The following is a 144,179-nucleotide window of genomic DNA, read 5'->3' as shown; positions in this document are numbered from 1 at the left end:
TCACTGACAAGTGTAACACTAAACTCCCCTGAATCCTCACCCTTCATGAGGTTCTTTGTGTTGTGTTTTTCTTCCACTCTACATTTCCATCATTTCACCCACATCACAAAGTAATCATTGCCCGACAGCGCTCCACTGTTTTTCCCCAGCATACGAATATCTTGTCCATGTCTCTGAACCAGGTCACTGGGTTGATTTGATATTTCTAGCTGTCTCTTTTTCATCTTGAAAGTCGTGTAGGGTTGTTCAGCTGAAATGTATTTAAAAGTTAATATGGATTTTAGAGTTCACACAGGCCATAAAGCCTTAACCCGAGCAGGCTGAAAATGTACTTCCCAGGATAGGCGTGTCAATCAAGTGCAGCCCTCCTCGGAGGGTTTTGATGCAGGGCTTTGATCTGCCAAAAGATAGCTTGTAGTGGAAATGTTACGTCAACCCAATCTTTAGGATTTCTATTTTTCCATCTGCCTTCTTTATTCTCTCCTCCCTCCCTTCCTCCTCTGATGGTCGGCACAGATTATAGTAAAGGTAAAGTGAAGCAGATTCAGTTTTGAATGCCTGAATGATCTTGATCTGAGCTTCACTGGTTATGTCAGAGATTTCAGATATTTACCAATGACAAATCACATTTTGAACAGAGTAAATATTATAATATATGATATACTGTGTTTATATATATACACACACACACACACACACACACACACACACACACACACACACACACACACATTTATCTTGGATATATTGGCTAGATTTATGCTTTACTGTTTGAATTTTCCTTTTTCACTTTTAAGTTTATTTCACTTCATACAATAGTGTCTTATTACACTTACTACTACTGCTGCTATAAATTGAGCAGTCAACAAGTTGGAAAGGTACAGTTAGAGTAATTTGCAACTAAAGTCGACCAGTATATCACAGACTACTGAGTACATCAATGTCCCTGCTCGGTGTGATAACGTACAATCTCCCCGACAGCCTCTGTAATCTCATTTAGCCATGTGTTTGCAACCACCACTTTTAAGACACGTTAATGCTTGATAATTCAAATGTGACGTATATACTGAATGAAAATAACATTATTTCGGCTAATTTAACTTTCCGTCCTTCTTCAAGAGATGACGTGTCTCTGAAAAGAGTGCTGGATTCTCCTAACTGATCTTTTTTTTTGTACAACATCCGAGTCATTAATATACATTTTCAAGATGCAGCCACAGCTTATCTTTATAACTCTGGTCATAGTTGGTGTGGACGTCCAAAGTTTGATAGGCCTACCTGCCTCATGCTTTGCTTGATTAGAGTGAATCTATAAGTGATTCAACAATCCCTTTCAGTGGTGCTGCTCGAGTCAGATCCACTGTGTGCGTGATTGGATGAATTTGAAGATGGGGTCGACTTAAAAAAAAAAATCCTCCAGTATCTCCCCAGCTGCTTCCTTTGAGCCTTTTGCCCTTTCATCTAGTCCATTCAGGCAGTCCACCTCCTCTCACTTTCACCTCTCCATCCATTCCCGCCGGCCTCTCTCTTTTTAAATGTCTCAACTTCTGCTTGCTTTCTGTCTCATTGAACTCTCATTGGCAATTTCTTCTCCCTCCTCTTCCTCCTCTGTGGTCCTGCTCTTGTCACACACATTTCTCACTGTCACACATTTCTCACATCGACTCAGGAGAAGAGACACTGACCAGAATATTATCCTGGACTGGAGCTCTGGAAACATACATGGAAACAAAACATTACAGCAGTTACATAAAGGCACAATTATAGACATTAGCGAGGAAGAAATCTAAAGATTATACTAAAGGTATTTACTGTATAGCAAGATGGTGATAACTGAACTTGTAACTGAACGGCATTTCACTGAGTCTGCTCCCTTTGTCGATGCAAATTAACAAACAATTACGCTGTAATCATCTCAGCTGGCGTTGGTGCCTGTTGATTAGGAGTTCAGTTTGTGAAATATCAAAGACAAACAGCCAGTCGGAAGCTAGTTGCTTTTTTTGTTTTTTACTTCTGTTTACCTCACCTGCACTCGCTTTTTCTAACTCTTTTCTCCCTCTTTCAATCACTTTTCCTCATTCAGCTGATGCTGATAATGAGTTTCATTACTGAAAGTGGCCTTCCAGTGCTATCTCAGAAGATTGCAGTGCTAGTGAAATGCAGCAGATCATCGCAGTGATTCTGCTTTCTTCCCGCACGTTTTACCCATCATGCAGCATGGCGGCAAATGTGTGCCGCTGCAGACATCGCAGTATGCAAAAAAGGGCTTAAAGGTAATTATATTCATACATATTTAACCCATCTTCTAACTGACAGGTGTCCCAACAGCTGTAATTATGTTAAGTATGAAGGTGTTTCACTGCAGGCTAGGCGTTGCATATCTGTTGTCTAAGCATGTGATTAAAAGAGCAGCTTCCTGTTCAGACTGTTATTGGTTGGGACGTGCTGTCACAAGAAGTCTATAAATAGACCCCAGGGAATGCTGGTGATGGTGTGTGTTTGTGATCGTGTGTGTGCGCAATTACTTGTGCTACCAAGATGATACCAGTCGTGTGTTGATGCTTTGAGAGGATGGGAAGTTCAGCCAAAAAAAACCCCCAAAGCATTCTTTTACTGAAATGATGACAGAAAAGCTTCCTCACTGGTCATTACAGTGGAGATTCCCAGCTGTGGTCCAATGTGTCTGAGGAGCAGATGAGTATGGCAGGATGGCGAGAGGAAGGAGAAAATAAAAACACATTCATTATGCAGTGCCATATGTTATTCCAAGTGGCCTGAAACCGAAGCAGGTCTCACCGTTAGTCATGCCCAGTACATGACTCCTGAGCTGGTGTTTGATGCTGCTCCTTAACTGCCCCTGAATCCATCTAATGATGAATAGTTTGTTCATGTGATACAACAAATCGATACTGGATTGCGGTGTAAGGCTTGTTAGCTTTGGGGTAAGCGCTTGAATGCTTTTAATGGGTACCCGATGTATTGTTATTCAGTCTGGACCACTAGATGCACGTCACAATAAAGGTGTTCAGTTCTTACATATAGCACAATAAACAACAAGCAATAAACAATCATTTTTTATGAATTTAAGCTATTGCGAGAAGGAAATGCTCACACCATCCTTACAGAAAACCAGTCCTGCTTTTGAAGCAGTAAGAGTATCTCCAGATCAGACAGACCAGCTTGGGGTTTGGTCCAAACAGATCGCCGTTCAAAGCCAATCAAAGACTATCTTGCTTACCTCCAGCTTGGTCCCACCGTCATTAGTTGTATATGAGACCACTTAAACGAGAGTAGAACATTGTTACTGGATGAAAAAGATATGATGAAGCTCCTGATGATCAATCAACTATTTGACAATGTTAATAGTCGATGACTACAAGAAATGCAGTATTTGTGAATGCCCTAGATGATACTGAACATTTCTGAAGGACTTCTGGGATAACGGTCTGTAACGAAAGCTCAAAGTTCAAATACTAGATGTTTCAAAATAAGCAGTATATGTTCACATATAAAGGCAAGGCCTCTACCTGTTTTGAACAGCTGCAGGATATCAAAATTGTACAAATAAGGACAATGTCACACCTTCCAGAGGACAGTCTCCTCTGCGATGGAAGACAGGGGACAAAAGTAGATGTGTGAAGAATGATGACACAGAGCTTGAGAGGGAAGTCCACTTTCTCACCTCCATACACCTTCCATACTGCTGTGTGAAGCTGGTGGTGAAGCAACAAGCGTTTGCGGTACACTGACACCTTCAGCAACCCCAGTTAAAGTTTTGATGAAGAGTTTTTTGTGATGCTAAAAGTGCATATTTCATCCACAATGATAATGAGACGTCATGATATAAATTTAGATTCTGGTGTCAAAGCTCCTCAGCACTCGTATTTAATATGAAGGGAACAAAGGAGGATGCAAGGTAATGTAATTAGAGATTGACAAAGTCTGTGCAGGAAGTTTTGCACTAAAGCACAGAAGACCTCCCTTGTTGTTTTTCTAAAGCATAATCAACATTGTTGCCCTTACCTTAACTGCATGTGTCTATTCTTGTTGCCATAACAACAAATACCATTATCCTTAAGGAAGTAGTCATTTTGAACAAAATTTGTCTCAAGTACTTGATTACAGATCCAAGTGAACAAGGCTGAACAGGACAATACAACACAGCCTCCAAGAAGACCAAGGCCAATGTGGTTTGAACTACTTTGAAAAGAAGAGATAGCGTAACATATCCACTCAACAAACAACCTTAACCTGCAACCAGTAAATGGTAAGGTGTCTAATCAAGAGCTGAAATCTGAAGTAGTCATTAGTCCAATCAAACACTGCGACACATAATTACACAAGAGCCTGAAGTACATCATTAGCATGAAAAGCTAATTGCACCGATATTTTTTGATTTACTTTTATCCACAAAATTTAAGGTTAACTTGAATCCCTAAAGCATTTAAAAGCTTTGTGTTCTCAGCGACATAAATCCCATTTTATTAGATAGGTAACAGTGTAAAAAAGGTTTAGATTTAAATCCAGCTAAATGGTACTATGCCATCTGCTGTCGCAATTTGTCACTGCACTTTAGTTACATAGCAAAGGATTGTGGCTGGTCCTCAGACCTGGGAAAGATCGACTGTAGAGGTAATGGTGTTTGAATCTCTGAATTAACTGTATTATTAGCAGAGTAGGAGTTGGGCTGGTTAATTTTATCCCATGTTTTTACCGAGTTCGTGCTGTCCCGTCAACAGAAAGAACCTTTGCTGATCCATTTTCCTATCACCCAGGTGCCCAGTAAAGCTGCTGTCAAGCTTGAACTGCTTCGAGTGATTCCTTAAGGCAGAAGACGTCACACAGTGGTCACAGATATACAAAGAAAAACCCAGGCGTAAAATACATACTGTGTGCTTTCACAGCTCAAATATGCACTCACAATAAAAGAAATACTGGGAATGATTATTTAACAATTTGTATCAGAGTACTTTCTTTCTTTGCAGTACATGACTCATATCGAAGCCCCAGAATCAGTGCTGAATGACATTTCAATAATGACCTTGAGTTATTGACCGGGGGTGCTCTCCACTGGAGTCAAGTGTGTTCCAATCAAGTGGAGGGGAACCAGAGTGTGATTAAATCGCCTGTCAGACAAAGTCAAGGTTTCATCAAAAGGTTTGCAGAAACACTCGACACGCCCCGTCACCACAAGCACTCACTCAAAGACACACACGGAGCAGGATACGAACACAACCTCTTCATGTCTCTGTAGGGAGAACTCCATCATCTGTTGAAAATGACCTACAGGGTAAAACGATTTGCCCTGATGGTGTGTCCTCCATGAGAGTGTGAACAATGAACCATCAATCCTCCTCCAGGTTTCTTAGCGTGTACAGTATATGCCTGTCTGAGGGAAAGTGTTGACTCGGATCTTCTCACTCTTATCAAGTTTTCTCTCTTTCTCCATGACATGAAGAGACACACTTGAATAGTTTTGTGTGACGATTTGCTCTTTTATCCCGAGGAAGACACATTTTTGTCTAAAAGACAATACAAACGAAACACATATCTTCTAGTGACACTCAGCCAGGCTGTGTTGGTCTCTGCTGCAGCCCAGTTAGCCAATCCTAAGTTCCGCCCCTCTTAGTTACTGTTCCTAGATCAGACAAGCTCCTTTAGTCAGCTGCAGCAGTGTGTAATGAAGTCTCCAGTCTCCAAAGTGTATCAGCTTTTGAAGCCAACTTTCATAGTGGCCAAACTGTGTAATTACATTGTCACATGACACACTGGGGCCAATTAAGACTTTCCCATAGGCTAACATTGGATAATGGATAATCTTTCTTGAGCATCACACCCCTTTGAAATGACTTGTTTCACTGTCATGCCCCACTGAGAAGCTTTGATGCTGCTTTAAACGTTGATACGTTTAAAGCAGCATTACTGGGACACAGTCAGTATAGCTTCTAGATGCTCACAGACTATAGTATGTGAAGGAAAGATAAATTCACAATGTTCAGTTTTATGAACACGGCAAAATGACGTGCATTGAGGACAAGTCCTTCCAGTCCAAAGGAAAACAAAAGAGGCCACTTATACCTGCACTGCTGCGTATATTCGCCTTTACCCCCCTTTTTGCTTCATAAAGTACTCTTTGTATTTATTCCTGATTACAGACCATGGGGCTGACCATTACTGCCAGGCAGTTAGCATTTCGCTTCACCAAAGATGTGACTTTACAGAATGTGAAGTGTCCATGAAGGTCTTGGCATTGATTTAATGTGGGTGTTCATCACTGAACAAGACGAGGGGTCTTTAGTGATGGGGCCATTCTAATTGAGGTTGATGCGCTGCAGTTTTTGATTAGGCTTATACATCGAAAGACATTGAGTATTTTGAGCACTTGTAGTTATGTTATACACTTTATTGACTGACTACATGTATTGGTACAGAAGTCAGCAATAGTTGGCAGTATACTGAGACTTAGCACCCATGTCCACATAGCGTCTTTTTTCAATTGTTCCCAGTGAGCAGCGAGCATCCGCGGCAGCAGGCAGCCGCCCACAGAAAAAGTGCAACGCCCACTCCTTCTTCGGAGTGACCCCTCTTTTTTTTTTTTTTTTTTTTTTCTGTGGTGCGGCTGCTCAAAGCGCTTCAAGCTGAAAAACCCTGACGTCACCTCGGCTCTCTTTCTTTTCCCTGGCCTAGGCGATAGGCACTTCCAGTGTTTTTCTGCCCAGAAAAAAAACTCCATGTGGACACAAGTCCTTCGTGTTCCAGCTCGCCTGCCTGGCCCGCTCTTGTATTTGATTCAGTGCTACGGTCACTTGCTTATACAAACCGAGGAGGTAAGTGTCAGCAAGACATCCTGGTGGGTCTTTAAGGTCTTCAGCATCATCAGATTCTCATTATAACACACAAAACGTGTATTAGTGTTAAGATGATTGAAAATAACATCTCTCCTTATGCCCATTTGGCCTCTCTGGGCTGAATTTCAGTCCCAGTATGTCCCTAACCAACAGACCCACTCATGAACAGGTTTCATTGAGACCATATCCTCAATAGAAAGAAATGAAATTTCATTCACCTTTGTTCTACAGGGGTGGTCACAGTAACCTCAGAGGTCAATAACTCAAAATTACCTTCCCTCTCGATACAGCGGGGTGTATGTGAGAAATTACTTTTTATAAATAAACACACACATTCCCAAAGCTGTGTTTCTGTCTGACTCATACATACATAGTGCAGCATGTCTTGCACACGCACACACACACACGCACACACACACACACACACACGCACGCACACATGCTGAGAAACGAATGGACATGGACTCAGTCTCAACTTGGACAGTGTGACACGGAGCCTCCCTGTGAGCTTAGTTTCACACAGTAATTGAACGCATTCAGTGTTGGGTAGAGGTGTAGGGAGCTTATGAAAGAGGGAAAAAGAGAAAAGGAGAGATAGCAGAGTCAACCTTTATATGACTGACCTCCAGAAACAGAACCATTAAGTAACAAGTGAGTCGATGTTTGTTGGAAAGAGTGACATTGACACAAAAAGATTCAGGTAGATGAACATGATAGCATTTACATTTTGTCCTCACAGTCCTAGTGGCCTTAAAACAGCAGGTGACATCTCTGCTCTCTTATTTTCTGCCAGTGCTGAGGCTAATATTGTCTTGTGATTGCATAGACTATCAAACAGTTTTGTTAGGTGTCCTGCTGATTACATCTCTTCTCATTAAAGCAGAATAATTACTGCGTGCAAATCAGAACTCGTCCTCGCTCAGGAGCAAAGAGGAGCGATGACTCAAAACCTGTCAGCCACTGTCAGACCTTCAGCGGGAAAGACTCGTTTTTCTCCCTCTGAATCATCTCTGTCATGTTTGCACTCTCCCCTGCATGTCTTCCCTTGCTTCTTTATGCACAGATTTCAAGATTTGATTTTCAGATATTGGATTCTCTCTGTGCTGCTTTACAAACTGTGAGCTCGACTGAAGTTCTCCGTCAACATGTTTTGCCGTCTCTCTCTTTTGATCCCTTTCACCATTCAGCGCTGTATAAAGAGGTGACAGTCGAAGGGTGACAGTGAATGAGAGATGAGTCAAAGCCCGTGAAAACAGAAGGACCTTTGTCGCCTCGACTGTTATTGGTAATCCTTGTTCTCACTGAGCAGCAGAGAAAGAAAACGTTCTTATTTTTCCTGTCTGACTTGTGGTACGCAGGCAAAAACAACAAAATGATATTCAACATTGTCGGTGTGCATGTAATGAACTGTGTCAGATGAATACAGAGAATTGCTTTTTAGAAAATTGAGAAATTTTGCTGCAGCAGGTCACCGTCCACCCAGCTCGTTTCCTCCACTCTGTCCTGCTCTACCGCTTATCTCTAACACCTACTATTCTATACTGCTGCAGTGACACTGTGTGCCCATGGGAACAATTAAGATCTCCACTGAAAACCCTGGTAAAGCAGTGAAAAGGGGTGGTGACAGCATCTTCGATTCAAAACACAGATTCTTGTTCTGGTTGTAAGCCTGGAGAGCTGATTCTCTGTGGTTCTGTTTGATAGGCCACCAGAGAGGTGCATTATGAGCAGTGGGCAGGACCAGCTGGTTCCCCTGTTAATGGATAAAGTCCATGTATCACTGAGAGAATGAGACTGAATGGAAGCATGTCTTTAAAAGGAAGATTTAAAGGGGCCCTACATAGTTTTGGAGAAGAAATTCAAAAAAGTTGAATATTTATGACATCAATGAGGTAATAATATAAACTCAGATATGTTACATTTTCCCTAAGTGAATAAATGAGCTGTTCTCAGAGGAAGGAAATTGTGTTGTCCAAGCATATTGCGTGCATAATTGCCACATTTCTGCTATTTATAGCCTCAGCTATAATGTAATGTACAAGGTACAAAGTAGATGGGCCATGAAAATACACAAAAACAGCAAAAAACAAAAACAGTGATAGAATTTAAGGGACACTGTGTAGTTTCGGCGGAGGAGTTCAAACTAAGAATTTTAGAAATTCACAATATTAATGCAGTTATAACACAAAGAAAATATCACTGGTTGAAGCTAGTAAGGTGGCAGGGTCCGCCAACTGTGAGCAAAACGGAAATTGTGATGAAATTTGATTACAATTTCTTCCCCAGAACTACAAAGTGCACCTTTAAATTCATGAAACTGAAATTTATGGAGTCATATTACTGGCACACATGCACACAGCCACAGCGAGTGACCGCTAGTGACGCCTTACACTACCAAACAGGTCAAGCAATGAAGAAACACTTGAAGAAATGAAAGAGGCAGAGAGAGCGAGTATGTTGCATAGAGAGGAGAGAGCGGAAGCTAACTGCAAAATGAATAGAACGTTAACTTAAGCAACAACAAGGCTTACAGCAGCTTTATCTGTGCAGCCATAGCAGGAACTGTGTTCTTTCAGCCATATAACCCCATACATCTACTCATGGACAAGATGTGAGCTAACAAGCCTTGCTAACGCTTCAGCTCTTCACAGTTCACAGTTTTACAGTCTCGTCCACGAGTAGATTCCCTTCAGTAGAAAAAAAAAAAAATCTAGATGGATGCTCTTCATCTCCATGTAGGGGTGGTTGGATTGCATCCACTTCTGTGCTTTCAGTGGGTGGATTTCACATTCCATCCAGCAGCTGACTGATTGATTGATTCGTCCTTGTTGGCACTGCAGACGGACGTACACTTATGCTTTTCTTGCACTCGCCAACCACCTGCACGGAGGGAATTCATGAGTATCAGTGGGAAAAATCAAGAATCAACAAGAGTTCAGCGGAATTCTCTTTGTGGGAACAGTAGTCGATCTGCTGGCTCAGAGGCTTCAGGGTGCATGAGTTGGTCACGACAGTGGAACTGATTAAAGCCCACATCAACTTTGTAGGCCCACCCACGAAGCATGAATATTTACAGGACTACTGGGAGGCCAAGGAGACTAATTAGCAGATCTGGCATAAATCTGCAGCGTTTCTCCTAACCCTCACCATTTTGGTCCGGAGTGTCCCCTAAAGCCCTGCTGGATATGACTGAGCCACAGTAATCGGTTTGTCTAGGATCATCTCCAAAATGAGCGGGCTAATATCCTTCCTCCCTCACCACATCCTCACTCAGCTCAGTTTCAGGTCTTCATGCGGAGCTGTCCGTAGTGCTGAAGGACTTGCCTGTGCTTCACGTTACATGAAACACACAGCATTATCCGCACTCACACGAAGTTTCCTACATCCTGTCGAGTGTATTGCTTTCCCCCACTGCTTTGCAAATCCCCTCGATCCTCATAAGACACATGGATTAGTGCATCGATCCTTGCAATCGATAGTAGAGTGCTATTTATCAAACCTGCATTGCAGCAACTGCCCCAAGCTGCACAGTCATGAGTGTGTGTGTGTGTGTGTGTGTGTGTGTGTGTGGCTCTGTGAAAGGATGTGATTATCTGCCTGTCCGGGATGCAAATCCAGTGGCAGAGAAGAGGGGAATAAATAGTCATCAGAGGCAGATAAAGTAATGCAGAGGGAGAGAGACTTTTCAAGGCTTGATGTTGCACAAGCCGATCCAGCAGAAAACCTGGTTAAGCGTGGAAAGAACAGGCAAGACAAAAGGACGATTCGAAGGCTTTTTATAGCAGCCTGTAACATGTGATTCTGCAGGGCATTAAAACGACTTGCTGAGAGATGGAGAGCGGCAGAAAAGAGAACTTTTTTTTATTTTTTATTTTGGGAAGTCATCATGTGTAACCTCAAAAACCATGACCAATTTTTTTCAAATGTTCTGCCCCATCATACTATTTATATCAGTTGTCTCAATTTTTATGGACAAGGAGCAATTAGATGGAACATTTGACTATAGACAGAACAGGAAATGTTTTTTTTTTTTTGTTTTTTTTAAATTTCAGTCAACGCATTAGATATGAATTCACTAATGATCAAACATAAATAACCAAAGTCATTTAATATGCTTTTGAGTCTTTGAGCTCAACTGTTTCTCTGGAAAACAATCTACTGCTGATTTGAATTTAAAGTATTTCAAGGAACACTGATGCCTCTTTTTGATCATGAATAGCACACAAAAGGAGAGCAAGAGGATCGGCTATTTCTGTATCAAAGTTATTCTTAATGTCTCACCAGGTCGGATTCCAGCTCATTTGTGTTGGATAGGCCAGAACATTCTAACTATTCTTCTTCATGGTGGAGCGCTGCAAATGAATTGAGGAGTCTCACAGCCTGAGGGAAGAAGCCGCTCTGTAGTCTGGTGGTACGATATCTAAATAACGTTTACGTTGTTTTACCATTGTCGTCATCTAAGGAGCCGCCAGAATCAACAAAAAAAGTAAGGTTCCCTGTAGCTGCTTTAAGATCCAGGAAGCTGAGTCAGTCAGGAATACTCTCGTTCTAGGCTTAACCATTTATTACAACAAATTGAAACGCAGTGATGCTTGGCGCTGATGACTCTGCTCATGACCAAGCAGCATACAGAGCCAAAACAGGGAGGACAATGCTGAAAACCCAGCAGGCTAAACGCGAGTGAGCCCTGATAGGACTCTAAGCCAGACAGCGGAGGCAAGCCTGCCAGCCGCAGCAGTGCGTGGCTGTATTGCCTTGTGTTGAGATTGGCTGTGGCTGGTGCGTGACTGGGAACAATGATCCAACCAGCAGGCTGTCTGTTGATTACGACCTTAGTGTCCTGCATGAACTAACTCAAAGCTTCATTTATTAGAGCTAAACACAAAGTACGGCTCAGGAAATTGAGATTTTCATTACTTGTTCACGTATTTGGTCATAAAGTATGGGAGAAATGAAAAAAAAAAATGCAAAAGAGACGCAAACTGCGTGGAATAACAAAGTATCTATGATTCGGCTGTGTCGATTTTAATCATTTGTTTTGAAGCTGTCCATCATGAGTCCAGCAGTGTTACAGGGGTGTTAGATTGCTGGATGGCTTTTCAAGTCCCGCTGATTAACGTCTTGCTAATTAAACACAGCCAGGCTTTTACAGTTATAGCAATTTATGTCCCTCTCGCAGCAACAGCAACCCGGCTGCCCTTTCGAGCCGCTGTATGACTGCCTGGTACAGCAGATCTTACCGACAGCTTTTGGGCATGTGGGTGTTCACCATGCCTTCAGTTTGGTTTCAGGTTGTTTGTTGCTGGCTGAATGACTGTGAGCACCTCAGAAGCAGCCCACGCCTTGTCAGCCGGCAGGTATAGATGCATTCGACCATATGGGGACGACGCAGCACCTATACACACTGTAGCCCTTGATGTAACTCTGCTGAGTGTGTAGGGAAAACAAAACACTTTGGATATATTAAGGTCATTTCTCTCCATTCTGCTGATACTTTCAGTGGTGACTCACGCGCTGAGATTAGTGGTGGGTATGTCTGAGTGGTGAATACTGTTGTGGAAGACTGTAATAGTTATATATTGCGTTCCAGATAAGATAATGTGAAGCTGTTTGCTCACAATGTGGATAATTTTTCATTTTAGCTTGGCTTGTAATTTTTCATAAAGGGAATTTAGAATATACAAGATGGATCAGTTCTACACTGAATAGTGGAATAATCTGTATAATAACAATTATCTTCACGGCAGCTTTTTACAAATGATAGATATTCTTCGATATCTATCATTTGTAGAGAATGCAATTTTAAAAGAACAAGGGCAGATGTAGTTTCTAATAGTGTTTTATTTGGTTGCCTGCTGTTATAAATTCCAGAGGAGAGTGAGGAGGGGAGTTGGCAAACAAGACTAAATGAAATGTGACTATAACTTCAAACCATTATCTCCGCTACAGCCAGAATACAAATACAACCAGACGACTATATAGTGCACTGGCCGTGAATGAGACACACGCAGGGTAACTGTGTGTTTGAATTCAGGTCAGGCTCTCGATGAACTCAGTACTCACCAGAGACTCTGGTTCTCTCTCCTCTGTTCCCCCTCTCCTCTTTGTAATATTACGCTCATGAAGCAAGGTACATTTCCCTTCCAGTTCCAGTCAGCAGTCAACATAACAGAGCAAAAACACCCGATCCTATACCCCTGTGCCCTGTGCAGGGCAGTAAACCTTAAATTAAATACACCTCGAAACGTCAGCCATCTTAAAAGGAGGACAAACTGTCTTGGTACTACGGGCGGCTGAAAAAACATTTTTTTTCATGTTAGCTAACATTTTATGACAAAACTGGCATGGGTATACTGGCGCCCTGAGCTGCTCATGGGTTGTGATCACATGCGGTGTTGCTGTTTGATTTCAACCTGAAATATTAAATGTATTTTTGGCCTTCTGTCAGAGTGCGATCCCAGAGAGCGCCCGCTGTCATTACCACCTCATTTCCTTGCCAATATCTTCGCATTTATACTTTTTGGCTGGAAATGGGGCGAGATGGGGGATGTAACTGTATCCTTCCATTTGATGGAATGTGTGAATTGAAGGGAGAGGGGGTTTTGTATGCATAGGTGAAACTGTGCATATTCCCGTTGACATCCGCCCGTGTGCAAATTGGAATGCGGAATCTGTGGATTTATTTGAAGGCTTGTGCCTTAATGTGTGTGTGAGAGCTCTTGCTTCTGGCTCATATGCCTGTCTAAGCGTGTGTGTGTATGTGAGTATGTGTGTGTGCGTGTGTGTGTGTGTGTGTCTGTCTTACTGGGTACAGAGTGAAGTGCTGGTGTCTGGGAGGGCGAAACAGGAGGAGGAAGAGGATTGATTCTGAGCTTTAAATAACACCCTCTCCTCTCCTCCAGCTGAGTCCACCAGACACATATCTGCCCCGCACGTCACTCAGCTCACCCTCGCTCGCGCACATGACCACGGACCGAGTGGATGATCGCAGGTCGGTCTGTGCGCGCTGCTTCTGCACTCAGCTGGTCCAACAGGAACAAGAGAAACGTCGGCCAAAGTAAATCACTGCCTGCTCATTCCCCTTCCCCAAAGTTTGTAGCTGGCAAGGGCAACAGAATGAATAATTTGTGCTGATAAATGGCAGCAGTCCCTCGTCAAAGTGGCTCATTTGTTCATTCATAGACTGGAGCGGCAGCGAGAAATGCTGCATGAGGATTTTCCCTCTTATACGGGAGAACGGTTTCACTCTCGGTCGCTTTCTGCTTGACAAGCTTTGTGAGAAGCTGTGTGTGAGTGTGCACATGTGACAGGCCTCTGTGTGAGAACACACACTTCAGTCTGAGGCGGAGGCAGGAGGGAGGGCAGGTCGTCCGCTCATCACAGTGTTGGCAGTGTGATCGCCAGCTCCTCCTGTCTTCATGACACAGTGCCCTTGGGCAAGACTATGATGGTCCTGATGGTCAGGCCACCACCTCGCATGGTATCTCACTGAGTGTTTTGGAAAATGATGGGTAAAACTGGCCGATAGTGCCTTTACCATTCACCACACACATGCATTCACACTCACTCTCATTTGATAAAAGCTATGTGATAGGGGCAGGTTTTATGGATTTTATAAAGGCCCATGAAGATGCAATATCATCCTCAGTTACAAACTCTCCAAATTAAACAGATCTATATATTGGTGCAAATTCTGCCATGGTGAATTATTAGCACTGACAAATCCTCGCTCCAAGAGCAGCCCAGCCGCCAGAAAAAACGGTTGGCAGTTAACATTTATTGCAAACAACGTTTATTACATTAAGTGTCTCATATCATGTCGGCTGTTCCAACATTTGTGTGCATTCCACCAGTTTTTAACGTGATGCCAGGACATTTTATGTTTGTGGAGACAAAACAAAATATTTTTGACAAGGCAACGGGACATTTCCAGCCATGTTTATGGCAACAATCTTGTATTTTTAATGAGGCATCGACACGTTTCCAGCTGTGTTTGTGGTTAGGTGTCTGCACAGTTACACATTCCGAGCTAAGATTTAACTGCGACAGTTTGTTTTTCCTTATGGTGAGGTAAGAAGTGTGGCCAGTATGGTGTTTACAAGTCTAGGGCCCTTAGGAGCCATTAATCAGCTCTGTGTGTGCGCCAAAGGTAAGCCGGAGAACGAGAACCCCTAGGGAGCGCTAAAACTGAATTTATCTCTCTGCTAGAGATTCAGAGCTGACTTAATGTATACATTTCCATACAAGCATGGAGAGACTATCTGGTCCACTTTAGGCTGAAAGCACTAAATCTTTCATCAGCAGAGTTAGGTAATGTCCAGAAGATGAGCTATTCCAGATGGAGGCGATAGATCACTCTTCTATCTCTTACTGGATAGATGGACCCTCAATCCATCAACGTGACCAATGAAAATAAGCAGGTGGGTGCGGGAGAATAGACTTTAAGATCAAAGGTTTGAGAGAATTTCTGAAAGAGTTATTGTTTTCTTCAAGACTTTGGACATTTCTGAACATATTTGCAGTTTTTTAGCACAGATAGCTATGTCATTTTTAGACTAGTCTAGTCTAGGATCATTGTTTTTTATGCCATGATAACCATGAACATTTTAAATTCTTATTTTGAAATATGGTCTACATGGTGTGATATAATTTCAATTATTAATTTGCAAAAGGCCTTATTGTAAAATTTAGATAATCTATCAACAATATAAATGTAACAATTACTTATCTCACAAGTCAATGGGAAACTAACTGTAAACAAAAGACGCAGGTAGCTGCCATCTACTGACTCTTTGTTGTAAATGCAGTGCGCACTCTTTACGGCAGATGTCATTTAAGTTCACAACAAATATATATATGTAAATTATGTAAGTCTATACTAGTATATACTATATAGTATATACTATATATGTATATATAAGTATAATTCTTAGTTAAGCCTACTTCATTATGCTATTCATTCATCATTCATTATGCTTGCGGAGATGTCCTGCCATATTTGTTTTGCCTGTGTTATGCTATATGGCAAGTAGATGGTGGTGCAGCGAAACAGCGCAGGCTGGTGTGGCGGTGTGGAAGTGTCACTCCATGATCTGTGTGTGACATGTTCGGGACCCGCGCTGATCAGTTTACCAAAAGACGCAGCTGCTATGTTGTTCTGCGACTAGCATGCTGGACCTACTAGTGGTGGTTCGTCCTCATCGACGGATTAAAAATAACAGTTAAGTCATTGCTGTCATTACTGTGTGTGGGGCACAAGACTGAACAGAAGTGAAAGTTCAAAAGTGTAGTGACGCTACATAGAGAAATGTCTGTTGTGTTCCCTATGTACTTATCCATGCTAAATAACATGCCCTGCTACTGACCCCTTACTCTGTTTATGATCTCTGGTCATGCCTCTGCCACAGTAGGTTGAACATGCTTGTCCTACAGCGATTGTCAGCATCAGCTGATGTGTTTTCAAATTGATGCACAATGCCAAACTGAGTGAATACACATGACGCATTACTTTCTTAAGTGATTGGCCATCGCAATGTGACGTTTGGTTATGTTTCTCCAAAAGTTGACTAAACATGCTGTGTGAGCTTCTTTACCTGCCAGCTATGACACTGGGGGGCGTGTCTAAATCCTGGATTCCATCTTTGTGACCTCATTTCAGTCAATATCCAACTTTCAATCAAGATTGTGATATCCCTAATATACATGTATAACTGTGCAATTAAAGTTTTTGATAAGAACCCACCACTGCCATATTTCATGCATTAAGAGTATAGTATTCCATTGTGTTTAATATTTATTCCTTTCAATTAAATTGTACATAGGCACAGTGTGCCTTTTTGGGACAGCAGTAAAGAGATGACAGAAACGTATGAAGATGGGGAATGACATTCAACAAAGGTCCTGCCTGAATGCAAACATTGCTGCATTAAAGTGGAAATGCTCTGATTTTGACCAAACTCTGTCTTCAGATGCTAGGGAATACTGCTTTATAAAGTAGTATAAAAGCCTTTGCGGTTCCAGCGGGAGCTATGTGAAGTCTGATAAATACCCTAAAGTGATGTCATTTTTCATCAGCGTCTGATGGGCCTGAAAACATAAAACAAATTTCAGATGAAAACAATCTATTACTGTGGAGTTGGAAAGAAATGAGGTCATCAGATCTCTGTAGCAGTCCTTTTGACAAGGATGGAGAATTTGTGGAATAAAATAGACAACTGATCGATCCCTGATTTTGAAACTGCTCATTGCAACTGAAAGTGTAATACGTTTTGTTCTTTTGAAGGCCATCTGAGCATCCCATGATTCAATATTTGAACTGATGTCTAAATAACCATTTTTCTTAGGTGTTCAGTGACACAATGGTGCGTTTGTAGCTTGGTAACACAGTTAAAGAGCTTTAAAGTGTCCTTTTGCAGAATCCTTCTTTGAAAGGCATCTGTTTTGGTTTGGTGGATCGATATGTGAAACTCCTTACCCACAGAAATAAAAAGTGATCATAAATTAGTTTATTTAAATTCAAGTTGAAACAGCTTTCAAAGACGAATCAGTCACGTAGTATGAATGCTTGTCCTTGAGTTTAGTGGTCATTAAAGGAGCACTATGTATTTTTATGGAAACAATCAGAAGAGAGAGATTTCATTGACTGATTTTTACCTACATTTTACCTACAGACAGCACCTGGAAGAAAAGGAAAACTGCAAAAGTTGCACTCATACATGCCTGTTAGAAAGCTCAAATGCTCACTCCTCTCTTCCCATATGTCCACACCATATTTGCATGTTAAGTGGCCATACCATTTTCCACGGGTAAATAGCTAATGTGATGCCACCAGCAAATTTATACGTGAGCTGCTGGTGACGCTCCCTTCCCCTCCTCTTACTCAGAGATTACCATTTAGCTGTTCTGCACCTCTGCCATTTCTCCCCTACAGCCTGAGCTGCAGCAGCTCCGCAAATCATTTGTGTGATCACAAAAAATATGCCTCTCGCCCCCCAACCCTTTCTCATGTGTACAAATAATATGGCTTCACACTTTCAAATTGCCTGCAGTGCATGCGCCAAAGTCAAATTTCGCACGCTGGGGATACGGCAGTCGTTCCCATTAACTTCTGCGGAGAGCAGGTTCATGGGGGATCCTCTCTGTCATGGATAATCAGGTGATAAGGGCTGTTGGAAAGAATTTTGGGAGTCCAATCTTACTTGAAAAATAAAGACTTTGATCCTAATTAAATGCTGAATGTTTTTAGAAATGTGCAGGCCAATGTAAGTAATCTCCATTAATCTCATTATGGCCCTTAGCGCTTTATTCTGACTGTTGAGGAGTGCTGGGGTGAAGCAAAAAAAAAAAAAAAACTAACTAAAAAAAACACGGGATTTGATTAACATTAGCTAGGTAAGACGACATGTAGGGTGGTAGAAGGACAACAATCACCAACAGTCTTCAGTGTCTGGCCGATCTGCTCGCACAAACCGGCTTTTCAGTCCCCGCTGTGGTATTCTCTGGCCTTTTTCTGTATCATTACCTCACGTTCAGTGTGCCAACTCCCTTCTCTTCACCACAGGGTTTACCAGTGTCTAAAATGTATTATTACTTGGCAAGAGAGCTACCAGTTTGAAGTTATTGCTAATGCTAATGCTAATGCGTGAATACACTCCAATGTATGTAATCTCATCGTACATGTGTACAGTGACAATGAAGGCATTCTATTCTATAATGTAACAACCTCATGCTAATAGTGGCATAGGCAATGCTTAAGCCTGCATATGCAGTATGTAGATGCATAGTTAATACAATTATAATAGGCTAAAGTTGAGCATTAAATTAAAAATCATTTTAAAGGTACAGTGGCTTGTAATATGGTGATTGGCTGTCTCAGCCACTCCGCCCCACTCCGAGGGCAGGATCACCGTGTTACATTACACGTTCTTTTCAACAGACAAATTCTCAACACATCCGTTAACATACAGATGTAAGTTAAAACACTTCAACATCGACTTTTGGTTTAACACGGGACATGCACACGGATCTCCTGGATGGAAGTCCTGTGCTTGCTTGACAGAGCCACACGCTCGAGGCTCCACCCAACTTGGTCTTGCTACATCACCTGACATTTTGTGTCATATTTGGACCACATAATTTAAACTGGCAGTAGAATTGAGTTTATTTTTTATTTTAAAGTATCAGTATGTAAGTAGATGATGATTTCACGATGTAATGGCTATAAAACATGGACACCATCATTGTTCAGATTGGTTTCTTATAAAATCTGGCAACATAGTCGGACTGGCACCATTTCAGTCAACTTTCATGTCTCCATTACAGACTAAATGATGCATTAGCTCATGTTTTTTCATGTGTTGTTGGTAGTTGCTACTCGGAGGGAAAAAAAAAAACAAAAAACAAACAAACAAAAAAAACATTTCAACGGTGGCACTGAGAATAATACCACTTTGAAATGCTAGGAGCACAAAAATGATCTGTTTTCATTGTAATGGGATGCTCTGGCATATCACCTGCACATGATTTGACTTTGTTGTATGCACCATATGCAATTTGAAAATCTAAAGTTGTGTTATCTGTGCACAGACTGATGTCTCATCAGCTGCTCCACTCACCTCAAATCTTTGAGCAGGAAATCACATTTACTATTTATTTTTCTGGTTTCTGAACATAAAAAGGTAAATGAGCTACTGGCCCGCTGCATTTGCATGTGCCTCCGTCGTCATAACAACCAACATGGGGAACATCTTTGAAAATGTGTTGATTCATTCATGCTTTTTTATCCCCTCATCCTTCTATGTCATTCCTGCTGGCGTTTTCAACCTAAGAGATGTTTTCGTTAAATTCTCTTGGATAAAGATGCATAGTACATTCTAACAGTTCAGAAATGGCTAGAAACACGAGGAGTATAAAGTATCGGCAATATGTATGCATGAAAGTTCAGAGGGCAAATCTACTTCTCAAAGACTTAGGCCATTGTTAAGTTGTTAAAAATGAATACCACTTTACATTCAGCTTTCTCTCTAGCCCCTGCTGTGCTCAGTGTTGGCAAAGTCTTAATTGGCATTGTGTTTTCCCAGTGCTGGGAGGCTTGGCTGCAGTAGAAATAGACTTACAAAAAATACATTTCTGTTAGGTGAGATAACTGCTCTCTGGTGACCACTCAGGGCTGCACCTGTAAGGCAGTGTGAAACTAAGTTTACTGTGTTGTTGAAGGGCAATTCATCTGTTCACCAATCCATCTATCCACCGATTGATACCTTGGTATATCATCAAGCATTAACACAGATACACCTTGGCAAACCAGCACTGTCCTCCACCACTTCCTGTAAGTTCTTCTTGGATTTGTCCATGGTATTGTTCGTTCTGGTAACTCTTCCACGGGAAAGGATGCTCCTCTCAGCGTGAAGTTGACTCTGAGGTCTCATGGCATTAATAACTTTTTCACCTGGTCGGAGACAGTGACAAGGCCACCATGAGGAGCTTGGGCTCACCCGTTTGTATTTGCTTTACGGTCACTTTGCAGAGCTCATGATCGCATGTGGGGTCGGAGAAAGGATCAGTGAGTAAATCCTGCCCCATGGTATGGCTCTGTAACAATCTGAAACAAGTCAGCACCACAGCTGATGCATGTCACCGGTGGCTACTTTTTGATATATTCCTCTCAGTTTCGTGTTTCCATGGATCCTCTCTGCTTTGGTGTTTCTATCCTGCTCTAGTTTTAGCCAGTCGAGTGGCATGTCTCTGTGCAATGTCAGCTGGTCTGTGCACCACTTTGGTCAAGACTGGAATGCATCCACAACTCTTTACAATTACAATTGATTGCATTTGAGACTTTGTCAGTTCAACTCTTTTGACACTTTTTACACACACTCTACAAATTTTCCACCAACAGTCATAGTCCTGAGAAGATGACACCTACTTTAACTAACCATCGGACTTTTCCTAAAGCTCTACCATGAGGGTGACATTGTTGTTTTTTTATGAAATGTCCTAAATATGCAGTATGTAAGAATCAGCCACCTGCCAAATTCATCCTACAAACAGATGGGGAGCGACATATCACCACAGAAACCACTTACTGCTGTTAATTGTAGCTGCCTTTAGCTAGTAAACGTATTAACTATGCAGCTAGTGGGTATATAAGCCTACTCTGTCTGGACTTGGAGCTCAGTGCAACAAGGGAGTGTTGGTGTTGTTGTTGACATTGACATAGACATTGTCTACAAAGATTATTTGACATTTTGTTGTTAATTTTAGTACATTTTTGAATGTTTTAAACAAAGATTTTTACATATTGAACCATAAACAACTATTGGATGGATTGCCGTGACATTTGACACAGATATCCATGTTCTACAGAAGATGAATCCTAAAGACTTGAGTGATCTTTCATCAAGCACTACCACGTTCATGGTTCCTGGAGTATTGCCTTGTATCCGCATTGCTCTGTGTACCTATATGAGTCAACTGAAAGTCAATTCTTTCCTAGTGGAACCTCTGTGATCCCAGATGTATTTGCAAAACTCCTTGTTTTTTTTGTTGTTTTTTTTCAGTCTGGAAGATGCCTCTAGTACGTTGGAAAGTAATAACGTTTGAAGTGAATTTGTGCACCACAGGTAGCATAAAAATCAGATGGCTAACTTATTGACAAATGTACAGTTCTATTGAGACATACTTTTGAAAGTTTGATAGCATATTTACCTAACATTGCAATGCACACAGCATGGTGGCTGGGTAAGAAGAATGCATGCATAGTGGTTCATTTGTCTTTTAAACAAAATATTTAACAAAGCTGGCACAAATGATCGTGTCCTCTATATATAAGGTGGTGTCTTATCCTTATGTAATCAAATGCATTTCCTTTTTTTGAACACCTTCAGTGTATTTACAGTCCCACAATACTGACTCACAAGAAATGGATTCAAACCACATAGGAAGGATAGCTGTGACATTTTGTACATTTCTGCATTCCACAGGATGAACTGTATTCACTTCTACACACATCATGAGGTCAAAATTGTCATTGGTCCAATATTTCACACCCAAATGACCTTGTCATTTGCCAATAGTGAGTGGAAAAAAAACACAATTTAAGGCCTGGTGACAGCACCACAGAGAAAAAAAAGGTACCACAATCTTACAAAATACTTCTTCCTGGGTATAGCTCATCATTTTCAGTGTTATGTATTTATTTAGCTCATTGCTTCTATGTGTACTGAAATTGTTTCATTTGTGTGAATCGGTTGTGTTCTTGTTAGGGCTCTCTGCAGCGGAGATGTGAAGGAGTAGAGAAAGGGGATGTGTCACTACTTATCACTTTTCCAAATATAGAGATGTAATCTGCTGTTTGGTAGTGGGATTCAGTCCACAGAAAGAGGAAGAGATAGGGGGAAGGTGGAGAGTGAGGCAGCCCCTGAGGCAGACCTTGTTGTGCTGTCAAACACACATCTCTCTGGAGTGCATTCAATTTCTTTCTTCTTCTTTCTCCTCTTCCCCTTTTGATTTCTGCTTTCTTTCCCTCTGTCTAGCAGTGACCTTCTCCATTTTCATGTCATCGGTTGTGTCAGAAAACAAAGGCAGGTAAATAGGCACATCAAGGATTGCCTACTTTAAATTTTCAGGGAGCCACAAAGATGACAAAGCTTGAAATTCTGACAAAATACATCCTTTCATGTAATCTGTGTCGAAGGATGGTCCGACATTTTGGGAAACGCACTTCTTTGTGCTTTCTCGATGACAGTTTGTGAGGAGGTCAATACTACTGCCAGGTCTATACACTAATAACAGGCTGTACCTCGCTTGGCTTAGCATAGACTAGGAACAGAGGAAGACATTTGAGACACATTGTGTTTTCTACAAAATCTGTTTCTTTGCTTATCAACACCCCAGTTACCGTTTCAATATTGTTGATTACTGATGCTCATGTATCTGAATAGAAGCAAATCCCTGCAGCCAGGTGAACATCCTGACACCAGACAAGATGAGCTGGGTTTGGAATGAAATGTTTGGGTGTCAATAAAACCTTTGGCTGTGGTGCATTGTTTTTCTTTGACAGTGAAAAACTTTCTGTTCCGGCAGGCATCTGGATCAAACCCAGCCGGACATCTAGGATGAGGGAGAAGAGGGCCGACTTCGTGGCAGGCTGCCTGGGAGGAAGAGTAATTGCAGCTGGTGGTCTAGGTGAGCACATCCATTTTTCCCCATCTTTTTCAGGTGTTCGTTTCTGTTAGCTGATTGCTTTGGAAAGGAGAGAGAGAAGAGAATGGCCACACCTTGCAGTGGTCTTACCTCGGTCAATCATCTGCCTGCACATGTGCCTGGCTCCACCCCAATTTGCAACTCTGCATTTAAAATTTGTCCACAAATCCAGGCAGAGGTAATTTTCTGGCTTTAGAATCTTCCACAGTCAAAGCTGACAGGCTGAGACTTTCTGAGACCCAAAGCAAAGGCTGCACTTATTGCCTGGTTAAAAAAAAAAACGGTGGTTTTAAAGTCAAGCTGAAATGGAGGCAGAGTGACATTTGCCTCCACGTATTTACGCTGAATGTGAGTTACTCCCCTGCAATGCAGCGACATGTCACAATAGCTGGCTCTGTGACTCAGTTACCAGGAGATTAATTGATCAGAGGGCTGGCCAATCACTGCTCGTAAAATGACCTAATGCAGCATCCAAGATAGACGGCTGCCAGTCCAACAACAGGGAATACAGTACAAAGGTGGTTTTCTTGGCTGGTTTAGCTCCTGGCAACCTGGGGCCTCGTCAGCTAACGTTACCTGCACAGCTAAAGCGAGCCAGCTGTAACTGTCTGATGGCAGCCAAACTCTATGAACCGCCTCCGCACTGGATTCCCCTATCATGAAGCTGGCTGCAGTTGGTTTCAGAGTTTGTGTTCGCTCCTGACACAGGCCGTAAACATTGGAGCCTGGCGCAGTTAGCTGCTGTTAGCGGTTACTTTAGCAACAAGGCCTCTCTCATCATCAAATAAAGTTAAAGATTTGTGTTTTAGTACAGTAAAAAGTGAAACAATAAGACATGAAACGTGAGCTCAGTGCCTCTTGCTCACCACTTAAGATTGATTTTGAGTGGATGACTTTAAGAATTATTGGTTGAATTAACAGGTTAGTGCGAGCTTACATAAGCACTTATGACTTTATAGGATAATATAATTACCAAATTTGATATATAATTATACAAAGAAATTGCTTTTTGTGATTATTTGGCAGATCTTGTGAAGTAGGCGCACAAGAACGTGGTGGAGGAGTGATATTTGTTTGTAGGCCAACCTTGAAGTAAGCATCACGCAGGTCCCCTGGACCTTATTTCAGACATTTTACTGAAAAACAATAAAAATAACAAAAACATTGACTTTGCTAAATGATGTCCAGGTTTTACCACACCACACTATGTGACTGTGGAGGGGAATAAAATAGTTAAAAGGTATTTTTCATCTCAGCAGACTTTAACGTCAGGCAGCCCTCATCAGACAAACAACCAAATAGGTTGATTGTGCAATCAGCTTATCATAGCCCATATTGATGTTCCTTGTAAGGCAGCAAACTTAGTGGCCATCATAAATATTAAAGTAGCAAAGAAGGAATCCAAAAGCAGATAAGTCACTGATGACTTCTTTTTTACTTCCATCCATAATAAAGTTATGCCATGTTTCAAACATAACTGAGGTTATGTGTGTAATGTAGGTACATTTGTAACTGAATTAACAGGAGTAATATTGCTAAGTCACTTTAACTCGAACCATGATGTTTTCCTAAACCTAACCGATTTGTCTAAACCTAAGAAAACTGTGACTGTAACACAAAGGTCCATCTGTCACTGCTAGGATACAACTGTCATGTTGTTTTTGGAGTAACTGTCACTCGACCTATTCAGTCATTTAGGTATGGGGATGTGTTAACATAATTATTTCCATGATGCCAAACATTACTACTACAAGGTAACTTCAAGTATTTTCTACACTGATTGTAATTATTTGCTAATTGAACAAATGACTCAGGGTTGGCTTTAATCAGCCCCACCACAGATAGTAAAGTTGTTAGTGCTAATGTCACTGGTAGCAGCAAATGAAACAACACGACTACTGATTCATCACAAACTCCACACACACACGCAACCAAATTAATTTTCCATTTACTTTCCATTTTCTCCTTGACTGAGCTGCATTTGTCAGAGTACATATAGTGTGAAGGCAGACTGAACAGTGCTACAAACCAAACTGAGGTCAGCTTTTATCCTCGATGACATGCTCGTTAAGCAGATATTGACACACTTTCTGTGCACCTACGTGGATCAGTAAGCCTGCATACATACACACACACATGCACACACACACCCAGGCGCACGCACGCACACACACACACACACACACACACACACACACACACACACACACACACACACACACACACACACACACACACACACACACACACACACACGCGCACACACACACACACACATCAAGGGGACCTCTGTTTCTGGTAATTTTGAAAAAAACAACAATAAAGTAGACAAACTCTGCATTATGCATGAGAGAGAGGCTAACAAAGATCTCAACCCTGGTCTTGTTTTTCAAAGAAATGTTTAAAAATGCCATGCCTTTAAATAGTAATTTATTGATTGAGCTCTTAATCATCAGGTTGTTTTTCACACATTTCCATGTGGGCCAGATACACTTCAGAAGAGTTTTTCTTCGTCTACAGCACAGAGTGATAGTCAATAATGTAGCCTGACGTGTGTGTGTGTGTGTGTGTGTGTGTGTGTGTGTGTGTGTGTGCATGAATGTGTGAGAAACACATGAACACACCGATCTTGTCATGCTGAGAGACAAATTCAACAGGCGACAGAGAGAAAGCAAAGAGGCTTCAAAGAGAACCGAGAAGGAAATGGAAGTGTTTGTATGCTTTTGGTAATGTGAAAATGACAGAGTGAGTGAGCACAAGAGGAAAGGAGGTCGATGTTACATTTTTCTTTGTATGAGTGTCAGCTGTGAGGCTGGCTCGCCATTTAATCCATGGGGGAATTGTGGGCTTGTAAGTCATGGCACATTTCCAATCCTCTGCCTTTTGACTTGGGAAATAAAAGAGGCAAATAGATCCATGAAGAAGACTGTCAGTAATGCAGTTGTACTAGTTGTATACAGTTATATATATCATTCTTTATAGACCTGTCCAAGGCTTTTGACACTTTTGATCACATCACAGCCTTTTTTTTTAACAAGTTTTGATTAGAGCTCTGCTCTGGATCTTATAATCACTCCTGGATGGTTGACGATTGTTATTATGCCCTCTCTTTAATTTCTCTATACATAAATATTTAGTTTCCAACGAAGCATTTGAATTAGTTGTCTTGTGTTTATTGCAAATGCAGAACAGTTATTTGTTCTCAGGTCTCTCCTGCGACAGATCCTAATTTAGTATAATAATAATTCAGTGAGATTTCCTGAATAGATGAAGGTTTAACTTTAAAGCAAAGTAGCAAGCAGACTGGCCCTCAGCAGAGCACATGCTGTACCTCTGCTAAGGTCTGAAATGACAAAAAAATGCTTTTGGATGTCCGTGTATGTGTATGCAAAATAATCACTGACATATCTCTTTATCTGGATCCACACCAAAAGTCAATGTGGTCTGTTCTGTGACCAATCCTCCAGCCAAGTTTAATGGAAATCAGCTGTAAAGAAAGACTAACCCAAAGAGCTTGTCTCACATACAGGCTTTTATTTTGTTTGCTCATACTGTACATGGCATTATGAATTCAAAAGGTACCCTGGGGGAGTTCACAGATGTCACAACACATTAGTTTGCCTTTAAAAGCTGCATTGTTTTTCTTCATTGCTCCTCTGTGCTTCAGTATGTTAGTGTATAATGTGAAAATGCACACACATTAAGAAGCCACGCTGTGATTGTCAATATGTGTGTGACTGTGAATTTCTCTGTGGACATTTCTGGATTGACTCTCCTTAACTCTTCACCTTTTCTTCACCTCCTTGATCAACAACTATCTAACCATTCTGACTGGGATTGTTTCATTATCAGAGTATTTGTCACAAATGTTCTCACACAGATGCATACTTATACAGACAAGGACAGAATACAGCGCTTGCATATAAATTCTTATATTATCAACAAGAATCAGTATGTATATAGCACCTTTGAAAACAAAGTTTTTAAAGCAGGATAGTCAGGAAGACAGTATTACAGAATAAACACTCAGTAGTCAAGCCAAACACAAAGAAGCCGAGTCTAAGGCGAGTTAAAACAAAAGGCACAACAGGAACTGTAAAAACACAAAAAGTCAATATGAGAAATTACAGTTTAAAGGAATGAAAGCAATGAAACAGGCAGAATCACAGGCAAAAGTAAAATCAAGGACGTTAAGAAGATGACATCACATCAGAGAAATTAGAACAAATAAAATGATAAAGAGCAGTAGAGCAAGATAGAAAATAGATTAAAAAAAATAAATAAGCAAGTAAAAGCAGTAAAGGACGGTAAGTAAAAGACATCAGATGGAGGAATTAAAAACAAATACATGCAAGCTATAAAAAGAATAACAAGACAGAAAGACAAAAAAAGCAGTTCACAAAGGTTGAGTTCACATAAAAGCAAGTCTGTAAAAAATGGTTTTATAGAAGGGATTTAAAAGAAATGACTGATTTTAGACAACACTTTTGATATGTGCGACCTAGCTGCTCAACAGCAGAAAAAGTCATCCAATTACTGATTACTCTTTTAAAGAGTAACGTAGTTACCTTTCATTTTACTTGTTTTTAAAAGTAACAAAGTGAGATTACAAGTTACTATATTAGTTACATTCAGCAGGTGCCAAACCCCTTCCCTTCCCCTACCTTCTCCAGGTAGGAAGAAAAAAATTATCTGTGAGGCAGCACAGCATTGATAGTAGTGGGATCTGGTTTATTATGGCACGTAATGAGGGTGAGTCAACCGTGACTAAGGGCAGCATTTGCTCTACAACATGCCTCCCAACCAACTTCTTCTAACCCTTTGTCATCAGCACAGAGTGTACAGCGAACGTTAAGAACTAGAACTCAAACATGGTTACTGGCATCACTGCTGCTCACGTACTAGTCGGGGAGCCAAAGTCTCAAAAGCTCAATGAAATGGGTTGAACCTGACATGGTCTGCCATACTTTTTAGATACACAGAACCCATGTGCTGACAACATCCAATGAAATTTTAAAATTTAATTCATTTTAAAACATATTTCTACATGATTTTGCATCAATGTAATGCAAAACATGAGGTGTTTTCTCACTTTTTTCCCCCAGATATTTTCAATTATTCCTCCAAGTTATGACATCAGTCAATATGCCATTCTTGTCACCAAACTGTATACTCATTCCACAGAAAAAAAATAAATAAAAATCCAACCAAAATCAATGGATCTGTGGAGATTTCACTACTAGTTGGTGATCAACAGGTTCAGAACCTCAACAGAATTTTAGACATATTAGTCTATTTGCCAGCCTCTGTGTATTGGGAATGCATTTATTGACAGCCTAACCAATCCACTGAGGAGTTGAGGGAAAAAATAATTTTTCACATTTTTCTGATAAAAAAAATATAGGGTGCATACACTAAAATATTTTCGCGATATTTCCGGCAGAGCAGACCCTCCAATTATTGGTTCTTAGGGTCAAAGTTAACAGAAAAAAACACAAATAAAAAGTATGGCAGACCATGTCAGGTTCAACCTACTTTTGAGACTTTGGCTCCCCAACTATAAACACACTGTACATCAACATTCTTTTCAAACTTCAGGCATACATACCTCAGCTCTGCCTCTCAACCTTTTGACGCTAGTTTTAACATTATCATCTCTGACATAACTCATTCCCTTATGAAACATTTTAAGCCTGTTATATTGGATGATATTATGAAAGGAAGCCTGCAAGCCAGAAACAACACAATGTATCAACTTACTTGTTGTGGCTTAAACCACAACACCAACAGGCAAATCCCTGTGTATTAATATCAGCATTTAGAGCTGGTGTTGTGGGTAATTCTGCCGTTGTGTTTTTATGCAAAGTGACATCACTACACACACCCATGCCCAGGCTTGTAAATAACAGCGATGCAGAAGTTTCCACAGACCTCATCACAGAATTACGGGCTAAAATTGATATTTAAGTGTGTTTTAATTTTAAGTTAAGTTTAAAACATTGTGTTTCAGGGGCTGTATTCACAAAACGTCCACAGAGTAAGAGGAGCCACTGTGGTGAGTCATGTTGAATGATACTTTGACCGTTGAAAACAAATATCTGTCTTATACGCCACAAACACGAGTAACAAATAACTGGCGGAAGAAGGCAACAAGGTCGAGGACGAGTGTCGTCTACTGCCTGCTAAAATATGATAAGTGCTGAAAAGGGGACACGTAATAACCCTGTTTACAGCTCAGATCACACATTAGCCTGACTCCACTGCAGATTTGTCCTGGCTTCTGTTTGACCCGACGTGCTGTGCTATTGTCTCGTTCTATGAAAACAGAAGCAACGGGAGGTCAGAGAGTGGTGAACAGAAAAGACAGAAAATGAGCACTTGATGGCTTCAGACACTGGAAAATACTGCGGCAAATGTCAAAGTCAAACTTCATGAATTGCACAAATGTTGTCTGGGACCTGCATTTTTAGGATGCGTGCTACACCAGATTTCTCGTACATAATTGGCACCCTGGGAATCTCAGTGGTCAATGCAGGCTGACAGACACCACTAAAAACAACAATAATAAAGTGCATTTTGATTTCCTCTACAATCTGTGGTTCTAAATATTTCTGTATTAAGATGTTCTATCCCAACATTATTCAAGTAACTTTATAATCAAGTAATTGTTTTACACATTTATAATAAGCTCTGAATCGTTGGTAATCAAATCAGTGATGTCAAGTGAAGTCTGCCGCCCAGGGTGACTCTCTGGAAGTCTGCTGAAAGTCCGCTTGAGGACCTTTGTGGACTGGATTAAATATAAATTTGGACAGCTCTCAGCAGCCTGCACAGTCCGAGAGTCTGCAAGTACGGTGAAGTCTGGACATTTGGATGCGGCCTTAAGCTTTCTGTGCCCTTTTGCTGCATGACTGCTGCCACATCACTCAACTGAAAGTCACAGCACAAACAGCCTCATGGCTCTTTGGCCTATCCAATTTCTAATTTTACCCCTACACCTCAATCAGAGTAACAAGTGGGAGTGGTTGAAATCTCCCTCTATGAAACGGGGCAACCCTTCCAGACCCTCGTACGTCATCAGTCACAGCCGGATATTCCCAATGTGCTGCTGGAACCTGGCGTTTTCACATTGACGATTGCAATGTATTTGATGTAGATAGAAGAGCATGGAAATGGCATCAAAAAATAATGTTAAAGGGGCTTTATTAGCTACAATTAGCAACCCGTCCTGCTAATCTGCCAGGTTGCATTAATGCGGTAGTGGAGCGGTTCCAACTGCAGCGACTTCACTGCTGAACATCAGTTAAATTTTGGGTTTGTTATGTAATCGAAGGGGGGGACGTACCTTGATATTTGCAGGACTGTCTTGCACAAATCCACGATAACAATGTAACCTTAGCTCGTTAGCTACTGAGACGTCACCAAACTGTTCACTATTGTGTCATGCTTGTTATAAAAGAGAGGTACTACATTAAAACAATGCGTTCTCATAACCCTCGGTTTGAAGGGTACACCTGAAAGTTTTCTGTTTTGAGGGCCATGCTGCCCCAACACATCACCCCAACCCTCTGTCCCAATGACAATAGGGAAACCCTGTCAATAGAAGTGAACGGGCAAAACAGCGGTGTACGGCTAAGTGGTAGGAGCAAGGAGTGTATTGGGATTGGTCCTTAGTATGCATCTTTCTCTCCCTTTTGTGCTGAGGTTTTCCTTTGCTGATCCCCTGACTTTACCTCACTTGCACAGCATCACAAGGGCGGTCACTTTTCCCTCAAATCAAGTGTGGCCGAAATTTTAAATGCTGCATAATTTGTATGTATTAATCAAAATGCGTGCACACCGTGCAGCTTTATGTGCAACAGCTGCATTAACCCGTCATCATAATAATTCTAATATAAAGGTGTACCTGACTGTACACAACCTGTACAGATGTGTGGCTAGCCATGTCCGTCTGTCTGTAGTAACAGTATCTCATCCTTTTGTATAGTCTTTATGTTAAGGCGTCCAACACCCCTGTCCTGAGACTACACCAATGGGCAGCATGACCTGGCTTTTAAATCTTGCTAACTTATCGATGGCATTCTAACAATTTTTTGGCAACGGGCCAGCTGAGGCTGAGCTGGGTGAGACTGATCACTTGATGTTGCTTGTGTTGCTGATGTTGTGTGTCAAATAACAGCCTGAGCTAATATGAGATACCTTGTCAAGAATCGCGATGACATTTTTTGCAGACCAAAGTTCTCCTTCAGGATGAAAGGGATTAAGTTTGGTGATCCGCTGTCATTTTGGCGGCGATTAAAAAAAAGTGAGCAAAGGATAAATGGTGGGGAGAGGGAATTAATTTTTAATCCAGATCATCAGATCTCAGTGGAAAGCCACAGTTCACTTGAAGTTCATCTCACTCAGGGAGGTTCACTCACCTCCATCTCTTTCTACACCATTTGGTCTATTTGACCTTTGCCTCTCCATCCTGCAGGACTTCTGAATTCAGCCTCTGTTCTTAGACTTTAACACAAACTATCTATAAAAAAATGTGACAAATTTGAATGTCAGTTTGTGTTTTCATGTGAGAAAGACACGGAAATTCATGTTTGTTTGTGTTTTCCAGGGCTTAACAAACCTTGCACCTCTAATCATAGTCTGGTATGATGGTGGAAATCGCTTGTGTGGGATGTCTTCTAGTCTTCTAGGTTTCAATAATATGGCGGTCTGCTCGCAGCTTTACCTTTTCACTGATTAAAAACAGGTCTCTGATAGATCTTTGACGGGGGTTAAAATAAGGACACCGAGCTTCAAAAATAGTCAATACTGACGAAGCATGAAAGTAATAATTCTCCTCAAGATGAAGAGTCTTAAAAAAATCAACATGAAGGTTAATCTTGATGTCACTGCCTTGGAATGTAACCGGGCTAATTTCTAAGCTTTTTATTTTGTGTTCAAAAACCCTCAAAGAATTAATTCATCAAAAAAGAGATGCATGTTTTTGTAGCGTAGCGTTTTGTACTGACGGAAGTACTTTTGTGTTACAAAAAAAACAAAAACCCCCTTGTGATTCCTTGACCAGAGGATCTGCGTCTCCCTAGAGTATAAAACAGGGGTCAGCAAACTGTTGTTCTTTTGTCCCTCTGCAGTGGCTCAGTGGGGGTCTGATAAAAAAAAAACAACAACATTAAATTAAGACATTGAGTCATTTAGTCAAAATGCATTCATGTTCACAAACATGGGGAGGACTGGTAGACCTGCATGTAGTTCTGCATTTCTTCTCTATTTAAAGTGGGCCACCTCATGTTAGTGGGTATGTTCTCCACATCATCCAGCGATCAGTTTTGTGTTTTGTTGGTTGTATAATCCTCCAATAAAAATAACCAAGATGAAAACTGTTTTATTTATTGCAGACTAAGTCGATGATTTCATAATGCACACAAACATTGTGTTATTGTCGTGGACATACAAAGATCACGTGATGTATAAGCACAAATAGCCCAGTGCAGAGTTGCCACATGCAAAAATATTAAATACATGCTTATTTAGGACTATTATAATCTTGATAAGCCTATGTTACCGTCATCGTAAGGCTCAGATGTGTTTTGGAGCTCCAGGCAGATGTTTTGGGGAGGGAAGATGTTTTGATGGAAAAGGCTACTGACAGTTGCTTTATATAGACAAACTACACTGACATTGATATTCTACAGCTCATAATCTGTTCTTCTGCAGGGCAATAACAGGAATGAAAGAGACACATCCCCTTCACAGGTCATTATTAATCTCTCACGCTTGATTACAAAACATAAACTCAAGTGGGCACAGAGACACATCTGGGCGAACAAGTTCATACAACTGCAATGAAAAAGGCTGAAGTGCATGAAATAAACAGAAACCGACCTGATGGGTAGGTGTGCAACCTTTTTGCTTCTAACGAATGGACAGTGAACTTAACTGAGACACACAGATTCAGCAGCTTCCTCTGTGGAGACAGGGGAGGCAAAGGGCTTGTGTAGTGTACAGTACATCATGTTTCAGCAGGCTGCTAATGCAGCAGAGGCTGCCCGCTTTGCTCTGGCCATCCAGGTAGCTGAGTTACACCTGCACACTCACACACCCGAAAGTAGCTGCGTACTGCCTGCTAAGAATTAGTTAACGAACAGAAACAGTGCAAATGCATCTGGGATTTATTCTGGCACCATAATGAAATTAAGTTTGAAATTCTTCCAGTAACAGATTATGGTTGTGGTTTTGGTTTGTCATTTCCTGTTTTATTTTGCAGTCATGTCCTCTTGTGTCGTGGTGTCACTCTAGACTTCTTGCTCACCTGTGTTACCTGTGTTCTTTTCCAACTCTGTGTGTTCCCCTGCTCCTCCCCACTCTGATCTTCCGCCCACACCTGTATCACTTCAGCCTGGTTAGCGCTGCCCCGATCCCACTGTCTCTCCACCTGCACCTCCCCCTGTCCTTACTTTACTTTGTATTTAAACCAGTGTTGTTCCCTCACTCTTTGTCGGATTGTCTGTTAAAATTGTCCAATGAAAATGTGATGTGAGGACAAACTTTGTAACGTGTTACCCCCATGCTTTTTTGTCTGTGCTTAACCATTGCATGGTGAAGAGGACATGGTGATGGTCAACCTTGATGACATCATCAGAGTGGAGATGTTTCGCCATTATTCAACATATGTTTGTAATTGTTTCCAGCTGTCAGCAGCTTCCCTGTTCCTGGGGAATATGCTATGCGACAAGTTTTTGGAAAGTATAAAAAAAACTGTAACTCATGATGAAAAAGTTTAAGGTTATTGACAACATGCAAACATTGCATTTATGTCACAACACCACTGTTGTCTGACTCATCTGCTCCATCAAGTGGTTGCCAGTTTGTTGCACTAGCAAAGACTGCTTACACTAGGGTTAAAAATGCTAATGCTAGTTAGCTAACGTTAAGCCACTATAAATACTGTACATTTCAGCCATTTTTTTTTTTTTTTTCCCAGAAAATGGCTACTACCAAGTCTCTTTATGTTGATAGAAAACAGATACCACCTGATACCAATTTAACTATATTCACAAACCTTTTCAAATGCTGGAACCAAATGTCAGAAATCTTACAGAGACATATACAATACAAACATTTTGGACACTGCAAGAGTTTTAAAATTCTTAGTTTACAACCATAATATTTTTAAGGAAAAGTTATACTTTAATACTGCACCTGTCTGCCACAGATGCAAAATGGTGATGACCCAAATGGAAAGGATAACGAAAACTGCAGTCCAAAAACACAAAATACAAAAGCTAACCGAGTTTCCAAATTGGAATTCCGACACAGTGATTTCTCTCCAACTTCCGACAACAATGAAACACACCATTATACACAGGGAGTGATTAACTAATGAGACACAGGTCCCTGGAGGGAGGATGAGGGAATGTCTTCAGTTACACAGCAAATCAGAGCAATTTGTCATTAAAGTTGCTTTTGGAACACATGAAATCATCACAGACTGATGTGATGCAACCGTGTTAAAGCTCTGTTAGCATGAAGCCCCGGAGAACCATGCACTGAATTGCTGTGCCCTACATTGTGAGTATTCTGTGTGACTGGCAAACAGTAAGAAGGCGAGAACAGAAGATGAATAGAGCAGGAGAGATGCAGAGCAATGCAACAGCGTTGGAGGGGCCACAGAAGCAGAAAAGAAGACAATTTGAGACGAGAGGCATCAAAAAGGAACAACGTGCAGCTGAAATGAGAGCAGGAGAGCCGAGGTGGGGAGGACAGGAGGAAGAATAGTTGAGGTGAACAAAGGAGATGGAGGATAGATGGAGGAGTAGGTTTTCTAAGAAGTTTTTACAAATAGATAAGAATGAGGACGATAGAGATTACAGTAAGGATGAAGAATGAGCTTAGGGGAGAAGGGCAAGAGGAGTCAGAGGAGAAAACGGCAGAGAAGGATGGGAGTAAAGAGGGGACGAATTGAGGTCAAAAGGAGACATGGCGTCTGTTGGACGTGAATCAAAGCAGCAACAGGAAGCCTTTGAGCACCAACAGCAGCACGGGCTATGTCTTTATGCCCCATTTATGTGTGTGTGTGTGTGTGTGTGTATGTGTGTGTGTGTGTGTGTGTGCAGTCAGGGATGTTGGTACGAATTTGTGTCTCCTCATAAAAAATGATAAAGAAGCCGAGGCCCGAGTAGCTTTGAAAAGGCCGACTCGGCACTGTCACTTTGTTCTTCCAACAAAGTAATGATAATAGTCCTCCTTAGACACACACACACACACACACACACACACACACACACACACACACACACACACACACCATGCACTCACCAGTCCATATCATTTGGGGACTTGCTGTGATGTGGGTCGCCATGGAAACGGCAACAACTTAGCGCTGGCTGATGTATAATGACAGTGAGCATTGCACCTGAGGTGAGAGAGGGAGAGTGGGGGAGGGAAAGAGAAACGAGGGAGAAGAGATCACAGTAGACCGTAGAAAGAACAGAAATCCTTGGTGAGACTTATCTGAAGGCTTCAACAAGCCCCCTGGTTTTGTGATTAGTATTTTGTTACCAAACCTCTTGGTGTCAGAACAGAACACATGCTTAATCCACCAATGTGCAAGTTAAGCCATATGCTGTAAATACAAATTCAAAATGCAGATACTTTTATCTAATACTTCTAATACCAAATGACAACGCAGGACCAGCAATCCATGCAGAAAGCCATGCAGATCTCAGGATATCCGAGCACCAAGCATACACCCCTCCCGCTCTGATGAAAGTATGAATCGATCACACAAGTCTACAAAAACATTAATGACCCATGCGAGATAGCGAAATTGTACCAGACACCTGTATCCAGCCCATGTACCACGTGGAATGATGGCACCTGAGTGATCTGCTCCTGTTTGCCAGATTTGAGCCACAAGCAGGCCATAGCATGGCCTCATGAGTGAATTTACGCATTATTCGGCTTTTGGCAGACCATCCAGTTGCCATCCTATTGTGCTTTATGTGGGCTGGATGAACGTGTCTGGTGTGGGCCAGATCAGGGCTGCAACAATTTTGCTATCTGGGATTCCACCCCAGTATGACACGCAGCACCCACGAGGTGATCACCACAGAACGCCAAGACTGAACCCATACCAGAGACACCAGTTTCCTGTACTGAGCAACAACTCTCTTTATAAGCTTCACTAAACAAATTCTCTAGTTTACTACATGCTGTGCTCTAACAATCTTCATTATGGCTACAGACAATATCTCTAATTATTGTATTGAAATTCAGACACTATTTTAGTGTGTCAATAACAGCAGGGGGTCAGTAGTCACGGGCATTCTTCATCACATTGCTGTAGGAGGTGTTAGCCTGGATTTGGTATTTATGCGTGTGTGTGTGTGAATATTAGATCTCAGTGCACATGTGACTGACTTGATAAGTTCATTCCAGCCCTAAAGGTCCAGATTCATGTGTATCACACATGCCCTGGAGGGGATATGTGTGTTACTTCATGGTGAAATGTGAGAGGGGATGGCTGATGAGAGGTGTGATGAGTACACATTCATAGTCTCGAAGTGTCAGACTTTAATGACATGTGCGTGTGTGTCAAAGAAAGGAAAGGCAACAAAGTCAAATCTGAGTAAAAATGTGTGATTTTACTCTTCATTTTAGTTGTGGTACTAAAATGATGCCACATTAAGAGCCAACACTGCTGTTCATGTCTGAGGCGCGATCGCAGCCAAAGGTCACGCCGCTGCGAGCCGGGGGGGTAGAGAGTGCGATGCGCTGGTCCAAGGAGATATGCTGCCACTCAGCGTGGTAAAAGGCGAGGCAAGCTGGTTCAGTACCTTAAAGCCAGAGTATGTCATGCAATTTGGAGTCCTGTGACGGTACTGCACTTTGAGAGGGAGGATGGATGAGCTGAAAACACAAGCTGCTGTAGCTCTGACAGTGGCACGGCGATGAAATGAAGTGCAGAATCAAGTTCAGCTCAACACATCCTCATACCTTAAGGACTGAGTATGTCGATTGTCAGCATCTCCCAAAACAACGATATCATTGTTACCAAAACAACATGACCATTGCAGCATAACAGTGACACACATTCTGAACCTTCGTCACACTAAATAAACACTCAGGGTTAGGATGAGGAACACACCATGGTTTGGGTTAGAAAAACTTTGTCACCTCTGAAGCTTCCTTTACAGACATACCATACAAATGCCCATTCACCATGTCAGTTATTTTAAAAAAAACTCACTGTTGACTTCTGGTTATACACCGGACCTGAATGACAGCCCCCTCCGTCCACCCAGAACTCCAACACAGACCTTTCATTCTTTATCCTAATTATCCTCACCTCCTCCTTTGACGCCACTATAGCCACTAGAGGTCATCGCCTCACTCTGCCACATGTGGAGAAGCTAACGCGGTGCGCTTTAATTAACATTAAGTAATTAACATTCAGTGTCAACATGAAGTATTCAGTAGTGGTTCAATGTAAAGATTTCGGGTAGTGCTGAATGGGAAGAGTAATTGCTGTTAACCTAACAGACATTTCTTTGTACAGGCAATGAACCGGCGCCGTTGGGCACGGTGGAGAGCTACAACCCGGTGAAGCGGCGCTGGGAGTATCTGGACCCCATGCCCACTGCACGCTGCTCCTCCGCCCTCCTGCAGACAACCAGCATGCTCTTTGTCATCGGTGGAGTCGCCCAGGGACCCAGTAATGCTGTGGAGGCTCTGTGCTTACCGGAAACAGTGTGACACAGACATGTGCCCACACCAACACACACACACACACACACACACACACACACACACACACACACACACACACAACGGGAATAAATGCAATCCGCATTGACATTTTATTCATGTATGTGCATAAACAGACAAAAGAAAACATGACTTGGATCCACAGATAACACTTAGATACCTTTCTACCTTTATGTTTAACTGATGGACTCCTCTTCTCCAGGGGATGTACAAAACTATTTTTCACAATCAACAAGCATTTTCAAACAGGGGCTGCGGTGACAGCCTGTGACAGAGCTGGACGAAAAAAGATTAAGGACATTCAATCCCACTGCTAACAGCTTTTCTACACTGGGGAAATCAGATGGAAAAAAGAGCAAAAAACGGACGCACACAGTGTCTGAAGAAACAACACGCCTTTGAACTGTTGAGCATTTTTCAGAATAAAAGCAGGGTACTTTTCTGGATATTAAAGGAACATAGGGCCATATCTGTATCTCTTACAGCAGCGTTGCTCTCCCCTGCTGCTGCAGCAGCAAGCTTGGACACTTTTCTATGACCTTAGAAACAACAGCTTAGTTGAGTTTTAGACAGTAACGTTCTGGGAATGTGAGTCTGTTTCGGTTCTCCCCTTTTTGTTGCAGTATTGTATACGTGTGAAAGTTAGCGCTGCTAGCCACCACTATCACATTGTCAACAGCAGTGGCCCTTAACGTGCATTCACACTGCAAGCAGCTCAAGCAACTGCTAGTCAGAAGCCCATCCATGTTCAACGCCCAGAGAAATGTTGGCTGAGGTTGACCACAGTCACTGTGTTTCCTTTTTTTCTAGAAGAGTTGACTGTGGTCGAACTTGTCGACACCTTGCTTTGCTACACATTCACCCATTTTCTGCTACAACATTAGCACCGCAGCAATCGATCCCCAATCTCAAATGGTCCCTCACACCGGAGCACGGGATGTAGTTGCTCGTGGAGTGAATGCAAGTATTGCTGCACGGAATTATCCAGACAGACAAAATAATATCTGACCATCAGCCTCCTGACATTATATCCCCCTTGAGTTTTATGATTGATAGCAGAGCATTGTATTCTTTACCTCGAATTGAAGTCAGCCAGATGATGGATTAATGGTAAGAGCATCTCAAGGTAATGATACCCAGGCAACATTTTGGAGCAATTTACTCATGAGGTTTTAGCAAAGAGGACTCAACATATGAGTTTTAGCGTCATAATCATTTTAATATTAATTCATGATCTTATTTATTCATTATTTTCTCACACATTTGTGTGTGTGTGTATATGTATATATACATATATATGTTATATATATATATATATATATATATATATATATATATATATATATATATATATATATATATATTCATATTCTGTTGATTTTTCAGCAAACAGTAAACAGTACATAGAATGGCTCTCAGTTGACAGTCCCGTTTAATTCTACCAAACCTGATCCAATATCAAACTTGGCAGTTCTCTACCACTCTAAATTTAAGATAATTTAAGCTTACCACGTGGATCCAACCCTAAATTGTACTCACTCACTGATTTTTTTCATTGAGAATCCATGCCTGAAAAATTAGTGACTATATTGATAAATGTCCATTTTCAAAATGATAAAAAAAAAAAACAGTGAGAGAGAGAGAGAGAGAGAGAGAGAGAGAGAAAAAAAAACACTTTTTTTAACCACAAACCTTTTTGCAGATCTGCACCAAAAGTTAATGAAGTCTTTTCCAGACCCATCCTTGATCCAGTTTTTGATTTTATCTGTTGGGTATTTTTTGTGTTATCCTGCGGACAGACCAACAAACAGACAAAGGAGAAACATAACCTTACTGGTGGAGGTCATAAACTGCTAGTTTTGTACTTGGAACTTGGTAGTGTACTTAAACGCTACTCACTCAAAATACAGAACATGATATGTTAGCTAGCTTAGCCTCACAACTGGGATAGGTAACTTGTAGTCCCTTAAACTAATTGTTACTGAAAAAAATGAACACATTACTGTAACACATTGCTTAGTTACCCCCCCCAGCATTGTTAGTAGTAACTGACTGACAGATGCATAGCAAGGACTTGTGCTGTGAGAGTCCTTTGAGAAGTTTTTATGGATGTGCAGATATGACTGATGTAAGTCCATGTTGAGCTACATCTGCTACAAACTTTTCAGAACCGCCTTCTCAATCCTACAGTGGATGAGCTGTTAATACTCAGACGATAGAGGTGGAGATTGGTAGAGATTTAGTTTGTTTGGGCTGAGGCGATGCTTTGCCCAAAATAAATGATTGGGGGGAGCTACGGTGCTGAAAGTTTTCTGACAGATTCAGTGACTTGTGGATAGCAGACGAGGTCGGGAAAGAAACAACAGAATTATCCAGAGCAGCTAGCAAAATATGGCATGCAGCTGTTGTTGTCCTCAGTCATCAGTCACTCCATTTAGATTTAAAGGGGCATTGTGTAGTTTTGGAGAGGACATTCAAACTCAGAGCTGTGATATACATAATATTAATGGGGTGATAATACAAACTCAGTAATATTTAAGTGAATAAACAAGTTGTTCTCAGAGGAAAATAAAGTCCCAGAACCCTGTTTGAAGTTAGAAAGGTGGCAGGGTCCGCCACATATAAACAAAGTAAAACAGTGTGAAATTGTGTCGTCCTTTAAGCTCAGTTTGTTTGTTCTGTTTATTTAGTCATGAAAAGAAAGAGCTGGTTTAGCGAGAGACCAAATTAAGGTCTTTCTCAAATTTTTGCTCCAAAACTACACAGTGCACCTTTAGAAAAACTGAAATGTTACAGTTGCTTGAGACATATCGTGTATACAGGGAGGGCAGAGAAAGACTATAGATAAGTTAGAGACACAGACAAGTACCATAAAAGAGAGAGCTACCTTTAGTCCCCAAAATAAGCATTGTTTCTTACACACTGACACACACACAAACATCCCTCTTGCTGTTTCCCCCCACTTTATATACTTTTCTGGTGTGCACCCTGGCAGACCTTGTTAACAGAGTCAGGCATCTATGGATGTGAGAGAGCACTGAAGCTGCGGGAGCTCAGATGAGATGCCAGTTGACAGTTGGTTATTTCTGGTGCTGCAGTGTGCACCTAATTGAGTGTGTTGGGGACAAGCTACACACTCGTCACATACTGTATGTACATATGATCACCGAAACACACACTGCTGTTTTTTTTTTTTTTTTAATAATATGCAGAGCCAAGCGTGTGCAAGCCTGAGCGCATGCCTGTAAGAAAGCGGTCAAGCTCACTCATTCACTTGAATTTGGCAACAGTCACAAAAACTTTGACGGAGAGGGTTTTATCAGTGAACAGCTCTGCTGGGTGGAGACTGTGGCCCACACCACCCAAGACTGATCAGCCTCCAAGAATCAACTGGAGTTTGTCAGTGTCTGTGTGTGTATGAGAGGAAGTGTGCAGTTTGGCAAAGTGGACAATTTATTTGCAGGTAACTTTAGTCTTACATTAGCAGAAACTTCTAAAAGAGGTTAAACGTTATAGTCCAGAAAGTAACAATATGCCTTGTGTGCTGTGTCCCTTTTTATGGGGCCACATGTGGATTTTTGTGTCACAAAACCTCAACTGGCCAAATATTTTAACCTTAGGTTGATCTGGCAAACTTCTCAGCAAATACTTGATCATTTACACATTAAGGAAATCCAGGACCAACTTCAGCGTTCATTTGGAGTCATTTATCTGTCCACGTTTACCATTCTAACATTCACTCACTTTTAGCTCTGTTGTCTCCACCAGCTTTCATATAAATATCTGGTTCTTTAGCTATAAGATCTTCCACTATGATCACCAGTTAACTCTGTCCGTCTGTGATTTGATGCTGGTCAGGTAATGCCATAGTGGGTTTCGTCAGAGGTTTCTTGCTGAAAACTGCTGCCAGCTGTGGTTACCACAGGCTTGAGATATTTACATATAAGAGATATAAACATTGTTAAATGTCACATGATTTAATTGTAAGGAGCATGGGTGTGTTAAAAATGGTGGTTGCTATCCAGTGGCTAAAGATGGAGGGCTTAGAGACAGAGCCAAAATAGTGATCTTGTCAGCCGTAAAACCAAAACAAGAAAGATGCTGAAATGCTTTGGGGAGCTTGGGGAAGGGGAAAGTAAGGTGATAATTCCCTTTAGGATTTCTCTTTAAGAGCGAACCATTTTACCATAGCCATTGATAGCCATTGCAACAACTGGTCATTAGTGATCCTCGCCCTAACTGCTAAGACGGCGTTAGTTAGTCTTAGCGATGAAGGTCCACATGAGTGCTATGTGACGGTAGCTATTGCCCTGCAGCTGTGTGTGTTACTAGGATACATTCATTATAACAGGGGCGAAGTGCCTCAAAGGAATGGGACAGAGCGTAATGCATGTGTGGTGGAGTGAGAGTGACTGAAAACGACAGAATACAAGCGGAGCAGAAAAGAAAGGTTGGCGGCGCGTTTAACAGTAAATGTACCAAGTAGATAACAGCTAGTCAGTGAATAAAGGCTGCAGCAAAAAAAAAAAAAAAAAGGTTATTTTTTTCACTTTTGGCCACAATTTTGCTTTTACACCCGCTCCTGAGTAGGTATAAGATTTATGACTGGTCTCAGCGAGATAAAGGCTTAAGCACTGATGGTGTAACTAGCACCTGACATATTGTTACCATAGAAATAGTAAGCTCGGCTTTAAAGTTGCAATAAATATGCAATATGTAGGAATGGAATTTGAAAATGTCCCCATCCGGTTCCAAAGCTCCTGTACAGGTGTCCTAAACACCAATATAACTGGCGCTCTGAGGTCCCAGTCTGGACCACTTGCTGCATGTGTAACTCAGCTAACTATCTAAACTGAACTAAACAGCAGCTAGCTGTCAGTCTGGTGATACACTGCACCCTATTTGTTTTGAGGATGAATTTGTTAGAAATGTAGAGTGCAGGCCATAAAACCAAAACAATAGGCGAAAACAGGCTAAAAAACCCAGAGTCAGGTTTGAATTTTTCTACAGGTTCGGTTTAGGTTAAAACGAAGCACTCTAAAGAGTGCTATGCGGGAGGGTTAGGGTTAGGGTTCTCACATGATGAAGAGTCATGTAATCCATCGTCTATATACAGAGTTTCATTAGTACAGAATTAACACGTGATGTCTTGTGAGATGTATGTGCATTTGTATGATTGTGACGGCATATGTGTGTGTTCTTGACACCAAGACACACTGAGCATCTATGATTGTGTGAGCTGTGTGAGTCTGGAGGGTGCATAACGTCTCCTTTGCAGTCTTTCAGTTTTTCTGGCTCTGCTAGCTCACCAGCGCTAGCTCTCTGTTTTGGTTGTCTGGTTTATTTAGTTTATTATTATTAGTTTTAGGGTTTTTTTGTCACTTTTCTCTCTCACTCCATCTCTTATCCTGTCAGTGGCAGGTTTTGGCAGGAGATGCTCCATAAATCTAGAATTTCTCTTTAAACAGAAAAGATAGATGCCTCATGAATCTGTTTTTCTGGCTCCTGATGTGACGTACGTTCCAGGCTGTTTACTCATTGGAGTGAAATCCCTGTGCTGCCTCTGACAGCAGGTTGAGGAACATAGAACAAAAGAGCAGGATGCTTCAGTTCAGGTAGCATTTAATTAGGTGCTGTATGTTTTTTTTTTAGCGGGCCGTGAGGAGACGATATGTAAATGTCTATGTAAATGTGTTCTTACAGGACTAGCTGAAAGCCAAAATGTATTTGTGGACCTGCTTCCTATGACAAGAACATTCATATGGTTTTAATTAGCATGAGTCTCTGGGTGACATTTTGCGAAATGAGTCTGAAAAATCTCCAGAACCTGAGGCGCAGGGCAATTTTACATGCAATAAGTGCCCTAAAATGAATACGCAAGTTTTTAATACCCTTATTGAGCAATGTCGACTGGCAACACATGCGCAAGTACAACGTTCCTTTTCAGGCAAGTTTTAGGCAACCTACATTGCCCCAAGAAGTTGCCTTGTGTATCATTACCCTTTTAACCTTTGCAGATACAGTATGTATTCTCTTGTCCAACACACATTCAGGGCCCTGTTTTAGTGTAGGCACACTGTGCATTGCAGGTTCTGTGCCTTGATTCATAAATAGAAGGCCCACAGACTCAGGTTCTGACAAAACAGCAGGGGTGCACTCAGCACAGTACAAAGATGGGGGAGGAAGTTGCTGAATTAAGTGTTTTGAAGTTTTATGAATCCAGTGCATTACTGTGTCTTACTTTCGATGATGAAAAGCCTCTCCTTTTTTCTTCTTCTTTAGTTTTTCTTTTGCGGGCAAACACCCGCAGGTAGCATAAATGTGTTCCTCTTACATCAGCATAACTCTGTGTTGTTGTTGTTGTTGTTGTTGTTGTTGGTTATTTTTGTTTCCTATGTGGGCCTGTGGTCAAAAATATATATTAAACATCCCCTTAATTATCATTGATTAGCTATCAGGATTTAATAGATATACATACAGTATATATACATTTTTTTTTTTTTTTGTTCATGTTTGTTCGTTACTTTGCCCTCCAGTTATCTGTGTTGTGATCTGAGATTGTGAAGTGACAGATGTGTCGTGGTGTTGTCCAGCTCTAAGCTGGGTTCCCAAAAGTGTTTGTCACTAGTGTGTTTTTGCAAAGCTTTGCTTCAGCTGATGTTGCAGCAAATATTTTTTTAATGGAGGCATATACATAAATCTGTTTATTTTCACTACGTTGGTCAGATGGGATGTATATGGACACAGGTTGTATAATACTGGCAATGAGGTTTTATTTCATAATACTATCTCAAGCAGAACGGTCCACAAAAGGTTATTTTTAGTACTAACAAGAAAGTTAACAGGGATGTATTTGGAACAACAAACTGACATATTTTAGGTGTATTTCAATTGTTGAGTGCTTTCTAATCTTCTGGTTACTCTTTCTTGGATCCAAAAGGCAAAACAAATCAATACAAATTATTTTCAACATGAAATAATTATGTTTTGAGTTTGTGATTGAACCAACATTTTTCAATAATCACTGTCTCATAACCCACACAGCTTGAGCACCGCCTGCCATCAGTGCGGTCTATCATTCTAACTGCTGAGTGTTAAGTGAAGCTCGTTTGTACAGTCATTTTGGGAAACACAAACCCAGAATCCCCCTGCTGTTCTGATCTCTCTCGCTGTACTGTGCTGTTTACCCTACAGTGATTGACATGGTAGAAACCTGGTAAGCTGCTTTGTGGTCTCAGTGGATCAGTATTGCCATGTGCTCTGTATGTAAAAATGTGATTTGGGAGGTTTACTGAAGTAAATGAAAAGTTCTAAAGGTGATTAAAAAAAAAAAAAAAAAAAAAAAACGATGGAGGAATTGACCCACACAGTTGGCATGTGTGGGGAGGTGTAAGGCCGTGTGTGTGAAACACTACAAAGTTAATTATAACCTTATTTATGTTATAATGCTTTTACAATTTGCATTTAATCCCTATGATGACTGCGTAAACATTTGGTTGTAGAAACCCTTTTCAGTGAAATAGACTCAGCCACACATACAGGGACTTCTGCAACTATGCACTTGTAACAGTAAGCACTAACTTCACCCTCAAGTGACACTAGCATTGAGAAGGTAAACTTTATTCATACATATATACACACACACACAGTATATTCAATTTGAAGGGGCATTATGTAAGAATTTAAGTTGAAAACACTCAGAAGTTGAGAAAGTCACAATAGAATGTGAAGAAAAAACAGGTTTGACATCATAACATAACTGGTCCAAAGCTCATGTGATAGGAGTGTTAACACTTGCATTCCTCTGAACCTGAGCTCCCAGTCCGGTCTGCTAGCTGCATGACTAATGGGTTATTGCAGCTGCTGTTAGCAGCAGTTAGTGGTAACTTGTGATGTCCAATTTGTTTTGGGTATGGCATTTTACAGGTGGACAATTCTTACATAATTATGGCACCTTCAACTTTAAATTACAGGAACAAATAAGAACAATATACTTTTATTTTTAGTGCTACACAATGATATATTGATCATTACAATGACATCATGTCACTGAGACAGATAGACTGTCTCGGTCAACTCTAGATGATTGACATTTTGAGTTGCTTTATAGCAATATTGTTAGAACACAGATTTATAAACACTTATAAGGACATCCCACCAAAGAGTGGCTTCTCATGAGGAGTACTGCTGTATGAAGCTGGTGACAACAGTTGTATAGAGTCCTGTGTGGTCTACAACAGCGCTGTCTACAGTCTGAAAAAACAACACAGACCTTGTCATCATGGCATGGGATTGGTTTTCGTTATAAATCCTGTGTTACAAAGTGGGGGTGGGGTCTACTGAAAGACACCACAGAGGTGGCAGTTGGGGAATCACACTGTCATAGAAATGTTATCAGTGGTCAAATCTGAACACAGGTTCAAACTTGAAACCATGTGCTGATTGATCCGCTTCTTGGTTGCAGTCACATGTATTACATTTAAACGACATAACTGTTTTTAACAATTACAAATGTGTATGATAAAATAATAACACACTATAGATATACAATTACAAATTCACAAACACTACCTCTAAAACATGGTGTTGGAGAGAGACCATTTCTAACTTTGAAGTCCATCTTAAAGGAATGTATGTGTCTTGACAAACAAGATCTGCTTATCCTTTAATTTAATAAATTAACATTAATGGACAGCAATGAGAGTAGTTATGATCTTCCAATCTGTGTTAGAAAGCAAATAAGCAGCCCAGTCTGACAGAAACAGCTTGTAATAAACATGTCGATCCCCTAGAGGGCAGTGTGTGAGTCTACTATGGAGGCTGAATCTTCAGCCAGACAGCTGGGGTTTGAGAACTAGGTAGCCAATGGAATGGCAAAGTCACACCCCTTCTGGTGGACCTCATGGAGCTCCATTCCAAAAACAGTTTGTACAGTAGTCACTGAGAAGTGACACATTTTTTTAATTGTGCCATGAGTTTCATGTTTGTCAAATTAAGAGATCATTTTGCAAGTCAAGATTGTCACTAAAGATACTTAAATGCCCTTTAGTTTCGTATAAAACTGCTCGGTGAACTACATCTTCTCGTTCAATATATGTCACCATCACTGACATGGCAATGACAAATCACAATAAATCTGACCTTTTGAGAACTGCGGTTGTGTGAAAGGTGTAAGTCGGTTCTGTGAGCGAGCTAATAAGCAGGACCAGCCCTCAGGCTTTCAGTTATGGGTTTTGGTGTGTTCAATTAGGTGTGACTGTTGGCTGTGTAGTCATTCTAATTGCATATTTTCACAGCTGTATACTGTGACTTTCTTGAGTTGAAAAATTATCTTTTAAATTGACAAAACATCATATGTGTGATTCATGGCACAGTTTAAATAGGGATCAAAAGTCTATCCGTCGCTCTCCATTCACTACCATCAATATTTTTCTAAAATAAGGTCCCTCGGTGGTCCACTGGAAGGGGTGTGACCTTGCCTCTCTATGGTGACTGATATTTTAATCCAAACCATGATCTTTTCATAAACTTAAACAAGCAGTTTAGTGGCACGGTGGACTGGCAGGTCTATTACATGGTTTGGTGTGACACTGGGTTGAAAAAAGAAAATTTGCCAAAATGTCAAACTATTCCTTTAACCAACACACACACATTTGTGAATTTGATTATTTTGACTAGCATCATGCCGCAGGTTGGCCTGGAAGATATATTATGACATACAGGCAGAAACTTCGGCAACCTAGAAACTATGGAAACTTCTCTTGTCAAATGTGACCCCAGCTTGTCGCTTAAGGGTTGAACCTCACTCAGCAGTAAACAGAAGAAGTAACACGTTGTGTTGTTGAGCTTGCTAATGTGAGGTGCTTATTCTCGCCACAGATGTAGTCATCATAACATAATTTTTGCGACTTGATAATCCCTCTAAGAAAAAACAAGTTTAAGCTACTGCCTGTTTACAGGAGGTGTTTACTTTTCATTACCCGCTCATGCAGACAGAGAGAGTGAAACAAGAGGGGATATGCCTGCATTATGTGTGTTATTATAATTCTTATTATAATAATAACAATAATCATGATGCTGTTTGTTGTGGTTGTTGTTGTAATCGACTAATGTGACACTGCAGTGTGGTCTTAAACTGTTGGTTGGATTGACACAAGAGAACAAACAGTGTATTAGGATGTGTTAAAGAGTCCAGGGCAAGGCAAGACTGACTTAGGGTAAGTCCACCAGTTTTACTCATGAAAGTGTGTTAACAGGTCTTGGGGAGTACTAGTGCTTATGTGAAAAATTACATTACCTCCAGTGATGTAAAAGATGCATTGTGGGTAATAAAGGAACCAGGTTTTATAAAAATGAAGAATAATATGTGGAGTGAAAAAAAGTTTGATCTTTTTAAACTGTCCAGAGAACAGTGGACTGCCTTTCAAAACCTGGTGCCTACATTACCCATAATGCAACTTAGCTAGTGAGTGATATCACTGGGGGCAATTTTATCAGATTACATCCAGCTTTCCCTGGAGCCACAAAATGCTTTCTACTATCTTGTTCTATATATGCAGTAATGTGCCCCAAATCCTGTAAACACACTTTAAAAAGTGCCATATGTAAGAATTAGTCACCCTGAATTCTTATTACAAACACATATGAGGCAGCATATCATTAGACTAATTGCTAACTGCTGTTAACTGTATTCTTAAAGAAATAGGTTTTCAGGCCTTGAGTTGGCTTGTCAGCATACTAACTTCGGTATCTCTTTATCACACAACATAACATTGAAACTCTTATTTTTTTTTCAAATCCTGTACATTTTTTAAAAATCTGAACAAACTCTCATACATATTGCACTTTCAACATGTAAAACTGGCGGAGTTACCCTGTAAGAGCAGTAGGATGATGTAATGTACACCTTGAAAGGCTGCCTCCCCTCACCACAGCCTGCTAGCCACATTTTTACCATGACCATTGGTAATCAAAGGCTTTTCAAAGTGGTAAACAGGATGAATGTTGATTAAAAGTGTCATCAGAGCAGGATTCAGTCTGTCCCATTAACTACAACTTTGGATAATAAACTGATAATGAGAGCCTTCCATCTTATTACTAAGAGTAATAGTGCCCTGTTTGCCACCTTGAAGATGAACATATCTGTTCAGTTAACATGCTTTGGTGCAAGTCGACCTACATCAGATCACTTAATTTAGCATTAAATTCATATTTTGGAGCGTTGAGGGATTTTAAGTATTGTACATGAAGCTGTAACAAGCATCAGCGTGGCTGGCAGGCTTTGGTTTTCAGACCGAGTCGTGGCTGTGACTCCAGTGCAGTAGTTCAGTGCCTATACTAAATGTGAGGTAGTGCCTCGACTATGAATCCTGTTCTATAATAAACTATTTTGACTTGCTGTCTGATTCCATGTGTTCTGTGTACTCACCCCCCCCCACCCCCACCCCCCAACTCTTGCACCTTCCCCTGGGCAAAAAGTGGACAACAGGAGAGCAGAGATCATGACAGGAAATATCATAATGGCTTCTCTCTCCATGTGCCCATTTCCATGCTCGTCTCGTAAGAAGTGTATCTGGGACTGTCATCAGGAAATGTCACCTGATCCATAATAGATGAAGCTGACATCAAAACCCACTTCAAACGCAGCGCGTGAGCAGAGTGCTCCTATAGAGAGAAAAATAAATGAGAATGAACATTTAAATACAAAATGCAGTCCTCAGAGAACAGACTTGGTGTCTGATGATGTTATCAGTAAGATGATGCTTAAATCTTCAGATGATCACAAAGCATTCCAGCATGTTTTACACCATGGATCCTTGATCTGCTGGCAGAGGCGAGACAGAGGCAGTGTTCTCATTTGGCTGGGTGAGATGACAACTCTAGTTGCCAGCTAATCAGCTGCAGCTAACTGAGCTAACATGAGATCCAGCTGACTTTTCAATGTTTCCAGCTGTCTTTTTTTAAAATGAGAATTTTGTGTCTTGGATATGCACTCAAGCTGCATACATGATATTGAGTTGACAGACTGAGGCCTAAAAGCGGGATGTTCCCATAAAAATGTCAGAATCCTCACCACATCTGACTCCCGCACTTTGGGCTGAAATATGGTAGGTATTTAAAAAAAACTTTTTTTCGACATTTTACAGACCAAACAGTGAATCCATACCCAAATTCTGTGCCGAGCACGGTCAGGGCTGCTTACATTAGCATAAACTCTGATCTGAGGAAAGACTTCACAGCTAGTGGTTTTTTTTTTATTAAAAAAAAAAGTAAACATATTTTTTAATTAGCTAGTTAATTAAGTTAATAAGGACTTTGTTTCTGTCAGTACTGTAAGTTAGCCAGGCATACAGATGGAGGGTTCAGTTAACAGTCAATCGAGGACACTGCAGCAGGAGAGATACGTCGAAACAAAACATTTGCAGACTGAAATCCATTTTGTCTCAGCAAACTTGACTGCCCAGTCTATTAGGTGACAGAGGCAGCAGAGAGGAAAAAGCAAAAATAGAAAGAAACACCCCCGCAGAAAGTGCTGAACCATTGTCAGAACAAATGGACTTTAAGGGCAAACCAATTAAAGTGATGAACAGTACTCTCAGTTACTTTCAGCTTGCATGTGTGATGCACTGGAAATTAGAGTAAACACTCTCCAGGTAGGTGATTGTGGGCTCTGCTTTATCTCAAGTCAGGTGCAACATCCGGCTGTACAGTGAGCGGAACATAAATGATTAATGATAATTAATCAAAGACTAAAGATCACCTCTTTCATCACCTCTTTCACCGTGGCAGTTCCTGGTGTCTGCTCTGACACAGATTCTTAAGCATTATTCCAATTATGTCATGTAATGGTGATGATAAACATGTTGTTAAAGATTCTTATTTAGATCTCAACAGGAGAGGCAGAAGATGAATGGGGCAGAAAAATAGGGGGCAACACATGCCGGATACGAGTTTGGGAGATAATAGTGTCTCATTGAACACCACTTTAATATCTGTTGTGCGGATGCCAGGTTTTAAAGGAGGAATAATTGGGGTTCTTTCTCATGGGGCACACTGACTATGGCTTGGTTGGACACCCGCACTCGCAACCTTATTATTTCTGCCCAAGCAGAGAACACCCCCCCCCCCCCCCCCCCCCCCCCCCAAAAAAAAAACCAACAAAAAACATTATTTAGCCTGGTCTACTCTCACAAGCAGGAAACCAGCACATACTCATCACCTACAAGACTGATGATACAAGACACTCTGAAATATGCAGGTACGCACATTCATGTCTGGATGCATTAACAAACCTAATGTATGATGATCAACTTGGTATCCAAATGTTATATGCAACCAATTAGAATATATGGTCATCAGATCTGAACTATCTGCATTTTTTAAAGATGCTACTCATTAACACCTCAGATGAAATGTGCACTATGTAGTTTTTGGGGAAAAAGAATGTATGAGAAGAAAAAGATCTTCATTGTCTGATTTTCTTTTCTGCCAATACAAGCTTAATAAACAAACTCTGTTTTCATGACTGAATAAACTGAAGAAACAAACTGAACTTAAAGGACCTACAGTTTTTATTTTTATTTTTATTTTTTTTTACCTTCTCAGCTTCAAACAGTGTTCTGGGGACCTGATTTTCCTCTGAGAACAGCTTGTTTAGTCACTTATGAAAAAAATAAATATTTCTAAGTTTGTATTATTGCTGCATTAAAAGAGCAAATATCACAATTCTGAGTATAAATTTCTCCACCATAACTACAAAGTGCACCTTTAAGACCTTTAAACCATTTGGTAGAGTGCATTTGAGTAATGATACCTCAAAAATGACTTGTGCTTAAGTAAACCCATGAAGCATTGTGTTGTGCCACCAGAGCCTCGTCCCGCTCATTCGTTCTCATTTTCCGTGACCTGTCTTCTGCGTTTGACATCGTCAACCATCAGATGCTCCTCTCCACTCTGGGCTGAACTTGGCATCACTGACTCTGCTCTAACCTGGTTCACATCACACGTGACAAAACACAGGTCATATGGAATGTCTCCTTGTCCAAACCCTACTTTCTGGAAACTGGTATCCCTCAAGGTTCAGTACTAGGACCACTTCTGTTTTCACCATACACTAGATCATTAGGCTCTGCAATCACATGGATTCTATTACCATTGTTATGCAGAAAGTGCCCAACGGTTCCTCTTTTTTCCCTCATCTACGCATCTACCTCCAAACACTGGTCAGACCACACACCCCAGTGCGAGCACTTCACTCCTCTCCATCAGCTGGCCAGCTGGTACCGCCATTGCTGAGAGAAAACAAAGGTCGCTCAGCAAAGTCGCAACATTTCTCTGTTCTGTTGTCTCAGTGGTGGCACAACCTCAGGACCAATGTCAGGACAGGAGAGTTCACCAGGTTCGCCAGGAAAAAAAAAAAAAAAAAAGTATATGCACTTGTATGTTCTTACCCATAGCACTTTAAATCATGGCACTTATGTACTTAAGGTATCCTTGATAAATAGCAGCTGCTATGCTCAGAGTGGGGGCTTGAAAATTGTTTCTTACTTTTTCAATGGTGTTATGTTGTTACTTGTGACAAGTGTAGTTATTGTAATTTGCTTTGGACAAAAGCGTCTGCTAAATGCCCTTAATGGAAATGTAAGTTATCACAACAGGCAACCAAAGGACATGCACTTTATCCTTGAATAAAAGTTTGGATCTCTCTGGTTTAAACATTGTTGGAAACATTTGTGAACGAATATGCACACAACAAAATATATAGCAAAGGTCTGGACATTTTAAAACATTTAAGTGAGAAAGTATTATCTACTATATCTTTAGAACAATACTCACATGCCTTTATGTACGGTACAGTTTTCACGTTGCTGTAATAATGGCTATAGTCATATTGACAAATTTGCATGAAAATTATTATTTTTCAGCACGTTATGGAGAGTATCTATGCCTAACATGTATATAGAAAACTTCCTTAATTCATAGGCTTCCATTTGAGTGCAAGATAGCCTTTCTGTCTCAAAAGCCCCACTTGCTGTGGCCAACGGTCTTCTCTATATCCCAAATCAAGAATTGTACCGAAACCGAATTTCCATTCAGCGTTCTACCAGATGAGGTTAAGTGCTGTTTCTTCATTTCTTCTTCTATCATTTGTACAAATCAATGCCTCAGTGTTTATGAAAAATATCCTATATTGATAATTAAAGAAACAAAATTCCCAGCAGCAAAACATTTATTTTCATTTAAATTTTCATAGATTGAACATAGAATAACCATCATCTTGGCCAGAACGAGAAAAAAGGATTGTGATTGTGATTTAAAAAAAAACATGACATAGCTCTCGTAATTGGAAAATTTCACAAATATTTTAACGGCTATATTAACGTTAACGTCATTGCAACATTATTACATTAGTAGTCATGGGTTGAACCACAACCATCTTCAAACTTGTCTTTCAGTTTGATCTCAACTACACATCTGTAAAGTTTCATCACTGCATCAAGATGAATGAGGGCCAGGGGCACAAGGTGAAGGGGAGCACCCAACTTGCTGGACCACATTGATTATAGGTAAAAACATGTTTTTCTTCCAAGTATCCTCTTATCAATGTAATTAAATCTTTTTTTTTCCTCTTAATGCATCTTACACCAACAATACACCACGTAAGACACTGTTCAGTGGAAAACACTGTTAGTGATGTTCTGTGATGTTGACATGGACCATACAAATTCATGTCTTTTAGGTCCATGTACATCTGCATCCCCTTACAGCAACCTGATGAAAGCTTCTCATGTTCCCCTCGAAAAAAAAATATATCAGATAACATCCATCCATCCATTGTCTGTAACTGCTTTATCCCTTTTATGGGGTTGTGGGGGTTAGCTGGAGCCAATCCCAGCTGTCTGTGGGTAAGGGCAGGATACACCCTGGGCAAGTCGCCAGCTCATTGCAGGGGATTACAAAATCAATATAATTAATATCACAATTACTTACTTTACCTTACTGTTTGCATTGTGATGGATCAGTCTAGATCAGTTTATGTAAGTATTTGTTGCTTTATGTCAGTGACTATTTTACATCTTTGCACTATTCTTTTGGAAAAGAAATTCAAACTCAGTATTTGAATATTTACAATATTAATGAGGCGATAATACAAATTCAGAACTATGTATTTTTTCCATAACTGATAAACAACTGTTCTCAGAGGAAAATAAGGTCCCAGAAGAGTGTTTAAAGCTAGTATGAAACCGTATTGTCCTTTCACATCAGTTTGTTTATTCAGTTTGTTTAGGCAGGCAAAAAGCAGTCAGTGAAGATCTTTCTCGTCTCATTATAATTCTTCCCAGAATTACAAAGTGCACCTTTAAGGCATACATAAAAATATATATATTTTTTAATAACCATTTTTAATTTCCCAAGTTTAACTGCTGGACATTTAATTCCAAGGGTATGAAAATGAATTTATGTCAGGACCTACGATAATGTGTAAACAATGTTCCATTTCTTTTTACCTTGTGGGAACATTAAGTGCATGACTCATAAGTGCTTTCACAAGTACAGCAAAAATAATGGACATCTATGTAGTTGATAATACAGGATGTATCAGTAACCCTTACAGAACACCATCTCTCCCTGCTGCTCTTAGGTGTGGAAATGGGTGTCATCTTTTAAAAAAAAAAAGAATAAAAAAAACATGGATGTGACTAACACAGTTGCCCTGCAGAAACACAGCTGTTCATTTATAGAATCAGCCAGCACAGGCTGCCCTTCACTCCTCTGCCTGCTCCACTTGGTCTCCATTAGGGATGGAAGTCGATCATGACGTCGCTTTGAATTTCACCATTCCCCATTATCTTTGGTTTCAATTATTTCTCTCTTTATATTTTACAACGTTTACATCAGGCCATGACAACCAGGAAATTTAAAAAAGAAATGTGTTAGCAGCAGCAGGTAAAAGAAAATAAAGTGGCAGTTTTCTTTTTTTAAGTTAGCTAACTGTGAAAACCAATCAAATTCTCAAAAAAAATTAAATAAGGGTTTTTGCAAAGCATAAATGACTGCTTTGCATGAATTCATGTTTAATTTTCACATAACAACCCTCATAAAAAGGACTTTAATCTAAACATCCCCTGTTGATCTGATGCAATTCCAAGCAGCTGTCTGTTTCTGCCACCTAGTGGTTCAAACATGCTTTTGCAAAGCCCCGCTCACCATCAACATCCTCAGAAACAGTATGGAAGTGTTACCAGTCTAAATGTACTTAGTACTTAGTATAACAATGTTATGATGCATATTCTCCTTTCCGAGTGATACATCATTACATATGATGTTATTATGTTATTATTCTTATTATCATTAATGCATTAATTTTTTGCCATTATTTAAATGATATGATTGGTGGAAACCATGCATATTTTATAAACTTATCACAAGTTTTCACAAGTTTTCCTTGTAATATTTTCCTCAGCAAAGTAATTATGTACTACAGTTTACAGACATAAAATACACTGCCTGGCCAAAAAATGTCACAAGATTTATTTCTGTCCAGTGTTGCATTATTTTTTTCACCAAGATCTTGTATTGATGATGGGAGTGTTGAACAACTGCACAAAGTCTTCTCCAGCACATCCCAAAGATTCTCAATGGGGTTAAGGTCTGGACTCTGTGGTGGCCAATCCATGTGTGAAAACGATGTCTCATGCTCCCTGAACCACTCTTTCACAATTTGAGCCTGATGAATCGTGGCATTGTCATCTTGGAATATGCCAGTGGAAGAAAAAAATCCATTGATGGACTAACCTTGTCATTCAGTATATTCAGGTAGTCAGCTGACCTCATTCATTGGGCACATAATGTTGCGGAACCTAGACCTGACCATTTTATTTGGCTAGGCAGTGTATATCCCATTGAAATTATGTTAGAAAAAAATCATAGTTAGCGCCATAAGTGAAAATGTTAAAATAAATCTATAATCACAAAATGTTCTTTTTTTCTGGCAATATATACCGTATACCGTACATCATGAATATAATTTTAAAATCTGAAAACATTCAGCATAATGTTGCTTTTGTGTTTTTAGTAGATAATTTGATAAAGTTAATATACATATATATATATATATATATATATATATATATATATATATATATATATATATATACACACATATATACATATATATATATATATATATATATATATATATATATATATATATATATATATATATATATATATATATATATATATATACACACATATATACATATATATATATATATATATATACACACACACACACACACATATATATATATATATATATATATATATATATATATATATATATATATATATATATATATATATATATATATATATATATATATAGAGTGAGAGAGAGAGAGAGAGAGAGAGAGAGATATAGATATATAGATATATAGATATATATACATATGGTAAAAGCTGTTCAAATTTCTACATTTTTGACCAAAATTCTCATATTTGCTGCTACTGCTGTATGAACCCATTCAGTCTACATTACTCCTTCTCATTTTCATATGAATTAAAAAGCACATTGAAAGATAAAAATGCTGAACATACAGAATGGCTGTCTTCCATCTGTGAGCTTGGACCAGGACAAGAAGTTTAGAAATACTGAAGTCAATACTGAGTTAGGACTCAACGGGGGTTCTTCAACCACCCCCCTACAACAGAGAATATTTTTAAGACTATAAATGAAAAGCGGACTATTCAACAAGATATTCTTTTTCAACAGGAACCTCGTGCAAAGCCTGCCACAGGAGACATTAAGAGTCAACAATAATAAAGAGTGTGACTACAGGTCGACTGATTATTTACTCAAAATAAGGCAATGCATTATAAATTAACAACAATGTATCAGACATCCTGCCCTGATGATTTTTTGTAGCTAAAAGCAGAAACTTCTGGTTTATCTTTTGTCTTTCTTATGAAGAAGTGCTACAATATCTAGCATCGCCTACAAAGATGCTGCATAAATAATACACACTGCTTTTTCAGGAAAGGGGACCATAATAGACTTACTAAAAATAAGAGCACAAATAAATAAAAAAGGTATGAAAGTTATTACCTATTTCTTACCAATTACTATCAATTGTACAATTGTAATTTCTTTGTGCAAATTACTTTGTGTACTAAAAAATGCTTCTTAAAAACCCCAAAATGCAGCAGGTCCACCAAACCCATGATCATTGGCTGAATAACAAAAATATGAACACCACACAAGGGTTTGAATGATGAAATAGTAAATACCCATTATTACCACTTACTACTAATCATATTACTAACGCATGGAAGAATTTACTGGAAAGCTATTAGAGTCATTTTCAGTAAGATTACTAACCTGATGAATTCTTTTATTCTTTTCTTTTGTCAAAGTGCCCATAGACTTACACGATCTCCGTTTAGTGTTGGTTCACTGGAGAATTTTTATTTCCATTATTCCTCCTGAGGATTTCAAAAACCTAAAACAATGTCCTTCTTTTCTTTACTTGTTGGATATTGAAGGATAATTGTCAACAGACCTCATGAAAAGACCAACAACCAACAACGTATCAGTCTCTTATGATATAAGACTTCCCTAACTTGTTTGTGTAGCTCTCAGCCCGAAGCCCATTGGTTTCTACTGAAGACGTAAATCTAAAAAAAAAAAAAAAGGTTTAGATGAGTACTGTACTTATTAACAAATGGTAGTCAAACAGGAGGAAATTTTATTTTATAAATCTCTGCTATGAGACTAAATGGAGCTTTTCAGTTACTTTCCCAGTTGGGACACTTTGAAAACACAACAATTGTGCTATTTTTTTTTATTACACGTATGAACCAAACCAGGCTACATGACAGGCCCTTGTTTTAAGCAAGCATTAGTAGATAAACAACCAGTGAGAAATAATGAAAGTGGTCTCTTGGTTTTTGCACTCAATTTCCATTGAGACACTGTCTTGCTGCAGAATCGTGGAACGTCACAGCGTGTGTAGGACGATTAAGGGTTATGCATTTTGACATTTGATGAAAATAGATAATATTCAGTAAAAATACACAGATTTCCTGTGTCACTTAAACATTATAGATAAAGCCCCCCATGCACGCAGCTATTTTTTTTTCTTCAAATAACATCAAATGAACACAGTTAGGGGCTGAAACTTTCATGTTTCCTGAGAATACATCTGAGGCAGAGGCAAGTGTGAAAAACTGTTTCCTGCCTAGATAGAATATTTGGTTTCGTGAACACAACCCCGAGGTTTTGTGGCCACATTTCTGCTAAGCCAGCTCCGCTCTAGAACCGATGGTGGAGTCAGTTATACTTAATCTCTGATTGCCTCTCGGATAAGCGTGGAGTACGTGGTCAAAAACACACTGAGAATGTTCCGTCATGATATTCAAAAGTTCAGAGGTGGGGGACCAAAAACATTTCAAATACATTAATCTAACTCTTTGATTCATATTTGAATAAGGCAGTGATTTATGTGAAACAACAGTTGTTTACATGAGTTGTTTTCAAGTTCCAGTGGATAAGTAAGTTATTTTCCTTTTTTTTAAAGATGATCTTTATATGTTAGGGGGTGACTAGATATTAGACTTGACTGAAACTAACAGGGATGAAAAGGGGGCACAACAAACACATAAATATTATCCATATATACATACTAATACTCCCATATGTTGGTGTCTGCACAAACCTCCGGTTTACTATAAAAATGGAACCAAAGCGAAAAGTGTTTTAACAGTACTCCAACAGCTCTAAAAAGATGTTAGATTCATTGTTAGAAACTACCAGACAGTATCTGACTTTGCTCTGTTCATCAGTTAAATACTGTTAATAGGTTCAGTAATAATAACTGAATCATATAATAATAGTATACCACTCCCAGTGGCCATTGTTCCTCCATTAAGTACTTAACATTTGATTTATAAATGCTCTCTGTTGATAATACTAATTTACCTGCCACTTACAATGTAGGACTGGTGATATTTTACAGTGTAGAATTGCTACTTGTGCTTATCCAAATGCATCGTCTACCACTGAGAAATGTGCGCCTGAAAATAAAGAGCTAAAAAGTGAAAATGCCGATTGAAGTGGGAGCCCCTGTGCTGACTGAAGGTTGTCCGTCAAGCCAGATAACTCTAATTTAGTATATTTGTGAAGGCATACATTTTTCAGTCATAACACAGCGTTGTACTGGTGTTCACTGCCAGCAGCAGTCAGTCAGTCAGTAGAGAGTACTTAGCACAATAGCTACTTAGCAACTTACTCCCGGGCCCTTAAGAGTCATCTCTCAATTTGTGTTTTGCATTCTGCAGCAAAGTGCGTCAGACTTGCACTTAGTGGTGAGTTACAGCTCTGGAAAGTCTGCAGCCACAAAACCACAGCCCGGTGCAGCTCTCTTACATATTGCAGTTTGCACCTGTACAGCTAAGGTCCACATGCAGACAGCGCTCACATGAAAAATCTGACACCATGCACATGAAGTTGCCACTATTTCGATTCAGTGAAAAAGCTGTTTTCATGGCTCAAACACTGTCATGGTATTTTATGATTATGACATCATGAACACAATTCGTAATAAAAGCTTCAGTTGAATGCTGTAACAGGTTGATAGTTTAATCAGTGGTTCTCAATCTAGATGAAATGGGTCTGGAGGAACGAAGAAAAAGTTGTACCATGGGTACAAATTTGAATTTGTTTTGGGGCTTTTAAGTACCCTTTGCGTTTTTGGATACATGTAATGTACATACAGCATACGTACACATTAAAAGTAAAAACATCATCCTGTGTTAACATGATTTATGGGAATTCAGGAAGATACCCTTATGTTTTAGTATCATAAAAGAGAATTGTTGGTTACTGGGGGAGACTTGATGAAGGGGAGAGAAACAAAACTCAGCAGGGAAATGTAAAACTGTTTATTTCACTTGTACGTCGCGGTAACGTATGTATCATGGATGAGATCTGCTTAGCAAACATCAGAAGAATGTGGGTTTTCATACATTTCATCACATCAGAGATGTGATAATATTAAATGGCTGAAATTCTGCAGTCGAGCAGAGGTAGAACGTTCATATTATGCAGAAGTAGCATCATTATCTCCAGGGTATGTCATCGTCTGATCTATTACGTAAAGTGACAGAGCAGTTGAAGTTTGAAAAGTATCTACTCTGTGACAGTAGCCCAGGCTATTTGTAATCTCCAAGTTTCTAATAGCAGAATTCTAAAATACGACTAAAATAACAAGAAGATGCGAAGGTCTGGAAAGGAGGTAAATGTTTTGTACTCGTATGTAATGACAATTGTCTTGCGGACGAATATGGTGTTGTTTGAGTAATACATAACTGATAGTATGATACTGATATTCGATTGATTGTAAACTAGGAGCACTTTTGAGTAATGTCTTGGCTCTTGTTAAATAAGTTGGCTTGTGCTGGAAACCTATTCCTGTTGTTTGACATTGTACTATGTTTTTTGTTTTTTTTGTCCATACTTCACACCACGATGTGTGGTTGAGAATCTAAAAATCTGAATCTGAGTCTGAAAATGCAATTGTAAATACTGGGTTACATCTGATTTATTTAGTAAAAATATATTTTTGAAATGTATGTATGTATATATGTATATATATATTGCACTTTATATTTCCTTTATTATTATAACACATGACATGAAAATGTCACGGTACTTTGAATCAGCGATTTGATTTAAATGCCTTCCTGTTATTGAGGTCTAATTTAGAATATCTTGATGTCTCTCTCAAGGAAGTCAGATATTTGTTCCATCGCTATCAGAGCTTTTTATAGTTTCTAGATGCTTTGTGATAATGTTTACCTTTTTATTCTCAGGGAAATAATGCTACGTTTCTAAGAATATTAATAGCGTGACATTTCTCTGATGTGAGCTAACATTTGATGACTGCAGAGTGTGTTGTTACTTAAAGCTAAGCCTTTGTATTTATGGACCTATTCTCTGTCGACTTCTTACAGATGTCAGGATGAGGGTGAGTTTGAATTTTATCAGAGGCAAATTCTCCTAAAAGTTCCTCCATTGTATAAACAATACTAGTATCCATTTTAAGACATTTTAAGACACAGGCTATGTTGCGTATATCAAGACAGTAATTAAGGGCAAAAAAAAAAACTTGAACAAAACAAAACAAAATAAACACATTTACAAATATTTTTGACTAATCAAATCCTATTTCTCACTTACAGAATATTTTATTGTATTGTTACTTTTTCTGTTTTGGGTTAGTTATACAATGAGTTCACATTTACATCATCGCAAAATTCCAACAATGTCCCCAACAATGTAATTGTTGTAATTCCAACTGAGCAATCAAGTCATACATTATTATTAGTTTTGTTAATTTTCAAACTCAACTACTGCTAATTATTGATGACTCTCTTGTTATTTGTAAATATGATTGACCCAGACAATTAATATGTGTTTGTGTTGCTGTGTTTATAGTTGTGGTATAATTGGAAACAACATTAATTAGATGCAATGTTTACAGAGAACAAATACATTTAAGCCATCAGTTATTGTGGATTGTATCATTTTCCACGAGTGGATCTCCAGCTGAGACATAAACTAAGACAGTATAAATGCATTGTTTTTTATTAAACCCACCACTGCATGAAGTTGAACTTAAACATGATAATAACAGTTAATTTGTTGTGATTACTTCAGAAAGTTTAAATAATGAAACTTTTTTTGGAAGAATTTTTTCTAATTAGCGGTAATTAGTAAGTTGTTGCCGTATGGCAGCCCCATGCTATAGAGGGTTAATAGTTAGTTAATCAAATTCTCCATTATAATTAAATTCTATATCACAAAGATGAATATTCAAGATGCAAGATTTTTATTTATTTTTTACACTGGTTGCAATGGTGTGCCTCACTTCAATCATTTATGGGCACCCAAAAATACATTTTAATGTAATTTCTCAATACATTATGTAAATAATTATAAACTGGAAAAAAAAGTGCTGATAAATGTTCATGCAACAAAGAATTGTGATTAAAATACAGATGCAAAATGCTGATGTCTAAAGTACTGAAAAACAAACAAACAAACAAACAAACAAAAACTAAAACATGACCGGGGTATTATGAAACCCTGAAATGATATTAAAGTTTAAACTTTGTGTGAAAAACTAAGCGCAAGCCCCATATATCTAATATGGAGGCGTGACTGTGTTTTCATTTAAATGTGCACTATATAGTTTTGAGGAAGAAATATTAATCAGAAGAGCGAGCTCAAACAAACCTTAAAGGACAACACAGTTTCATACTGTATTACCTTGTTCATATGCGGCGCACCCTGCCACCTTTCTAGCTTCAAACAGTATTCTGGGACCTTGTGTTCCTCTGAGAACAGCTTGTTTATTCACTTACAGAAAAAAAAAATAAAAATCTGAGTTTGTATTATTATCTCATTAATATTGTAGATATTAAAATTCTGAGTTTGAATATCTTCCCTCTAAAACTACATATTGCCCCTTTAATAATCTTTAAACACACTGTACTTTCTCTTGACAGACAGAGCATGAAATAATCAATATCTTGATTAAAAATGAAGAACTCTGTGTTTTAAAGTCGTGATGCCTCACAGTTATTCTCGTTCATGTGCAAGAAATGTGGCCGTTGAACACGATGTGCTCTCACATGCGGCCAGTGCACATACCCCAGATGTACATGAAATGCCTTGGTGCGCTGACAAGAAGATCTGCAGAAAATATGATCAGGCTCTCACTTTTTCAAGGGTAACTGTCTTCACACCATTGTGATCAATAGAAATATTTAGCTATGCTTGAAGGGGGGGGGTTTGAAAATGTTAATCACTTGTAGACTTTACAAATACATCACTCAACAGCCATCAAGTTAACAACCTTGTGAAATGGGCACTGTATCTAAAAAACTTCCCTCAGCCAATCACCTCTGAACGCCACTCATTGTTGCTTGTGTCCCACTAATGTCTGAGCAGTCATCATAGTGACTTTGAGCCCTCACACATTCACTTTAAACAGATATAATCTCGGAGACTTATATAAGCTGTCCTCTGTCCAATGAATTACTCATGAGTCCAATCAAATCTATTTTATGAATCATATCTTGCATTGCTTTTTTTTTGCCCCCAGATTCTCCATGTTCTCCTGTCAGTATCTTTAGTTTGCTGTCATTGACTGACAGTATTTGTGGGATTCACTGTGCACGGTGTGCATGCAATAGCTCATTACCATTTTTGGTAGGCACATCCTTGGCAGTATATAAAGCTGAGCTGATCGTTCATCAGTCTCACTCTCTAGTCATGAGCTGTGGTGATGATGTGGTTCCTCCTTCTCCTCTACATAGCTCACATTGAGCCGGTGGACTTACAAGGCAAGTTACAGATACTCCTTACAGATTTAACTGTGTGTGTTTGAGACAAATTGAAATTTGATGTTGGTTTTCATGATTTGGCATAACACATGTTCCATTGTTTTTTTTCTTTTTTTTTTTCCATTCTGTAAGAATGTTCGGTAAACTATATATATTTTGGAGGGGATGCACGGGCAGGTACTGCAGGAAATCTCTCTTAAAATTTATTTATTTATTTATTTGTTTATTATTTCCTTTTTTGTCATTTCCTGAGGGTAAAGTCACCAATGAAAAGATAAGGGCTTATATGAAAAGTGCAGTAGTATTGGACAGCAGCATGTACTGTAGAGCAATCAGGTTCAAGTCTCGCAGTTTATTATGAAAATTATAGGTGATCTGTAAGTTTGAGCACAAGTGATCATCTGAAATAACAAAATTGAAATTCTTTTTTTTTTTTTAAAAAACTATTGATTAAATGTATTAATTAATTTATTTATTTATTCATTATTAACTGTACTGTAAATATTTATACAATCCTACAATCAGGTAAATAATTGTTATGTATTTGTCAGCATCAAGCATCATCTCAGTTTGGCTCCCTTTAATTTCAGGGAAGAAAAAAAAAGGTTATCGCAACAATAACTATAATAATTGATTTGTAACTCCTTGAAAAAAAAAAAAAATGCCAGAATCACATAATTTACGAATTTTCGTGATGCGTTTAAAAATCCCAAACATTACGTCCAAAAAAAATATAAATAAAAATTCTATTAAAAATCTTTGAACGTACAACTTACTAAAAGTCATAGCACACATTTCACACAAGTTCATCAATTATATGTAAGTCACAGTCAGTCTTTTGATATAAGTTGAGATGTGTCTTTTGTCTGAAATCTTCATGAATTTTTATGCTTATTCTAATTACTCTTTCTAATTACTATAGTCATGTATAAAAATCTGTAATATTCACATGATATGATATGAAGTTTGTGTAAAGCCATTCAAATAACTTTTGAATAATTAAAGTAATAAAGTAATAATAAAGTTATCTTAAAATGTTTTGGTTCTATTACTGTACGGATCATTGCCATGATTCCTTTCATGTATTTGATGGAGAGCTTACAGACGACTTTGACTGAAGTCACAGTGGCGCCATCATCAGGAAAAGCGTCCCAGTGGTCCAATAACAGATCTGTCCCCTGCGTAAAACTTCAAGACATTGTGAGGTTTCTTTGTATAAAACAGAGAAACAATGTTTTCCTGAAAGATATCTTTGAACAGGCTCGCATGTGGCGTAAATATCAACACTGGCCAGATCTTCGGTTTGGTGTAAACATATATACAATTAAACATAAAAAGACGATTCAGTTGCCAAAAATTGATACAATATTGGGATTAAGCTTAGCTTTGTGTGAGGACATTTTAAATTTTTGCCATATTTTGCAGAAATTAATACACTTAAATCAAAGAAAGAAGGTAAATTCATTCAGAGATTACAGAATTATAAATGAAAATGGATGGATCCTATCACTGACCCTTTCATGTATGGTGTCCCCTACAGCGGACAGATGTTTGGAAGTCATTTTTGACTAATTAAGCAGGTGTCCCATGTCCACGCTGAGATATCATGCCTTTTCCACAATTCCTGTTGAGTGTTATCTTTGTATTTCTTTGTCGTTTTGATATTTCGCCTCATAGATTAAAAATGACGGAGAGAAAAAGTAACTCTTGAATCACTGTTAATCTTCTTATGAGACAGGTATAAAAAAATATTATCAACTAAATACATGATAGAAATATTGTCATTCACACTTTTTTGTAAAAAAAAAAATTGTTCGGTGACTGATTATACACCTATCCACTCCTGTGGACACTATGCACCAAAATGTATATTCTGCCTTTTGGGGTTCCTTAGTTAAAATTACAATGACACAATTTGCACTTGAATAGTTTTTTAAACAGCAAATTAAATGGTCTTCAGACAAAAAATAAAAAATAAAAAAAAAATATCACATTTTATTTAAATATAAGTATAGTAGTCCAAATATAAGCTTTGGAGCACTATGTGCGCTTGAGCTGACAGTCACAGAAAAAAAAGAAGAAAAACATTACCAAAATCTGGTTAAAAATATTCGAACATCTTATTTAAATGAAAATATCGTGTTACCCTGCTGGTTGTCTAAGATTAAAAAGAATTGAACAGTTGCGTCAGAATCACTTTTTAAGCCATTGAAGCGTGGCCTCCGCTGCAGGGGACAATTTACACACCTCCTTCAAAGTAACATGCATTTAAAAAAAAACAAAACACAGTTATCGGCAAGAAAAAAACATAAATAACATTACTTTTTGATTTAATTTGATATGATTTTGACAGATATTTGTGGTAGTTAGATTTCAGGTTTACAACAGTAAAAAATAAATAAATAAAAGTTTCATAGTAGGGGTCACAAACTTGAAAATTGTATGGAACTGGTTTACATACACTAACAGCAACCTCTGAATTCACAGTAAACAAAGAAAGACTATAAAATGTAAAACAATATTTTTCTTTATTCATGTCACCAGGTACTAACAGGCTGGTGTTAAGAAGCGGAGGCAACCCGTGTGAAGGCTACCCTGAGATCTACCATAACAACGAATGGGGCTATGTTGGAGATACATACTGGGACAAAAGCATTGGAGAGGTGGTGTGCAGCAGCACCCAGTGTGGGAAGCTCGTGTCAACAAAGGATGTCTTAACGCGCCAGAGTAAAAGATTCTGGATTGATGAAATTAATTGTACAGGAATCTCGGGTCCACTGTGGAAGTGTGAACATCCCGGTTTTGGTGCCACCGTTTACCAACAGGACAAAACAAAATGGATTAAGTGTTCAGGTGAGGCGGGGCTTTTCATTTTTACATTTTTGCTGTGATAAACTATAATGAGGCTAAATATGCTGTGCTATAAAAGAGCTGCTAATCAAGAGAAATCAAAAATATATATTAAAAGAATCACATGATGAAGATGAAGATTTGGACTGCTGATTTTATTTGCAACTACTAGTTTTGTTGTTGTTGCTCTTCTAGATAATATCGAGATACGCCTGGAAGGATATAAGTGTGCCGGCGCAGTCAGCTACACTGGGACAAAAGATGGCTACTTTTGTGGGGACACATGGGGTAAGAGTGCATACAGTACACTGGATCAGGAGTCGGACGAGAAAAAGGAAACTTTGTTCATGTGGAGTGGAAATGAAATGTAGCCAACACGGAGCAACCAAGAGTGATATGGCTGCGAGACGAATATAATGACACAGCTTGTTTTTTTGTGTTGCAGACCGAAAACATTGCTCTGCTCAGGTGCTGCATGTGACGAACGCATGTGCTGAAGTCGTTCTCTTAGTTGGCAAAACATGTTTCTGTTGTTGCCTTGTGGTAACTTGCATTGGGCTTATAGATATTCTGCTGTATATCAAACTACATTCATATGGAATATGCAGCAGGCATATCTGCTTTTATTGAAGAAAAAACAAACAAACAAAAAAGTCTTCCTGCTAAGGCATCTGATAAGGTAAAATTGACTATTTTCCTTAGCACCTCATGTTGGTCACGCACAGGCAGAGAAAAATAATCCTGGTTCCCTCCATGCCAGCACTACTACAATACATATGCAGTGTCGTTGTTTCAAAATAAAGCTAACATTTCATATAGTATGGCATGACTTTTGCTATCAACGTTGTGAAAAGATCACACCTGACTGAGGTTGATGGTTAACTTTAGCAGTACAACCTGCTTCATGTTAAAGCACTAACCAGTCACTTCACTAACAGAACTTACTAATGTAACATCATTTAAGAAAAACAGGTCTTTTTAACGTTAGTAACTACAATCAAATTATATTTGTAGTATTATTTACACGTTGTATAACAAACAAAAAATATGATATCATAAATCACAAATAACATTTGCTCATCAAGCCCACGGGACAGTGGTATTTTGAGAAAAGGCCTTCATCATATCTTACTGTATATAAATTCTCATTTGTCATTACATCTGGAGGAAGTGTCTTTCACTTAAGCTCATAGAAATGTTTTCCTCTTCATCTTTAATCAGGAAAATGATTATTCCATGCCTCTCCCTGTCAAGAGAAAGTACAGTATATTTAAAAACTCAGGGGTGATTTTCAATACATTTCGGTGAAATGATTGTGGTCATTGAGGGCGATATCATAGGAACTTCAAATATGTTACACTGTGATGACCGGAAACATGAAATGTAAAGCGTAAGGCTTCACGTTTACGTATACAATACAAGATACGTCATCGTTATGACTTTACACCTGTCTGTCTTCATAAAACGGGTGTACTTGAAAATAGTTTGTGCTGGAAATGTGAAGGGCAGGTAGGTGCCTTTCTGGAAAGGAATAATCAAAGCAGTACAGGAGTGGCTGCGTACACTTGTGCTATCAATTCAACTTTGCCTCCTGGGGGACAGGTCCTGTTTACTCATGATATCCAAGCTGGCATTTGCTCTTGCTCTAACAGGATTTATTTCAGCTGCCAAAAGCATCCTGCATAATTGGAAAAAGTCAAGTTAGGCCTGAATATAGAGAGCGGGTTGAGCTAATGACAGAGAATATGTCATGCACAGCCATAAAAAGTCATATCTGCTTTTGCTTTTCACAGAGTTTTTTTTTTTTCCTTTATAAAAGAGAGAGGTCATAACACTATATTTTGGAGAAATGTATTTGCCTTTTGGATCTATGTCTTTTTTTAATATTATGAATACTTTGTTTTATCTAAATTACAGGTGGAAGATGGGGCTCTCTCTTTAATTTAGTCATTTATTTCATTCATTAGTTTCCAAGTTTGATCTCTAGAATGGGTCAGTTGGTGATTTTTTGTACTGATGGACTCTTCAATTATTAATGTTACAGGCACTCCAGAGACAGTCCTGTGCATCTGTTTAGTCTGTGCTGTTTGTTTATTGTCTTTTCAGACGTGTTCATTTCTGTTACACTTAAAGAACCAAAAAACAAGGCTGATGATTTTTTTTTCCGTTCCCCACAGTATTGTTAAATGTACTCACACTATGACCACTATATGCTTCTCTCTCTTAAAGGAAAAGATGAAGCCGATGTCTTGTGCAAAAGGCTCGGCTGTGGCACATCCAAGGAGATTCCTACACGGTACTGGAAGATTCCAGCAAAATTTAAAGAGTCAAAGAAGATGGTGGTCAACTGTTCAGGCATTACAGGTCTAGACAATCTGTGGCAGTGTGCACAACATGAACATGAGAAATGCTCAAACCCCGCTGTTGTCATGTGTGAAGGTAACACACACACTCACACACATATTACATATACTAAAGTGTTGCTACACATCAGTGAGAAAATGCTTCATTTGAACAGCTCATGAGCACCTGCGAATCAAAGGAAACCAATCAAATGTCTGTCAAGGGGAGCTGCAAATTCTGAAAAATGGTATATGGACGAAACATACACCAGTCAACATTATTGAGGATGTTTGGTGTGATCAAATGAGCTGTGGGGGACACATCAATTACAAGGCTGACAGTGGCGAATTGAAATGCTCAGGTAAAACAACGACCTAATATTCAACTACGTCTTTTCCACAAGCAGCCTCAAATCCACCATTTTGTTGTTGTATTTCCAGATCAAAATAACCTTTTCATCATGCCTGTTATGTTTTAAATGATTTCTTCAACTGAAATAGAAAAAAATTCAAATGAGACAAAAAAATAGCCTTTCAAGTCACATTCATATTTCCCTCGCACACTATCTTGAGCCACTTGAGAATCCACGAACACTTTCTTATGTTTTTATCATCCACAGACAAAATTTCAGTCACTCTGATGAGCAATTCCACCAAGTGCTATGGGGAAGTTCATATTAATAAGAATGGTAGTTATTATCCTGTGTGTGGCACCGACTGGAGCAAAAAAGATGCTGATGTGGTTTGCGAGGAGCTACAGTGTGGCAAGGTGAGTTTTCAGTGTCTGCTTTCAAAAGTAATGATAAAGTGATGTCTTATTTAAGGCAAACCTATGCAACTGTTGCTCAACAGCAGCCACTTCGGCCACAAGTGATTACAGGATAATGCTAAATGCTAAAATATAGTTTGTCGGTAGTACAAACAGATAACCTCAGCCACTGCTCACTCAGTAATGTCAGCTGAAGTTATCACCACAGAAATAGCCAATGTTAGCAAACATTAGCTTGTTGTGGCGTGGTGGACAAATCGGGACATCAGAACAAACTGAGGTGCATGGTCGTCCCCTGAGAGGCTACACATATACTCTCTGATGACTGGTCACCAGCAAGACCAGAATATGTTGTGTTTGGTGCTGGTTTTGGTGCTGGTCTATGCTGGTTTTTCCAGCAGTGAAGTCTTATAACTACAGAAAATCTGACCAAATGTTGTCATTTTACCACTCCCATTTTACCAGCAAAGAAAATGACAATAGATACTGAAAATCTAGAGAGACATAACATCAAATTTAAAGGCAAAACAACATAATTGCTAACCAGTTAGCCTTAGAAAACAGCTAATGTTAGCACCTTGTCACCACTTCCTAGCTAACATTACTGTGTGTAGGCTTGTTGTGTTACACGATGCGATTTGAATGGTGTAAATTAATAAAAAATATCTAAAACATTGACATTTTTATTTAAGCCTGGAGGTCAAACACACTTGAAGTAATCAAATGTTAATATTAAGCAGGGAAGTGCCTGAATGCTAGCGGGCTAATGGAATATTCAAAATGTTGTTTTACCTCTAATGATGACCCAGTGTCCCAATTCCCAAAACACTGTACTTTGACAGATTATCCTGGCAAAATTTATTTCACCAGTTGTCAAGTCATAAACATAGGAGAAAAAACATTTAGATGAACGTGAATCAAAGTAATCCTCATTTGCCCCTCAGGGCTTCTGTGCCACTTGATGACCACGAACAGCTAAATGTAGCACTTCACTTCATAAAGCCATTGATTTACCATGTTTATAGGAGGTCTAATTGAGGGTTTTGAAACTTTTCAAGTTGAATTTCATATGTGAGGATGTCCAATTAAAATCTCTGTCAGTTTGCAGACGCTTGATTCATTTGGCGCTATCATCTTATTTATCAAATTATTTTCTTATGGCAACTTGCTGTATGAGCAGGAAAAGGCTTCGACAACAGGTCAACATTTTTGGAAAAATGCTTCCTTACTCCTTTTGAGGGTTAGATGAGAAGTTAAACCCTTTATGGACAGATGATTTTTTTTTTTTTGGAAGCAAAGCAAGCTTTTACCCCTTTTACCCAGTATAACATGGACAAATTTTATGTTTTTTTTTTTAAACCACCTTTTCATCACTACACTGTTGGTATTGTACGCTAATGAACAATGGTAAACTTTTCCCCATTTTGCCTGCACTGAGGGCTCACCACTATTTTATCCATCGAATTTTAGGGGGAAGTGCATTGTGGTTGTTGTAGGTTTTCTACCTTGAGCAAATGAATATACCACAGCCCTGTTTTCTCCATTTCCTATGGTCATTTTCCTATGGTCGATTTCAAAAATATGTGTTTCTTTTTAGTGCATGGGCTACCCAGTCTTATGTAAGGGCCATCTGTGCAGTGGTGAAATACTTTTTTAATGCTAACTAAGCTAAGTTAGGTGGCAAAGGCTTCCAGCTGTAGCTTGGTATTTAGCAGACAGACAATGTTCGAGTGATATTGATCTTCTCATTTAGTTCTTCACAAAACAGCGAGTAAACATATTTTCATTATTATCATGTTTCTCTGTAACGTATTGTTGTTTTTTTTGAGTCAAGTATTCTGCCTGTCACAACTGAATGATGTGCTATCAAATTATCATGAATGTTCTCTTTCAGGTTATTAGTACAGAGAAACGACAGGGAAGGGGCAACAACCCAACATCGATAATGGACAATGTGGAGTGCTCTGGCAATGAGTCCTCACTGTGGCACTGTAAAGCGAAGCGAGACAACATACAGTGTTCTGCCAAGGCCTTCGTAGTATGTGCAGGTGAGATATGGCAGCGGTCATGTTGTCACTGTCTCCCCTGATTTTCCCAACACTTGTGACTTTCTAGATTTAGAAGGAAGCAGATCTGTGATTTTGTGATGCCATGAAGTGATTTGTCTTTGACATCATATTTTGTTGTCGTGGTACAGGCAGTATTGAAGTGAGGTTGGAAGATGGTCCTGGAAAATGTGCTGGGAGGGTGGAGATCGAATACGGTGGCCAGTGGCATAGAGTCACTGATGATGGATGGACATCTAGCAATTCAGATTCTGTCTGCCGACATCTGGATTGTGGGGCACATCGATCTACCAGTGCTGAAAAACAAAGCCAGAATTTAGATAAATTCCTGGGTAAAGCTGTACAGTGCCCATCAAGCAACTCAAAAATATCTGATTGCGTTGGGGAAACCTCAGCTCGCCCCGGCAAGGCAGTGACAGTAACCTGTGAAGGTAAGTGGTTTTACGTTTGTCTGTTTTCAGCTTTGACCTCCTTTACTGTGCTTAACTGTCATTCTCCAATTTGTCACTTAGTCACTTGTCACTCATCTTTTATAATAACTGAATTTGCATTTTTGAGTGAACTGTTCCTAAAACGTAGTCCAACAGATTTCAAAGATGACATCACAGCTTTAAAGTATACTCAACCAAACATAGTACTTGAGCCAACCATTAGAAAAATTTTAAAAATCAAATCCAATTTTTTTAATGCAACTATGAATGGTTCCATTTTCAAGTCACTCCTTTTTGACATGATACTTGCTACTCTATCACCTCTTGCCATCAGTTTTAACCCCTTCTGTTTATATTTCCTTCTCTTTTTTTGTTTCTCGTCAGAGCATAAAATGGTATTTCTGGATAAACAGTGTAATGGTGAGGTGGGGATAGAGAAAGGCGAAAACACCTTCTGGCTGTCTGGGCATAATAAGACGTGGACCAAAGAGGCTGCAGATGCAGTGTGTCGGCAGATGCACTGTGGGGAATATGCCTCACATGACTCCAACCCTAGAGGTGGTAGGAGTGAAGGAGTTTGGCCTAAATCTTACAACTGCTCATCCAACGCCACGTCTCTGTTTGAGTGTGACGAAGAAGCACACACTGGACACATCCAACATGACACGATAGCCACTGTGAAATGCAAAGGTAATGTAAGGTGGTATTCGAACACACAATTTCATTTGATATGTGCTCTTTGTTTACTATGGCCATTATTTATTATGTGACCTTTTTACCTGGGTTCCATGTCTAAAGAGATCGATGCACTGATGTCATTTTGCTGAAAGTTTATATTTGTGAGATATGGCCAGAATTTAACTTAGCATTCAAATACAAGAAAAAAAATATCAACAGAGTGTGAAGAAACAACAGTGCTGATGTTATGTCAGTGACGCGCTGCATGTGCATATGCTAACTGAAGTTAGCATGCTATCCAGCTAGCGCCGGCTTAAACAAGGCGAACAAAACGTCAAGAGAAGAAATATGTTTACATCTCTTTTCCTTACTGAACAGAACAATACAATAAACAGTTTGAATTCAACATCATTTTCAACTGAACTTCTCCCCATTCTACATTTAAACTCAACATAAACACAACAGGTTTCAACTGAACAGTGTTGGTTTGTCTTTCCACAATCACCTGTTGTTTGGTCAAATTACTTTAAATCCTCAGTCCACAGAAGAAGACGTTTAAATATTCTGGCTCTACATGCCATTTTTTGTCCCTTATAGCTGATGTCTAACACTACTGCTTCATGCCTCTGTTGTCACCTCCTGCCACGTCTTCTCATCCCAGAGTCAGACTACAGCCAACGACAGTGACAGTAAAGAGTGCAGTGAGCAGCAGTAAACAGCTAGGCTATAGTTTTGGACATACCTTCAAATTCTGGCCATTTCTTACAAAGAACACCTTTCAAACTGGTCTGAGAAATGCTGCATACATAATGTGCTAATGCAGAAAACTTCCTCATTCAGTTTGCCTTTTTTTTTTTTTTTTTTTGCCACAACAGGAAGCATCACAGTGAACCTGACCAAGGCTTGTTGGGGAAACGTCAACATTTGTGTGGGAGAGAAGTGTGGAGGTGTGTGTAGTGACACCTGGACTACAGAGAAGTCTCAAATGCTGTGTGAAAATTTGAACTGTGGGAGTAAAGTCCTTGATGGCTTCAACCCACCCACCAATGATAATGTGGTGACTGTCAAGAGTGTGCACACTGCAAAGAAAATCCTCAACCTGAATCAAAGTAACCTCGTCATGTATGACAAAAAAGACAGCACCTGTAAGCCCGCCTATGTTGTCTGCTCAGGTAAGGGGTTGTTTGTTAAATATTCATATTTTCTAACCATCATAATTTGATCATAGTTTGTTTGTTGTTTTTCCTTTTGCTCAGTTTGAATGCCCAATTGTAACCTTCTAACTTTAAATGCCATAAAAGGGTAAATCCACCAAAAAGTAGTTGAAAGCCTTGGGTGGGCTAGCAGCTAGCTACACAGGAACATCCACAGATTCCGATTCCATTTTGTTGCCCTCGCGTATCCAGATCCCCTCAGACTGGAACAGGCTCGGTCTGGAAACGTTTAGTCTCATTAATCCACAACAGTCAGTTTAGATGCACAGAACGGGACAGAACCGCCGGCAAAATCCCGGTCCAGCTTGCGCCGCTGCAGGTATATGCGGTGATTGGCTCTGGTGCGCATGTGGCTATGGTTGACAATGCTAGCGGAATTTGTAAAGCATTTATGAAATAATTTATTAAGAGTATCATTGTATTCCAAACAAATGCGACATTGCACACCCTTGAACCACGCAGCAGCCGTGTTGAAAATCTCAGGTCAGTCTGATCCTGATCTGCAGAGATATTTGAGGCACATATACACAGACAGACACACACACAGATTCCTTGCTTTTATAGAGAGATAAAACCTCCACCAAAATGGAAGCAAGGCTCTCCTCACCAGGGTCTGTTCCAGGGGTAGATGGAATATAAATGCAAGCTCTGTTGAATTGTGGGTAATGTGTAAAAATGGTGATATATCTAACCTCGTTTTAAATTGGTGGGGTTTGCCTTTGACCTATCTTAGGGAAAATTCTTCTTTTTAAAATTTGGTACACGTTTATGAGCAATACTGTTGCTTCTCCCCAATTCTTCAAGATTCTTTCCGCTATGTCATAATTTGGAAAGACTTGAGCTCAATACCAAACACATATGTTTGAAATAAACACATGCTAATCCGAGTGTTTAAAGGGGCACTTTGGAGTTTTTGGAGAATAGATTCAAACTCACTAAATGAGGTAATAATATATTTTTCCATTAGCACATAAACAAGCTGTTCTCAGGGGAAAATAAGGTCCACAAGGTGGCAAGGTCTGTCAGTAATACAGTATGAAACTGTGTTGTCCTTTAAGGCCAGTTTCTTTAATCAGTTTATTCAGTCAGGGAAACGAAGATAGGTTGTTTACTAAGTTTGTTTTGGCATAAAAGATCAGTCAGTAGAGCTCTGTCTCCTTTGTAGAAAATACATAGTGCTCCTTTAAATGGTTATAACTCAGTGAAGTACTTTGACCCAGATTTGTTTTCTTCTGTTTTAATAAAATGAACAAATGCCATTTGTAACATGGGGCTCTGTACTTGCATCATTTTGTTGTAGGTAGTGTTAAGGCCAAAATTAATACTACCATATCCAAATGCTCTGGAAATTTGGAACTGGAGTATGAGGGCAGATGGCTCCCTGTGTGCATGGCTGCTCTTAATGACAGCCAAACACAAAACATCCTCTGTGAGCAGCAGCAATGTGGTCGATCCGTCAAGGTGCTCGACTTGGGAGTGAAAGAAGGGGCTCTTGCCATTCAACAAATAAATTGCCACGGCAAGAAGTCATTGGAAGAGTGTGAGATCACTGCCAGGGAGACACCCTGCAATCTTGGTGGCCTCCGATGCTCCAGTAGGTGGAATGATTTCAACTTTTTCACTCACAAAATATCTTCATTGTCCCTTTAATCTGTCCGTGTAAGCTAATTCTCAATAGTCTGTGGCCACAACATGTGATGTGCATCTGATGTGAGCTCCTGCTACTTACGTCATTTCCTGAATCTTATCTCACCTGTTCCTAACGCTGATCATAGGCTGGGGAAAGATAGAGGTGAAATTCAACACTTCCTGCAGTGGATATGTGTATGTGTACTCGGAGACGGGAAAAGAAGCCGTCTCCTTTGAAGGCTGGAACGTGACCGAGGGCCAAACGCTTTGCAGGGATCTGCAATGTGGCAACTTCATATCAGGGCAAGGAAAAAATACAACGGAAACATTCTGGAATAGAACCTTCAGCTGTGGATTAAAGAATCCAGAGAACATCTGGGACTGTGAAAAAGAAAGGAAAAAAGAAAAAGAACAGCAACAGCAGCTCTATATTGAATGTAAAGGTAAGATTTATTTCTGCAGGATTGCTGTTTAATGATCATAAAAACTCTGCAGATCCATTGTAAATAAAACTATTGCTATTATTTGCAATATTAACTTTTTTTTACTAATTTACACCGTCATATGTGGACCATAAACTTGAGTTGGCCACATTGATTATTTAAAAAAAAAAAACATTTAAAAATCCCATAGACTTTTTCTTGAGGCACCAGGGCAATGCTAACTTGTGAGTTAGCCTCCAAAAATACTTTTTTACAAAAGAAAAACACGAAAGGCCCCCTGTGGAGTTAGTGTTTGGCTTGTCCAATGTGGCCAGCTGTAGAAACATGGCGGACTCTGAAAAGGAAGCCGCTCCCTCATTAAAACGGTAAAAGCTTAATTTTTAAGCTTCATCAACACAATAGTTCTTAGTTTTCAGATGATTAATGAAAATGTTATTCTGAATATCATATTCCATTTCAGCCCCTAAATTCCCCTAAATTCTACACACTGGACCTTGAAATGACTGTTAAATGAGGATTTAATTTGGGAAATACATCAATTTGCTGTGGTGCCAAGAGTTAGAATCTAGCTTTTCTATTGGCTGTAGATTCATACTCTTCTCACTGAACTATTGCCAAGGCAGCAAATTCACTTCTTAAATCCCTCAAACTGTCACACAACCTCTGTCAAATTACAGGTTTCTGTTGACTGTAGATGTTAGCTAGTAGCAGCTAGTTTTTATGTGTCTTATAGAAGGTACATATAATGGAGGTATTCCATGAACAGCCAACGTCACAAAACTCCATTGCTAAGTTTTACAATTGAATAATTGTCAGTTATCTTATTTGTGACAGCAGTGCGTTTGGCTGTGTAAATCTTCCACCTACCACAAATTTAGCAAATGCAGGACAGGTTTTCCCCTTCATTGCTGTTATTTTGAATTGTACACATCTTTCAAAATTAAAAAAGCAAGGTATCCTGAATGTGCCGTTCACTCAGGCTTTAGAATTTTGTGTATTTTGTAGTGTTTTTCTGTGAGCAACCACGGGCATCGTTGCTCCTCTGGGGGTTTCTGTATATGTTACAGTCTTAAAATAACTTTGAGGATTAAAGGTGCAACGTGTAAGAGTTGGCCTCCAGTCAAATTCATACTCCAAACAAATAGAGAGCAGCAGGTTTACCACTAAAGTCAGCACTAACTGTAGCTGCTGTTAGCTAGCTTCCTCATTTAGCCACATGGCTAATGAGCTTAACCTGGTGCACAAGTTGTATAATGAAAATGACAGTCCACGGCTAGTTGGTTAGCATGCTAAGTTCAGTAGATATCTATACAGAGGTGTACATAGGTGTCTCTTAATTTTTTCAACTTACTTTACTTTTAGTTGTTGTTTAAATGTTTCAGTATTACATTCTTACTTTTAAAGTACCTTTAATACCCTGGTAGGACGCAAAATATTTCCTACCACACTCTAAAGGCCGCAGAGCCACATGCTTTAGCACTCTCAGTGTTAATGGACTTGATATGTCCTCTGCTTGACTTTAATAGTTCATCTGGCTAATTTTTTGTTTTCCCTCCTAGGTGAGCCAAGTGTCAGCCTTTCACACGGCTGCAGTGGTGAGGTGAAGATAGATAACGTTAGTGTGTGCAGTGACACGGCATGGAAAATGGAGTATTCACACTTGGTCTGCAAGGAGCTGAAATGTAGCAATGCCTATTCCTTCGATATTAAACAAATCACTGGCACTGGCAAAGATATGCAGTACCAGCATGTCACATGTGAGGACTACCATAGCAAACTTGGTCAGTGCAGCAGAGTCAAGAAAAAGTGTAATGGAGGACTGGTCATGGTCAACTGTGTTAGTAAGTATGTGTGCATGTATGTGTGTACTTTATGTATTACTGTACTATGATCATCCTGTCACCTTGACTAAAGAAATGCCATTACTATTACCATTATTATAATTAATAATAGTATAATTATGATTAGTAATTGTAGTAGTAGTGGTGGTAGTATCAATAATATATACACTCATTATATATCTATCTGATAATAAAGAATGAACACGAATGACCGTTAATGTGAAACACATTTCCTCTGTTGATGTGTTTAAATTTTTGATATGTAATTGTTTGCAGCTAGCAGTGAAACAGTGAATCCATTCATATGATTTGTATTACAGCTGTATGTTTAACAGATAAAAAATAAAGGAGCATTGTGGATTGTCTCAACTAACTCCAGAGGAAGGGGACAAGCGCACTTTCTAAGATGCTGAACGATTCCTTTAAACACTATTTCCCAAAGCTGAAGTTGAATTATATTCTTTTTTTTTTTTTTGCAGATAGTATCAAGTTCAGATTTTCTGATAAACCTTGCGGAGGTGTGATTGAAGTCGAAACTCCGAAGACACGGGAAAAAGTGTGTCTCATGGAAGTTCCCAATAATTTAAAGAACAAGCTGTGTCAAAGTAAAAATTGTGGTGATCACAACAGTACCTTCAAACTGTCTACTTCCAAAGAGGTAAATCACAATTCTGTCTTCTTCTATTTCACTGTATGTCGTTTTATGTTTCATTACTCTTTCATTTGTCTGTATTGTTTTGTATGGCTGTAAAAAGAAAGTCACACTCTAATGTGAAGTTTACATTTAAATTTCTAGGAGACCTTGAACTTGATGCTGAAGTGCAACGAAGATTACAACAGCCTCCATCACTGTGTCAAGAACAGCAACAGCAAATGCTCACCAGCTGAGATCTACTGTACCAGTAACTAAAGCAATTAAACCTTTCCTATTAAGTCAGGCTGGTACCTAAAATGGTCACGCAGTTGTTTGGTATAAGAACCAACATTTTTGTATTCTGTTCCCTGTTTAACAGAAAAATTGTATCTTATTTGGTTGATGTGGTGTTGAATAGCTAGATGAGTCACATTCCCACCGTGTCAGCAAATGCAAATGAGTCACTGTGAATGTGTTTGATTACAGAGTATGAGCCGATCGCAGCCCCACGAGCTGAAAAGCCGATCTCTGTGGTGTCTATCATCCTGGGAGTGGGATTAACTCTGATTGTAGTGATACTGATTGTTGTGTTTGTACGAGTCTGCATTGTCAGGAGAGCCAAGAGGTCCATGTATGCCGCATGTGAGTACATCATTCTGTCAAACCTATCCTCTGCTAGGGAGCTAAAATGAAATACTGCTTGATCATGCATTTGGATCGCAATTAAAAAAATGTGTGTGGTTAGGGCACACTGTCAACAAATCAACCCATCTGACAATTCTGATCACCCCATGAAAAATGTGTACTCGACCCTTTTTGCCACTAGAGGCCAGACTTCCTGCATGCTGACAAAATGTCTGTGTTAATATTTCAGCCGCCAATCATCTCAGACATTTAAACACCAGTACATCAGTTCTGCACCCCAATGGAGCATTGGAACCAAAGCACAGGCCTTGTCAAAGTTGACATACGATTCAATACTGATGACAAAACTGAACCTCTTTAGTGAACGGTTCATTTAGAGTCAGTCAAAGAGGCACTTTATAGTTTGTGAGAAAAAAATAGAATTTTAATCATTTCATTATTGATAAGATAATAATTCAAACTAAGAAATATAATTTTGTTTTTCCATAAGTGAGTGGTTAGCACTGCTGCCTCACAGTTAGAAGATCCCCGGTTCGCGCCCCGGTCTTTCTGTGTGGAGTTTGTATGTTCTCCCTGTGCAAGCGTGGGTTTTCACCGGGTACTCCGGCTTTCTCCCACAGTCCAAAAACATACTGAGGTTAATTGATTATTCTAAATTGTCCGTAGGTGTGAATGAGAGTGTGCCTGGTTGTTCGTCTCTATGTGTAGCCCTGTGATAGACTGGCGACCTGTCCAGGGTGTCCCCTGCCTTCGCCCTAAGTCAGCTGGGATAGGCTCCAGCCCCCCCGCGACCCTGCAGAGGATTAAGCAGCGTACATATAATGTGTACAGATAATGGATGGATGGATGGATGAATAAACAAGCTGTTCTCAGAGGAAAATAAGGTCCCAGAACAATCTCTGAAGCTAGAAAGGTGGCAGGGTCCGCCAGTATGTAAAGTAAAACAGTATGAAATTATGTTGTTCAGTTTGTTTATTCAGTCATGGCGACAAAGACAGCTTGCTTACTTTGTTTGTTTAGGCATAAAAGATCAGTCAATGAAGATCTTTCTATTTTGATTAAAGTGGCTTCCCTAAAACTAGATAGTGCACCTTTAAAGTTGAATTAACAGTGATTTCATGATTAAACATTTGTGAACTCCCTTAGAAACCATTTAATGAGCACAAAATCATGTTACGAACCACTTTTTTTGTTTACAGTGGAATAACTCTTAACCAAAGCTTAATTAAGAAAACTGAATTTAACCATTTATATATGATGGGTAAGATGAAATTTTACCACAGATTTTCTCGTCCAGTAAATGTTTAATACCCTTTTCATGTAGCAAGAACATTTGAAAGAGAAGAAGTCGAGTTTGAAAGCGGTGACTACGAGGATGTCACAGGCAAAGCAAGTGAAATGAAGGCCTTAAGTCAAGGCAGTGAGTATCAAAACATTTTCATTCATTTATTTAATTCGTCATAAGAATATCTGCTTTTATATGTGTGTGTGTGTGTGTGTGTGTGTGTGTGTGTGTGTGTGTGTGTTTTGTTTTTGTCAATTTATGGCATAGCGAATCCTAATCATAGACTTCACATCAATTATCCAATACCAGTATTTGTGTTACAATGGGAGAGGGAGTGTAAAAAGTATGTGACACTATTTTATTTTATATGCCAATTTATTAATTACATAAGTGTATAGTAACATTAGATTGCCACTACATTGCTCTTGTTTTGCTTTTCTGTTAGTAAATATAGGCAGTATCATATCCTTCTATACACTATTATTGTGTTACTTTTTATTCTTACCTTTAACTATATACCATACATCACACATCATAACTATGTAGGACCACAGCCGCCATAATCAAAAATAGACATGTGAATCAATTAATACATTAAAATGCCACTGAACGATGTTGAAAATAAATGGAGGCATTATTTATTTATGCACATATATTTTCTGGTGAGCCTGTGACAGCTTCTGATGGCCACCGGTGTTGGAGCAATAGTGGATCTATGTACTTCGATGTTGTAGTTGCCTCCTTTGCATTATAAAGCCAACATGCAAAAAGAAAATTATTAAACTTAAGGGAAATAAATAAGGTAAAATATGACGGGAAAAATGATACATGAATAAATCAACAAATCAAGATTTAAGATAAATCAATTGATACCTAAAATGTTGTTAGTTACATTGTAATTTATATATTAATACCTATAAGTATATGCTATCAATCTATGCCACATTTAAGAAAATGAATGAATGCCTACATGTATTTCCATGTTACACCTTGTACTTATATTGCATATATTACATAATTTTTTGAGTCATTTATCAAGTTTATTATTTTGAAAGTCTGTCGTTGCCATTGTTCATGTAGAGTTCGGACCAAATTCTGACATCATCATGGAGAGCGACGGCAGGAGCAATACATCTCTTCCTTATGATGATATCGATGAGGCGGTTGAGGCTCAAACCTCTCCGGCTGCCACTGCTGCTGCCTCAGGGGACAAATTCTTCCATGAGGCTGCCGTCGATCAAAGCACAGGAAAGTTACAGTCCCGTCTCCTTCGCACTTAAATATCAGCCCTTGAAAAATGTTTTGACATTGTCAGCAATTAGATGAAGCAGATTTTAACATGTGATTGTTTTCTTCTTAATAGATGGCGTGACCTATGAGGTGGACGACCCGCAGGAGAGTTACGATGACATTGAAGCCAGCCCTGAAATCTCTCAGATTAAAGCTGAAGTCCACAGCAGCCCCCAAACCACACCTGAAAGTGCTGGAGTGGCACCTTCGGGATTGAGGGACGAGGACTACTTGGTGCCGGGCCAAGATGGGTGAGCCGGGATTAACAAACTAACAAAAAATAAATATTAATTTGCCAAAGAGGCAAACATTTTAAAACATACTCAAAAAAGTCAAAAGTACCTACGACAAACATCTTACTGTAAATAATCTATATATATAACGTATAGTTTCTTAAATGGTTCAAATGAATTGATATGCAAATAGGGAGAAGATCCAAATGCATCCCTTGACTAAACAAAATGGAATTGAGCATAATTCGTGATACTGATGACCTGAAATCAGGCAATGGACATTTTCTGTGTACACAGAACACATTGTGTGCTTGTGCACTGCTGATGTGAGCAGCTTCCAATGAGATGACGTTTGCTTTATCTCTTACTTTGTGTACGTCTATATTCTTAAATGCACAAAACGTACAAAGTGCTAACATTGTCTTTCTCTTAAAATGTACTGGAGGCTGAGATCATTTTTGGGATTATGTCCCTTATGAGATGTGCCCAGAATGTTTTCTAACCATACCTTGTTGTTCCTCATAGTTTGTTTTCGATGATCTAATGTTTATTCAGTTGTTTCTGTGCTTGCAGCTTCTTTGTATTTTTTTTGCAATAGTTGACGTGAGATTACTTGCATTAGTTTTTCATTGTACCCATAATTGCAATCCACCTAATCACCTGTCTAAACAATGCCTACACATTGGTTTTCAACCTGAGGTTCGGGACCCCCAACTGGGCTGTGAGTTAATTTCTAGGAGGCGCTGTATGGTAACGGAGACCATAATGTGCCTTAAAATGAGATTTTATTTAGTGTACTGAGCTCTAGCTGGACAGAGGAAAAAAAAAAAGTTTTTCATTTTGGCAATCTCGACTCAAAATGGTTGAGAACCACTCGTCTACAGCATAAAATTAGCTCCATAAAGCTCATAGACAGCCAAAATGAAATTAATGTTGCATGTATCAAATTCCAACAGCTAACATAGCTAACACAGCAAACTGTGTTTATAGACTTTGCAAGAATGTAAAACATTTCACAGTCACATGAATGTTTTTCTTTTTCAAGGAATAATTGCTAAGATCTGTGTTGAGAAGACTCTCATGTGTCTCCAGTAAATATGAAGCTCCAACTAGCAAGCAGCTAGCTTAGCTTTGCATAAAGAAGAGAAAAAGAGCTAGCCTGGCTCTGTTAAATTGAAGCAGCATCCTGTCTACAGCTCACTAATTAACACATTTCCTTGTCCAATTATTCAAAGCAACAAGATGGGGTTTTGCTGATTTTTTTTTTGGTCAAACTTAATGTGTTGTCATAAGTGTTTGGATTAAACAAACAACATACGCGAAGATTACTCACATTTAAAGGTGCTGACATGTGGACTGTGTTGCCTTTGAACAGAACCACACTAGCTGTTTCCCTGATTCCATTCTTCATGCTAAGCAAAGCTAACTGTGGAAAGGCTGTGGTCCAATTTAGTGTTCTGATGTGAGACCTGTGTGGATCTTCTCCTCTTACCCTTGGCATAAATGCAAATAATATTACTTTAGAAATGTTAGAAATATTATATTATGTATGTATTAAGTTTCATTTATCTTTGATTCTTGTTATTTGTGATTCTACTTCATGTTACAATTTTGGAATCAATCATAGCATCACCTATGCAGGGAAGACTGTGTCTTACGACACTGAAGCAACAAACAGCCATGCTCCGTTTAGGAATACATGTTGAAATGAACATCTGTACCATGTATGAACTGTGTATTACTAGCTGTTTTGTGGTGAAACATTAAATTCTTTACGAGGACTTTGCGTATGTTCTGTCTTACCACGTTCAGGTGTCATTATGCCTCTGAGACTTTTGAGTTTTGGAAATCGGCTCAGATGTTGAGTATCAAACTGTATGTTAAGTATGTCATATATAGTTTGATACACAGCACAATAAGCCGATTTCTGTGCAAGACATCGCTTGTAGAATGACTCCAGATTGCCCGAAAATGCACTGTTGGTCTCATCTCCAACAATGCAATAATGTCTTACAGAGTTATTTTTGATTTATTGTTGATTCATTATTGATTGATTGTCGTGATTTTGATCCGTCCACACAAAGCCAAGCGGAGCCCCTGCATGATGAAATACACTGAAACACTCCGGCTCAGATGAAACATTTCAAAATACATCTCCATGCACTTTAACATTCTCTATGATCACTTAAACATCCCTCCCCAATGGTAGAGACATAGAGAGAGCAGCTGCTTGCTACAAATGTTAACATGAGTCATGTCATGCTGGAAGGGGCTGACAGACATGCTTGTGCTGCTTTCAAGGGGCTGACAGACATGCTAGTGCCCCACATGTTCAGCTAGGAGTTAGCCAAGGGCCACTGAGATCACAGAGCCAGCATCACACCCAAAGGGACTAATTTGTAAGCAGCAGCCCTTGTATGATATGTTAACATCACACCCAGCCTCACTCTTACAGGCCTTACTGAGGGATCATGATGGAGGATTTAGCCTGCTGCGTGGCTGAAACTAGATAAATTCAGCAGATAGTGACCTGTAAGTGAAAGAGGTAATGTTTTCATTGAGTCTCAGGTGCCATTTCTCCACAGCAGGACCCTGTGGGGCAGAGGAGGACCAGGGGGGAACTCGAAGGGCTGAAGCATTGTGTTCCTGTCCTTTTACCCTCTTTCCACCCAGCATTAAAGGGCCATACTGATGTTTTGGTGTTGTTACGACAACTTACCTCAAATCTAGAACGCTTGTAAACTCTTGGTCTTGTTAGACTTTTGAGAGTGATATGCCCAAACTTTGAAAATCCAGTTGGCTGACATAGTCCATCGCTGTTTCAATACTTTGCTATTGTTACACTGTAATGCAATTAAAAATGCCGTCAGAGATTCACCAGGAAATGATTTCTGACCGTGAGTTTACTGAATCAGTTCAGCCAACTATTAGAAAGTGTAACTGGGCTCCTGACCAGTTTTAGCTACCTCAGAAAACACATTTTAGTTTTGGATTAAATTTAAAGCGAAAACTTTAATATCTATGTAAAACTTGTTTAAAGAATAAGTTCACCCAAAAATCTAAATTCAGTCATATTCACCCTCATGCCGATTGAAAGTCAGGTGAAGTTCCAGGAGCGTCAATGCAGAATAGCGTTGCAGCATTCTCCTAAACTGAAGTCCACTATAATCCAAGTCTCTGGGAGCACTGAGATCCCAAATCAATTGATAAATATGTTATTTACACTCTGTTTTAAACTGAAGCTGATCTTTATTAAAGCTGCTAAGCTAGAAGTGTTAGGAACACTTGTAAAAACATCTTTCATCATACAGCTCGTCTTTACACCATCTTTTTATATATATACATTTTAAGCCCCCCTGCTTCAGTTGTGCAGGAGAATGCTATAATGCCGTTAAGGTGTGAAGCTCCAGAAATGTTCTGAGGAATCTGAAACCTACTCCGACTTTCTATCAGGATCGGGGTGAGTAGATAATGACTGACTTTGAACTTGCTGTTTTAAAGTGAAAGGACAAAAATTGAGTTTAACATTTTCACAGGGTTTTGTGCAAAGTGGCAGATTAAACAGTGAAAGCAAGGTTCATGGGGAACCGATCTGGTATAATTATTACAAAGCCTTTGCAGTGTACAATCAACATTTACTTTATAATTATAAGTTACATTTTTATAGATTACTGCAGCTGAGATGGTCATATATTTCATCAACGATAATAGCTGGGATATTTGTAGATGGCAACAGAGAAGGTGAGGCTACTCTGTTCTTTTAATGCCAAAACATCACATCAGTGTTCACCTGTCAAATGCACATTATAATATCTTAAAGCAACACAGAACATCCTGTCTTGAAATGAGCTGATTCTCGACAAGCTCTGACTCCTCCTCACGACCTCATATTTCATCAATGAGTAGACACTGACTGAAATTTAATGATGTGAATTGTAAAATATAAAGTCAATTGAATACGAACAAATCAGAGACCTTTGCACTGTCGAATGTTACCCCACAGCCCTGTCAACAGGGTTCAACTCTTTACAGAACTTTCCTTCCGTAGACCAGCATCTGTGTCCCATTTGTTACCAATATTCAAGAGTGAACTGTTATTTTTATGTGGCATACACAAGTTGTTGCAAATGAATGTAAATTAGCGTAGCCAAGTATTTTTGGTGCCTAAACCTAATCAAACCACGACTGCTGGACAACGTTACATCAGTCTGAAAGTCATAGTATGTCATATTACATGAAATGTTTATCAGCAAGTTTTATTTTGGACTGTGTGATGTATAATACATTTTAATGCTAATTTGACAGTGGGGCTTCACATGCAAAATTATGCCAGAGCGAACTTTAAAGCTAAGGACCACAGATGTAACTGCTGTATTTGACAAGCTTGGAACGAGAAGTGGTAGAAACTAGATCTTTCAAGGACTTACAAATGATAATATTAATAATAATAATAATAATAATAATAATAATAATAATAATAATAATAATAATAATAATAATAATAATAATAATAATAATAATAATAATAATAATAATAATAAATTCAAAGAGTTTCTGAGCTGTAAGTTAATGGAGACATACAGATAATGTATTTGGGTTTGCATAACTAAATGCATGCTACGCAAACAACTTTGATTCATATATTTATATGCTTATATGCAAATAGCAGTATATACACCTGGGAGATAACGTCATGCTCAATTCATTAAAAATAATTTTTATTTTAAATGAGGTTCAACATTCATAAGGAGTAATAAACTTTTTTTTTTTTTTTTAACATACTGTAACGTAGTCGTAAGCAAGTAAAAGTGTTCATTATTTGTCAAAGACTGCTCCTGTGGGCACCCATAAGAAGAGGCTGCTGTAGGAACAGCTTGTCTTATAATATAATATATGTCCTTATAGGACAACTTAGAATTGTAGACAAATTCTGTAAATTAATACACAGAATGCCCTTAAAAATGTACACAAATAAATAACAGGGTAAACAGCAGCAACAAGTGAAAATCCGTCATTAAATATTTGTATGCTGATAATAAATTCTTAATTTATTATTAGTATTTTTTTAAATTGTATTTGTTTGTATTTATTTGTATTTATTGCATTTTGCGATGACACAGTTATTTTGGAATGTTTTATTTATAATTTATAAACGTTTGGATTTCTGACTATAGAGTAAGCCTTTTGTGTTGCAGTTATGTATAGTAAATTATAAATAAAGTGTCATTAGGTAGAGTTTTTAATAAGACTTCCAGTCTGCTGTTATAAAAGTGCGCACTAAATGAATACATTAACACTTCATTGGAGGAGCTTTCCAAACAAATGTGATTTGTAAATAACAAGGCAGGTGCTGAAAGAGGATGGACACCAGATTTTTCACAACCTGGCAACTCAAAAAGTGTTCTCAATAACGCTTTAGACTGACTGACTAATATCTATCATCATTTTTACATTTTCATATAAGCAGAGCTTTCTAAGATTTACGGCTGTTCTCTCTACAAGTTCCCCGGGCGGCAAAAGGGTCAGAAATCACCCACTGCACAGGATGTGTGTATCTACAGAATCTACCACGGAGTGTGATGATGTTCGTATGTGCTGATTAAATACTTGAGTATCAGAAATACGATAGCGGTTTGATAAAATGAATTGGAAAGTCCATGTACGCTGGGCCTTTCACAACAGCACCCAAATGATGGTTATTTGGCAGTCGAAGGAAGTCATGTGATGATAAGACTTCTCGTGTAGATATAGTTCGCTCGAAGTAATACCTTGCTTATCTGTTTCGTCTGCCAAAAAGAGATCGTATTGTTAGATTAAGCAGGAAAACACAACCATATGCAAAAAAAAAAAAAAAAAGATCAAACCTAACTTGAATATAAAATGTACTAGTATTTTGAAGTTAAGATGTCCACAAGGTGGGTGTGATGGCTTGTTACACAGGATAGGCATGCAGAACATTATATAAATCTTTTTTAAACACTGAGCCTGTTGTGTGTGTGTGACAGCAGCACAGATAGCTGGTGAGTCAAATGCCAACACAGGCTTTGTGGTCGGATTTACTGTTGCTGTATTAGTGTCTGTATGACATGCCTGGATGTGCAGTCAGGTCCAGGGGTCAGCTGAAAGATGACCCTGGTTAGTGCAATGCGCTAAATATGCTGTAAAGCATGAAGGGGCCAAGCAGGTTCAGGTCCTGGGCCAAGTTTGGGCTTCCATTTCTCAGAGGTCAACGTGTTCCATCCTGATAGCACCTGTGGCGTCGCATATAACTGAACACAAACAGGACATCCATCAGTGGAGGGGCAGCTGTGGCAGAGATTATTCAATGTAAAGGATACGGAAAACTGATCGAGCCAGATATCTGACATAGGCCATGATGAAATGGATGGATGCAAGATTTTTATTTTTTCCTCATTTCCCATCTACGTGCTCCCACAGCATGACCGTATACACAACGTGAACATGAACAATGATAAAACAATAATATGAACTGTGTTAGGGGGATCGTAAGAACCTTCATCAAATGTGCACACTGTACAACACTGATTTGTAAAATATAAGTTAATTAGAAATACATATAATGTAATTATAAATGAGATACAAATGTATATGTAATCAAGTCTTTATTTTACAAGAAAATCTGAGACGTAGAAGGACTGAGTACAACTGAGTTTGACAGAAAACAAATTAGGAACAAAAAGTTCATAAACTAGAAATATTTGACTCAACAGCTTTTACAAAAAAATGATATCAATATTGATCAATATAAGATTATGGCATCTATATAAAATGCCAGACTTTCAGATGAGTTGCAGTTCACGCCAACAGTTGATGTCAGTGAATTGTGGAAAAAAAAAATATACATCTGAGTTTGTATTATTACCTTATTAATATTGCACCAGAGGTGCCCAAACTTTTTCCCGTGGAAGACTAAAGTGAAAAAGTAATGGGCGGCCACAGGCCAAAAGCAAGACAGTGATTGTGTACAACAACCAGTCTTGACTGGTTATATAGTGCCCCTTAACCTAAAAGGAGCAATATGTAACATTTGGCCACCTGTCAAATTCATACTCCAAGCTCAGTAAACCACGCAGCTAGCAGATATGTTAGCTGACTTCACCTTTACTGGGAGCTCAGAACACAGAGAAGTGTTGGTGTAGTTTATTATCATACTATTACATGTTAATGTACAAATTATGGCCAAGGGCTAGCTGTTCGGCATGCTAACTTGAATAGATGTCTCTGAAATGCAAAATATTTGACAAAACATCAAAACAGTTAGTTTTGCAGTTTCTGTTGATCCTTTTATTATTTTTTTCTTATGTTTTGACAAAAACTCGCACATACTGCACCTAAGTAAAGAAGCAGTTCGTCCACCACTCAACTATGCCGTCGACTTTTGGTTTACGTTGCTGTCAAATGGCCTTTTAAAATTGACCCAAGATTTAAAATAATGTGCCACCCATATACATGATGTAAACACCATATGTGACGTCACTGCAATCATATGCCTGATACAAGGCACCTTTGATTTAATGTCTATACTGCACATTTGACATGCTGCCAAGGCAGATACAAGATGTAGATTATATCAAAGGGCAGTCTGTAACTAAGTATTAGGCTGTTCCCCTACCTCGACATGCCCAGGATTAGTCCCAGAGCCACTGACTTTTTCTTTTTCTGCTGTCTGCTGCCGCTCAGTCCCATGTTCCCTCTTAAGCCAGTCCCTCTCCATATACGCTCTCACTTCCCCTACGGTACACCTCTTTCCTGCATCCAGAGCCAGGAGCTTGCCAAACATCTCCATGGCTTCTGGAGTGAATCTTTTCCACAAAGGAGGAATGTCCTCCTCAGTGTAAGGCCTCCCCTCCATTCTGCACCAGTCTGCAAACTCCTGGTAGAAGTCGTCCGAGTTCATGCAGCACTCCCAAGGGAAGTAGCCCGTGAGGATGCAGAAGATAACTACCCCGAAGGCCCAGGTGTCCAGGCTCGGCTCCACACTAAGCGGAGGAGCCGTCACTTCTTTCTGGCCGTCCAGCAGGGCCACGGTACAAAGCTCCGGGGACATGTAGGGCAGCGTTCCTGTGATGAAGCGGATCAGAGTGCCTCTCTTCTGGGCCAGGCCGAAGTCTGCCAGCTTGACCTGGCAGCAGTGACTGTCCAGCAACAGGATGTTTTCAGGCTTGACATCACGGTGGACCAGGCCATGGCTGTGGATAAACTCCAAAGCACTGGCAATCTGGAGGACACAGCGTTTCACTGCAGATTCTGGGATACCCACCTAGAAGAATCAGACAAAGGGGGCAGGCAATGGGGCCTTTATTGTTGTTTTGCAAAGGTGCCAGAATAAAAAGTTGGGATACATAGCAAACACAGACAGACTAAATCCAAACGTCTATCTTCTATTCTTCCAGAAATAAATATTTCTACACGGTGCATTTGAAATATTAAATTATTTCTTTTGTTGGTTCTTAAAGGAAACTGAGAGTCATATCTCATTTATATCATTTGGACATCAATTTTTTTTTTTTTTTTTTATGTTTACAGTACGAATAACTGATGCATCATGCTTTAGTTAGCCTTGTGCTTCCATATCACTAAGTTTGCCTCTGCCTTTAGCACTATCTGGAGGTTTACATTTGTTGTTTTGGGTGAACTGTCTCAGTATTTTGATAAATTGAGACTAAATTTGGTACAGACATCATGTTTCTAATATCATGACTTGTAATGTATTAACTTTTCATCTAGCACAATCATTAGAATTTCTGCTTCCAGTTACTTTGATTTATGACTAACTGCCCAACAAATGACACTCCCATCCACCTCTGCAGGACTTTGAGTGGACGTTAAGTGCTAACATGCTGCTCTAAAATGCTAAGCATGGTAAACCTTATACTTCAGCATGCTTGTTTCAGCATTGTGAGAATGTTAGCATGCTATAATTGGCATTCATCTGAAAGCACTACTGTAACTAAGTACAACCTCATGGACCCGGCTTTAGTCGCAGGGTCCTGACACACCAGGCTGACAGCTGGAGCCCGTTGGTGAGAGAAATCACTGTTTGGCTGTTCAACTAAGTGAATTAGTGTACGAGAAAGAAAAAGGAAACGGACAGGGAGAGCCCCTAGAGCCTGTCGCTGTAGTATCCATGATTTCACCCAGTTAGCACGGTTTCTCCTTAATTTTCACTGACAACTATTCGCCAGGGGCATTGGTGTCAACTTTTTATCAGACATATTCGTAATTGATAAATGGGCAAGAGTTAGGTGAACAATACAATATTGTAACAGCAGACTCCAGGTTTCTCTTCCTGATTAACCAATGCAAACTACCGCCACCAGGTGGTGCGGAAAGTTAATTAATCTCACAGACTCTGCAGGCGCAGAACATATGAACTCGGTTGATGTAGGCTTCAGCCTTTGAGGTGTGTAAAATTGCAACTCGGTGTGAGGCGCTGCAGCAGTCAGCCCTCATTGCTGCAATGATGACGGGTTCAGTGTACCTAATTCTTTTAGTTTGGTTTTGTCGACATTGGACTCACCTTTGGCTGGATGACAGCAAACAGGTCCCTTCCAATGACCAGCTCCTGGGCAAAGCAGTAGTGCTCATTAGACTGGAAGGCAATGCCAAAGAGGCCCACGATGCAGGGGTGGTGGGACAGGTGTAAGGAGATGCAGTACTCCCGTAAAAAGCCCTGCAGCTTAGTCGAGGCTTTGGGCATCACTTTCAAGGCCATGGGAGTCCCTGCGGGCCATCGATACTTTATTTTTAGTTATTAATATTACTTTTCATGCAAATCCTCTTTGACTTCTCAAGAAAAGGTGAATTCCAAATATTTAAGACCACTCGAGTGATAAGGTAATGATATCAGGTACTGCATGCTGTAATAATTATTTAGTATATCGTAGCAAAGCTTCTCTGCAACCTTAAACTCTCCGCAGGTCACACACCCAGGCCTGGAGCCAGCCAGCTACATGCCAACTCATGCTCGGCATTCAGCTCTCTCCTTTGTCTACACCGACCCAGTCATCACTCCACTTTGGCTCTGGCTCTCTTCCTCTCAGTACTGCCAAGACTCAAGGTTCTCATCCACTCGGAAGAGCGTGCCCACCCATCTTATCTAAAGTCAAGTGTTTGGGTTTTTTTATGGCTGACAGTTTACAAAAATTAACTCAGAACTTTAAGAGTTAGAGTCAAGAGAAAATCACTACAAGGTTATTTGGTACTGAAGGAGATAAGAAATCAAAAGTCCATCTTACCCCTGAATCGATGTGTCACCAGCAGCACTTTGCCGTATTTCCCTCGGCCGATCTCTTTGATGATGTTGAAGTGCTCCTTGATCTCCAGCTGACCGAGGCTCTGCGCTGTCAGCTCCATCAGCTCGTCGATCAGGCTGCCGTCAGCGAGGCCCAGCTCAATCATCTTTACCCATACAGCAACAGGATAAAAAGATTTAGATTAGTTTTCACTAACCTTAGAAGCACGAGCAGTATATACACTACACATACTTTAAAAACATACAAATATACAACATTCAATGGTGCAAATGGGCTGTTGGCAGCAGGAAGTTTGTATCTTATACATATGATGATGATGTGCTCATTCTGTGACTTCCTCCTATGTTCCAGCTGGCCTTTGGTACTCAGCCAGATGGGAGCAACTCCAACTCTGACTGCAGTGGGTGTGAGGTATCTGCAGTTAACTATATATTGATGTATATTATTAATTAATTGTATTACTTTAAAATTCAATGGTCAGTTGTTTTCCATTTACAGTAACTGTTCACTAAGTCAGTGCTGGCTCATGAAGTCCAGGGACAGCTTTGAGACGGTGCGGACCGACTATTTCTATTACTGTCCAAAACTGATGCTCCGTCATTCACACACACTTCACACCATGATTGGTTGATGTGAAGATTGGACAAGTAAGCATAGCAGCACTGACTTCTTTTTATATCTCTCTTTTTCCTGTTGGGCACCACTTTTCACTTTTCACACGAACAGCGTCATCAATGTTATCTTTTAAATGCAATCCCTCATAACACAAATTTATTTCCGCTTTACACGGACTTTAAAGAATTTGTGTGTCTTCCGTCTATATGAGGTTTGGAACAGCTGGAGACACTTTTGATATTCTATCAAAGTCAAAAACATACAAACTAGTTCTGTTGAGGCATAACCTGACTCCAATAGTAGACACACAATTATCCCTATTTAAAAGTAAAGAATATGCTACAAAATGCCACCAAAGCATTCCAAGGGCTGTATTTTTAGATACAATCCAAAGAGAAAAAACCTGTGCAAAGTATAAACTTTTGCATTTGAGTAAGATCATTTTGAATCAACTAGAAATTCGGTCCTACACCTCGCTTTTTCCGGCCACAGTATTAAACGTAGCATAATTACTGACTCTAACTGACTCTGTTTTTGTTTGATTGTGTTGTTTGTTGGTTTATTTGTTGGCTGGTTGGTTTGTCAGCAGGATACACAACAATTGTTGGGGAGCTCTCCATGTAACTTAGATGGAGGTCACCTTTGGCGCAGATCCAGAGAAAGGGGTCCAGGAATGTTTACTCTTATGTTACACTTTTTTTTTTCGACATTTTTGTCAATTTCTTAAGGAATAATGATTGGATCTCACGGAGGTATTGAATTTAATATTGTACTGGATTTACTGATTAAAAGGTTGGACCTTCCATTCTCTACTGAGTGCCATTCTAGTTGTAATTTGTACAAGTGTCTCTTTTTGACAGTAAGTTCTGATTTGGCCTCGGCCTGGTTGTACTGATACTGTATATCATTTCTCATATAAACTCCATGCGCATGTATAATATAATAGAGAATGTATTTAAGTTTTTATTTATGTCAGAAAATGTCATATCTTGCATATACTGTCAGTTTATGTTATTTGGTGACAATGTCCACATTGACTGCATTACATCTTAAACTAGCTCTCATTCCTCTGTAGCTGTCCAACAGAGAGAGTCTCTCCTCAGGATGTTGAACTCAGTCCTCTGATGTCTGTATATGTTCGGCTTTGTCTAGCACATTGTTCTCTGCTAATTCATTGTATTGTTTGATTTGCAGACAGTAGCAACACTGATTCACATGTGGACACAATATTTTCATCTTACTTTTCACATTCTTTGTATTTATTTTCTCAAACTCTTTTTTCACATTTGTCTGGTAAACTAGCCTCACTTACTATTCCACACTGCATTTCGCTACACATACTGCTATTTAAGATGTAGAAAGACAAACAAATAATTCTACCTGATTAAATACTTTCACTTCAGTTGGGTCAATAATAGATTGCTATTAAAAGTGGGAGCAGTAATAGCGTCGCATAGTAGCAGTATTGGGTATCACCCTAGCACATGATTAGATATAGATCCACTTTCTTCAAGTCTTACCTTTGTTCCCTTGGTTTCCAATACAGTCACTGGGGTCAGGAAACAGGCAAACCATACACACAAAAAAAATGACTGACACACTCAGGCTGGCAAGCTCACAGCCGACGAAACACAGCTAATCAATGTGCTGTAGAAGCGGAGGTTGAATGTCGGTGCTGCCTGCTCTGCTCCTTCTCTCAGTGTGCAGACTGGACCTGAGAGCTCACTGGCCAGCATGCAGCTCAGCTCTCGACTGCTGCGATGGGGACAGAGCCCACTTTGACAGCTGATTACAAACTGCCTGTGCAAAGGGCACACACACATACACACACACACACACATTGGCTGGCCAACATACAGTATAATCAGCTACATATATGCACTGTACATGTACTGCGTATGCACAGGAGAAGCACTCACTTAAAATGTCACAGGCGACAGTAACAGCTGTCACTCATTCACATATTTCTTTATATGGCAGCTTCGTAGTATTAGACAGATTCATGGGTCTGTCACTTCTACTCCGCAAACATACACATACAGTGTGAAGGAACAATAGAGTCAGAGCCTCCACAACCTCATGTCACCACTTTATATTCAAGGAAAAGTTCGCCCAAAAATACAGCTTTGGTCATTATCTATTCACCCTTGTGCTGGAAAGACGGCTAAGCAATGGAGTAATTTGAATGTATTTTTTCATTCATTATTTTATGTTTTAAAACAAGTCTTCTTCGGCTGTCTAGGAGAACGCTTCAACGCTGTTTTGCTGTGAAGCTCAAGAAAAGTTTTGCAGACTACAAAACTCTACCATCTTTCGAGGTGCATGGAGGTGAGCAGATAATCACAGGATGATGATTATTTGGGTGGACTTTTCCTCTTTGCTGCTGCTGCAGCATGAGGTTCTTGAGGTGGTTCCAGTTGGGTCCAAAGCAAAAAGAAGAAAAGTTTACTTTCATTATAATTCAATCTGCAAGCAACACTGTGACTATTTTGGAATGGGTTTCATCCACTTTTTGTAATAAAACATCTAAAAATAATGTTCTTTTTTTCAGAACTACTGAATCTTCATACTTTATAAAGCTTTATAAAGCCTTTAATGGCTCCTGCTGATGGACAGTATCAGTATGGACAGGACTTTTTGTTGTTTGTTTTGTTGTAAATAAAAAATAAAGGAAAATCAGTCAATGAAGATCTTTTTCTTCTGATTAAAATGCAATTCCCCAAAGGTACATAATGCACCTTCAAACAAATAAAAAAAAAGTAGACACAAAACTATTTGTAATGTAGGGAAAAACTGCACTTGTCACTTAAATTTAAAGAAATATCTTAAATAAATAATTGTTCTTCAACTTTGCATTTCATGCTACTTTATACTGGTCCTGCACTACAGGCGAAATACTGTACTTCAATGTGTTTTATTTGATAGTTACAGGTACTAATTTATAAATTAAGAGTTCATATACAAAACATGTGATGTTATACATTGTTACATAATACAAGAGTAAAGCACGTATGTAAAATAAGCTTTGTGTAGACCAACTAAAAAGGTAAAATGCTATTTTCAGATACTTTAAGTATTGTATAGGTGATGACACTTAGCACCTTCAAATTCATGCCCCCCCCCCCCCCATTACTTGTGTCAGCACCCTAACCCTAACTTCAGTAAGAAGGTAGGATCACAGCATTATAAGCATCCGTACTTCAACATAGAAGCTTTCAACACACAATAGTGTTATGATGTAATGCGTTTTATAGTTAGCACTTACATTACATCTGACAAATTGTTGCAGTTCTGGGATTTGTGTTTAGAACTAAATTGCACAACATACCATTTTCTACATAATTTGATCTCATATTAATATTCAAAACAGAACGTTTAATTATTAATTTTGCCAAGGTGGTTTTGATACTGAATTTTCTCCTCACTGCTGACCTTTTTGTAGAGATGCATTACCACCTTACAAACTGAGCTCAGATGTCTGAGTAAATGGTACAACACATGGTGGTTGTGATGCTCTGATTAGATTACACATACTAGCAATAACACACACAGAATACCACATGCCCAGAGAGGCCCCCTCCCCACTGTGGTTTAACTGTCGATATTATCAAATACTTCTTCTCTTTTTGGGGAAAAAGTTTTAGTTATGTGTGAGTGACCAGCATTTGTAAGAGAAATTGAACTTCATCCATAAGGTTGTATTTTATATATATATACTTTACACTGGTGCTATACTGTACATGTTTGCGCAGACACTGGTGCCATCTCACATTTTTTGTCTTAATCATATGTTATATAGTTTCAATGTTGTGGAATGGAACGTTACGTTATACAATATAACAATTACTGGAGAGCACTGACCATTGTCTTTTGAGTTACCAAAGTGTCCTGCACCAGACGGGGAGTAATCAGCAAGTAATCATCATTGCTGTGATGGAAAGACAACTGAGGGAAATATGTCTAGTTATTACTAGTGTCATCTCCTGTTGTATATCCTTGTCACATACACACACAGAAAAAACTGTTTGTATCCTCAGAACGGGAAGAGATACAATATGTGTTAAGCAATGCTAGCAACATGGCTCTCCAGATGGCAATGTCCTTCTATCCACCTATTTGCGGGTCAGTCTATCATTTTTGTCTGTTAAAAGGATTGCAGGAGTTCAAGGTTCCAAGAGGGTGCATAGTACTGACTTGTGTGATCCCTTGAGTTTTCTTGAGCCAGCATTTAGTTTTTATCTGGTGAAACATCTTGGTAACGATTGGATGAATTGCAGTTCACTTTGTTGTTTAGATAACCATGGTGCCCAGAGGATGAACCCTAAAGCTTTTGGTGATCCTCTGAATTTACACCTCACAATGCCATCAGTTCAGAATGTCAGCATATACATTGATTTAGTATAATACCAAAAAAACTGCAGAACTGCTGACATTCCCATCAGCTGCCATTTAGCAAATGATAGCATGCTGACACGCTAAACTAAAATGGTAAACATGATATGGTTGATTTGCTTGCTCAAAGTTTTTTGGCCAGAACGATGACTAAACAAGCTGTTTTATTATACATGCTAAACATCAGAATGTTAGCATTGCCATTGTGAGCATGTTAGCAAACTGTAGTTAGCATTAAACTATAACCACTGTTGAAGCACAACAAACACAATTTGGACAGCGCATCATACAATACATTGTTGTACCAACATGTCCAAGATGGCGGATGCGTTCAATCTCACATCAATCAGATCAGACAACTACTCGGGTACTGACTACTGACTACTACAGAGTAATGCACATTTTTCAATCCAAATATGCAAACATACATTATTATTGTGCTTTTTATACAAAAATAAATAAATAAATAAATAAAATCACATGCTCATTGGATGGTCCAGAAGTTGTTCTTCCAACTTAAGTGTGTTCATGTGCCACGTGTTGGAATGTCATGGACACCAAAAGGGTTCTGTTTTGCATTTTATGGAAGAGTTTGCTCAAACAACATGTTGACAGCTGTTTTCAGTATTTGAGTGATGAAGAAGAGCAAAGAAAATCATACAAGACTATACAACACATCTTTGGTTAAAATTTTTTTTCTTACGATCAACCCACTTCTCTTTCAGCCTCACATGACGTCAAGTGGGCAACTCATGTACCAATATTTGAACACACTATCACTGCAACCATTAGATCAGTCAGCTAGTTTGTTTTGATGCTCTCCACATTCATATTACATCCATTTGGCGCAGGTGGTGCCCCAAACAGGCTTGGCTGCTGCAGCTAAGCCTTGTACTGGTGGGGAAAATCATCTAAGTATATCCTTACAGATCCATTAGAATGGATACTCTTCATCTGTAGCATCAGCTCATCTGCAGACTAGATGAGTTCAAACTTTCCACTTCATGGGGGCTTACACAGAGCCCACACCAGCCCAGTGGGAGTCTTACCTTCATGGCACTGAACTGGATGCCATGAATGCACTCAAGCGGTGGCACTCACATAGACAAGTCCCCCCTGGGGTGTTGCCTACAACTCTGGCAGGCCTAATGGGGTGTTTTCGCCTGCACCTGTGCACAAGTGAGCGTGTCTGTGTGTGTGCGCATTGGCCTTCGTTTTATTTACTGTGAACTCACTCAACACTGTGACCCCTTGTAGTTATTCTGGGGGCACTGAGCATCCCCACAAGCAGCACTAACGATACAAAGAAACGGATACAGTGGTGTTTTGGCCTCTGCAGGTCTGTGGTGGGTTAATGAGGTGTAAGTCGCTGTAGTTCAGGGCTGCTGGCTTTCCAAAAGCCTACAAAGGTCATTTAGTTGGATGTGACTGGTTTAAAGCTTCAATGAATTTGCAGGAGTCATCCGAGTGAAGTGGCAGGACCTTAGGATGGGAGTTTTTTTTTTTTCTTTCTTTTTTTTACATTTTAGATTTAACTCATTATGGTCTACTTGAGACAACATTTAGATGCAGCTTCATATTTATCTATCTTTTCTACTGCATGGTGTCTAAAATCACCCTGCTTATCTGTAGCAGTCCACTAACATCTCAACAACCCTCCCCAGTGCTCAGAGTGAGGCTGCCACCAGTGATTAACGTTATGTTGTGGAGCTTGTTTTGAAGCTTGTGATCATCATGTTACGCTGTCACCACGGACATGGGGTCACGTCATATTTGGGATCTTTTACATCCCAGGACGGTGGAGAGGAGTCTTCAAGGCGCCAGACGGGGTCCATATCCCAACTTCCCATCCCATCACGATACCACTGCTCCCCTAGTTGTCTCAGCGGAAAGGCATTAGAGAGCTGTGTAGACAAAACCAGGTCAGTGCAGGCAGAGTTCTTGCTGTTCCTTTGCCAAACACTCTGCCAATTGATTTGAAGAAGATACACCATGCAAAGCAGTTTCAGCTGTCAGTCAGGGGTATCAGTGAGAAGAGTAGGGTTATTTTCCATGATTAATATTAGCGAGGCATTCGAAATCTTCCTGTTTTTGACATGCAGTGAAAATAAAAACCATGGCTATCAGTTCCAAAACAAACTGGACAGAATGTCAACTGCAAATGATGATTGCTCCGCACTGCCACATCATGGAAAGTTCATCAGAAGCGATGAGGCCAGTGCTTCCAAAAGATTATCTGTTTCTTGCTGACATGGCTGAGAAGACCCTGAGCACTCATCATGTCCACAGTGCTCTGATGAAATCAATGAAAACTATTCTTGTTTATCATGGTGCACACAGTCAAACCAGAAGATCACTATCAGTTTCAGCTGTGTGCATCTAGAACTGAGATACCTCTGGGATGTGACGAGCTGCTCAGCTCACCTTTTTTTTTCTTCTTTTACTTGATTTGCACACAAATAATATCAGATTGCTGAGAAAAAAAACAAAAAAAACATATTTTTCAGGGATAGTCAATAAGCCATCAGGCTTATACGCAGGAGCTTTTAACATATCTTTAAATATTTGTCCATCATTGTTCTATGAAAAGGAAGGTGAAGATTATCTTCCTTACTGGAATAATATGAATGAATGACGGAATTAAATTTTCAATCGTTTCTAAAGTGAGATAGTAGGGAAAAAGGCAAGAACATATATTTTCATATAAACACACATTCAGTTATCTGATGAATATTTATGTATGCCTTGAAGCAAGGGAGAACAGCTCAGCTACATTGACAGTGAAAAAGACGCCTTACAGCAACTCCAAGGCCTCGTTCAGACCAAGTCAGGGAGTTCTGAAGAAAAGAACTGTCCTCCCATTCATTTGAGTGAGGTTAGTTTGTTTGGGCTGCAGTCAGGCAGGCTGAAGTTGGGCAAACTGCAGGGGCATTGCAGTGGCCTATCAAGTAAACTGCCGATCAGACTAGCAGTTTGAATCATCGATAAATGGAGTGTAAGATGATGTTTCATGTGTAATGACTCAGTTTGACCTTGTGCACCAGTTTAAAACATCTGAAGTCCAGCTAAGATTTCCAATGAAAGCTGAAACTTGCAATTTCCTGCAATTTCTTGTAACGTGCCAGTCTGCAACGTTCTGAGGAGGTTTTGTTGTGATGCGAATCATTGGTCGGAACTGGGTTTTAATGATATGCCTCACATCCTGATTATTTATTGGACTGTAGGACCAACATGCTAAATTATAAATCCTACAATGATAAAATGAGTCATGGAATGATGCGCCCAATGACTGATGTGGTTCATCCGGGTCCTAAAACTGTTTTATTTATGTGGTGTATCCTGTGTTATTAACAGGTGTAGAAGTACATCATGTCCAATCCCAAAAATGATTTAACCCAAAACAAGGTTGGTGATAAAGCACAATTAGCTCAGAAGACACTAAAACCCTAAACATGGTAACTATCTCAAGATTAGTCAATTTCTGTGATACCTTTTGCATTATAGTAATTAATTCATCAACTCTTCATAGAGCAACTTTATTGTATTGATTATTACTGCACTTCCTTAGTATTTGACTCAGAGGTACGTTACTTTTACTTGGCGATCTGTAAGTGGAATAGACAGCAAGTGTTTTGAATGTGAATTTCTTACAAACTGCATATTTCACACAGCTGTTCTGAACATAAACAAATTGACACACAGAGGTTGAATGACACCTGACACTTAGTTCAAAGCTTGAACATTAACATTGAGAAATTTAGCCCTGTGGGAAATGACATTAACATGTCATCATTTCCAAAAGTGTCACTCTTATCACAGACCGTATCAGACAGCTGCTGTATACACTGGCCAGGTCATCAATATTGAGGTTGTGACTTCACCCTTCATACACGCACAAATCGCCTGTACATGATGTTTCAGTCATTTGGCTAGTTGACAGATTTCCTCTATTTGGCTTTGCATGAGTGTGTGCGCATAGTGCACAAGAGTGGTATTGATCCATTCTACAAGGATGAAATGTTTCACCTCAGCGCACATTAAAATATAGACATGTTCAAACACTCTGCGTGAGCACCTGCTGCGGGAGAAAAGATTTATTAATCACCAGTAATGATTCTGGGTATAGGGTTCTTGCGCGTGAGAAACTGCATCTTTACAGTCCAACTCTTAGTGACAGATGGTTCATCTTGTTCATGGTAGTCTCACTGACATACACGCACACAAATGCGCACAAGGCATGCACAACATTCACGCACACATTTGTACATGCAGCTTTAGCATTCTTCAGCTGCTGCTGCTACGTTCTCAAGGTTCACCATTATCCCACTCGCCATAGTGATCATCCACATATCTAGTGTTTAATTTGTGTTATTAAGTGCCAGGAATCCCTGATTGTTGATTTAGCATACATGGCTACAAAATGATTAGCTTTCATAAGCCTTTATAAGCAATATATTGACACATTATACTAAGAAGAAGCAGAGGCCATTATTAATGTATTGTATGAATTGCTATCACTTCTCCAATAATCTATTCCGGTGAATAAACAATTAATTAATGATTGAAACATATTTGTATAACATTTAATGATAAATATCATTACACAGATAAAGTAATTGTAACAGGATGTTACAAAATCTTTAGTTTCATATAAATTAACAGTTGTGTTTAGAGGAGTAAGAAAACTGTTGTAGAAAAGTAAAAAACTGATTAAAAAGAATCTTAACCTTCATTTGGATCTTAAGGCCCTGACAGACAGAAACTGACCGCAGCCTTGCATCTCCTGACTGGCCATTTCAAATTTACATCTTAGTCTTTTTATGTAGCGATGGGATGTAAAGAGTCTCTGTATCCTCAATTAAATTTGATTTTCCATTTTTCTTAATTTGAATCGAATCTGTTCTCAGTCTCTTTTTTTTTTTTTTTTTTTTTTTTTAGCACAGATGGTTATGCTATTTCTATACTAGTCTAGTCAAGGCTTATTGTATTAAAACTCTTAAAATGTTTTAATTCTTATTTCAAAAGACACATTAAGGCCTTATTGTCAAATCAACATATTTAAAAAAAATGCAACAATGACTTGTTTCACCAGTCAATTGGAAACTTACTGTAAACAAAAGAAGAGGGTAGCTGCCATCCAGTGACTCTTCTCTGTAACTGCAGTGCGCAGTCTTCACAGCAGATGTCATTCAAGTTACAACAAAACATTCAATATGTAGTGATATATATGTATATATACAGCCTTTGGATACATGAGCATAGCAAGCAGACGGTGGTGCAGCAAAATGTCGCAGGTTGGTGTGCCGGTGTCACTCCATGGTCCGTGTGTGTGACATGCTGGGAACCCCTGCTAATCAGTTTGCTGAAAGACGAAGCTGCTGTGTTATTCTGTTACTAGCATGCTGGACCTACTGCTGAGTTTGTCCTCATTAATGTGATACATAACGCTACACAAAGAAATGTCTGTTGTGTTCTCTCTGTAGTATTTATCCATGCTAAATAACACTTGCTGCTATTGACCCGTTCTATCTGCTATGAACTCCGGTCATGCCTCCGCCACACTAGTTTAAACATGCTGGTCCTACAGTGATTGTCAGCATTCACAGATGTTTTTTTAAACTAGAGCACAAAGCCAAACTGAATGAATACACACAACACATTTTTTTGGCATGCACCACTGCGACCAAATCAGATTACCCTCATTAAAATGAATGGGAAAACCTGCATTTTTGTACTGAGACATGCTGTGTGTGTGTTTTTTTCCTCACAGCACGCCTGCCAGACGTGACACTGACAGTGTGGCTAAATCCTTGTTGCCGCTCATCATTTAGTAGTTTGAGATCTTGTTGTCATTACAATCCATATCTGACTTGCTGTTGAGATTGTGACACCCTTAGTAGGAGGGCTAAGGTTCTACCTTAATGAGGCTAGTAAATGACTAAAAATGTATTTGTACAGATTTTTCAATTTTCATTTTGACCTCGGCATTTAATACATTACCACTGATCTGAATTATGACACACAGTGTCACGTCACGAAGTCAAGTAGGGAACACACTAATGCGTGGTTTGGATTAACAGCAAATAGCAATCGCTACCAGTATCACTTTACAGCTAACAGCCCGTGTCACCAGCATGGACCAGTCAAAATACAGTATAAATGTTGTCAGTGGGCAAACATTTTTGTATTAAACATTTCCAGTTAAGATACAGTAGATATTAAGACTGATGTCTGGTAAAGAAACACATTTATTAAATCCACTTGAGCTTCCAACAACCCTCAAGGGAGAAAGATCTGTTCAGCTGTGAGCTTTAAAATCTAGCCTGAGTGGATGTTATGATGGATGTGAAAACCTTCATAAGCATGGAACATCAGGGATTATTTAAATGGATGGATCACAGTATCTACACAGGCTGTCATCAGCAGGAGAATAAAACACAAAGTATGAGTCCAAAAATACCCCAGAAAATCTTTTTATACATAATATAAATCAGCATGCACTGACCCTAGTTTCATTGTATGCATATAAACTGAAGTCACAATAAACAGTAATTAGAGATCAGTAGTAGAGTATGTGTAATGTACTACAGGATACCTCTGATGAAATGTGTATGAACAGCACTCAGATGATCAGACAAGTGGAGAGGGGGTCAGGGGATCTTAATATAGAAAGGTTAGCAAGTGGATGGAGTGATGGAATGGAGTTTACAGCAGTGCTGGTGTTGATAGAGTGGGTGAAGACAGGCTGCTAAGATACGGTTTCAGATTGACATGCCGCTTTATGGTTAGAGCTTTTTGCCTAATAGAGTTGTAACCGTGAACAGTACAGTGCTCCATTTTGCAGTTACTCAGCTAATTTGGACAAGAGCTTTACAAAGTCTGTTCTTGTATTATTTAGTGACAAATAGAGCGAATAAATATGTATGCACCAAACAAATGTGACAACTTGTTGCTTTTAGTCTCTCTCATATCAATGAAACAGTATTACTCTTTTTATTGTGTTAAAATACTTTATTTGGGGCTTTTTACATTATTGTTTTGGACTGAACAATTAAAAATACAATTTAACTAACAGCCCTAATGACTAATTGAATAGTAGGTTTACAAGGAACATAGGCAAACAAAAACCTTCCAGTGCTTGTCATTGTTGCAACCCTTTAAATCAAGGGCTCTGCCTGAAGCACGGCCGACTCCCTACGGGACCTTTTGGACCTGTCTCCTCTGTGATGATGTATGTAGAGCCAGTAAGTCTCTTGGTCGTGAACTCAGATATTCAGGATAGTCATGGACGGGGCTGAAATGAGGAAGTAGCGTGGCGCCAATCATTTCTAAATATGGAAATAGGCAAGACAGAATTAACAACTGCAGATACTCAAATGTTCCCATATTAGCCCTTACATAGTCTAATTATTGTTATCAAGCAGCTTATTAAGGTTAACAAGCATGCTATTAACTTAACCTCTTTACATGTTTCTAATAAGTAGTCATAATTCTCTTAAAACACAATAATAAACGCAGAAGCATCTTATAAGGTCTAATCAGAGGCTCATTACATTCATGTGTACTACAATGACCTTAATACAGCAGCGTTACATGGCTCCTGCTATGTGGCTCTTCAGTCCCGGTACTTTTAGGGCCAAACCTCTTTGTGACAAATGACAGATTGAGCTGTGGGAGCAGCACAGGTGGCTGGAAGGAGAAAGATATGATGACGACTTGTGGGCCAAGTCCTGGTGGGTTGACACAAGTTATGTTCAGGATGCATGTTTTATGACACCTCGTGTTCCTGCCAAGGCAAATATCAAACAATGGAATGGGGAGCAGTGACCCGGGAGGTCACACCAGAGTCGTGTTACAACACGAACTCTCTCTCTCTCTTTCCCCTCCCTCTCTGTCCTCCGTCCATCCTTTTTTCCATCCGATGAATCCAGAACAGCACCACACCATGCCGTTCTCCCGGGTCTACAGCAGGCCCTGTGGCTGGTGTTAATTGGGATAATTGTGTGGTATGAGGCTAAGCCACTGCTATGCCTGTCCAGCTATTCCTATCATGGGGTAACAGGGTGGCACACAGATTCCACAGAGATTTTACAGCGAGCAGAGCGCTGGAAACAGATCTAGGCACAGCACAGTGGCTGTAATCCCCGGATGACTTCCAAGTCGCTGGATACGGTGTGTTGTGTTTTGTCAACACAATACAATCTCCATTATAGTAGAGTTGTGTCTTGTCTGGTGCAATGGATCTCTAATAATAGCTTGATGGCACTGTAGCTGATATTCTGTCAAGCTGGCTGGTAGGAGTGTGGACATGCTCTGATGGAGATGGCAATATAAGCAATGCTCTCAGTGACTGTCTCATAAGAAACAACTGAAAATGTTGTTGAGAAAACACAGAAATACTCTGACACCCTCCAAAGAAGTCGAGGCTGACAGGTCACGCTTACTATTGGAAACAGCAGTAGACAAAACAGTCTCAACTAAAGGTCCACGTCCAGGTTCGTTCTGGAGATTTTAACCATGTACATGTTACATGAGCAGATGGTTTGCTCAGCTGTCATGGAACAGTAGATGTTCTAACTTTCTATTATCCCACTTATCACTTTTAGAACTACAGAAATGACACAGTGAGGTCATCTTCTTGCAATATCTTCATGATAAAAAGTTGTCATGATTTCATATTCCAGCCATGAATGCCAGAAACATGTTTTTGATGCCGTTTACATTTTTATATTTTTTTCGATACATTTAAAGAATTTTTTATTTTTTTTTGTACTACCCCAAGCTTCCATAAGTGGGAAAAAAACAAAAACATACTTGCACAATGATCTAGCTGTGTGTGTGTTATTCATGACCATTGTGTGAATCATAGTTATTAAGTTTTATTTTCGTGTATCAACAAATTTGTTAATTTGCCTGTTAGTTAGCAAGTTTTCAAGATGTTTTCACTGTTTTGAAAATACATTCATACACCGATGGCGGTGGCTGCCATGCAAGGTGCCCATCGGCACATCAGGAGATGTTTGGGGTTCAATAACTTGCCCAAGGGCGCTTTGACACGCAGACCATGGGATTCGAACCAGCAACATCTGGAAACAAGATGGTGGCTCCACCCCTGAGCACAGCCTACTTGAAAATGTACATTACTTTTTTTTTTATGAAAAAAGTGCTCCGATGAAATGCTGAAGTTCAGTGCGATCACATGTCTACAAACTGCTTTAGCTCTGACATCTTCTTCCCCGTGAACACCTGGTTCAGTGAGGAGATTCTGTTGTGTCACTTTACAAGCACTCTTCACATTCCGCCTCTGTGATCAAAACACTGTAACCACATTTACTACCATCCTCATAGAGGTGTGAGCAGATTCACTGAATATTTATAGCAGGGAGTGTCTGGTTTATGAGCTCTGGTAATGAGGTGTGAAGAGCGCTGATCTATGTCATGATGACACGCTGTCAGCTTTGGAATTTAAGGGAAGATTCCACCTTTTATCTTCTCTTTGTCGACTGCTGCTGGATGACACCGACGATGCGCTCGCTGAAACACTCACTCATGAAGCACATGATCCTGTAACGCAAGAAAAGCTAAACCCATCAGTCAAATATGCTGTTGAGTTGTGCTCGGCCCATCGAAACAAGTAAAATGCTGCCATCTAGGGACACTAAAGGCAAACACATCTTCTGCCCTCTTTGAAAAGGGAACAGTTGACTGCCCACAGGCCCGTTTTGTATATCACTTGGAAAAGAATGCCATTTTATTGAGACATGCCGGATGACTGTAACCTCACACCTGCGTAAACACGTCTCAGAATCCTCATCAAGCGGTCAGCGGTGCAGTTCTGGCTCATTCTGATGTGCTGAACATGGAGAGAAGACACCTGATAGCGAAGTCAACACTCTGCTCAGGATTCTTCACGTTCTGCACACATTAACGTCTCACCTTGTGAGAAAGGGTTCTCCTGACTGTAACCCGAGCACTGACGTCACTCCGAAGGACTCTTATTTTAGCCCACATTACAACAACCAGATTCTGTGTTACAGCTGACAGTCATGTCACACTCAGGTTGATGTATAGGTATAGAAAAGTATATGTGAATGCTTGTTATGTTTGAGTGAGTGTGAAGGTGGTTTTCATTTTTGTGGAGTTCTATGTAAGCAAGATGAGAGATATTTACAGTATACATTCATTTTGTGTATGAGTTGTGTTTTGTGTTACAAATTTGTGTTACAAATTATTTCACATGGAGTGAAATTTGGAAGCTATTATTATTATTATAATCATTATTATTATTATTATTATTATTAGTAGTAGTAGTAGTAGTAGTAGTAGTAGTAGTAGTAGTAATAGTAGTAGTAGTATAGTATTAAGGTATTCAATTTGAACTGACATTCAGCTCTATAGATGACAGTATGATACAGAGAATTCCTTAGACTGTTGTGTTTCCAGTAATTTGGGAGACGGGGGTCAAAGCCCAAGATCCCTGACAGTCCACACTGTGTGACAAATGTCCCCATATTTTTTAAGGAGGGGTCCAGCATCAGTCATCAGTCCTGCTCTGTTTCCACCAGTCAGCTCCTTGGCGCTGATGCTGCTGACGGAGCGGTGCTCACCGGCAGCCACCCGTGAAAGATGCTCTGTTTGCTCGACCAGGACTCGCGCTTTGGCTGGGAGACAGCAGGGGGGCCCAGGGACCCAAGGCCCTGAATGCTAACACTAAATTGCTGCCCTGGGAGTGCGGTTAAGTGAATGTGTGTGTGTGTGTGTGTGTGTGTGTGTGTGTGTGTGTGTGTGTGTGTGTGTGTGTACATGGATGGCATCTTGGCTGGTGTCCCTCTCTTTCACATTCTAGAGGAGATAGCCAGCAAAGCAGAGAAATTGAAGTGACAGGACCTGCTGCCCTCCCCCATACAGAGTCTGTCTCTCTCTCTCTCTCTCACACACACACGCACACACACACACACACACACACACACACACACACACACACACACACACACACACACACACACACACACACACACACACCAACACACTAACACACACTTCTACATCTTCAGCAGCTCCAATGGACATTTGGCTCATTGACAGTCTCATTCCTTACTCTTGACTGTCACCTTTTAGTCTCTATATGTAGGTCACAGTTCATTCATATGTACGCTACATATTAAAGTAACCTCTGACTGTCAGCTGATTCTAACATTGACATGAAAATAAATACATGCAGTGTATGGCTAGCGTAAAATTGCAGTGAAATCAGCATTTCTCCATAAAAATAAGCATGACCTTTTACTTCATCAATATGTCTTATCTTCTTAAAGGTGCATAGTGCATAGTGTAGTTTTAGGGAAGATATATAAAACATTTTCTACACACAAACAAACTGTTGTTTTTTTCATGACAGTATAAACTGAATAAACGGACTGATCTTAAAGGACAACACACTTTCATACTGTTTCAACTTGTTTTTATGTGGCGGGCCCTGCCACCTTTCTAGCTTATATTTCTGAGTATGTATTTATTCTCCAAAACTACAAGGTGCCCCTTTAATTGACATGTAATACACAACATTATACAATACCCTCTGACTGTGAGGTGATTCTAAAAATCTGATCAAAAAATGAATAGGCAAAAATAGATAGATAAATGTTCTTTAGAATAAACTGTAAAAAAAAATGCATGTGTTATTATACTGTGGCATAATGAGGGTAATATTACCATAAACACACACACACACACATACTGTGCACTCATCCACACATCAGGTTCACATATTTGTGGAAGTCTCCACACCGTGCCCTCCTCTGTGTTGACAGAGCGGTGGAGATGAGTCTGGACCGTGGGATCCTGAGGGCATCGTCCGAGTGTCAGCTCTGTTAACAGGCTCAGGGGGAGGTGAGGCTCTGAGTGACAGCCTCACAGAGACAAACGCAGCCAGCACCATCACCATCACCATCACCACATGTCAGGTCTCCACCTCGACCACAGCTTGATGCTTTATCGGTGTGTGTGCAGGGAGGTCAGTGAGTGCGGTCATGCTGACACTGGCGGGGGGGGGGGTGTTTGTGTGTTTGTGTGTATGTGTGTTTGTCTGGTGCATTTATTTTCAAGCCTATTGAATGACATAAAAACAGGAAGTGGAATGTTTTGAATGTGAAATAGGAAGGTGGGTCTGACTTCTTCAGAAAGAGGAACTTCTGTGTTACTGGAAAGGGGCCGCCTATTTCCCACATGCATCTTCCTTTTTTCTACCGTCATTGTTGGTCTCTCCTGTTTCCTCTTAATGTTCACATAGGGCAAGTTCACTTTTCATATAAGAACAGAAGGGGCGTGTTATTGAGTAAAGGTCACAACCATTCTTGGAATTCCACTCAATATTGGCTTTTGTCAGTTGGTGGAATCTGAGAAGCAAAGCAGTAAAATAAGTCTAAGGAGTCTCATTGCAGAGTGCAATAGCACATGCACCATGCCACTGTGCCTACATACTGTATCTTATGTTCTGTTAACAGTTTCTTGCAAATCAGCAGGATAGTAGTAAACTTTGATGAAAGCAGTGACTATATGGAACAATCCTGCGATTTGTATGCAGAATTGCTTTGAAACCAAAAAAACCTGCTCATATTGCCACATGCAGGAATTAGGTGGGTGTTAATGCTTTTTTTTTTCTCAAAAAGCTAATTCAGCTATAAGGCTATAAGCAGGTGTTTTGGCAAAAGTTATGAAATTCTGTGCACTGGGTTTTGTGGTACAAATAACTGGTATTTGTGGTGCCCTCTACATTTGGGCCCTATTATATACCTATTCCCAACCTTGTCCTGAAGTTTGTGCTGAGTTAGTTGATAACTGGACCAAGTGAGTAATGGCAGATTCACTCTAAGCCCCGCCCTCTGATTGGGTATTTTGATTGAATGCCAGCCATGTTTCTGACAGATGTGATGAACCCGTTTCCACGATGCTGTTTACCCAGTTTGGTGTGTAAATCAGCCGGGGTCAGCCGGTAATGTTTTCACTTTGTGAGTCTGTGTGTGAGTGTATCATCAGGGCAAAATGTGGTCACTTATTGCAGCAGGAACTATCACAGAGGAAGTTCTGAGTATTGTGCGAGGTGTTTATGTGTCAGTCCGTGTATGAAGATGGGTGTGGTCTGACCCCTAAAATAATGTAGTAATAACTACTGAGTAGTCATGAGTCAGCACGTCAACATGTTGATGGGTGCCACGGCTATTGCAAGATAGTCTCTGGTTTGTTTCTACTATATATTCCATGACGTTAAGATGACTCATTCACTTTCATGTATTTGCCCAAAAAATATGTAGAACGCTTCATACTATCATATGCAGTTTGTATAGAAACATATGCTATGTTTGTACTGTTATTAACTGTTTTTATTTGCAAAACTACACAATCCACAGTGTTTTACAATTGAATCCCTGGTTGATAAACCTGCAAGTGTTCATTCTGTAAGTGTTAATTAAGAATTGATATTGAGGCACATTTGTCATGCTTTATAGTGTTTTATGATATTTAGTGTGATGAACAAAATGTGGCTCTGAGCTGAGAAGTAGTGAGCATTTGGCTAACTATGTTCTAGAGAGTAGAGAAAATGGTCCATTGAAAATCATTCAAACTTTAAAGATACAACAGTTCATCATGTATGTGCCCTGCTGTTTTTTAGGTCAGTGTTTGACGAGTCACAGTGTTTGCCTTCTGAGAACTGAGGGTGGTGCAAAAATGCTGTGTTCAGCTCGTGTGATCACGCGTGTGTAGATATTTTTGACCTATGTTTCTGCTCAATGCATTGTGTATGTGCCATTATCTATCACCTAAAGCTCCCCAGTATGATGAAGTCCTTAAAATGGAACTCACAATTATAATTCTTACAGTGCGCACAATGGTTTATTGGTCAATTTGCTCAGTAATATTAAGACCTGCAGAGGGCGCTCTGATATCAATTAAGAGAACACACTGCAGCCCTCAGTGGTTGAGTCTTCACAATAATCTCATTCCAACATAAAACATATTCAGTCTGGTTTGACTTATCGAATAGTGATGATCTGAATAAATTCACAAAGCTTTCACTTTCCAAACAAGGAGTTGAACTGAATAAAAGTGAGCAGTGGGAAAGCAGAATAGAAAACAGACGTCCTTATCTCCTCCATCCAGAGTGGATGCGTGGTCACCGCTGTGTCGCAGAGTTCAGACCTGTCATGTGGCGTCTTCCTTCCTCTTTTGACTGACTGGTCTCTAAGAAATGAGTCTGAACAGCACTTGTCAGCAGTTTGAAGTGTTAACCTCAAGTGTTTGTTTGTTTGTTTGTTTGCCTGAAATGCTCTTCGTGTCCACACTCTGTTTGTTGGCTGCGCTGCCCTTCTGCCATGTGTGTCAGTACATGACAGAGCACGGGATCCTGCATCCGTCATGAAAACATTGCATGTACTCAACTTGAAATTTTTGATTTTTATTGTACAAAATTTTGACTATGCGTTAGCACATAGACATGTTTATACTGGAACACCTCTCAAGGCCCATCATAAGTGTTTCAGATGAATGTGCATGCTGATTTATGTGTTATGCTCTCATGTTTTACCACTATTTCTACAAGATCTGCAGGACAAGTATTTTAGCAAATGTAAGAAAAACTTAATGCTGAACAACTTCATTAATATTGCTTGAGGTTACATGGTTCCAGGTTATGAAACTTCCTCACCAGTGGAGGATGTAGGTTTCTCAAACTGTATGCATGTATGTCTTCAGAGAAATGTGTGTGTACATCTATATATGTGTGTGTGTGTGTGTCCTATGCTGTGCAGTACTGGAGCTCTGTGTTGTGGGCCGTGGAGAGCTCGCCCAAGCGACAGAAAAAGGCCAAAAACGGTTAAATTGGGTTGCTCCCCTCGGATGCCAGGCTGCAGCATGTTTCCTTGGTAACAGAGGAGTTTGGCTGGCAGCCAGACCCTGCAGTGTGGAGTCCCACCGCATCGAAGCCAACCTAAATATACACTCATTCCTCTCACTCGCTCCCTCTCATACACACAGACTCACTTGACTGCGGAGACAGACGCTCGGTCGTGCATGAATTCCCAATACAGGCATGCCCACGTATGGGCATATAGTCCCGGCTGAGAATGCACACACATACACGTGTACAGAAGAGCAACAAGACATGACATATGAACAACATGTCTCGCCAACCCTCTAACAACCTCTATCTCTCTAGGTGACATCCTAATTTTGGGTGACATTCACACCATGTGAAGCACTTCTTTAGTCTCAGTCCCTAATAATGAGCTACACACTTAGATGGAGCAGCAGCACTGCTGTGTCATCAGAGAGATGGAGGGTGTGTGGGTGTGGGAGGGGGTCCTACATTGGTTTACAGTGCACATAGTGTGAAGTCCACTGACATCATAATGACGAACACATATGCAGGGCGGGCAGGTGATTGTGTAGACTGGTCTGCAGGGGCATTTGAGTGTGTGTTTACAGTATACAGAACTACTGATGTCAAAGGAGCGAGTGTGCCGCTATGCTCGAATTGGTTAGACAGCTTGACAATCATAATGTCCCGGTTAAGCTACAGCTGCTCTTGTTCCACAGAACTCTTGACTCAGTTTGAGATCTATGCTTTGAATCAATATGCATGATATGGTGCTAGATTTTTCCCTCCTTACTGTGAATATTGAATGAATGCATAATGTCAGCCTAATCATCGTCATCATCATCATCATCATAACACTGATGAAACTGGGAGGGACACTGAGGGGAAGCTCTCTTATGCAACGATGCCCAGACGTCAACACAAACAAAAACAGTGAACAGGAAATGACAACGCATGTAAAACAAAACAGCTTACATAAATTCTAATGAAAACACCTACATCTGTATCTCTCACTGTCTATATACTGATTTATGTTAATATGATTAAAACGAGAATTTAAATGATATTTAATTTCATTGCAGCTCGTTCCTTTTTTTTTTTTTTGTTTTAACTGCATAGTGTTTTAGAGTCATTTTTAAATTCAGTCTTGACAGTCAAGGACCAAATACTTATGAGAACTAGTGCATTGTAATAACATTGAGTCTTGTATCATCCCACGTTTTAATGTCCTTGTGTCTAACTGACTGATTATTCCGAGGGTCGGTGCACTTCAAATACCTCTTAAAAATGTGTGGACAAAAAGTCACAAAAAGTGGAATTCTGTACTGTACTGCTTAATCGTTGTGGCAGTCTAGACACAGAGCACAAAAAAGGTGTGGAATTTATGTAGATGCTGACCTGTTTGGAAGGTATTTTTTACTATCTGATCTAGATTCCAGGATGTAGGTCTTCTACCCGTGTCAACTTCACTATTTTGTCATATTTATTTAAGTGCTCAAACTTCAGGAAAATCCCTTTTTCAGCCTTGTCATATACTGACTATATACATGGCTTTGAACCTGACTGAGTCTTGGATCCAAATGACTGTGCTGGGTCAGTATGCCTGATTGATGAATCTTCTTTACTTGTTCCACTTTAAGAACACAGTTCCTGCATTACGCCCATTGTGTTCTGTCCTGATGTCACTTAAAAACATGTCTTGGGTAATGTCTAAACAATACAGATGAAAACACTTGCGTATCACGATAGTACGACATTTCATGCATTGTGACACATCAAACCATTCATTTTCTATTTTCTTGTAAAGAAAACCCAACACTGATATACCTGCACTGATTGGTCAAACACGTTACAATTGCCTTAGGGTGATGGCTGCTCAATAGCAGCATGCGGTCGTTTGCTCCATTTTATGAGAATACCCAGCTCAGTAGCTACTTGAAAACCACCAAAAAAAAACGTGTCTGTCATGTCTCTGCAAATGATTTGGTTCTCCGTGTGAAACCCTGGGGTGTTGGTAGCTTTTTTGGAAAATCCATCTTTTCAGGCAAACGCTTTGTCTTTCTGAGCTTCTTGAAGTCTACCTCCTGTGGTTCTCCTCTGCGCAGAGGAGGGGAAAAGAAGAGGGGAGTGGTTTGGGAGGACACGGAGGCGAAGAGGAGTGGAGGTGAAGATAAAGAGGGCCACATGGTCAAACTCACGTGCGTAATGGGTTTCCAACGTCAATTTGAGGCACATGGTGGCAACCACAGAGGCCTGAGGTCTCAGAGGGGATTCAGCTCAGCAGCAAACACGTGCATGTCTGTTTTTGCGTGTGTGTGTGAGTGCTTGTCTGAGGCACATTAAGTGGTGCACTTATAGCTTTCTACCTGTAAAAGCATCAACAAAAATAGAGTTGAAAAATGCAAAGAAATATGATAATATGTAACTAAAAAAAAAGGTAAAAACAAAGTTTTTTTTTTTCTTTTTCAAGTAATTCACTTTAGTAAACCTGTAGCTTATGAACCATAAACTATAGGAATACATTATAATTTCTGCCCTAAGGCCTGGAAACACAAGCATTTAAATGTGTCATGTTTCGGAGTGAAGTCAGTTTATTGCCGTGATAAGTTGGTTAGTTTGAGGGAAAGTTTGGACTGAGAAAATCCATAAATCCAGATCAATTTTGCCATGCGGTTTTGCTGTTAGCAGTGCTGGTTGCTGAGTGAATGGAGAGCCAGAGGGTCCATGACAAGCCTTCAGTCCCCAGTGAAAACTTGGCACAACTCTGTAGCATCACTTTACATTCTTCCATGCATTATTTCCCAATGTGTCTGATATAGAGACAGACTCACATCCTTTTTGAACAGATCAAAGCTTAAAAGCTCAAACTATCATTTTTTGATGGCTTCTCTGCTTTATGGCCCTAAATTTGAGATGCCACTCCGATGGAGAGACAAAGGTCCGCGCTCTACAAGACATCCCATAACCTAATGGCCCTGATCACTTCCCTTCAAATTCACTCTGACCCCAATTTCATCATGCCCTTCGAGTTTTCTTTGGGAGCCCTGCGTCAGCAGTAATGGGATGTGACGGATGTATGAGGAGGGCAGCACTGTGTGAGAACAGGAGCTGGTGTGGTTCTGTGTCTGTACAGACCATGGGAAGAGGACTGGGGTCCAGCCTACAAGAATCGCTCCTCTTGATCTCTCCCTCCACTTGTCTGCCTTCACTTTTTGTACTTGTTGAACTATCTCAAGCTTCTCTCACTCCAACCCGTAATCTCTCCCTCTCCTCCCCTCCTCCCCTTGCAAGCCTTCACCTCGCCTTGTCTTTGCGATGCTTTTGTTTCTAGCATCTGCCAGAGTCCGGGCCGTGGAATGCTGCTGGCAGCCTCATCCCACCTCCTCTTCTGGCATTCCCATGCTGGGTCATTGTGGGTGGGATTGAGCAAGCAGGGGTCACAGCCAAGGAAGTGAACTAGGAAGTTTTCACAAGAGTTTAGCTTCTTCTACATGCGAGCAAGACTCTGTAGGAACTCATTCATTGCAGTCCTCCTCTTCCCTGTCCCCAGGCCATGAAGGATTCATTTCAGCAAACAATTAATACAATGGCACTTTTAGAGCACATTGTGGGGGATACAGAGAGCTATTTGTGCTCATTTGTTTGATTCATGGAGTGAAAGAGTGCCACAACTCACTATACCTTTTTTGAGCTAATAGTTGCATCATTAGAAATTATGGGTGATCAGGAGTGAGACGACAGTGAGGGGTCTGTGCTTTTGCTAATAATGTTAAGATGCTTTATTTGGGATCCATCTCATTAGACAAGTTTTTATAACATAATAATAATACAAAAGCTCTGGCTGCTGCTGGCACACAGGAGGTGGAAATAGAATGTCAAATCAGTAACGGTAACAGCTAGTTTCCACATACATTTGTAACTGGGTTCTTAGAGTCCTAAATGTATGGATAATGCCCCTATTGTCCAATGCAAGAAAATGCAACCATTACGGATGAATAGAAACACTAATTCTGTCTGTTTCACGCCACCCTGTGGTGTAGAAGAGGTTGGGAAGAAATGCGTTACAAGTGCCGCACATGAGTAAAAGAGAAAGATCAAGTATTTTTCATGGTTTATCTTAAAACTGTACTTCTTACGTACTATTTACGCAAGTGCATTTTTTTGCCAATAATCTGCTTTTTTACGTTGCGTAGAGTGCGCTTTACCAACCTGCAGATGCCAAATTGCCAGCCGCCCCTGAAAAAAATGTTGCCAATTGATGATGACAAAAAATCTACAAAAGACAACAGTCACATGATAAAGAGCTGTGCCACCGGAAAAAAAAAAAAACAAAAAACATTTAGATTTTAAAACTCCTCTTCCCACCTCCCAAAACATATCAAAGTAAAATGTGCATATTCTAGATGAAAATATAGTTAGCTAGCTAACGTTAGCTATATTAATTCCTCATACGTAATGTTACTCTTTGATGTTATTATTACAAGTGGTCTGCTGGACTTTATAATTGCTCTTAAGCATTAAAAAATTCAACATTAACATAACTTTTAAGTTGTAAGATGTGACTATTTAATTATCTAGCTACTTGTTTACTTTTACTTGAATCTGTTTATTTATTGTATTTTATTTATTTTATTATTTTATAAGTTAATTGATCATGATAGGAACTTTCAATTCATTTAGATATGATGCTGTCTTTTTTTTCTCCGCGGTGCGTATTTCTTAGAAATGCTTGCAGTCTTCCAGTTAAATGGGATTTTGCTTTGTGTGGTGGTCACATTCCTTTCTAGTTTGATGTGGGAAGAAGAAGCCATAGATTACGTGAGGTGGGGGTGTACGTTCACGCACACACACACAGGAGGGGAGATCGGGCATTGGGTTTGTGGCTCCAACGGCCGGCTCCAGTGAAAAGATCTGTGTGTGGCAGTCGCGGCGATTCTGGGGCCTTTCTCCTCAGGAGCCTTTGTGTCTCATCCAAGGAGAGCAAGTTCACAGAGAGACAAAGAGGCTGGAAAAAGGAGGGAAAGTGAGGGTGGACAGATTTTTTTTTTTTTCAGCCTTTCTACTCAACACTTCTTTCTTTTTTTTGACTTCAAAGGCAACCGGCGGGCACTTGAATGGCCATCATGATTCACGTTCAGGCAATTTTGAAAAAGGCTTGTCTTTTTTGTCACGCGCACTCTGTGGGCATTAAAACGATGACGCAGACTGAGATGCAACAGTCATGAATTTCTGTTGAAACATGATTTGACAGAGCTGCTGGACACTGTCGGTTGGCACTTTGTTTGAGAGTGTCTGTACCACAGCAGTTCATTTTAGGTGAAGAGGATGAGTTCATCTGGACATTGATCTTGTTCTTCTTGGGGATATGGATCATTTGTGCATTAAACTCATCCAATCAGCTCATCTGGTCCTCCCTCCCTGCTATCTAGTTACATAAATAAAATAAATAACTACTTCCCTCCATGGGGGGGGGAAACTCCACTAAAATATACAGACCATCTGCTAATGCTCCATTTAGCTTTCCAAGAAAGCAGGCCATCTTGGAATAGAAAGACCAAGAGGATGGATCTGTGTTTGCATTATCGTCTGGCTGAGTGGTGTGAGTGTCTCTTATCGAATATGCTCCCATTAGTAGGTTATTGCGAGCCAGTTTCATCTCCTCTCATACACAATCATGCACACACTCTCATATAAACATGTGCATGCTGGCGGCAATAACAGTGGACATGCACGCACACATACATTCATGGATGAAAACACGTGCACCTGCATACACAGTTGCACAGCTGCAGGCACAAGCACACACACACCCACACACACACTCACCGTGGCAATGCTTCTATGGCGTTCAACAACCATTTAGTCCTACACTTGTTGCTAAAGAGTGGTTGTGAGATGGGAGGCATTTCCTCCCTGGCTTTCCGTTTCCACAGTGCCCCATTAGGGTCCTCATCAATCACTGGATCACAGGCTGAAACCCTCTTCTGTGGCTGATGGCTGGCATTGGATCTAAAGCACCTCTCTCTTCCTGGAACTGTAAGGATTAAGGGCCCATTTTGTTCATGGCCTTTTAAAGAATATGCTGAAGGCCAAAACCGCAGAGTAGCGTGCATTTATTTTCAGCACTTTGAAGGGTTCAGTCAGTGATGTTATTTTTGTTAGGTACCAGTTGTGAGATGTGTTACCTTGTATAACTTTTTTTTTTTTGTTGTTGGATAGTTGGTTCTCAAATGTAAAGCGCTCTGCCACTACAAACTAGTTCATTTAAAGTACACAGACACTTTAACCATTACTCTGTTAAGCTAGTGGGAATAGGTTATTGTTTTACTACACGGTGAGACGGTTCCATGATAATGTCCCCTTGTAAATCAACTGGGGTTACTGCACATTATAAACTGCTGGTAGGTTTTCAAAAGAGTCATAACACCTAGTGAAAAAGCTTCTACCAGCCAAGGCCGCGTGTCACTTGATGACATTGCATTGCACTGCAGCAAGAGCTGTCAGGAAAATAAGCACGGTTTGTTGCATAATTTTCAATACAGATTCAAGTCCTCCTTTTTCATTCAGCTTTAAGAACCATATAATTCACAAAAAAAAACACTTTGAATAACAGGGCAAGAACTGCTGTCATACATAGTCACAGGGGAAGATGCCCCTCGGAGCAAAACACCTACCACCATGTGACTCAGAGTGAGCCCGTAAATGCCAGTAAAGGTTAGGTCATTGGTGTTGTCTACATGCAGTACGGGCTGACGTTTGTAAATCTTCATCTCACTTGCTTTTCTTTTGGAATCCTGGACAAGATTATGACAAAAAAAAATAGTCTAAGTTAATGTTTCCTTTTTTGCACATTTTTTGTAATCCAGTAAAGAGAATTGTGTGATATATGACGGAATCAAGTTGACACCCAGCCTTATGCCGCCCACTGGTTTGTGGACCATCATTAGCATTACATCATTACTGGCTCTCTAATATTTATTTGCCAGAAGTGTCTATATTTGGACAGCCTGACTGAATCCAAGGACACGCCACGGTGGTGACTTCTTAATCACAAGGAAGCCTCGTGCTACAGCCTACCCTGCTTTATCATCTATTTTACTTTAAATTGGATCATAGTTCAGAAAATGAACATTATGCTGTATAGAAGAGGACTAGCAACCAAGACCATAAACTCAACCAGTGGGGTTGCAAAAAGGAGTGCAGGATTAAGGCACTTATGTTTCATTGAAAGGACATGAGATCATGTGATTTTGACTTTGCTTGATCACAAAAGGCAAAACTGCTAAAATAATTAGCATTTGGATATGAAATGGTTACTGAAGAATAATCCATAATTTCGTCATATTCAAAAAAAATAGTAAGATAAACCTCATTAGATGTTCCTATTCAAATTAACTTAGTCTAGAGAAAGATGTTATTTTGAAGCATGTGAGAAATGGCCAAAATGCTTTAATCAGAATCAGAATCAGTATTCCTTTAATATCCCACAAACAGCGAAATTAGTTTGCCACTGCAACCAGCTGGCTACCATACTAACTTCGGTAGATTTCTCCGCGGCATAATACATAGACATCATAATGTTTTGTTTATTCACAGTCTACTGATCATTTTCGTTGACATCTGAATGATTTCAACTACATTTGTTTCAACTTGCCCCTTTAATTTCATTCGTAGTGTAAATTTAATAAACCTGTATGTACCTCTGGTGGAAACTTGGGGGTGAAAAAAAAATGGCCAAGAAGCTGAAATCATATTCATAACACGAAACGAAACAAAACGAAACGAAACATGTACACCACACCCCACATGGCCTTAGTTTGGTCTCAAACAGTTCAGCACATTTTCCTCCTCACTCTGTCCTTTGTCCATACGCTGTCTCCCCTCGTGTCTCTTTGTTTTTATCTCTCTAAATCTAAATTCTGTCATCCCGTGTCTCTCCATCTGTCAGAGTTACTCCCGCCCATCTCCCCTACCGCCCCTCCCTGCATCACAGGATTCCCGCCACTTCAGTCTCCAATCTTGTTTCACGGCAACTGCCTCTCAATGAGGGGCTCTGATGGGGGGCGGGGGGGTGAAAGAGGCGGGTGCGTTTGGGATAGAGAGGAGGAGCTGCTTCTTAAGAATGGAGAATATCTGCATTACACGAGGGCCGCATGTTCTGAAAGTTAGAGGTACACGTGAAGATTGAAATGCTCCTGTTCATTATGTGTGAACGGTATATAATGGGGGAGGGGAGCAGTCAGATCAGGGAGGTGGCAATTCTCCCTGTGCGACAAAAAAAAAAAAAAAAAAAACCCCGGCTGACTGTTCAGGCCTCTGTGAAGTTTTCAGTCAGCTGAACTTTCCAAGCCTGCGTCAAGTGTGTCAACGTATTGCATACACCTCAAAGCAGTTCCCACAGGTTTATAACACAGCGGGTGGGAAAGCCCTCAAAGGTGACTTCAGTTGTGATTTATTCTGTGTAATGTGTGTAATGTAAATTACACTGACAAGATTGTTTCGCACCTGATTGCGCTGGTTGGGATTCCTCACATATTATTTATAGTGTTGTTCGACCCAAACATGAGTACAATAAAAAGGTTATTGGTAAAATATGGATTTTTCAATGGGTGTTCTGTATAAGTTCATTGATTTTAACATGTGTTGTTTGCTCATCTGCGGGGATATTATTATTATTAAACACACCCTGATCATCTAATACCCAGGGACACAAAGACATACATACACTCTATATAACATTGATTATTTGACAGCTAAATGGGCCTTTCATAGCCTCCTCCCGCTGCATTTTTGATAAGTCCCAGCCTGTGTGTGTTGCTGCTGACCAACCCACCGCAACCCATGACCCTCCACCACCAAGAGGGAAGGACATGCGTGTTAAAGAGCTTTGCCCTCCATGAACCCTCAGTCTGCCACCCAGTAAGTCAGTGTGGGAGTGTGTAGTATTATACATAGATTTGTGTGTGTGTGTTTGGGTATGGGCCACTTTTTTTCTTTCTCTTACCTCAGTCTTTGTACAGGACATTTGTTTCTAGGTACCAAAGGATGTTCAGCAGTGTGTGTGTATGCGTGTGTGTAAAGTAGATGAAAATATGTGACAACACAAATAATGAAATTGAGGTGGTGAGGAAAATGTTGGAAAATACCCTTATTAACTTCCTCATGATGGTAGATAAATATTAAAATATGAAGTTAGAGTTAAAAGATGGTTAGCCTATGAAGTTTTAAAGATCTGCCTGCTAGCACCTGTATGACTCACTCTGGATATTTCCAGCCCTTCCTCACCAGAAAAACGACCATATAGGTCGACTGTGAGCAGCTTATTAGTACCTATAATTTTGTTTCTTGTCAGGCTTGATATAAAGAGCAACAAGGTCTGCATAGGGAGGAGGTTGGGGTAGTTAGGCTACACAAGCACAGGCACAAATTTGCCTAATAGCATAGTGAAGTAACAAAATTGATTGAATCCGAAACACAATATTTTTCTAAACCTAACAAATGAGTTTTCTTGCCTGAACCTAAACAAACTATGAGTGTTCTACAAAGTCCAGTGCGCCTGTCGACCTATTCGTGTAGGTATGAGAATGTGTTGTTTTATAGGCAGGAATTTGTTGAAAGTGTTTTTGTTGGCCTGCTTTCAGTCTTCTTGCTAAGCTAAGCTAACCATCTGCAGGCTCTAGCTTGCATATTTATAATGCAGACATGAGAGGTGTTTGTATGGTTCATCTAACTCTCGGCAAGAACAGGAATAAGCGTATATCCCAAAATCTTGACAAATACCTTTAAGGCAAAAGGATGTGACGCAACGTAACATAGCACAAGTTAAGTTCTGAACAGTGTAGTTCTTAACGGAATGTACAGTTGTAAAGTAATGTGGTTATTTCAACTCATATGATAATGTTTTCCTAAACCTAACCAAATAGGCTTTGGTGCCTAAACCCAACCAACTGGGAGTGTATGATTGGGATCTGTCACTGTAATGCAACAGTGGTCGTGGTTCTTTGGGAACTGTGATATATGTCATTTTGGCAGTCACTGGCAATCAACCTATCTGTTGTGTTGTGTACTTATTAACACACCTTTATGTGTATGGTATTTGTGTGAACATGTGTCTTTGTTGTCAAGCTTGGTGTGTGTCCAGAAAAGCAAACGTGACATTGGGCTAACATTGCCCATATGGATGTGATTATCTAAAGAGACATACATTATCTATCCATAATAAGACAAACAAGTGTATGATGACATACAATACGGGTGTGCGTGCGCGTGTGTTCTGTGATACTGCCACCCATGGTCAGCAGCAGCAGAGTTGGGGAGGTAAAAAGAGAGCGTATCCATGCCGGAGGGGTCACAGATCACTCAACTGGCCGCATTAACTTGTAACAATGTGTGAGTGAAGTGCTTAACCCAGACGGAGGCCTGTTCACTGGCGCTCTAGTTAGTGAAATAAATCAAAACCTTTGGGGAGCATGCTGACAGAGGGACTGGCCGCAGAACAATCAGTTTAGGGGACAATAAGGGTGAAAGGGACAAGGTCACAGGCTGACCCCTAGAGGGATGCGAGGGGGAAAGAGAGGAAACGAAAGAAGGGAGAAACCTGTTTTTCTGCTGCTGGAGATCTTCGTTAGGGAGAGCTAGTGGGAAAGGGGAGCAAAGGAAGCGCAGAAAAAGGAGCGGGAAAAGAAAAGGTGCGGTTTAACCTCATGCCCTATCTTTAAGGGGGAGAGGACAGAGCAGAGACTAGAAGCACAGCTTGATGGGAGATGGGATTGATGACCCTGGGGATGACCTCTCTTTATGGGGTAGTTAACACAAGAAAACGCCTGATGTTCAGAAGCAGAGAATGGGTAGTAAATGTGTTTTCAGTCGAATTAGCAGTAAATCTTAATTGCAGGTTTATGTACGACCAAAGGTGGAGATGAGATAAAAAGAGGAGAGGTCTGGCCTCCCTGACTTGTACTGGTTTAACACCTGCTGTCATTTAGGTCTAATGAGCCAAACCTTGCACTGGTGAATTAGTGAGTTTGAGTCACTTTTTACAGCGAACAAGAATAATGTTTTACTCTCAAAAGGTCTTCTGAAATGGATCCAGACTGCTTAAACTGATTAAAAAAAAAAAGAGTGGACCCTGATCTGAAACAGATCCAAGGACACACACACAAGATGGTCAAGGTCCAGTCTTGATCTCCACAAATCTGTGAAGACCACTATGCAGGCATTCATTTTTCTTGTTATAAAACTTTAAATAATGTCGAAAACAAAGAAAGTCTCTGTGCTAAAATGTGACATGCTGTGTGTTTACTTGAAGGGGATGTTGCTAAAATGCTCCATTCATCTGACGGATTGCGTGCACTTTGCTATTGCTGCTGTCTTTGCACAAACACAAAATGGAGAAATGTGGCAAGCCCTGCTGAACAGCTGATCATCTGTGAGGCTTTTTGATGACTAAGTCAACTGTAGCTTTTTATCAAGCAGACACCTCCAGGGCTGGAAAATGATGCCAACGCAGAAGTACCAAAACTGAATGGCCAGTTTCTTTCTGTGTGATCGCAGCTACCTCCTCAGCCTGAGCTATCTTTGTAGCTTCCAGCTAGGCGGGCGTGTTTTGGTAGCCCGGCGTCGTTCGGCTCGGCTCTACTCCACTCGCACTCGCCCATTTTTGGATTAGCGGGAGTCAGGCCACTCATTTTGAGCTTCACACTGGCTCTTCAGAAATCTGTGGATGATATCACAATGACTCTGTCCACTATTTCTACAGTCAATGTATGACAACATTGGTTCTACAGTGTAATTCAGAATAAGTGGTTTGGGTTCGAAATAACTGGAAGAAATGACATGCAGGTTTATATTTGTTGTAACTTTCTTTTCTTCAACTAATTTCATATTTGTTCACAATCTTCACGTGTTCTTGTATAATTTTCTTCAATTTATTGTATTTTACTGTATTATTATGTATGACTTACAGCAATAAAATTGCACTAGTTAAATTTTTATAGCAACATATACTCTGCACCGTCTCAGTATTTAACAGGCTTTAATTTACCTTGTCATGCATGCAATGATTTATCCATTATTTGTGTTCATTATTCTCAGTGTGCGCACTTATTCACACATTTATATTTAAAATGATACATTTCTTAGGAACAGCCACCCGAGAAAGCAATCCCACTTGTACAATAAATCCAATTATGCTATCTCAACCGATCAAAGATAACATGTTTTAAAATCTGCTGAAGATTAATTTCTTGTTGCCCGCCTCATTGATTCTTTCATGCATTATGCATTTATTCCATGAATTTACGACTCAGTAATTGGTCGGAATCAGTACTGCTAAGTATTAATGTGTGTATCTGTTAAATGGAAATCCATAGGACCAAACATGTGCTTGTGGCCGCCTGAGTGGCATGCTAATGACAGTGGCGGTGCTGCTGTGGTTTTCACGCTGCTGCCCATCCCAGACCTGCTCTCCATCATGTGCTCCTCTGATAGTTAATCCCCATGTGGTAATGAGCTGAGGGATTGAGTAATGAAATGAGAGCACCCTGTGTGTTTGTGTTTTGTTTAGGGCGGGGTTGCGCGGGGGTGTCCCAGTGTCTATCTGTGCATATGTGCACATGGATACACTTCAGTGGTTGGACAGAGGATGGGGAATTAGTGGGGCGGGGGAAGGAGGAAGAGGATGTGAGCTAGTGGGGGTGTGTTTGAGAGGTGATGAAGAGGAGGAAACAAGGAGAGTCTGTCTACTCTGGCAGCAGCGTGAATGGTAAATGAGAGCACCTTGCAGGATTTACTGTGTATAATAACCGGCATGCACACGTGCACTTTTGCACTCTGAACTTGCCTCATTGGTAGGCTACACTTGATGGGTAGCTACATTGTTAGCCCTCCAGCAATGAGCCCACAAGCTCTCAAAGGAAACTGCTGCTGACCAGGCTACACACACACACACACACACACACACACACACACACACACACACACACCCCAACACTCGCACTCAAGAAACAAACCCCCAGACTCACTCCAGGGTGAACAATCCTCCTCTCTCCCCCCACATGGCGCCTAAAATGTTCACATCATCCCCCCTCGTGCCCCTCCTCTGAACGCCCTCGTTGAACCCAAGAGTGTGCGTGCAAGTCCCGCCTCCTCGATGGCCATAACAATGTCTGGGGATCACCCGGGGGTCTTGAGGGGGCTTGAGATGGGTGGGGGCGAGGGGGGGGCTATGTGTGCGTATATGAGGAGAGACAGAAAGATGTAGACAAAGAGAGAAACCAATAACTGGTTCATGTTAAATAAATCAAATAACTGTCCGTAGAACAAGTGCAAAGTGTGTCACACATATGATATATAATATATTATATTATATAAATAAAGGACACAACAAAAAAAGACATTTCAAGTGTAATCTATCATAATATATACAAATAATACTAATAACTAGAATTAAGCAGAGAATACTACATGTCTGAACAATGTCCTCCAACCTCCCCTTTTGTCACAATACAAACAGGAACTTTGCTGATTTTCAGCCAGTTTTGTTTCATTCCAGTGTTGGTAGAAATGAACAATCATAAACTCCTCTCAATTTTGCCTGCACACAGAGCCCCCACTCTTTTGCAAAATTTGGTAAATGCCATAAAATGTATGATTTGTCAGATTTTATGGCTGTATGTCAGTATATGACACTACAGTGTGATCAGAGAGAGTCGCCTCTCCTAGATTGAGTGAGGGATGCCTGACCGATGTCTGTTCAAACTGTCTAAACTGGGCAGTGTGATAAACTATAAACCAAAAGCCTGTTTCTGCGCTGCCTTTTTCTGTCTAAAACGTCTTCAGAAACATATTTTAGTGTACTGTAGCTTCAACTGGAAGTGTCCACCTTGTTGTTTCTGTACTGTGAAACTGGAGGCTGTTAAAACTGAAATGTAAATAAAATATGAACCATATTCCTGTTCATTGTCTTTTGTTCTGTTAAATGACTGCCTGAGAGCCTTCCTGTTTAAAAGTTGGCATCAAAACTGAGTACAAAATATGTACATCGAAGGTATGCAAGGGGGCGAAACATAAAATAATTACAAAATAAACAGAAGTGACTGTAGAACTAATCATAGATAATAGATCATGATAGCATGTTGTGATCAGCACACTAAGGGGATTATGTTAAACACTGTTATAGCACTGTATCTATCAGCTTACAGGCATAAGCTTTGAAATTTGTAATCAAGATCGCAACATGGAAATTTCAAAACATGCTTCAGGTTTTTGGAGGAAGACACATCCGAGGTGTACTGGATCCCTGGCTCCTCCTGTCCACAGGTAACCAAGAGCAGGAGACTGACCAGAACTCGATCCTGATGTCTGCGCATGAGAACAGAAATACTTCGATGTAAGGTGACAGTTTTCTGATGTTTTTATTTCCTTGTCTGCTGGTACATACTGCCTGGAGCTACAGTAATTGTGCTGAAGGACACCAAAGTGATGCCATCTAATATTCCCGGAAAGACACATTTGTCTTTTGCGTATTTGTCAGTCAAGTCAAGGTACGATAACATAAGTCTATGAACAAAGGGGCCCCTTGAGCCAACCGGCCCCTGACCGCTTGTGACCTGAGCCTTAGGCACAACACGGCACCACCGTTAAAGGACACAGATACAAAATGCTCATTCAGCAGCAATCATGTGTGTGCAGCCACACAATGTGCCACTCTGGTCACGCTCAAATGATCGGAAGAGCTGGTACTTTTCGTAACGCCGCTGGCCGCGAGCCACTAAAAGGTTATGAGTTGAGTTGTTTTTTGTAGGTCGTGTAGCAAACTGCTGATCAGGCCATATGTCGAGGCTTGTTCTTGTTCTCCTTTATGGCCACTTAACATTCATGGTTTACACTAGATTTAGATTTTCAGAGGTTATTTTCTGTGCCTTGTGATATAAGGTAGTGACTGTGGAATTCAAGCATTACATATATTTCATCATCCACAGCAGAGGTCAGCCTTTTTGAAACTGGGAGCTATGCCAAGGGTATGTAGTTATATGAAGGGCAACTTGTTTGATACAAACATCCTGAATAACATAAAGTTGCACAGTTCAGATTTCATGATAGTATTATTATTATAAATAGTGATGAATATTATTACCTGTGAAAAGACTGCCTGATTAATGTTAATGATTCCTCACAATTAATTAACTTGATTTCCCATGGTACAAACGCAGATACATTTAAACATGCAACATTATTTATTTCTGTTAATATCAACCTGTTTCAACCTTTGAAAGTCAGAGTTATCACATCACTTATACTTTTGTAAATATCTTTCTTAACAGTTTTGTGTGAATGAGATCATTTGTAGCATTGTATACAAAAATACAACTGTTATACTTTTGTACAAATGGTCATTTCTGTGACATTTTCTAGGAAAGCATTAACTGTCACATCTTGTCATGACCCCTTTGTACAAAACAATACCTTTGTAACATTTTTGAACAAATCATGTACTCTGTCCAATGTGAATTATCAGATCGTCAACTCTTTCACACCAGTCACTAGTCATGTAGTCAATCATCTGTTCACACTTTTTGAACAAAATTACTTTTCACATTTTTGTACAATATTTGAGTTTCATGTCAGAAAAGCATGTGTCCACAGGGCACAAAAAGTTTGGTGCACCCCGATGGGCCCATTTTGCAACGTTCCTGTCCAGCATCCAAGTTGAAATGTTGGGAGACTGTGTGAGAAAGTTTACATTCATAACATCAAAGTGTTTGTTTATACAGTGATTTTTCTCAGTGTGGTATCAAAATGACATCTGTCTTTCTCCATGGTTTTCTCCATAAAGTAATCAAATGCTCCTGATGCGTTTTGTGGACTATGAAATGTCACTCATCGTTCACTCTTCTGCATGGAGGTAGGGTGGGTGAATAACTGAATTTTCATTTCTGGGTGAACTGTTCCTTTAATGTCATTTTGATTATGTCATTTCATGAACTGACAGCTGAGACCTGCATTGAACACTGACATTTGTAAAATGTGTCTCTAGGACAGTGGAGTTTAGGACATTCAGCGATAAATTCCTGGAACAGTCCCAGAAGCCACAGTCTGCTCAGACAGAGCAGCACAGTGTCTGTTATCTCCGCGGCCTACTTTCTGCTCGTCTGTTTGCACCTCTTTATTGCCCGCAGTGGGTCAGGAGTGGAAGAGCCCACCTGTTACACACTCTGTCACGCAAGAGACAACAGCACAGCACTGTGAACTCACACCTGGATACATGCTGCCCCCACAGCACAAACCCAGATCTCACCAAGGTCCGTCTCTCTCTTCTCTCTCTGTCTCTAGCTGTGTCTTCTTTCGCACGTCTAAAATGTTGTAATACAATGTAGTCATACAATTCTGATTATCATTCTTTCGCTAGTTCATAATTGCCCTGTCTGTGTAAGCAAATAGCCGCTCCCTCTGTGAATTAAATGCTGGTCACACCAACATTTAAATCAGCTACGTTTTGAAGCAAAATGAATCAGTGTCAATGTAATGACTACAGCTGAGGGATTTGATTACAAGGGTGAGGTAAATCTGCACAAATCAATTCAATTGAGTTAAACTTTGGTGAGCAAGGAAATCTAGGTGTTCAGCTATCAAACACTATCGTCAATCTCCAAGCCCGCTCTCACTCCAGAGGCATCAAATTCAGCTGCCTGGTCAGTATTTGATGCTGTAGTTACACTTTTAGTGTCATTACTTGAAGCGCCTCTCTATTGTACCAGAATAAAAACTGAGAAAAGTCAGAGTTGGGGGGTGTTGGGGCTGGCTGGATGGATCATGCACTAGACTTTCCTCCTGAGACTGGAGATCATGTTTTATGTTACATAAGAAAGCTGACATATGTAAATGATTAAAGTTATGTTACGTAAGCGATGTACTCGTGTCACTCATGTTAACAAAACTGGACTGATTTGATAAAGTTGATAATGGTCCAAAAGTCATAATATGTGAGCCTGAGGGCTAACTGGACATTGAATATGAGGTATTTTTTACTTACTTGATTGTGGTACATGTCATGTGCAAAACTGAGGCTGGAGGGGGAGAAAGAACATCGTAGTTTCAAACTTAAATGTACAATATGTGATTTCCCCGTCAAAACTAAATGGAAGACGTGCAGTGTTTTGTTTGTTGAGCAGCTGCTCAGTGTGTTGGAGGCAGACCTGAGAGATTATTTTTTTTAAATTTGGGATTCAAAATTAGGCTAATCTTCCCTCCTTTTTATCACCCTGATTGCAGCAGAGATCTGCTGAGGAAACTTCTGTCGTTGATCCTGATGTTTAAGTTGCATTGCTTCAGCGTTGACTGCAGACTGGAGCTGGACTGGGAAATGTACCTCATTTCATGTAGACATTATAGAGAGGAGATGGAAAAGAAGCGAGAGAATCGCCGTTTCTGATGGGTGCCAAATAATGAGAGTTTACCTGAATCTACGCACATTCTCCTTGTGTGCTATTGCTGGCTAACGCTAGCTCTACTTAAGTAATCTGGCTGTTTACGGCAGATAAACACCAATGATCCGACTGTTAAACTTGTTTTGCTGGTGGTTAATACACCATTGAACAAAAACCACTGCTGACGAAAAGTCTAGCTCACCTAATGAAGCACACTTGACAGTTTCTCAGGGTTTAAACATTGTTGGAAACATTTGGGATAATGTAAGTACGCAACTAAACAAATATATAACAAAGCCTTGTTGAAAATTTAATACAGAATTCCTACATATTATATGTTTAAGGCCAGTCTGCAGTGTTTAAAGAGTTGTGATTGAACATGTTGAGTGTCCATGATACATGAGGGAATAAAAAAGATTAATATACAGTACTTAAGTAGCAGTTTCTTTCTCTCTCTCTCTCTTTCTCTCTGTCTCACACACACACGCACACACACACACACACAAACTATGTAAGTGCACATTAATAGACAGACACACACATTTAAACAGAGTTGTGCACGTAAGGTCAAGAAAAAAAATAGCCAAACAGATGTTCTTGTCTTTATTAACTAATTTAATTCTATGACCTTCGGGCCATTTATCATGAAACTGCCTGCAACAAAGATGGCTCTCTGTATGAGATATGACATATCTGTCATCATTCTTCATCTCCCTGTTGCCCTGTACGTATCCTCTGATGAAAATGTGGTGCAGGGAGTGTGTGTGCGACAGTGTGTGTGTGGGTGGGAGGGACAGCTTGAATGTAGGAAGTGCACTGCAACACAGATTGGAAGCAGCCTTGGGGAGCGGGCGGGGGGGGGGGGGGGGGGGGGGGGGCCGTCGGGGCGGTGGGCTGGACGGTCGCGTGTTTTAGGGGATCGTCCTTCAACATCAGGTATCAGATTTGAACCTTCATGTCGGGTAGCATCCAACATGCATAAGAGTCCCTGAAGTAATGCCATTCTGGGTCCGACCCTGACCTTTGACCTTCTGAAGAAACACAGGAAATGAGAACATTCTGAAAAATGTGTCACATTACGGTCCAAATATTTAGAAGGGAAAAGCAAAAAAAAAAAAGGCCGACCACGTGGCATCTTCTCCTGACTTGCCCCTGTTATCTCAGCAGTATGTCTATCATCCTCTGCTGACGTTAATTGCAATTGAATAATGAATTAGGCATGATGTTAAACCTTGTTTCTGCCCTCTGGCGCACAAGGGCAGGCGGTGAGGAGGAGCAGAGAGAAGAGAGCAGAGGAAGCGGGTTAATGAAGGACTTTAGCAAGACCTCAGCTCAAGCTTGGCTGGTCTCTAGATTCACCAAACCATGTTGAGGTCCTGTCAGGTCCCCCCTGTGTTGCCTTTACGGGGAGAGACCCCTCTTCTACAGCTGCATCACTTTACTGTTGGGAGTTTTTTGTATCAAATTGATTTTAACATTTGATACATACACCTACAAGAGAGACCTTAAAGAGACAGAAGTTGAACCAGAGTGTTTCAGATGGAGACAACTGATGCATGTAAACCTAATCTAGTAGTGACCCCCCCCCAAAAAAATAATGAACCTGAAAACGAGCGTGATATTTCTACTTTAAGGTAACTGGATACGACGCCATAGCTGAGTTTTCCTGCCAATTTTTAGCGGCTTGCTTTGTGGCAATGAAAAAGGGCGGGTCAGGGCAGCCCAAACAGCATTTGCCCGTGTGAACACAAATGAACCGAGGGGCAAAATGGAACTGTATCACATTATTCCCGGAATGTGAGCAAAACAAAAGACCTTCAGCTCTCAAACACTCTTAGACTTTTCCTTTGTATCAGCTTAAGTGGTCTAAATTACAGTCCTGTGTGCCCGTCACTGTTTCTCCTGCCCTGATATCAAAAGAGGGGAAGAGCGGATGAGTTTACACCAGCAGGATGAATACAAATGAAGAGGAATTAGGAGGAGTTAGGTCAAGGAGAGTTGGGGGGGGGGGGGGGGGGCAGTTTAAGGTGGATAAGTGGAGAAAGGGGAAGACAGCAGATTAGGCAAAAGGCAGAGACGTCTTACGGTGTTTGACTCGGAGCTACGCCAAACACAATTAACACTGTGTAAAGTTGACTTAGTGCTCCAAATGACTTCAGAGGGATGTTTGCCCTCTCAGGGCAAATAGGATACGCTACTCATTTGACGTTCATCAGCAATTTACCTCATAAAGTGTTTGTTCTTGATGGTCAGGTTTGCACACGTATGAAAACACGTAATTGCCTGTCTACATGAGTATGACACTGATATAATCTTCTAAGCAAAGGATTGATAGAATAACCAGGTAGCCATGGCAACAGAACAGATAGGTGTGTGTGTGTGCATGTTTGAGGATATCGTCAGTCATACAATGTGACAATACAGCTGGAGTTTTTTGTTTTTTGTTTTTTTTTTTTTTCATTTCAGAGTCAAAAATGGCCAACTACATCCAAACGTGAAGCAGAAATTATTATAAAAATAGATGAAGACGATGAAATATTGTAAACATATTAATGGTTTACTTCATGCACGGCGTTTTCTTGCCTCTCGATTGGAAACTAAATTGCCACTTTCTGTGTTTGTGTCTTCATGAACAAATTACTGTGTCATCTTCTTCACGTGACATTAAAAACATAGTGGCTGTTTTTGTTTTTTTTTCACTTTGCGGTTTCAAATACATTAAAGGCGCAACATGTAGTTTTTGGGAAGACATTTTTATCCGGAGAGGTGGATGCGTCTTCAGTGACTGATTTTTACGCTTAAACAAACTAAATAATCAAACTCTTTTGACTGACCTTTTACTTTGCAGACCCTGCCACTTCTCTAACTTCAAACAATGCTCTGGAGATGTTATTTTCCTCTGGGAACAGCTTTTTTATTCACTTATGGAATTTATAAATATCCCTTTGTTTGTGTCGTTACCTCGTAAATCTTGCAAATATTATACATTTGAGTTTGAATTACTTCTCCGAAACTTCATAGTGCCCCTTTAACACAGAATTTTAGAGCTATTCAAGCTCCACTTGCTCAGCTGCATCACATATTTTCCCACTCTTTGCTCAGTATCATCGAGTGTACGTTCTTTCCTCTGTTGAGCACATCTTGGACTGACTGACGCTTACTTGAGGGAAAACAAATGAGCAGCCTGTATGTTTATTGCACATTTAACTCACATTATAACCTCATAAACACCATAGCTATTGAAGTAGTGGTCTTTTTTTTTTAATTTGAGTAGTGGCTTTTGAATAAAAAAAAAAAATGATGGAATTAAAGGGGAGGGACATTATGTTCTATAGTTTGTGATTATCAACAAATCTCGTGAAAAGACCATAGCCAACCATGTTTTATTCCTTCAGTACTCTGTGTGCTCTAGGACCACTGGAGAAGATATAGGTACGCAGAGTAGATAATGACTGAATTTTCATTTTTGGGTGAACTTATCCTTCATTGGGTTTAATAGGCTAAATTCCCAGGTGTATAATTTAATTACTTAATCAGGCCATCTCACAGTTTAAAATTGTATAGACTGTGAGGGGTAAAGGCCCACAGGTAAGATAATGATGTCATGGCTTTTCAATGCTATCTGTGACTATATTTAGTGAAGTTTAGCCCCATTTGCATGCCTGAAGTAAACAACTAGCAGTAACAGCTGGCATCAACTAACTTTTTCATGCGTCGAAGAATGCAAAAACGAAGAATTAAGGTATCTCCCATAAATAAACTGTTCGGGAGGCATCAAATCAATGTGTTGTTCCATTTAGAGTCCTGCCAGATTAAGTCAAATTATATTTTGAATATCTGAAACTCTTTCCTGGGACACTCCGGGGCAACAGGTGAAGAAAGGTCCAAACCTCGTGGTCCACTACACACTACAGCCAGGACTATAGTGATTACATTTATTCTGAAACATGAATTAGTGGTTATATGTTGATGTACTGGTTACATGTGATCAGAGCAGTAGTAATACTCCGTAGCTTGTGACACTTAGTACCTTTAGTGTAAGCTTCATTGTTAAAAATTGTTGGATACGCTGAATGTTATTTGAACTATTCCACCACTGCATGAATTCTAAATAATGTAGACTTCTGTGTTAAGGGTGCCTAAAATAGCCCCTTCTTTTCTAATAACGACCATAGCCACCCAACTAAAAACCTCCCTGGCTCAGCTGCTGCTGCTGAGCTCACAGCTCCCTCCAAAAATAGGGTCTTAGAAATCAGCTGATCATTTTACTTATCTAATTTATGGCCTGGCCACTGTCACCTGATTAAATAATACCATTGCCACACACACGCACGCGCGCACACACAGACACATGTCGTTGTAATCATCGGATCTAAAAGAAGAAAGCTGGAGCGAGAATGTCTCACATGATGTTATCAGAGCTGACAGGATCCACGAGTCTCTCACACCGGTTCTAATCATTCTTCACATTCCTCGCAGTAACATTTGCAAGCGTGGCCGTGCTGTGGGCCCTTTACAGTTTACAACACCACGCAGAGCTAGCCGGACCTCCATGTGTCCACTCCTTGTGACTCCCCTAGAGCTGCTGACGGTCGGACCTTTGGCAGTGACGTGGGGTGTGTTCCATGTGCAAGCAGGCAGCTGACGGACGAGTGAGCGAGGATATGCATGAACAGAGAGAGTGAGAGTGTCCAGGCCTTTTCAGAGGAGGGTCAGCCTGACACTGATGTCATCCGTGACCGCTGGGCATGAGATAACTCCACAGGTCGTTGCCTCCGTGGGTTCCTTTGCCATATATGGAAGTCTCCATTCATATTACAGCTCAGTTATTCTTAGTAAGGCTGTGGTGCAGATGGCTTTCCAGTGCGGGAAAGGCAAACTGCACACATTCACATCGCTGCTGTGTTTTGCAGATGCAGGCCAAAACAAATAGGAAAGGATTAAAAAATATAATAAATCAATGATAATTTTGTTTTTGCCTGATATCTAGCTTGTTGTGTCGTATGATTTACTCTTTCTCGTGATGTCATAGGTTGAACAAACTCAGCTTTTTTAAATAAAATCCCACAGTGCACTGTGGAGTTTTGGGGAAGAACTGTAAATCAGAAGAGAAAGTACAAAAAACTCTTACCGTTTTCATGACTGAATCAACTATTTGGCCACCTTTCTAGCTTCATCGGTGTTCTGGGGACCTTCTGCCTCTGAGTTTACTCACTCATGGAAAAAAACAAAACAAAACATGTATTTCTGAGTTGACTTAACCTCAATAATATTGTAAATGTTGGGATTCTGAGTTGGAATTTCGTCTCCAAAAGTAGAAAGCGCCCCTATAACTACCGAGGGACACCACTGTCTTTTCTAATCCATCGTCAGTGCCTTGTAACATTGTGATCAGTGACCTTCAGCGATGTTATTTGATCAGAGCGCCTGACACCCTTATCCTCAGTCCTAAATGGCACAGATAAGATATAAAAGGTCATCATGCCCCTTTTAGCGTGTATATTCCCACTGACACACACACACACACACACACACACACACACACACACACACACACTGACACACACTGAAAACATGAATTAAAATACTTCCCGATGAGCCTCTCTCGATCCACTGGGGGCTCCCTCATGCCAGTTTTGGCGCTGTCACACACAAACACAGGCACACATGTACATCAGTAGTGAAACCCGAACCGTCGCCTGCACTTGACAGCTGCAGCCCCGGCGTGGGTCCGCTTACCCTGTGAAGGCATAGCTATGCATAACCGTCAGCGCTGAACCTGAGACTTCCCTATTAATAACACACTGGTGGGAATCTCACTTTGGCAGATACATACCCCAAACTGCTCTCCTCAGAGGTAAGATGAGGTGAAGCTCTCAGTGAGGAGCTCTGAGATGCCCAAAAACACCTCATCATATCTGCTGTTCAGCACCATCGAAGCTGCTTGCGTTGTGAATAATGTAATAGCGGTGTGTAACTGAAAACGGGACGTGTGGTGAACAGCAAAAAGGAGGGATTCCCTGCGTGTGTGTGTGTGGGGGGGGGGGGTAGGTGTGTGGTTGGTTATGTGTGTGTGTGTGTGTTCCCCCCTCCTCTCTTTTCTGCCTCTGCAGTGAGCCTCACCCTTCCATCCGCCAATCAGATTGTAGCTCGACGAGAGGAGTGAAATGATGGGGGAAGCCATGCCGGGGATGGTGCTTGCCCGCAGTGATGGGCGTAGGTGTATGTGTGTACGTGCATTCGTGTGTGTATGTGCAAAATGCTTATGTAGATGTCTTTTTTTTTTTTTTTTTTACACATGTATGCCATGAATATATTGTAGGCATGTATGATATGTGTTTATTTCCAATATTTCATTTTCTTCCTCTAATTTACACCTGCTTGTGCGTTGATGGAAAGACAGGAAATGAGAGAGGCCAGCAGAGATGCACGGATGAAGACAAACAGAAAGAAGTGCTCTCAGTGTGCACATATCCTGGTCACCTCTGTGGCTGTTTTATGAGTCAGTGATTCAGGATCACATTTTCAAATCCCGGAGGAGGATTTCAAGGAGACTGCGTCAATGACACGACAGAGAGCAGGAACAGCCAAAGTGGTTTTAAGATTGCATTAAGTCCGAGTCCAGCTGGGGGTCGAATCTGAGTTCAGTCCAAACATGCTCAAGACTAGTTCAGCCAAAGACCACCAGAGCAAAGCAGCACAGTATTCTCCATACTGTTGTCTTACCTCTGTTCCACAGACAGCTGTGATATAACTTTAAGGACCGAGTACAGTCGTTCCGATTTAGTTTGGTCAAATCAGTGACTGTGTATGTCAACCTCAACATGAGGGAGAAGGTTCATGTACTCCCGAAAAACAATGAGAGTTAAAACTCTGACAAATATGAAGTCATCATGATACAAACTAAAATTCTGCAGCAATGTTACAAGCCACTATGACGGTATATTTCCACTGCATGTTCGAAATGAGGTGGCGTGGTTTTGACATGTCAAAAGGCAAAACACTGGCTGCCAAGAATTACATGCACTTGATAGTGCAGATCAGTGCTTTGCTTAGTCCGGCAGCCGAGCACATTATGTTATGAGGGCACCCAGAAATGATTTAGACTGTAGACAGCCTAGCTGCACTGCGAGGTTGAAGCCTGCTGCTATTACCATCACAATAACAGTGCCGACCGACCTCGAACTATTTCAAGTTATCGTGGCTGTGCTGATATCAGAGGAGTGGTACCGAAAGCATCAGCTTCTCAACAGTTCCATTTTGTGCATTATATGTCATCGTCACATGTCAAATTCAGCAGTAGCACCGTTTAGAGGTCCACGCAGCCCTTCAACCCACTGTTCTTCCTGATCTCTGCCCTTTATTTCGCCATGAGGTCACCTCTACCCTCTCTCTTAAACTGGCTGGACACTGGTGAGTCCTGTTAATTTGCAGGTCAAATGTCAGATTGAAGTCACAAAAGCGATGGGACGCAAATAAATGTCGACCCCTTCTTCACTCAATAGATGGAGACTGAATTTTGGCATGACCGTAGCATTACTCTTTCTTCTCCCTATCCAAGGACTTGGATAATTCCAGACTTTGTTGGCTTAGTTGGCCAACACCAATGCTCTGTGCACAAGTGATCTTACGTATAGTAGTATAAAAAAAACAAGAAATCTCACTATTCCCAAGACGTTACTTACATATTTAAAAAAAAAAAAAAAAAAAAAAAAAAGCTACGTGAGAGACCGAAAGATGTTCAGAAACACTTTCAGATCCAGATGTGAAAAGCTTGTCGTGTTATCCATTTGGCCTTCACTACAACCTTGAATTAGAACTGCCTTCCCATATTTTCATCCACAACTCACTGTTTATACCAAGTCACTGGGCAACAGCAAATTCCAACGCAAAAAAAGCATCGCATGTCTCAGACTGAAAACATTACACGCACCGAATTATGTTTTTTTTTAAAGGACGAACACTGAAACAACAATTACATTTCTATTTAGGTATTAACGCCTCTTGTTGAAAATAGAAACTTTGAAGACATTCCCAAGCTGTGAGCCCTCTGGGGAAATCTGGAGATAATCAGTGGATTCCAGACCTGCTCGGCTCTGCCTCCCCTCATACGTCTCCTGAGACCACGACCTGTCAGTGTGTGTGTGTGTCTGTGTGCGTGCGTGTGTGTGTGTGGACTGGGCCACGGGGGATGGGTCAGCCCACGATTAAATCCCTATTATCTCTCTCAGAACCAAATTAAGAAAATTACTTAAGTGCCCTATGAGGAGAGATGGGCATGACCATAGGCGGTTAAGGAGCAGAGGTCAAGGTTCAAGGATCAGACCGGTGACCTGCCGGGCTGCTGTTTCCAGGACGCTTCTCTCCCTGCTCTCACATCATGCCGCATACTGCAAAACAGCACATTAACTATCGTTATATTATTATTTACATTAACATTTTCTGCTTTTTGTGACTGCTACAGAAGATCAGTTGTTGTTGCTTTTCAAAGCTGGGCTGGTCGCGTCGTGTTTGGCCGCTTCTTGGTGGAAAAACACTTAAAAAACACGTAATCGCTTCCTCAAAACCATGAAAGCTTTTTGAATCGCATTTGAGAGGCAGCTGAGGAAATAATGAACGGGAAAAGGCGACTGAAAGTGCCACAGGCTGGAGGGAGTCACCTCCGCATCAGGGATGAGCAGGGGGAGGCTTGTTTAGGGGATGACGTACCTTCTGCAGATTATTTAGCTAATAACTGGGCATGAATACAAAACAAACAGGCACTCGCTGGATCTTAAGAATAAAAGTGTCATCGGAAGACATGAAGGATGTGTAAGTGAAAGAGACAAAACATGTTATCACCATGGGTGGGGTTGATGATGGGTTTCAATCGACTGACCCCCCCCCCAAAAAAAACATGAAGCAGACAATGCAGATGCTGATCCACTTCACTGATCTCGCTTCAGTCGATCGCTGGCCATTGTTACACCAAGGAGACGCACAATGGAGGACGCCAAAAAGGACGGGACACAGTTCCTACAGCAGTCCACTGGATCCAAGCTCAACAGCGACCTCTCAATATCTGCCTGGGATGGTCACGCCGGGAGATTTCACACAAGGCTGTTCGGTGAAAAGCACTCACCTCTAACAGCCATGTTTTCAGCTTTGTGGTAATGCATTTTCCAGATGATTCATTTGTTTGGCTTCAAAAGGGGGAGAATTGTCTCAGCTCGTAAAGGAGCACCCCATCCTCCAGTTTTATTGGAAAAGTTGGAGACAGCGACGATATATTGGCACTCCAGTCCTGATCATCAAACAGGACAGGTTGTTGGACAGAACCCTCAGTTACATTCAGTGACCAGGAACTTTATGAGGAAATCAGAAACTGCATCTGCATTTGCAACTGGAGGAACCAGGAACTAAATTATGTTCTTGGCCAAAAAGCCCCTGCTGTAGGTTGAGCAGAGCTGTCCAATGGTTGCATAATTATCAGGAAATATCTTGCTGAACGGTGCTGATTATTCAAATGGAAACCCAGCGCCTACCTTTCACACGAGTCCGGCATCATTCACAAAATGAGGAAGTTCTGGGAGCCACTAGTATTGGTATTAGGACGAGGGAGCGACATTTACATGATGATGATCAAGATTTAGATCAAAGTTGTGTTGTCAGATTCCCGACTAGTTCCTGAAAGGGAGAAATAAAACCTCATTTGCTGAATGTTTCACTGCAGTTCGGATGAAAGCAGAACTAAATAACTCATTACATCCACTGAGGCATCAGTCAGTGCAATAAAAATAAAAAGGACATGACACTAGAAAAATTGCGGCAATATTCGGCGAAAAGTGATTTTATCCCCTCCCTCCGGTCCAGACTTCGAGATCCTCATTTTAACAGAATCTGCGCATGACCACAATGACAAAGTTGTCGTTTAAAACCAAATATAGCAGTAAGGTAGAGGATATCTGTGATGATTTTCTCTGCGGTCATTCTGATGAGCAGGGTCCCTAAAAATTCCGTCATGATCAGTTATCACCCGTCATATTAGTTTGTTTGTTTTAATGATAATGAATGCATTTCATTTTAACAAATGACTCAGTCACAATAACATGCAGATTGCACATTTATACAGGAATTAAGAGAAAAGACGAACAGAACATGGGCACATGAAGCAGATGAATGATTGTTTTCTCCCCTAGTGACAGCTGAGGCAACTGAAACACAGTGACAGAGATAATTTTACAGAATTAGACTTTACAGGAAATTAACAGAACTTAACGGACCTGCTGTAGCCGGGCCTGAACTTCACCCTGATCTGCACAGAATTCAAGTGGCTGCTCGCTTGAGCGTGATCCAATGTGACAACAGAGATTGATGTGGAAGCGATTGTCATCAAGTTTCTTGCCTCTTTGCTTCAGACACACTGGAGACTAGAATTACCAGTGCCACTTCAGAGTGGCTGGAAGTTTGCCGTTTTTGCACCAGGATCCAAGGAGCTCCCACATGCAGCAGGACTCCTGGGAGATCCACTTAAATTGGTTTTACATGTGGTTATTGACAGCATACTGTATCTGTGAATTATTAATGTTACAGTAGATCGTCAAAAGCGATGGAAAATATTTTCTTACCCTGACCTCTGGGTTAAGATATGGTTAGTATTAGGCAACTGGAACACTTGGTAAATGTTAGGAAATGGTTACAGATAATAAAAAGTGATGATAAAAGGACACATATACTCTCGTCTCTCTGTGATAAAGTAGGGCTCTCAATTTAACACATTAATATGCATACTGAGATGAAAAGTCCCACTCCAGCCAGAGTTTCTAACTGTCAAACAGTTAACATTCTTTCCAAAACCGAGACTGGGCTGCGGCTACTGGTCAGACGTTGTTCCATCACTAAGCAGATCCTGTCATATCAGCATGACAACATCCTTAGTAAGGGTAGCAATAGCATCGATGAGGTCTTCTTGTATATTGAGGAGCTGCCAGTTTATTCATGGTCAAACTGTAACCTGTACTGTACATTTACTGCCACTGTGGCTAACAGCTGTCTGCTCTGGCACTACAAACCGCCGTGTTCTTAAAGCAGCCACGCCACTCTAAAGATACCACAGGCAAGGCTTGGTGGATTACATGAAAGTGCCAGATTCTGCTGTCGTCCATTCCATTCAAGCCATAGCCTAATCTTTTAAATATAAGCACAAAGTTAAGTTATTTGTCCACAACAAGTGGGGCTTAAGAAAAAAGGCCAGATGGAAAACGCTGACAGCAACATTTGCAGAGTCTCTGCCGACATCCGGGTCCTTCAAGCTTGAAATATCACCTCTGTTTAAAGTTGAGACTGTTCGTGATTTATTCAACTAGCAAAATCCGTTTGCACTGAAATATTTTTAAATGCTAACTGCAAATATTGGTATGTGTGATTCATTCTGATTAATTATTCTCAAAGCATGTAATTAATTAGATTTTTAATCACACGAAAGCGAATAGAGAATACTTCCTGCTTCTCCAGTTAAAGATAAATGTGAACTTGACCAATTGGAAGAGCGTCTCCTCCCTCCTCTATAATGTCAGTTAGTTCACTGTTAATAGCAAGAGATTGCACGACAGGCTCGGGGCATTCGGAAGTGGGTTACGAGGCCTCGCAGCCCCTGGGCCCATCTTTATCCCCGCCCTGAATCCTTGCCTCTCTCTGCCCACTTCGAATGCCTGGGAACTGGGTGAGGGAGATAATGTAGCAGAGGGAGTGCCAGGGCAGGGCGCGGCCCGGACGGAGGGGGCAGGGGGTGGGGGTTGCTGGGCAGGTTCCACATCTCTAGGAACGGACTCAGTGACCCCACCTCGACGGATGTAGCCGGCACACATCGATGTCGGCTTGTAATGATTTATTAATGGTGCCATTAGAAACTGTCATGAATCCACTGTTGGGGAGTATCAATCAGCGTCGGCGTGTAGGGGTTAGAGCATATCCATGTTAACATCCTCATACATTGCTATGACGTTGCTGATTGACATTGGATATTATTAGCGTGAAACATACTGAGACGGAAGCCCCCATTTGAGCATTTTCTCGATTTGTACTTGTCTCTCTCCGTCTCGTTTTCCACTTCTGTCTCTCTCTCCCACTGCGGAGGATTTTCTGACACATGCGGAGTCTTGGATCTGAATGACAAGCACGTTCGGCATGAATTAGAGGAGGCAGGGGAGGGGGTGTCCGCGTCATCACCGCTTCGCCGGGCCAAATGCGTCTCCCTCGCTCGGTCCCTTCCTCTGCTTTTCCCACGTCACACTACCTTGTTAGCCTTTACCTGATGATTCACAGCCTCTGGTACAGACCGATTCCGAGCCTTTGCTTGCCTAACGACAGAGAATAATGGGGATGAATGGATGAAGGATGCTCCGGGGAGAGGCTGGCTTTTCTTACTCACCGCCTGTCCAGCCTCTGCATCAGCAGCGCACTCTCTGGCGTCAGCAGAGCCTCTCCTGCGTAATCATCCACAGTGTGCAAGTCCTCAGATGAAGCTCACACACACACACACACTTGTCGCCCCCCCCCCCGATCCTTTTCTTGTCAGCTGACTCGCTGCAGTTCTGAGCATTGAGCCTGCGGCAACTTCAGTGCAAGCTGAATATTAACGCAGCTTGCTTTTGACTCGCTGTAAGGGACATGTATTGCACACATGACAGTGTTGGATGTATGTCCTTAAGCTCCTCACTGAGGAGAAGCTTCGTTATCCCTCATATAACAACAATATCTTTGTTTTGTCACAACAAAGCGCCTGGATTAAATGAACCTCCCAACACAACATGCTGTATGACTATATTTAATCCTCCACTCAGCTATCAGATTTGATGAACTTCATACACACAGCAGGCAGGGGCACTGATTGAATCCTGAAGCGCCTCTGTTTGCATCAGAGCACTCTCCGAATTTTGAAAGATGGTAAAATCAGCAGCATAGTTTTGGTTGATTTCAACATTTAAAACACGTCTGCTACTGCGCCTGCACCAGAGACCCTGGAAAGACAGGTCATATATTATATTAAAGCTGCTGTAAGAGTAATTTTCATGTTAAACTAAGTGTTAAGGCGCCCACACACCGCCCAGACTCAAACCAAGCAGCCAACTGCCTTTATCCGACCACTCTGTTGCCTCTTGTCTGACCCGTTCGGCAGAAAACTTGAACCGCTAGTCTCACGCCAGTACCGCTAAACATGAAAACAGGGAATGACGGAACGGAGTAAATAGAAGAACAAAGTGCACACAATATCCCGCCCCTCCCACACACCGCGCTGATTTGCTAGCACGCTGCCAATCAGAGAATCCAATGGCTTAGACGGCCGACAGCCAACCTCCTCAGAAAAAACACTTGAAAAAAAGAAGCAAAGACAGCTGATAAAAATTACTGATATTTAAGTTTAAGTGTGACACGCAAGCACAGGAAGAACATGCGAAGAACACGCAAACTCAGCGCCAAGGTCTTGTTCCCGATCCTTATAATAACTCAACAAAGGCAAGTTGTGTTGTTTATTTGCACTTAGTATTTTCTGGTTCCACAAAATGAATGGCCTCTGAAGATGCACTAAGCAAAGTGTGCCCTTTGGTGTCCTGTGATTCAGAATTATCTTAAATCCGCCCCCTGCTTGTAACCATTTGAGAAAAAAAAATACTTCATTTATCCAGCCGACCATCCTATGGAACAGATTTTCTCCCCTCACTTATGAATGATAATCATTTTCGCCAGATGAATCATGATGAGGCTCACATTTTCCACATGGCCTGAGCACATGTGCTGCTCTTCCCCTGTAACCTTGACAGCGTAGCATTGAAAGTATTGATTGCATCACATTAAGCTTTGTTGCAAACGTCAATGCTCTCCATACGTTGCGTGACGCGTGCCCTATACGAGCTAACGACCCTGTAGATGACTCGCAGGCTGTTGTCAGACAGGATGGGGACAGCTCTGTATTTATGTGTGTGTGTGTGTGTGTGTGTGTGTGTGTGTAGATGTCCTCTCCGCAGGGCCCGCTTAACACACCAGCCCAGAGAGGAAGATCAGCTGTAACACTGGCCGTGCACACAGGATGTTCCCAGCATGCCCTTGGTTCCCTTGGGGCTACAGAGGTCACGCAAGACAGTCCTCTGTCCTTCTGTTCATTCAGAAAAATGATACAGAGGACTGAAGACCGGATGTGTGGAGAAAGAGAGGAATCACAATCTCAATGTCTTGCATACTTATAATGATTATTATGTTTAGTGGACACTTTTACAAGTTAAAACTTTTGTTTTCATAAACTACAAGTTATAATGTGTTCAGAAGTTAAATCTAGGGGTGCGTATCCTTTACTTTGAAAACTAGCTGTTTCCCTCCATTTCCAGTCATTATGCTTCGCTAGGCTAATCTCCTGCTGTCTGTTAGGGACACTAAACGCCATCACCCTGAACACAGACACTCATCCACCCACTAGTCCATCTTTACAGGGCGACTTCGGTTACAAACTATTCTACTCTAACTTTACAAATTATAGACTGATCAATTCATCGTAAAGTGTACAATATAGAGTAGTATGGACGTTTAGTGGTGGTGATGCTGAAATCATATGGCGGCGCTGTTTTTCATCAACAGCCAACATTAGCTTTGTCCTTCTGGTAGTTGCATTTAAGCTTTAAAAACCACAAAATGTTGTGAGAAGTGTTCATCAAAATCATCTTAATCAAACAGAAGGAAACACATTCTGGTTATCAGAAAAAAAATATGAATGTCTGATTATGCGATCGCTCAGGCAGGTCAACCCGTAGTACACTTTATCCTCATATATACATGAAGTACATTTTCTTTTTCCAGAAAAGTACTTTTAATAATAGTACTAAGTACATTTAATATTAGGTATTCTAAACTTTTACTCAAGTACTATCAGTATGGATGACTTTCACCAAAGTGATATCTTAAAAATGATAACTTCACTTACTTACTCAAGTCTGACTTCTTGGTGCTTTTTTACAATACTGTTTATATGTGAAGATTTTCTTGCCGAACAAAAC

At 40.2% G+C, this 144,179-nt stretch overlaps 3 protein-coding genes and 1 long non-coding RNA gene across 9 annotated transcripts in view; 3 read left to right on the top strand and 1 right to left on the bottom strand.

The window, feature by feature from the left end:
- LOC119022986 (kelch domain-containing protein 8B-like) overlaps positions 1-39,012 on the top strand; it is a 215,111-nt gene extending 176,099 nt beyond the window's left edge. For all 5 annotated transcript variants that reach the window (XM_037104537.1, XM_037104534.1, XM_037104533.1 and 2 more), the window contains 2 exons: positions 22,929-23,030; positions 37,606-39,012. In XM_037104537.1, coding sequence (XP_036960432.1) covers positions 22,929-23,030; positions 37,606-37,802 — 299 coding nt within the window. In that variant the 3' untranslated portion in view covers positions 37,803-39,012. The remainder of the gene's footprint in view (positions 1-22,928; positions 23,031-37,605) is intronic.
- On the top strand, positions 2,001-4,946 carry LOC119022987. The gene is made up of 3 exons (XR_005076136.1): positions 2,001-2,273; positions 4,113-4,267; positions 4,776-4,946. It is a non-coding gene; the product is annotated as an uncharacterized LOC119022987 (long non-coding RNA).
- Positions 39,013-63,102: 24,090 nt separating the features above from the next.
- Positions 63,103-85,901, top strand: LOC119023516 (scavenger receptor cysteine-rich type 1 protein M130). 2 transcript variants are annotated; one of them, XM_037105521.1, is made up of 20 exons: positions 63,103-63,224; positions 65,769-66,077; positions 66,270-66,362; positions 68,304-68,513; positions 68,593-68,778; positions 69,037-69,185; positions 71,080-71,233; positions 71,383-71,682; positions 72,067-72,372; positions 73,236-73,532; positions 74,875-75,168; positions 75,350-75,646; positions 77,206-77,487; positions 77,967-78,145; positions 78,284-78,389; positions 78,608-78,763; positions 80,091-80,186; positions 81,132-81,299; positions 81,415-81,592; positions 84,030-85,901. In XM_037105521.1, exons 1-20 carry the CDS (start codon positions 63,167-63,169, stop codon positions 84,037-84,039), a joined length of 3,828 nt encoding a protein of 1,275 aa, XP_036961416.1. In that variant the 5' UTR covers positions 63,103-63,166; the 3' UTR covers positions 84,040-85,901. The 2 variants fall into 2 exon arrangements, with proteins under 2 accessions (XP_036961416.1, XP_036961417.1); XM_037105522.1 differs by lacking the exon at positions 84,030-85,901 and having other exon boundaries at positions 81,415-83,355.
- Positions 85,902-88,752: 2,851 nt separating this feature from the next.
- si:dkey-8e10.3 (serine/threonine-protein kinase SBK1) lies at positions 88,753-92,250 on the bottom strand. The gene is made up of 3 exons (XM_037105524.1): positions 91,834-92,250; positions 91,116-91,318; positions 88,753-89,855 (listed from the first exon to the last, which is right to left on the bottom strand). Exons 1-3 carry the CDS (start codon positions 91,994-91,996, stop codon positions 89,184-89,186), a joined length of 1,038 nt encoding a protein of 345 aa, XP_036961419.1. The 5' UTR covers positions 91,997-92,250; the 3' UTR covers positions 88,753-89,183.
- Between the last annotated feature and the right edge of the window lie 51,929 nt (positions 92,251-144,179).

This window comes from Acanthopagrus latus, chromosome 7 (genome assembly GCF_904848185.1).
Source record: "Acanthopagrus latus isolate v.2019 chromosome 7, fAcaLat1.1, whole genome shotgun sequence".
NCBI classification, from domain to species: Eukaryota; Metazoa; Chordata; class Actinopteri; order Spariformes; family Sparidae; genus Acanthopagrus; species Acanthopagrus latus.
The sequence above is the reverse complement of the archived record's forward strand: the minus strand, read 5'-3'. Positions and strand labels throughout refer to the sequence as shown.

Bases quoted from the DNA above. Each gene is read 5' to 3' on its own strand.
- LOC119023516 (XM_037105521.1), top strand. From the start codon at position 63,167: ATGATGTGGTTCCTCCTTCTCCTCTACATAGCTCACATTGAGCCGGTG. The intron at 71,683-72,066 runs GTAAGTGGTTTT...GTTTCTCGTCAG, and splicing joins AGTGACAGTAACCTGTGAAG to AGCATAAAATGGTATTTCTG. The intron at 78,764-80,090 runs GTGAGTACATCA...CTTTTCATGTAG, and splicing joins GAGGTCCATGTATGCCGCAT to CAAGAACATTTGAAAGAGAA.
- si:dkey-8e10.3 (XM_037105524.1), bottom strand. From the start codon at position 91,996: ATGATTGAGCTGGGCCTCGCTGACGGCAGCCTGATCGACGAGCTGATG. The intron at 91,319-91,833 runs GTAAGATGGACT...GATGGCCCGCAG, and splicing joins GGTGACACATCGATTCAGGG to GGACTCCCATGGCCTTGAAA. The intron at 89,856-91,115 runs GTGAGTCCAATG...TGATTCTTCTAG, and splicing joins TTGCTGTCATCCAGCCAAAG to GTGGGTATCCCAGAATCTGC.